This window comes from Mauremys reevesii, linkage group 25 (assembly GCF_016161935.1).
Source record: "Mauremys reevesii isolate NIE-2019 linkage group 25, ASM1616193v1, whole genome shotgun sequence".
NCBI classification, from domain to species: domain Eukaryota; kingdom Metazoa; phylum Chordata; order Testudines; family Geoemydidae; genus Mauremys; species Mauremys reevesii.
The window spans coordinates 1,053,130-1,194,002 of NC_052647.1; the positions used below are offsets into that span (position 1 = coordinate 1,053,130).

At 53.3% G+C, this 140,873-nt stretch overlaps 3 protein-coding genes across 7 annotated transcripts in view; all 3 read left to right on the forward strand.

Moving 5' to 3' along the window:
- Nucleotides 1–19,127: 19,127 nt before the first annotated feature.
- RAPGEF3 (Rap guanine nucleotide exchange factor 3) lies at nucleotides 19,128–91,908 on the forward strand. 4 transcript variants are annotated; one of them, XM_039514500.1, is made up of 28 exons: nucleotides 19,128–19,348; nucleotides 19,512–19,718; nucleotides 60,666–60,719; nucleotides 61,073–61,179; nucleotides 61,849–61,970; nucleotides 62,782–62,950; nucleotides 64,108–64,192; nucleotides 64,959–65,019; nucleotides 65,703–65,779; nucleotides 66,585–66,731; nucleotides 68,660–68,775; nucleotides 69,263–69,351; nucleotides 70,411–70,489; nucleotides 71,725–71,875; nucleotides 72,087–72,169; nucleotides 72,830–72,869; nucleotides 73,137–73,218; nucleotides 76,468–76,614; nucleotides 78,750–78,847; nucleotides 79,323–79,448; nucleotides 79,577–79,758; nucleotides 79,924–80,014; nucleotides 80,741–80,791; nucleotides 84,591–84,678; nucleotides 85,389–85,453; nucleotides 86,130–86,184; nucleotides 87,610–87,681; nucleotides 89,133–91,908. In XM_039514500.1, the coding sequence occupies exons 1-28, from the start codon at nucleotides 19,343–19,345 to the stop codon at nucleotides 89,249–89,251; spliced, it is 2,769 nt and encodes a 922-aa protein (XP_039370434.1). In that variant the 5' UTR covers nucleotides 19,128–19,342; the 3' UTR covers nucleotides 89,252–91,908. The 4 variants fall into 4 exon arrangements, with proteins under 4 accessions (XP_039370434.1, XP_039370435.1, XP_039370438.1 ...); XM_039514504.1 differs by lacking the exons at nucleotides 19,128–19,348; nucleotides 19,512–19,718; nucleotides 61,849–61,970 and adding an exon at nucleotides 60,428–60,497; XM_039514501.1 differs by lacking the exons at nucleotides 68,660–68,775; nucleotides 69,263–69,351; nucleotides 70,411–70,489; nucleotides 71,725–71,875.
- A 10,882-nt stretch (nucleotides 91,909–102,790) lies between these two features.
- On the forward strand, nucleotides 102,791–119,097 carry LOC120390811 (E3 ubiquitin-protein ligase TRIM39-like). Of its 2 annotated transcripts, XM_039513697.1 has the most exons (6): nucleotides 102,791–103,284; nucleotides 104,652–104,747; nucleotides 107,890–108,120; nucleotides 114,188–114,210; nucleotides 114,303–114,403; nucleotides 118,240–119,097. In XM_039513697.1, the coding sequence occupies exons 1-6, from the start codon at nucleotides 102,856–102,858 to the stop codon at nucleotides 118,782–118,784; spliced, it is 1,425 nt and encodes a 474-aa protein (XP_039369631.1). In that variant the 5' UTR covers nucleotides 102,791–102,855; the 3' UTR covers nucleotides 118,785–119,097. The 2 variants fall into 2 exon arrangements, with proteins under 2 accessions (XP_039369631.1, XP_039369632.1); XM_039513698.1 differs by lacking the exon at nucleotides 104,652–104,747.
- Nucleotides 119,098–132,705: 13,608 nt separating this feature from the next.
- The window catches only part of ENDOU (endonuclease, poly(U) specific), a 16,826-nt gene continuing 8,658 nt past the window's right edge, over nucleotides 132,706–140,873 (forward strand). The window contains exons 1-2 of the mRNA XM_039514512.1: nucleotides 132,706–132,787; nucleotides 140,486–140,533. Of these exons, the coding sequence (XP_039370446.1) occupies nucleotides 132,730–132,787; nucleotides 140,486–140,533 (106 nt within the window). The 5' untranslated portion in view covers nucleotides 132,706–132,729. The remainder of the gene's footprint in view (nucleotides 132,788–140,485; nucleotides 140,534–140,873) is intronic.

Sequence of the window (140,873 nt, forward strand, 5' to 3'; positions counted from 1 at the left end):
AAAGGCAGCTCTTACCCTTGTATCATCTTCATTGCCCTTCCCTGGATTTCTTTAGGACTAGTACCTTGCTGCGAATGTCCACTGTGACAATTGACTTTCCCAGGCTTGCAGCTAGCAAACAACAGTGCTAGTGGAGATGCACAGAAATGGTGATGGGGGGGGGGGTTACAAGAGTGATATTATTATTACTGCTCTTTTCCTGTGCAGGGGGCTGGCAGCCACTGAGGGCTATCGTTCTCTGCGAAATGCTGGGAAGCAACTGCTCCCTGAGTAACTTACCCACCTCCAACTCCCCTCCTTGAAAAGGCTGCACGTGGCTTCTCCCAACAACTGGTTCAGAGATTGGTTTTGATTAGTACAGGGCCAGAGAGACTTCAGGGTTTCCTGCCACAGAGCCCTTTCAGTCTCTGCAGCAGCAACACTTAAAACGAGGGGCTGTGGCTGAGCAGTTGGCCTGGGTGCCTTTCTGGAGCTACTCCTGGCAGGTTAGTCTCTTCGTTTGCGGCATGAAGGACCATGTCTGAAGAATCCAAAGAAGGGTTTTAGGTCCCACCCCATCGCTCGAGCAAGGTGGCTCCTAGGCCCCTGTCCATTGCGGAGGAGTGTGTGAGTGCCAGGGAGGATCCAGGCTCTGGACTGTTTCCAGAGGCCTCCATAAAGAACCCCAGGAGAATCCTGTTTCTTCTGGTCCGCAAGGGCAGCCCAGGCAGAGGGGCTGTCTGGGGCGAGAGGAAAGGACCCAGCCTGAACAGTGTGCAGCCATTCATTGGTCAAAGTGGAGGCTGTTGCTTTTCTTAGCTAACAGAGATGTGATAAGAAATACAAAGCCACTCTCCTCCTCTCCTGCCCCCTCCCCTCATGTCTCTCTCTCACCCTCAAAGCAGGGACAGCGTGTGAGCGCTCTGCCTGCGAGAGGGGCCACATCAAAGCAAGAGTTGCAGGTTTTCCTGCTTCAAAGAGCCTGCAGCAAGAGAGAGAGACAGAGCAAGAGAAGGGGAGGCTGCCAGCATTTTCAGGGGTCCTGGCCAGGCCCACAGGGCCCCCATAGCTCTCAGGAACAACCAGCAGGTATGTTGGGTTCACTTGGGGGGTTGCAAACTGTGAATAGTTGTGTCAGGTCAGACAGATTAGCAACTCTTCAGCACAAGAACTAAGTCTTCAACTTGTTTTTGTGATGCACCTAGTACATTTTTGGATGTTTGAAAGATTATCAATAAGCCATCAATCTAAAGGACTATAAATAGGCAAGAGTGATGGATAGAGAAAGGACAAGGGTGGGATAATAAGACAAGGAGGATGATCTTGGGCTCTGGAATGAGACTCTGGAAATCTAGGTTAAATTTCTGGTTCTGCCTTAGACTCCGCCACATACCTCAGTTTCCCCATTTGTAAAATGGGGATCATGCCTTCCAATCTCATAAGAGAGTTGTGAGGGTCCAGTCACCAATGTCTGGGAGGGACTTGCACAATGTAAGGCCAAAAGGGACCATCAGATCATCTATTCAGATCTGGATAGCATAGTTACTCTTGCAGTGAAAGCACTAACTTGGGTTTGCCTAGAAAAGGAAGATGGCCTCAGCTGCCTTGGCAGTGGTGGAACACGAAGTACCCACATGGACAGCTCTAGGGGCCCACAGTGTCTCAGTACACCATGGGCTCATGTTACTGCTTCTGGTGGCATTTACGAAATTTTTTGGTATTTTGCCATTTTTTGCTGAAAACTTTATATGAAAATTCCAGCCTAGTGGTTGTTCCACAGACTGTTTTTGTTTCATTTGCTCACTATTTTTAATTGTCACTGGGGAGCTCGTGATTGGTCACTTGTTGTCACATGGTGTTTCCATTTTAGTTAGATGGCATGTGTGACCCAGAAGCCAAAGTGCCCTGGTCTGAATGCTCGGGGGGCGGGGGGGGGGAGGGGATTAGCAGTTTCCTGAACAGACCAGACTGAAATGGGGGCTCATCTGAGCACGGCCAGCATGGCTGGCTCAGTTTGCGCATGGCCCCATTCTTTCTGCTGCGGGACTCTGTCCTGCCATTAACGGCTCCTCCACCAGCTCTGTAATTGTCCCTCCAAAGAAGGACGGATTCATAAAAAATGAGTAGGCCACACGTCAGAGATTTGTCTGGCCTAGGGTGTGCAGGGGGGTGTCAGAATGAGGTAGCAGCTAATGCCTTCTAACACCTCCTTAAACGACGGAGGGCGAGACAGAGGCTTTCAACTCACGCTAGCTGGACAAGCTGAAGGCTAGACTCCCACGTCTCGGCTCCAGCTCACTCAGGTAACCCACGTTAAAGTCTCTGCTGTCTTGTCTCTACTAGACCTTCAGAACAGGGCAGTTTGAGTGTGGTACTAACCCTTCTACCAGCTAGTCAGGGCAAACCTTGACAGCCACACAACAGGCAGCACTCTCCACAGTACACGGAACACTATTATGGCACAAGATGTAGCCCTGATGGCATGGATCCATTTGCAAGTGGAATGGGTCCCCGGGGAGCTGCTAGCTAGGGCTAGTACCAGCTCCTGGTTGTGGGAAAGGCCAGGTCCGGAGCTATAAAGAGAATTCACTCTGACATGTCACAGGCTTTATTCAGTGCTGACAATGTGTGTTTGCTGTGTTTCCCACAGAAAGCGGGGGCCAGCCTGCTGTGTTCCTGGGAGGTTATTTTATCCTGGACTTGATTTATGAAAGGGCCCAAGAGAAAGCTAGAGGGCTTTAAAACTGGATTCAGAGATCTTGCCGTTCAGAGGGTAAAACACAGGGGAGGGGCTAGACAAACGCTCCAGAAAGGATGGTCTGGCTTATCTCTTGTGGGGCTCAGAGGAGCACTCACTTCCTGCCAAATCGCCTCTCGGCATGAAACAAACCCAGAGTTTGCTTAGGTCTCGGATGCTGGCAAAGGGCAGCACCCAAAACCTGTATGAAGTCAGGGTTCAGCTCATGTGCATTCCCCTGCAAAGGCAAGAGAGTTTGGGACTGCCATGTGAACTGGCTAGGCGGAACAGTCCTGCTGACAGCAATTAGTCTGGAATCTCAGAAAGGGCTAGAGGTTCTTCTCTCTCCCACCTGTGGAAGTAGGGAAAGAATTAACAAGGATTTGAAGGGGATTTTAATGCATGTCAGTCAGTTAGCAAGAGTTAGGCCAGCTGTAACCCTAATGACGTGAGACTTCTAAAAGCAAAAATGGTGTGAGGCAAGAGGGAAAGAACTGTGTAAAAAGTTATTACGACCTTGCAACTAATAACCAAATATGCAGACTGGTGTCTTCTAAAAGTAAAAAAAATAAAATAGCAGAATGGCTTATGTATAAACAAAATGCATTTGTTGCTCATTATTGTCTGTATTATTGCTAGTTATTGTCTATATTAAAGGTATAAATGCTTGCTGTAATTGTTTACCAGTTAAAAGACCTGTCCATGACTAGGGCGATGCTGTGTCCTAGGGCACTCTCTCCCTCCGTTGTAATTACTAAAAAAATAATAAAGTATTTAATTTTGTTGCACCCAAAGAAAAAGCGAGAACTAAGTTTTTCTCCGACACACCCCAGCAGCAATCCGAAGTAGCTCCCCCGCCGCCTGTGGAGTCACCCTGGTGTAAGACTGATGCAAATGAGATTGGATTCAGGCTCAGAGGGTATGTCTACACTGCAATTAAAGGGGCTGTTTAATTGTGATGTAGATTAAAGGACTGGTGGGGACCTTGAGAAGTCGTCTAATCCAGTCCCCTGCACTCATGACAGGACTATATTATCTAGACCATCCCTGACTGGTGTTTGTCCAACCTGCTCTTAAAAATCCCCAATGATGGAGATTCCAGAGCCTCCCTAGGCAATTTATTCCAGTGCTTAACCACCCTGACAGTTAGGAAGTTGTTCCAAACGTCCAACCTAAACCGCCCTTGCTGTAATTTAAGCCCATTGCTTCTTGTCCTATCCTCAGAGGTTAGGAAGAACAATTTTTCTCCCTCTTCCTTGTAACAAACTTTTATGTGCTTGAAAACTGTTATCATGTCCCCTCTCAGTCTTCTCTTTTCCAGACTAAACAAACCCAATTTTTTCAGTCTTCCCTCATAGGTCATGTTTTCTGGACCTTTAATCATTTTTGTTGCTCTTCTCTGGACTTTCTCCAATTTATCCACATCTTTCCTGAAATGTGGCGCCCAGAACTGGACACAATACTCCAGTTGAGTCCTAATCAGCGCTTAGTAGAGCGGAAGAATGACTTCTCGTGTCTTGTTTACAACATTCTGCTAATAGCTTGTGATCCACTATGACCCCCAGATCCCTTTCTGCAGTACTCCTTTCTAGGCAGTCATTTCCCAGTTTGTATGTGTGCAACTGATGGTTCCTTCCTAAGTGGAGTACTTTGTATTTGCCCTTATTGAATTTCATCATATTTACTTCAGCCCATTTCTCCAGTTTGTCCAGATCATTTTGAATTTTAATCCTATCCTCCAAAGCACTTGCAACCCCTCCCAGCTTCATATTGTCTGCAGACTTTATAAGTGTACTTTCTATGCCATTATCTAAATCATTGAAGAAGATATTGAAGAGAACCAGACCCAGAATTGATTCCCGGAGGACACCATTTGATATGCTCTTCCAGCTTGACTGTGAAGCACTGATAACTACTCTCTGGGAACAGTTTTCCAGCCAGTTATGCATCCAGCTTATATGTTCAGGCTCATGCTGGAGCCAGAGCTGTAGGATCCTGTGAGGTGGGAGGGTCCCAGAGCTTGGGCTGCAGCCCGAGCCCAAACCGCTTCACTGCAATTAAACATCCCTGCTGCAGCCCAAGCATCACCCCCACCCCTTAGCCCAAATCAGCTGGCGAGTGTCTAATTGCAGTGCAGATATACCCAGTGTTTCTCTCTGTGGCAGCTTGAAAAGTACTTAGCTGTCCTGGGAATCCGCCTCTGGTCAGCTACTGCAATCCTGTGGCAAGCTGCTGGTGTCCCATCCCTGCTGCAGAGCTCCTTGTTTCCCTGGAGAGGAACACCGAGGGGACACATGCTGGTCAGCGCTGGCCATTCTGTGTGGTGGAGTTTCTAGTGTGAAGAACAGGGAGGGTTCCTGGCTTGCAGGTGGAGGGCGTATCCTCACCCCAGCTAGGTCAGGGATGTAGACTCTGTTCACAGCAGAACTGTGGGGCTGGGCTCTGAGTGCTGCAGCTCTCTCTAGAATCAGTGTCAGTGTGTCCTGCTCACCTGGATCCGGACCCTCTTCCAACCCCCCTGCTGGTGGAATGGCTCAGCTGAGCCCTGGGCTGCGCTTGGGAGCTGGTTTGGGTGACGTTATCCCCTTTGCCTCTTTGTCAGACCCTTGTGGAAGCTGGAAGTGACATTTCTTCCCCTGCTTTGGTTTCCCCACTTGGCAAAGAGGCCCCCTCTCCATGCCTGCCTCCCCATAGAGCTGGATGCTGCATTATTGTTTGCTTCTTTTGGGGGGGCACTCAACTGGCACTGCCTGAGCCGAGAACGGGCCCCACATGGCATCGTGGAGTCTTGAGTTAGACTCCTCTCATGGAAGTGCACGTTTCCTCCTAAATACAACTAGAGTAAGAGACAGAGACACTTCTTCCTAGATTCCAAGGCCAGAGGGGGCCATGTAGTCCTCAGGCCGTACGACTTACCTGAGTGAATTCCTGCTTGAGCGAAAGCTCGTATTGTAAAAAGCCTCCGAACTAGATTAAAAAGGTGCCAGTGATGGAGAAGCCAGCACGCCCCTTGGTACCTTGGTCCAAAGGTTAATCGTCCTCCCTGTTAAAAACGTGTGGCCTTATTTCCAGTCTGGCTTTGCCTGGCTTCAGCTTCCAGCCACTGGCTTTTCCCCCAGGGGGCCCGAGCTCGAAGGGCTTGAGATCTGCAGGCGTGTGCTGCTCTGGAGTAGCCACAGTCCCTCCCTCAATCACCTGTGCTGCCCCCATTTCCCAGTTCTTCCCAGTAACCAGAGGATCACCCCATCACCCCTCACACCCCCAGAAAGAGCCACCTGCTGTCCTTCTGCAGGGCTTATTGGGTGCATGGAAGCTCCTGGGACAGAGGGGATGTGCTGTTCCAGGAACAATGAAACTTCAGGGGTCTTAGAGCCAGGGAGCAGCAGGATGCCACCCAGGAGTGCACATGACAGCACCAGCTGTTCTGGGGGCTAGATTCTGAGGTGTTAGAAGGGAACTGATGGCAGCTGGAGCCCAGAGGCCTTGCCTGGGTTATGTAGGAGAAGGGCTGCAGATGGATAACTCTCACGTGAACTTTCACTTGATCATTTGTGCTGGTGCCAATTTATTGGACCAAAAACTTGGAAACAAACCTGACTCTCAGCTTTAGAAAATGCTGCTGGGTGCAGGCAATTCTGCAATGTCCCCACCAGGGGTCCCCGATGATCTCTGCTAGCCATAGCAAGCAACTCTATGGGTACATGTACACTGCAATTATGCAGTGGTCTTGTAGCCATGTCAGTCCCAGGATGTTAGGTCTGGTCTACACTACAGCATTAGTAGGTCGACCAAACTCCGTAAGCGTCAACATGAAAATGTAGCTCCTACCGATGAAAGTCCCCCCTACCCTGACCTAATAACTCTACCTCCGTGAGAGGCGTAGTGCTTAGGCTGATGTGGTTAGGGTGACACAGAGTCCGTGTAGGCATTGCGCTACTTACATCGCCTGTTCGCTGTCGCCCCTGCTCAGGGCTCACAGCTGGAGCCCCCCCGCCAGCTCTGGGGCTGACAGCCCAAGCTGTCAGCCTCGCACAGGGCTCACAGCTCAGCCCCGGGTGGCAGAGCCCCAGCTGTCAGAGCCCCACAAGGCCCCACAGAGCTAAGTCAGTGGAAGCTCCTGGTAATGACATGCAACACCAAGAGAGGGGGTGTAGTGTGGATGTGATACAGCACTTTAATTACTGCGCGGGCTGTACAGCCAGTTAACTTAAATCAACTTAACTTTGTAGTGTAGACATGCCCTTAGAGAGACCAGGTGGGCGAGGTAATATCTTTTATCTTATATCTTAATAATGAGACATATTTAACCCAAGCTGTGGAACCTCCCACCTCGCATGGTCCTAGACCCTGGGCACCAGCCTGAGCCTGAACATCTACACTGCAATTAAACAGCCCCTTAGCTCGTGTCAGCTGGCATGGGCCAGCCGTGGGTGTCTAATTCCAGTGTAGACAGACCCTATAAGAAAGGCCACTCCCGGTCCCACCATTCTGGTGCAGCTGCAGTGAGGTGACTTGGCAGCATCACTTTGGCTTGGAGGGAAGAGAACCTGGAGGGGGAAGACAGGGCCCTGGTGGTTCAGACCTCGCTGCCTCAGGCTGCTGTTGAGACTTACATGGCCTTGCACAGGCCTGAGAATGTGCCCTGGGGCTCATGCCCCCCTCCCCAGTCTGTATGGCAGCCTGGGGGAGGGGCAGTGCGGGGTTCCTGCGCTAGGGGAGGGGCAATGCGGGGTATGTGTGCTGGGAGACAGGCAGCATGGAGGGTGCATGTGCTGGGCAAGAGGCAGCGGGGCGGGGTTGTGGGGGAAAGGCAGTGGGGGGGCATGTGCTGGGGAGGGGCAGTGGGGAGTGTGTGCGCTGGGGTAGTGAGGGTTGCTGGGGGAGGGGCAGTGGGGAGGTCATGTGCTGGGCAAGGGGCACTGCAGGGGTGACCATGAGGGCCCAGGCTTTGGGCCACATGGACACATTCTGTAAGTCACAGACAAGAGACTTTCCAAGCTTGGTTTGTGCCCTTGTGCTAAAGTGACTCATGTGCAGTGTTCAGCATCCCACCCCTGTGGAGCCAGCAGCTCCCCTTCCCAAGGTCCAGGCAGCCCAGGGCGCTGGGCTGGACCAGGACAGATGGGATCAGGCACAGGCCACAGGTGCAGTCACCAGGGAGCATATCCTCCTCTGCAGGGAAGGAATGGCCTCCTTATCTGACCCCCCGGTGGGTGCTGAATGGCCTGCCCTGCGTCAGAGCCCGGCTATCTCCCATCTCGCTCCTCTGGTGCGGAAAGCTCCTGGGCATGGCTGGGTCAGAGGAGGCTGAGGCTGGTTTGTCACCAGGAGGGTGATCCAGGCAGGGCTCAGCCCGATGGCTCCCACTCACCTTAGCACCTGTCGGGGACAAAGGGGGTCACCCGTGCGAAAACCCCACCCCCTGTGGCACTGTTCTGGTGGCAGATGGGAGGGCTCTGCCCCGGACTGGGCCAGCCCTAGGAGCAATGTCAGTGATGGAGGCGGAGTGGCAGTCAGATGGGGAAAGAGCGCAGACTGGGGCACCCCTTCAGCTTTCCCCTGGCCTATCTCATTAACGGGGCATGCAAGACTCAGACTGAGACGGGCCCTTTCACGGGGTTCCTGGGACAATCCCAGGGATGTGCTGGCAGGCTGCGGATTACCCCAGTGCCAGCTGTCCCTGCAGCACTCCCTGCTCAGGGCTGTGTCCTCAGTATCATCAAACCCTCACACCAGCTTTCCCCCAACTGCCCTGCCCACCCCCACATATTGCCTTTGCATCACCCTGTGACATCAGAGGGGAACACCTTTAAAACTGATCAAAAGAAATACTGTACTTTTCACGTCCCACAATTAGCCTGTGGGACTCACTGCCACCAGATGTCATTGCGGATATGAGCTCAACAGGGTTAAAAGACGAACAGATGTTTGTATCCCTGTTACATTGGAGAGGGTAGAAAGAGTACAAGGGCTATAAATCCTTATGGCATGATCCAGTCACTATAGAGGGGGTTAGGGAGCCATGGACAGGTTATTCCAAAATTGCCTGCTAGAGGGTTTCCTTCAGCTTCCTCTGAAGCAGCCAGTCCTGGCTGGTGTCCAAGATAGGAGCCGGACTAGAGGGACACTGCTCTGATTTGCTCCGGCAACGCCTGTGTTCCAGGGGCGAGTGCCAGGGCATTGTGTCTACCTGGCCATCTGGGGAGCTCGTTATGCAGTCCAACAAAGGCCCCTGCTGGACACAGGCTTCCTTCTCCCGCTCCTGTGGGAGGAAGAGGCCAGCAACTTTAGGGCGGACTGGAGCCGCACGAGAAGCACCATTCTGGGCAAGAGTCTCAGGTTGGGGGCAAGAATTTCAAACTTTTCTCTGGGAGAAAATTGATCCCTTATCTTGGAATCTCAACTCGGGCAGCGGCTGCAACTGTGTCTGGACTCAGGTCAGCAGCTCCGAGCCAGCAAGGCTGATATCCACAATCCCCTACGTTTTCCAGGAGCTCTGGTCCCCAGGAGCGGGACCCTGCTTCCCCATTGCAAATCTGTGTTACCACCTGCCGGTCAGTGCACAATCACCGTGTTCTGTCAGGCTCAGAGGCAAGGGCAGTCTGTGACCCAGAAGACACCCCCAGCTGGAGAGGAGATGGCAGGGAAGAGCACAGGTTACAGCTATGGGCTGGCTGGCGGGAAGGGCGATGGGGTGGCGTTTATACAGCTCTCTGCCTATTCACTGACCCAGCCACCCCACGTGCTCCCCTGTGATTGTCTCCTCTCCTAGAGATCAGCTGCCCCTGTGGATCAAAGTCCCTTCCCAGAGGCCTCTGGGGTTGGTGCTGGTGATGAGTTTGCCTTGACATGTCAGTGGGTGCTGGGGCTATCGCCCCGTGATCCTTTCAAAGCTGAGGAGGAATTTCTCCCCCTTCCAAGGGCTGCTCAACAGCTTGTGGGAGGGCTGGTTAGAGCCAGACAGGCCTGGACCCAGCTGCCCTGGCCTGGAAGGGCCCAGAAGACTTTTCTGAGCCCAGTGAGATGGAGGTGCTGCTTCCACGCAGTCAGGACGTTTGCTGGTTTATGGCTGCGAATGCCATGATCAGCCAGATGCAACATCCGAGTGGGCTGTTGTGACTCACTCACTGGAGCAGGATCCCACGAGGAGGAGGGGGCCCCTCGTCTCTGAAGAACATTTCCTTATCCCCACTCTGTGCTGCTAATAGGAGCGAACTGATTAGCCATCAGCCCCGAAGGAGGATCCTGCCCAGCACAGAGCTGTGCACAAGGCGGCTGGATGCAGGGAACCCACAGCCTCTATTACTGAGATACTGGTGAATGGTTAGCAAAGCCCCAGAGAGCACCTAGCTGAGTGCCTTTGTCACTGGGTAGCTGCCCTTTGAGGGATGTTAGACCTGCCTCAACTGTGACTGACCCCTGAAGCAGGGGGAGGGATATGAGGGTAGAGGCCCCTGCACCTCCACTTTGTGTTACTTGGCGAGTTTGTATTTGAAGAATAAAACTGCCTTGCAGGCAGGGCCTGAGCAGACTCTGGGTCTGGGGTACTCCTTCCTGGGCTCAGGAGCCAGGCTAGCAGCTTCCAGCCTTGTCCTTAGGGTGAGGAGATTCACTGGACCATATCTCCTTGGCCATGCCCACCACCCATCCCTTGGGTGCCCTGCCTATGTATAAGGTGAGGAGGCTGGTCGGCAGGAGGCTCAGATGCTCCCTGATCAGGTTGGAGATGTTCATCGGCTGCCATGACCCTAGATTTTGAGCTGTGCATCAGTGCAGCGCTGAGCATGATGGGGCCAGGAACCTGTGCCCATGAAATCCTCATGCTGGAGTGTAACAACTGGTGTTCCCCATGGTGTGAGCCAGCTAATTGCTGGCTGCTGCTTTGTAACTGGCGCCTACTGTGAATGGATTGAGTGTGATCTCGTGGGCAGTCATGCAAGGGGGTCAGGAGAGTCCAGACACGGTTGGGAACAGAGGGAGGAGCTGCTAGTCCTGCTAGTGTCTCACACATCCAGGAAGAGCAAGTCACGCATTCCCCATCCCCACCTTGAGAGCTGCTTCCTTGAACCCAGGTACTCCCCTTCCATTTTGGCCATCTCTCTATTACTGCTCCCCCCCCACCCCCCGCCCCGCTGCCAACAGTGGCTGTGGAGGTGCCTGCCCAGCAGCATAACCTCCCCAAAGGAAACACAAGGTATGTTTAGATGAGATCCTCAGCCTGTTGCTCATGATGAGCGATGGGAGTGTGCGACTTTCAGCCATGCAGGCCTAGCCTGGTTACCTTCCCTTCGGTGCTGATCTCAGGGCTTCTTCAGAGATTAGCAGCTGGGGTAGCTATGACCCGCCGCGTGCCCAGACAGTCCTGGCTCCCCTGCACTAGCTTGGCTGGTTTCAGTATTAACTGCTTTGCTGCCTTAGTTATTTGCATTTTCCAAACACCCTTCTAGGTGCCATCCAATGTGTGGGCACCAGTTCCATCCCCCTCAGATCACACTGTAAGGACTGACCACAGGTACCGCCCCATCCACACACTCTTCAGCAGCCTCACCCAAGGGAAAGATGAGCTTGGAGGTAAGAAATCAGGGCTCAAGTGAAGCTGGGGGCAGTGAGTTCCCAAACTGATGAGCTCCCCACTCCAACGTGAGTTGCCTCCAGCTCTCTCTCATTTATGCTGAATGAATGCAGTGGTGCGGATTCACACCAGCTGAGAATCCAGCCTGCAATGTTTCCCCACTAATGCTTGCAAGAAATAAAGACCAGCAACCAGCAGGGTTATAGCTTCTGGAAACAGCCCTGTGTAAGGCTTCTCATGCCTTGTGCTAATACACTCTTCTTACCTCAGCCCTGAGGCTGCCCCTTGCACTGCTCGGGCCGCACAAGCCCTGGTACTGCAGAGCTCTGCTCCTAGCCCCCAGCACCGCAGATGAGTTGGGGGTCTAGCCAGGGAGAGGGGTGTGGCAGGAGTGCCAGTGCTGCCTGGCACTGTTGCCAGAACGGCCGTTGGGGACTGACGCAGCTGGGCACAATTTGGAGAAGCCCTGAAACTACTCATTTGTGCCCCTCCAATGTGCTGCAAATGACTCTGCTGTGGCAGACTCTGGAACTCTCGGCGTGCTGCACAAATTACTGTGAGCCAAGGCAAGGCTGGGGGTGAGATGGCCTGGGCTGGTGGGGGGTGAAGAAGGGACAGAGAAGTAGCTCAGTCCAGAATGGATCAGAAAATGCAAACCTATTTTCACCAAAAAAAAAAAAAATTGGAAATTTGGAAGTTGTTACCAAAGGTTCAAATCAGACCCATTTTCTGTTTAGTCAACATTTTTCAGGCACTTTTTGAGTTGTGTAGAGTTCAGAAAGCATTTGGATAATAATTGCAATAATATTGTGGGAGGAATCTCAGAAGCATGACATATTTTATGTAAAATATCAACAATCCCTCATGGAAAAGTTTCTTTTTTAAAAACGTGGCCATTTTTCAATGAAAACCATTTTGTCCCAGAACCGTTGCCAGACCGTCACACTTTGGCAATCCAGAGGCATTGGAACAATTCCACGGAGCAGTAAAGCTTTTCATTTTCTGGGTGGGGGTTAGGGGGGTGCAGCATCAACTCATTTCCCTCAGTTCACAGCCCTTCAGGATGGAGAGTTCCCAAGCAGCAGGTCCCAGAAGAGGGAGAGAAATTCCGATATGTACTTCAGACAAAAGTCAGATTAGTCTGGGGCCAGGCCCGGCTGTTTCAGGAGATTAATTATTAGTCAGGTGCAGATAAAATGAGCAAGTTAAATATGGTGATAAAGATTTAGATAAAGCAGAGCCATTATACATGTGTTTTATGGCAGGGCAGGAGCTCTGCTTAATGGGGTGCGTAGAAGTAACCGGCTTGTGCAGCTGTTCATGCTCTAAGCCTTTTTAGAACTGAGCATATGAAACCTGAATTGGCGACAACCTGAGCATAAGGTGAGCTGCAGTGGCCTCAGTGCAGTGTCTGGGCCCTGACACCATCACAGGCTGCCCTGCCCAGCACCTAAGGTAGGCTTGCAGATGTTATGATCATGGTAATGCTGCATATTTTGCCACCTCACACCTGGCACTGAACTGCTAGGGAGGCCAAGGGCTGGATTTTCAAACCAGTTCAAGTCCATGGAGATCAGAAGTATGCAGCCCCCAACAGCTCCAGCTGGGCTGTTTATGGGCAGGTTTTCCAAAGAGCCCAGCACCTAATGCACTCGGTCTCAGCACTCTGAGCTCTGGCAAATCTGGCGCTGACTGTGGGTCAGAGGAGAATTCTGTCCCGGCTGCCCAGACATTTGGAATAGCCCAGCTGCCAAGAGGACATGGCCATGCTGTTTTATGCGTGTTTCACGGGCTCCCTCTTCACCAGCACAGCTGCACCAGCCCAGGCCATGACCTTGGAAATGTTTACAAGCTAAGTAGGGCTCAGGCCTGCTCTGTTCTCAGAGAAACGCCCAGGAATGCATGAGGTGGGGCGGAGTGGGGATTGGTAAATTAGGTTCTTCTCTTTGGCTGTGTTGACATTAGGGAATTCAGGAGTGGTGATTCCCCACTAGTGCAGGCAATGTCAGAGGATTCAGGTATTTGTATCCCTGCTCAGAGAAGGTCCAGATGATGTCAAGGTAAAAGCATCAACAGCCAGCGGCCAGTCCTGCTCTCATGGTTGCTAGCTTGGGGAGGGAGAGCTGTCCAAGGGGATGAGATGCCTCCAATCCCCAGTACAGCCAGGCCTCAGTGTCAGGGCTTCCTTAGCATGTTGCAGTTGACCTCAGCTTTCAGGATAGATCTCCCAAGGGCAAGTGTGTTTCTGAGTTACCTCACAATAGATTAGCTTCTTTCTACTTTTTCCTCTTTCAGTATGTGTTTGCAATTGCTGTCAAATGCCTGGGTGTGGATCTGTGCATTTCAGTGATCTTAGGCACATATCAACAATAGCCAGGTGCCTGGCTAAGGTGGGAGAGCCCTTTATGTGTGAACTTGGCACATCCACATGCATTATACAGCCAAGGGTATTTACTTTCAGGGATGGGGAGTTTTCCAGAGGGGTCATCCCCAGCACTATCTGTGCAGCATCCTCCTTCAGGGCAGGCTAATGATAGGCCCTGCAAACATGAGTCACTAACGTTGCGCAAGTGGCAGCTCCTACTGAACAGCGAGGCACCAGCATAGGTGGGCAGGGTTCCCCCTGTTCTCCTGGGGGTGCTCACTCAGTGAGGGGGCTCCGCTGGAGACAGTGATGCGTGGCTATTTTCTAAGGCCCGCCCATGGTGCAGGCTGGAGGCAGGGCTTTCTGACATGGCAAACACACCAGGGGAGGAGGCCCCCTCGCCATGTCTTTCATGTTGCAACTAATACGGGTGCTGTTGGTTGCTGCAGAACCTTCCCTCAGCATGCCTGTGCCTTTGAGGCGGAAGCAGAGCCGGGAGAAGAACAGCATTAAAGGTTTCCTGGACAATGGGTGAGGGCTGCATTAGGGGCAGGGGGGGCTGGCTGGGGCCGGACGGTGCAGTTAGTTCAGTGCAATGTTTGGGGCTGTCGCTCACCTGACACCACAGATAATAGGAACTGACTAAACAATAATCAGTTAATGAATGCTTTAGTGTATTTCTGTACTAATGGCTGAGTCAGGCATTACGAACCCCTCCCAGCTGCTGCAGGGTTATGCTGGCGGTGCTGGGGTGGGGAAGGATTCTGCAGAGATTTAAATATAGAGACGGCGAGTGGTGAAGAAAACCAAGACTCCGCTAGGAAATGTGTTTGCTTGGTGCCTAGTGGAGAGATCTCCTGCTGGGGCACTCACAGCACCACTGGCATGACAGTGATTTACACTCGGTTGGATCCATCCAGGAAAGATGCCAGTGCCAGCACAGGGAGAAGGGAAGGAGGTTTGTGCTTCCCTTACTCATAGGCTCCTAGGGAACCAACGTGACTCCTGGTGCAGGCCTAGGGTGACCAGACAGCAAGGGTGAAAAATTGGGATGGGGTGGGAGGTAATAGGCACCTATATAAGACAAAGCCCCAAATATCAGGACTGGGCTATAAAATCGGGACATCTGGTCACCCTATGCAGGCCCTCTGGACCATTTCAGGGCACAGAGTCACCAGCCTGCAAGAATATGCTGGCCACGCCCCTGCTCCATGCCCGCCCACAGAACATACCCTGCACCTGGGGCAGCTGTGGACGTAGGCAGAGCCAGTTCTTTGTGTGGCATAGAGGCCCTAGCTTGGAAGGCTGGAGGTATTCCCTGAGGCCTGGCCTACACACCCGAGTTACCAACCTTCGTGGCACAAAAGAGCTGTGAGGCAATGTTGGCCCTTCCCAGCCCTGCACCTCATGTGTAATTTAAATAGAGAGAAGGCGCTTGGGAGCTGGTTTGGGTGACATTATCCCCTTTGCCTCTTTGTCAGACCCTTGTGAAAACTGGAAGTGACATTTCTTTGCCTGGTTTGGTTTCCCCACTTGGCAAACAGGCCCCCTCTCCATGCCTGCCTCCCCATAGAGCTGGATTCCTGGGGGCACTCAACTGGCAGAGCCACAAACCAGATGCCCCCAGCGCTGATGTTCTTAAAACCTGCAAAACACCCGGCCCGCGCCTACAAAGAATTCCCTCTCTATGCCCAGGGAAGAGAGAGAAAAACACCTCTTTGTGCCCAGCCTTTGTGACAGGTGTCACAAAAGCAGTGAACCTCCAGAGACAGCTGGAGCATGCAGTGCTGAGAATAACCCTTGGTGCAGCTTCTGAATCAGCAGGGGCACACATAGCAGTTACAGCACTGTTTTTATGGAGGCCCTATGTAAACTTTGCTCATTGTTGCATTGGTTTTTGTGCGTCAGGACTGCCATAGTGTCTTTTTCTATTTAATGTGATTGTTACTGGGTCTGATTCTTCTTTCCAGTTTTAGAGCGGTAACAGTAATTTGACTAAAAAGTACTTGTGGCACCTTAGAGACTAACAAATTTATTTGGGCATAAGCTTTCGTGGGCTAAAACCCAGTTCATTGGATGCATGGAGTGGAAAATATAGTAGGAAGATATATGTATGCAGAGAACATGAAAAAATGGGTGTTGCCATACCAACTATAACAAGACTAATCAATTAGGGTGGGCTATTATGAATGAAGTTATTCTCGATTTACTCTGGGACAATTAGGACCCTTGATGTCAACAGAATCACTCCTGATTTACACCAGAGTAGGTCAAAGGTGAATCAGGCCCTTTGAGTGCAGGGACCAGCCCTGCAGCAACTCCCTGTCACGGGGCCCCTCTGGCCACATTGCTGCAGAATTCACATGCTGCACAGGCACTAAGGGATTTGTGCTTACCAGACCTTGTGAAGCAGGGAAGTATCATGCCCATGACGCAGCTGGACACTGAGGCTCAGAGAGATGCAGTGACTTGCCCAGGCCAGCACCTTGTCCACCAGAACATCCTTCCCATCATCCAGATTTGCAGAGTTGGTGCCACCTTGGACTCCCCTCCCCAATTCCTGTCTCAGCCCAAGGCCTTCCCCAAATCCTGCCCTTACCCCTGTTGCTAAGATGAGAATCCATACCCAGGGAATTTCCCACCTTCACTATCGCTTGTGCCTCCTGATTAGAGCTAAACCAGTGCTCATGCTGCTCTTGGCCTGGGGTGGGAGCAGAGAGGTTGTGGGGAGGAGGATTTCAGAGTTGGCGAGTTTCAGGGGCCAGAGAGTTCAGGGAAAGAGGAACATTTTGTGTGGTTAATAATGGTGTTTAATGCCAAATATAACATTGGGGGAAAACATGAGTTACAGTCCACGGATGGGAGGGGGACTGCCACCACCCACACACACTGCTGGGGGATCAACTGGATCTCTGGGGGGTACCCAGTGCATGTGTGTGTGTGTGCATGCATGTGTGTGCATCCCAAGGGTCCACGAGCCAAGGTACAACTGCAGCACCAAGAAATTGGGACTTCTGTGCCAATTCCTACACTGTCCTCCACTCTCCCCCTTTTGTTGCAGGGGTTTCAGTTTAACCCACATCCCCTGTGTCCCTCCTGGGATTTCAGCCAGGGACACTGAAATAACAGCATCGCGAGCTGTGTGATCTGCTCTGCTTTCACCTCAGAGCCTAAATGCCAACAAGGTTCACACTTAACTATGAAACAAATTGTCAGTGTTCAGATTCCAGCTCCACTGCAGTCTCACCCACCCCTTGGCTCTGTCATAGCCCACCCAGAGTAGTGGCCAGATTCTGCCCAGATGTTGCTGCAAGGGAGTGGTGGGTGAGTGATAGGTATGCTTGGATATGAAGTGATCTGAGATCCAAGAAGCCTTCAGGACCTGAAGGGTGCCAGGAATCTGTATGGATTTGCTCCTTAAAGGGATGCACAGTGAAGAAAATTACACAGAAGCCTTGGACTTTTGACTCAGATGTTCCAGACACACTGACAGCGCTCAAGGGCAGACTCCAGGCCTGGTGTAAGAAGGTGCAGCATCTCTGGGCAAGGTTATGCAGAGGCATAATTGACAGCATTGATAGTGGTAGTTACTCTCTATCGTAGCAGTACTTAGAGTCTTCAAGCAAGATGGGGACTCCCTGGCGTCAGGTGCAGCACAGACAGCGAGAGGCAGTCCCTGTCCCAAAGAGCACACTCACACTCTCACTAGACGAGACCGAGGGTGGAAGCAGGAAGGTCAGAGCCGTGCAGGGACTGGTCCAGGGCACACAGGGCGTCTGTGGCAGAACTGGGAATTGAACCCAACTCTCCTGAGCCCAATGTCTCGTGTAAACTGGGCAGGAAAGGGCTGTAAGCAGCAAAGCAGAGTAATGTGCCAGAGACGTGCAAAATGACCATAAATCACATGGCAGGAAAACAGAAGAGCACAGCAAGAACAACAGGAAGAAGTGAAATATGGCAGCTCTCACCCAGACCATGTGTTTGGGGCTGTATGAGCTAGTGTCTGCCCAGGGGAGGAGTAGAGACAGTCCAAAAGTCCAGCCTCATCACACAGCCAGAGATTGACGAGGCATCAGCGCCAGCCCATTGCCCCACGTGCTGGCCCTTCCCTCAGCTCAGTGATTTGTTCTGCTGCACTCTCGGGGCCCAGCCTCCTCCCACGCCCACTGGTGTCCGGCGGGACTGGCAGCACTGATGTCACTGAGTGATTCTGATGTAAAACGCGTGTGAGTGAGATCAGAAGTAGGTCCTTGGCATGTGCATTGCACTCACTTGGCAGGAGGCCAAAGCCAGCCTCTGTCTGTTCGGGTCAGGGAGACCAAGCATCTGTGTCTGGTTGTTAAGAGACCAAGAACCAGAGAGTAGCATCTCAGCGCAGGGTTCTAGATACTGCAGTGATGGGGGTCGGCTCAGCACCATAGATGGGGTTCCCGCGTGGCAAGGAGGCAGGGCTGCTGGCTGCTACGCTCCTAGCCTTGGGCTTAAAGGGCACACTGGGGTTGTTACCAGGAGCAAGGGGACACGATGGAAGAATCTCTCTCACAGAACTGGCTCCCTCCAGGATTAGAGAGACACAAACGGAGCCTTTGCTCCCCCACCTGAGAATCTGGGTCTTAATGTGGCTTGGCTGTTTTATCATGTGAATGGTTAGCTCTGCACTCCCATTTGTTGTCATTGGTACAGTCCCATCTGGGTAAAGGGCAGGCAGGCAGCGGTGAGAGCGTTTAACTCACAGCCTGGCTGGAGGGCAATAGTGACTTGCCCTGTCAGCCCGGGGAGCGCTCAGGCACTAGCCCAGCGGCCACTTTCCTTTCATGGGAGTCTGGAAATTTTGTTTCTAAATTTCCAGAAAAAATTAATGGAAAAATGGAAAGAAAGTTTCTGGGCTTTGAAAAGTGTTTTTATAAATTTCAGGGTTTTGTTGCTTCACCAGAACACAGGAACACCGTGCCCCGGAGGAAGGTTCGCTTTGGCTGAAAAGGCTTTTTTAAAAAATGTCCTGGTCAAAAAATGGAGCGGGAACAATGGGCGTGGCTCTGGGGTCACTGTGTATCCTGCAGGGCACGTGCAGCTCCAGCTGCTTTTAAGTTCGGGTCGGAATTTCACCTGCGCAGAGTTTAGGGCGAGGCTCCCACCCCTAGAGCCCAGGAGGCAGAGGGGGGCGGGCGGCGTCCTCCCCACCCCCCTGGGCGAGCCAGGGGGCAGCCCCACTCCCCACCCCTGGCGCGGAAGGGGTCCGCAGGTGGGGCCAAGGCCGAGGCTCCCGCCCCCGGCCCGCTCAGCCTGTCCCCAGCGCCCGGTCCCTAGGCGCGCTGCGCTGCGCGGGAGGGTTTCCACGGGTTTGGTGCGCGCCGCTCCGGGGGCGTGGCGCTCGCAGCCCGGGCTGGAGGCTTTTCCAGCGGAGGAGTTTCGGGCCCTGTGCCAAGTGCTGGAGCGTCTCCTGCGCTCGCTCCCAGTTCCCCGCGGAGGGGAGGCGCAGCAGCCCGGCACGGAGCGTGTCTCCAGCCGGAGGCAGGGCTCAGGGAGCAGGTGCCCGGGAGCCATGGCTTTGCCCAGGGCACCCCCGGGGTCCTAAGCGCCCCGACCCGAAAGGCGGGAGTCCAGCTGTTCCTGGCACCGCCCTACGGGCTGGGGCAGCCGGCGGGACACCTGCCGGAGCCGGACCCTGCGCCAGGCTCAGCCGCGGGACATGCAGGTGGGTGACGCGCCGAGAGGGGCCGGGACACGAAGCGAGTTTGTTGCTGGCTGCGATTCATGCTGGGGAGGTGGAGGGCGGAGAAAGCGGAAAGCCTGGGGGGAGTTGGCCAGAGCCTCCCCCGGGCCCCGGCTGAACGCCAAGGGTTTCTCTCTGCACACAGGTGGCCTGGGGCAGGCAGGGCAGGTGGCATGTCGGACCTCTCCTCGAGGACTTGCCAGCGCCTCCAGGTGGGCTTGGAGCCCCCACTGCTGAAGGGCATCTGCTCTACCTGCTCGTGAAGAAGATGCACTTGTTCCGGAGCTACAGCTACCAGATCCAGCTGGAGAGCGAGGCGGGCAGCCTGCCCAGGATACAGGGCATCCGATGGGTAACTACTGAAGCTGCTTCGTGTTGCCTTGCGTGGTGTTTGTGAGAGCTGCAGGTGTCAGTGCCAAGCTGCTAGCCGGGCTCTGCTAGTGGGGAAGGGCAGGGAGGGGATGGTTTCTTGTGACAGGCGCTGGCTGCAGGGAGCTGGCACTGAGGAATGAAGGTTAGTCAGGTTGGAGCAAGGCTTTGTTCCATCCCTTGGGCCACTGCTGTAGCAATAAGTCACTGCGTAACTGACTAGCAGAGCAAATTGACCTGGACATTGGCAAGTGCTTGGTGCCAGACAGTGGAAAGCAGTTCCCAGGGATTCTATGGACAATTGTGGTTTCTGGGGCTTAAGCAGCCAGGATCCTCTGAGATGTGTTTGACTGTGATATTCTCCTAGGATTCCTAGGCCAGCCTAATGGGGCAGAGTTAAATGGGAAAGGTGCAGGAATGCCACCTCTGCACGCACCCTTCCCCCACTCCTCCCCAGAACAGACACAAGGGCTGCAGTTGGGTAGACTGTCTCCACCCATGAATCCTTCCCTGGGGTGTGATTCTGTATTGTCCTGCAGTTTGGGAAGCCATTTACACTGCCCACGCACATTCTGATTTGTATTTTACATCCATATGGCACTCGCTTTGCATGGCTGCACCTGACTTCACCAGGGCCAGGCAATGGGGAACTGGCCCCAGTCCAGAAGGGAGAAGGGAGTTAGTCTCCGTGGCCCAGTCAGGGCTTGGCCCCTCTGCTGAGACAGCCAGCGAGGGGGCCGGTTAGTATCAGTTGTTGTTAGTGACAACCAGCTAAGAACCCAACTGAGACCCAGCAAACTCAGTGCACAGAGGGGGCCTCCAAATCTGGAGTCAACAGTAATTTGTGGCAGTTTCCACTGCACTTCTGCTGCATCTTTCATAGTGTGTTGGGGTCTCAGGACTGGTGCCTGAGGGCAGATAGAGTGGGCTGGGGGTGGCATGAGGCTGATGGGAAGCCATCAGGAGGCAACGTGTGCTGGGAGCAAAGGGAATAAAACCTCAGGGAGGGAGCCCGCAGAGTGATGTTCATGTGTGAAAGGTCAACCATACATGGGATCCCTCAGCCAGGTTTGGTGCTTTCCCATGTAAACGGCCCCTTCTCAGCAAAGTGTTCCCGCCAAAGCTGCTCCTTGTGTCTGTCAGATTCAGGGGGACTCTTGTGCTTGCTATTCCTAGTAGCCCTGCAGAGCCCTGACTCCAGGGAGGTGTGTGTGGGGGTCTGTCCAGCACCATTACCAGGTCTGCGATGTGTCAAGCTAGAAGTATGGGGAGGGGGGATGCATGGGGGTCTCTGAGGGCAGGAGTTGGCCTGCAGAACCTTAATTCCTGGTGATGGCGCAGCCAAGGGAAGATCCCTGGCATGACTCTCTGGTCCCAGGATGGGGCTGCAGGGTTGGCAGTCAGAGAAAAGCCTTCCCGTGTACATCTAAGCAAAGAGTCCTGACTCCTAAGGTGTCACTTTTCAGCACAGAACTGCACTGACATTTTCAAAGACAGTCTGATCTCCATGAGCGAGTCCCCAAGTGGCCTAGGCCCTGGGCTGGGCTGGGAGGGCAGCCTGGTACTCACTCCCTGCTGCTTCTTTTGTGTAGGGTGATTTGGGGCAGGGCAAGGGACACCTCAGCTGTTAGCGAAAGCATTTCCCAGGCGATTGCCCCAGCTTGTTCTCCAGGTTCAGCTCTCTGAGGCATGAAATCAGACCTGTGCTATTGTGCTTCAGTGCACAGCGGCTGTACTGAGTGTTTAAACAATCTACTTGACCATGTCTCAGATCAGATTTAAGCCTTGAGCATGTGAACAGGAAACACCTCTACACCAGTCTCTGCACCAGCAAATAACCCACACTGTCTCTGCCACAAAAGACGTTTCATGGACAGGATTTCCCTTGAGTTTCTGCTTCTTCCCCCTTAAATTAAAATTGCTCTAATTTATGCTGTGCCTCCTATTATCCTCTTTGTGTCCTGGGGAGCAGAGAATAGCTATAGTTCACCTCTTCCCCACCCTCCTCATTCCTGGCAGGTCCCTCCATGCCAGTGGCTGAGACCAGGGCTGTGCTCTGGCAGGGAGAACCCCTGTGCAGGTGGCATTCCTGGTGTACACGAGAACTGGATCCCACAGCTCTAACAGTGAGTCAGCCGGGGCAGTGTGTCGCCACCTGGCATGTCAGGTGCTAGCCTGAGCACAGTGACCATGGGGAGATGGGGGCTGTATTCATGGGGGTCTAGAAGGCTGTAGATATCAGGGATGCTCAGAACACGTGCACTGTTAACTGGCCCGTCTCTTAAGTGTATCCATGTCTGGATTTCTTTGCTTAAGGTTCCTCCCCTAGTGGTGTCTAAGTAAGAGCTGGTGACATTTTTCAAACCACAAGTTTTTTTCATTGAAAAATGGCTATTTTTTTAAATAGAATTCTTTTTTGTGGAAAATTGTCCATTTTTGTGATTTTTTTTTTAAAAAAAAAGCGATTTTAAAATATTTTTGTTTCTTGTTTCCTTTTCTTCCCCATCCCCCAGATCTTTTAGAAAATACATACAAAATGATGTGTCTAAATTAGCTGTTCCCACTCAAGAAAGAGATTTTGGAGTCATTGTGGATAGTTCTCTGAAAACATCTGCTCAATGTGCAATGGTGTCAAAAAAGCAAACAGAATGTTAGGAACCGTTAGGAAAGGGATAGACAATAAGACAGTAAATATCATACTGCCCCTGCATAAATTCATGGTACGCCCACACCTTGACTACTGTGTGTAGTTCTGGTTGTCCCATCTCAAAAAAGGGATATTAACATGGAAAGGGTACAGAGAAGCACAACAAACACGATTAGAGATATGGAACAGTTTCCATCTGAGGAGACAGTAAAAAGACTGGGACTGTTCACTTTGGAAAAGAGACGACTAAGGGAGGGGATATGATAGAGGTCTATAAGATGATGACTGGTGTAGAGAAAGTAAATAAGGAAGTGTTATTTACCCCTTCACATAACATGAGAACGAGGGGTCACCCAATGAAATTAATAGGCAACAGGTTTAAAACAAAAGAGAAAGTCCTTCTTCACACCACACACACCGAACCTGGGGAACTCGTTGCCAGGGGGGGTTGTGAAGGAAGTATAAGTGGGTTTAAAAAGAATGAGATAAGTTCAGGGGGGACAGGTCCATCAATGGCTATTAGCCCAGATAGTCAGGGACACAACCCCATGCTCTGGGTGTCCCTCAATCTCTGACTGCTAGAAACTGGGAGTGGACAACAGGGGACAGATCCCTTGATAATTGCCCTGTTCTGTTCATTCCCTCTGAAGCATCTGGCACTGGCCACTGTGGGAACACAGGATACTGGGCAAGATGGACCATGGATCTGACTCAGTATGGCTGTTTTTATGTTCTTAAAATCATTCACCATCCACCCCTGAAAATGCCTGAGTGGGGGGAGAGTGGTAAAAGGGAGTGTGTGTGGGGGAGATGGTGCTTGATAAGTTTATGAAGGGGCTGATCTGGCGGGGTTATCTGTGATAGCAAGGGACTGGACTTGATGACGCCGTCCTGTGTTCCTAAAAGAAAATAAGGGGAAAATGAAAATGACAAATTAAAAATGCATATTCCCCCCCCCCCAAATTGCACATGCAAAGAAATGAAAAATAAAATTCAAACTAGGTTGAATCTGGCAAAATGGATGTGACCTGGGAATTTCCAGTGTTAGTCGGAAATCACTGTAAGGTCCTTGGCCTGACACTGATCTCAACCCCTCGGGTCTGAGCTCTGCTGCACCGGCACATTCAGGGCTGCAGGGATGTCACCCCAAAGGGATGGTGCCAGAGTCTTGTTTCCTTAAACCTCCAGCAAGTTGCCCAGCCTAAGCGAAGGGGCGGGTCTGCCCTTCATTTAGGACAAAACTGTGCCTGGCCTTTCCCCACCCCACACAAAGGCTAAAGCCTACAGCACCCCAGGGCACACATTGCTGCAAAGGCGGAGGTGGCAGAGGGAGATGCTGGGCCTGGCATGGGAGCAGGCAGCTTCCCCTGTGTTCTCTGTTGCTCTGGGAGACCCATCCCTCTGGAGCTGCCCTTGCGGCTCTGGGTAAACACCACAGTCTTGCCCTCCCTCTCAGCCAGCTTTTGCAGCTTTGAGCGTTTGCAGCCTATGTGCTTTTCTGTGCCAGGGCTCCAATGCATGTCATTGTGGGGGGTGGGGAGGGGAAGTCATTTCAGAGCATCCTGTCAGGCTCTGGGGGTCTGAGATTCCCCACATGTATTTTGCCATGGCCTGGAGTCCCTGAACTCTGGGATTGTATACAGCTCCCGGAGGGGTGTGGAGCCCTGGCTGAAGGTTCTGGGGAGGACCCCATGGCCCAGGGCTGCCGAGGAAGGCACCCCGCATGGGTGGGCCTGATGCTGGTTTCTTGCCATCCTGTTTGAGGCTGCGGAAGGGCGAGGGCCTTCACAAGAGCCTTAAGGACTGAAATAACTTTGTTGTTGTCCCTGGGATCCCAAACAAAGGCCAGCGCGAGAGCAGAGCCGCGGTCCCAGGGCTTGGCCAGGTGCCCAGAGCTGCCGGATTTCTGGAGACAGACAGGATCTCGAGGCCCTTGCAGCCAGGCAGCAGGAAGATGGAAAAGGGCAACTCCTTAGGAAACTGCCTGGAGACAGCAGCTGAGATGCTGGGACAAATTGGGCAGGGGCCAGGTGGGGATGCTCAGCAAGTCAGGGAGGGAGCGAGGCAAGCAGAGCAGCAGTCCTTGCAGAGAAAGCTGGGGCACGGGCAGGGCTGGTGCAAGGATGTTTCGTGCCCTAGGCGAAACTTCCACCCTGCGCCCTCCCCCCCCTACCCTGAGGCACCCCCCCCCCGCTGCAGCTCCTCAACCCCACCCAATGACCGGAGGCACCCCCCCACCCCTGCTCTGCGCATGAGCACCCCAAGCATGCAGTGGCCGCTTCACTTCTCCCGCCTCCCAGGCTTGCGGCGCCTAAGCTGATTGGCACCGCAAGCCTGGGAGGCGGGAGAAGTGAAGCAGCCACGGTGTGCTTGGGGAGGAGGCGGGGCAGGGGTGAGCTGGGGCGGGGAGTTCTCCTGCGTGCCGCGCCCCCCCTTACTTGCTACAGGTGGCCCTCCCCACGCTCCCCTGCCCCAGCTTCCTCCGCCTAACTGCCGGCGGCGACCGGGGCGGCTGAAGATCTGGCCGCTGCAGTTGCTGCTGAAGAAAATGGTGCCCCCAAATGCCAGCGCCCTAGGCGACCGCCTAGGTCGCCTAAATGGTTGCACCGGCCCTGGGCAGTGGCGGGGCAGGGCCGGCTGGTGGCAGGGCTGGTCGGGCGGTGGCAGGGCAGGGCCGGCTGGGCGGGCGATGGCGGGGCTGGGAGGGTGGTGGCAGGGCAGGATGGGCGGGTGGCATTGGAGCACCCAGGCACTGAAGTGCTATGGCAGCAAAAGGAGTGCAGCACAAACCTGCTTTGGACACAAAGGTCCATTTGAGTGTCCAGGGAAACCACTCACTGGGAATGTTACAAGAGTGAACGGGGGACAGTTCTAGAGCTGGTTGAATACTGAGAAAATCCTGGGCCCCAAATACTTCAGTTCCTTTCCTTGTTCCTCACTGGATTCCAGGTGGCTGCCGGGCGCTGGTCTGGTGAACACATTTGTGACGCTTGAAAAGTTTCTCTGGTTTTAGTGCTAGTGCTGAGTTATGTGAAAACCCGTGCTGGAAAGTGTGTTAGTCGCTCTTCTCTTTAAAATGGTTTCAGCTGGTTTGGAAAGGAGGGAGCGATTAGATCAGGGTCTGGCAGCCAGGACTCCTGGGTTCCATGGCTATGTGCCTTTGGGGAAGACACTTGTCCTCTCTGTGCCTCAGTTTCCCCATCTCTAACATGAGGATAATGCTTTCCAGCCTTACAGGAGGGGCTATTTCTGAAGCACTAGTGGCCTTCTGATGAACAGACTAGCTCAAGGCAGGACATTGCTCTGTGTTTGTTGAGAGCTGACCCCAGGAGCTTAGCTGCTGCTCCTTATCACTCCTGCTGCCACCTGGGTAACTCCTGCCCGGCCACAGGCCTGCCTCTTATTTGTAAACATTTGCTTCATAATTACAGGTGTTTCCTGCTCCATAAACCAGTCACGAGGTTCCGGAATGTTTGTACAGGGAGTGACAGTCTTGGGACCCAGAGGGCGACTCAGAGGCTTGGGAGAGCTGGAGGGTTTGGGGAGCTGCTGAGCATGGGGGGTTTGGGGCCATATTCCCACATGCCTCACCCAGGCCAGGTGGGGGGTGAAAGGTAGAGCTAGGGTCCCCCAGACCTTGTAAAACATTTAAAAAAAACTCAGTTTTTCACTCTCCACAAACCTTCTCCCCCTTCTCCACTGAGCAGAAACAGCAAGGCTCCTATCTGCGGGTTCCCCATGGCTCACTGGAGGGGTGGGCAAAGTTTTTGCTGCATTCATTGATGCGGCATTTGTGGGCCCCAGCCATGGGCCAGAGGGGAGAGGGCAAGAAGAAAAGAAAGGTTCTTTGGGTAATTATACTTGCCTCTTGACATCATTAATGGGAGTGTCCTGTAAACCCCCTCCCCCACATCTGCCTGCTGCTTACTCTCTCTCTCTCTCTCCCTTGCCCCTGTCCTTTACGCACCCCCATGACAGTCTAACACAATGGTTCTCAACCTTCTGGGGCTCAGGACCCATTTGTCAGTGTTGATGGTCTGTCATGACCCAGTAAATAGTCTGGGGGTGGAGGCCCTGGGATGGTTTCAGTGAGATCCTGCCTCCCTTGGGCGGTTGGGTCCTGCCTGGGACTCACCCCACAGTGGTGGCTCCTGCAGCTCCTGTGCTGTGGGGCCAGCTATGCTTGGCTCTCGGCTCCAGGCATTGTGATCTCTGGGGCTGCAGCACGGCTCAGGTTTGGCCCCGCCCTCCTGACTGGACCCAGTGTGTGTGAGTGGAGTTGTGACCTGGCTCATGGGGTGGCAGTGCCACTCACCCACATTTGGCCTACCCGTCGTCATGACGGCTGGCCAAACCTGACTGGTGCTGGGAGCCCAGAGGTTGCAGTGTCTGGAGCAGGGAGGCGAGCCCAGCCAGCCAAGTGGGACAGGAGCCACCGGAGCTGTCATGTGACTCCTTGAAACATTCTGGTGACCCAATTTCAGGTCCCCACCCCGGGGTTGAGCACCCTGGTCTAACAGGTGGGGTGAGGGTTGGTGTGTGTTGCTCTTCATGGAGGTTGGGTCTGGAGAAGGTCAGAGCGATTCTCCCCTCCGACCGTGGAACGGGGGGGATGTGGTGGAGTGGCCATGGGTGAAAGGGGACCAGCTAGGGGATGGGGCCTCTTAGTCCCTCCAGCACTGTCCTGGCAAAGGACTAGATGGGCCAGGAGCTGCTCACCCACCCTGGAGTTCATTGCAGACCCTGGGGATGTGAAAGGGCCATGAAGCTGTTTTCTCCTTCCTCTAAATGAGTGGTTCTCAACCTGCAGCCCACAGGCCTCTTGTGGCCCAATCAGCACAGAGCTGTGGCCCATATGACATCCTCAGGGCCATAGAAATAGTATTGGATGCGGCCCACATAACACATTGTGTGCCACATATGCGGCCCACAGTGGTAAATAGGTTGAGAACCACTGCCCTAAATGATGTTTCTAAGTGAAGTTTGAACTTGCAATACAATTTTGAAGTGAGCTCCAGATTCTGCCTAGCCCAGTGCCAGACTCCGTGCCTGTGCTGCATGCGGCTCAGCTGCCGGAACTGCCCCTGTCATTAGCATGAGAGACAAGGTGGGTGAGCACCAAGGAGTTAATGAGGAGGCCAGTACATAGCCAGTGGGAACCCAATGGCCCCCCCCTCCAGGGCTGGGGGTCCCTCTTGCTCTCTCTGGGTTCATGTTAGAAGCTCACTCCAGTCTTGTCTAATACAACACATAGAAAACAGGTCTGACGGGTCCCGTCAGCTCTGCTTCAGGCCCTGGTTTACTCAGCACACGTGGCCCCAGCTGGCGGTAGATGAAAGGTGGTATTTTTACAGGACACAAGGAAAAGCTAGTGCAGCGGTCCCCAAACTTTTGAGGGTTGTGCCTCCCCTACCCCCTGTCTGCAGCCCCCTGTAGCCAGGACCAGGAACGTGGCTCGGGGGGGGGGGGGCATGGATGGGGTAAGGGGCCTAGGCTGGGGCTCCAGATGGGGATGGGTCTGAATCTATGTCTAGGGCTGGAGTCACATCCAGGGGCCAAGGCTGGGGGCAGGAGCAGAGCCATAGCTGGACTGGGATCGGGGCCGGAATCGCGCTGAGGCTGGGGACAGGGTCTGGCACAGGGCTGAGAGCCGTGGCTGGGGGCAGGGCGGAGCTGGAGCAGAGCTGGGGGCTGGGCTGGGCTGGGCTAGGTGGCACTCACAGTTTGGGGACCTCTGCATTAGCGACTGGAGACATTGGTGAATGAGTGCGTCAGGGCCCCTGAGGAGCTACACAATGGCCTTGCCTCTGAGCTAGGTTCAGACAAGTTCTTGAAGTTAAGCCGAACCCAAAAAATGCACATGGCTGAGCACTGCCTTCTTTGCATGGTGTGAACAACTGCTCCCCCTTGGGGCCAGACTATGCCCCATAGCTCAGCCCCGCGTAGGGCCAGCACAGTTCCAAGCACTCCCAGCTCCCATCTGTTTAGGGCAGGGATGGCCAACCTGGGGCTCCGGAGCCGCACGTGGCTCTTCAGAAGTTAATATGTGGCTCCTTGTATAGGCACCGACTCTGGGGCTGGAGCTACAGGTGCCAACATTCCAATGTGCCAGGGGGTGCTCACTGCTCAACCCCTGGCTCTGCCACAGACTCTGCCCCCACTCCACCCCTTCCCACAGCCTGCCATGTCCTCGCTCCTCCCCCCCAGAGCCCCTGCATGCCACAAAACAGCTGATCGGGAGGGAGCAGGAGGTGCTGATCGGTGGGGCTGCTGCTGGGCGGGAGGTGCTGGGGGCAGGGCAGGGGAGCTGCTGTTGTATTACTGTGGCTCTTTGGCAATGTACATCGGTAAATTCTGGCTCCTTCTCAGGTTCAGGTTGGCCACCCCTGGCTTAGGGTGACCATATTTTCCCAAAGGGAAAATGGGACAACCCTGGGCTGGCCTGAGGCCACCACTCCCCCAGGCGGATGTGATGCTGACCTCATGGGACCAGTGGTCCGAGCCTCCCTGCTGCCCGCCCACACATAGAGCCAGTCCCTAGCCTCCAGCACCCTCCCCCCACGTGTTCCTCCACGTCCCACTAGGGATGATCAGTTGGCAAGAACAAATGGGACAAATGCCCAGTTTTGTCAAAAAAGTCAGGATGGCTGTGACAGGGCCTAAAAAAGGGACTGTCCCGGCCAAAACGAGATGTATGGCCACCCGCTCTGCTCTGGGGCAGGAGTACGTCACTTCTCCCTTTCCAGGGCCCTGTTTACTGCTCCTGCAGGCCTGGACAGCTCTGGCATGGGAAGGCTGCTGTGGGCACAGGCACTGACTTTTATTTTTCCCAGTGGGTGCTCCACCCCCCACTCTGCCTTGAGGCCCCATCCCACTCCACCTCCTCCCCCAAGGCCCCGCCCTCGCATCACCTCTTTCCACACCTGTTCTGTCCCCCCGCCGAGGCCGCCTGCCCACTGATTGCTGCTCTCTGCCCTTCCGCAAGTGCCTCCCACCGAACAGCTGATGGGTGGCCCTGCCGAACAGCTCTGGCTGGTGGGTGCTGAGCACCCCCTATTTTTTTTGTGAGTTGGAGTCGGCGCCTATGGCTGTGGGAGAAGGTCACAAGTGTGAAGATGGCCTCACCCCAGGGGGATGGAGAGAGCCTGAGTTCCCCTCAGTAGTCCCCCCACCATATGTTCCAACAAGGATCTGGAGCCTGGGCATGGCTGGGGGACTCCAGCATGGCGCAAACTGCATAGAAGCTAGGCCTGTATTGCAGCCACCACCTGCAACGCCTGTGGCAGATGGGAGGCACGTTGGGTGATCACAGATAACGATTTGAGTCATCAGGATGTTCCGGGACACGCCTGCTCTGCTCATAAAGTTACTGGCACACGACGCTGCGATGCTGCTCGGGCTGAGTCAGCAGAACCAATGCTGTCATGCCACACATGGGCCTGCAGGCATGTGCAGGAAGTGCAGTTGCAGCTGGGCGCCTCCTTGCTTCAGCAAGTAGTGAGGGATGAAGCTGCCACTGATGCTGGTTGCAGTGATTTGCAGTGGAGATGGTCAGAGAATGCGCTTGGTGGGGCTGTGGGTGCAGAGGCTGCTCCTGCAGTGGAATCCCACCCCAACTTGGCTTGTTCTGCATGTTATTTCAGTGCAGCCGCAGAGGCACCATTTCAGCTTTGGAAGGGAGGGGCAACTTTAACCATGATTCCAGGGACTATGTAGGCACCTGAAAACTCCAGTTGTTTTTGCAGATAACTTGCAAATAAGCTGAGAGGAGCAATGTATCTAATTCCTATATAAGGAAAGAAAATTAAATAAATATTAGACCCACTTAGTTCTAATACTAACATGTTCTGACAGCTTGTGTCAAGTCACTTAAGGGACACTGGTTAGGTTTCAAATTGTAATGTATATTCTTACCTTGTTACTACCTCTTGAATACAAAAGTTGAAATAATTGTTGAAAAATCTAGATGACTTTTGTCACTTTTTTGCATTCACAAATCTTGGAATAGATGATTGAACTTTTGGAAACATCCTACTAGGGCAAGGCCCCATGAGTTTATATTGCGCCTGCACCTGGGGCTCTAGGGGTGCTACCCCGTACAAATAACAGACCAGACATTCACTTTAAACAGGAGGGAAACTGACACTTTAAAGTCACTTTCAAAATATTGCCAACCCCAAATGTTCAAAATCATGAGTCAGGCTCACCAAAATCATGAGATTGGCTTTACAATCATGAGATTATGTAAAAATAATAACGTTGAGGGGCCACAGGGACGTGTCAGCTGCTTCCAGGAGCAGTGCGGGGCCAGGGCAGGCAGGGAGTCTGCCTTAGTCCCACTGTGCCACCAGGCTTTTAGGACCTAAAATCTCCCAGTTTGGCTTCAGTAGGAGATAGGGCCTGATTCCAGGAGACTCCTGGTGAAACCGGGAGGGTTGGCAACCCTACACAGGGACATCACAACCAGCCATGTCTGGAATGTCACATGCCCCAGGCCTCCTGCCCAGGCCTGGCTGCACTGCAGGGGTGCCCGCAGGTCGATCACTCACTCTGGTGGTGGCCACACACCTTCAGGCTCTAGGTGGCAGGAACTTCTTCCCAGCCAATTGGGGTTACTATCCCTGCCCTCCCCCACCCCCCAAGTCTGGCCTGCAAGGCCTTTTGGCTGGGGGCGTCTCCCTGCACTGGGTCCACTGCCCAGGGTCCCCCCTTGCTCTCCCCAGCTGCTTACTGCACCCGGTTCCAGACTGCTCCAGCCCCAGCTGTACTCTGCCTCCAGCTCAGCTCCCTGGGCTGCTTGTCTGGGCGGCACAGCTCTGCTCCCCAGCTCAGCTCAGGCTTCCGCTCTCTCCTTAGCTCAGCACTGCTCTTGTCCAGGCAATTCCAGTTCACATGGAGGATGGCCTCCCGACTGCCTCATTAGCCTGCCCAACAATCTAGCCAGCTTTCTATCTGCCTTATATTCCATTCATCCAATCCATATTTTTTAAACTTGCTGGCAAGAATACCATGGGAGACCATATCAAAAGCTTTGCTAAAGTGAAAGATATATTACATCCACCGCTTTCCCCATATCCACAGAGCCCGTTATCTCATCACAGAAGGCAATCAGGTTGGTCAGGCATGACTTGCCCTTGGTGAATCCATGTTGACTGTTCCTGATCACTTTCCTCTCCTCCAAGGGCTTCAAATGGATTCCTTTGAGGACCCGCTCCATGATTTTTCCAGGAACTGAGGTGAGGCTGACCGGTCTGTAGTTCCCCAGATTCTCCTTCTTCCCTTTTTTAAAGATGGGCACTATATTTGACTTTTTCCAATCGTCCAGGACTTCCCCCAATCGTCACGAGTTTTCAGAGATAATGGCTAATAGTAATAGAGGTAATAATTGGAGATATACCAATCTCCTAGAACTGGAAGGGACCTTGAAAGGTCATAGAGTCCAGCCCCCTGCCTTCACTAGCAGGACCAATTTTTGCCCCAGATCCCTAAGTGGCCTTCTCAAGGATTGAACTCACAACCCTGGGTTTAGCAGGCCAATGCTCAAACCACTGAGCTATCCCTCCCCCCTATGATTCTGCAATCACATCAGCCAACTCCCTCAGCACCCTCAGATGCATTAGATCTGGACCCATGGACTTGTGCATGTCCAGCTTTTTTAAATAGATGGCCAACCAACCCCACCACTAAGTTTTAGTAAGGTGACAACAATCCCCTCACACATGTCATCACCGTAGCTCACCTATGAACCTGCTGCACTTCATCTGTAATGGCCAGGAAAACATTATAAAATAGTTATTTAAAAGTCAAATAAAACACTGATGCCAAACAAAGTGGTCTCCCTGGAGCTGGCTTATTGAGCACAGGCAGTGCTTACTACCAGGCAAGGACTGTGGCTGTTGGTTAGTGTCTTGGGGAATCTGCAGGGTCCCTGCAGCTTCCTGAGACAGGAGTGGGTGTAGTTCTAGATGCTGCCGGTCAAGAGGGACTCTCTCACTTTCAGTAACTGACATACAGCTGGCAGTGAGTCTCAAACCACACCTCCAGGAAACGTGAACTTTTCTGGAAAGAAGTGGGCTGTGCCATCACCAGGCATAAAGGATGCACAGATCGAGCTAAATGGGGAACACTTTCACTAGCAAGCACAGGGGGGTTCATGGATCTTCGGCATCCTGCCCATTCTGTACAGTGCCAGCGCTTTGGGCTATCTCACTGAAGAGGGACATCTCTGGACGTGAGCCAAAGGATGGGAAAATGCTTTCCAGCAGTTGAACTCACTCAGTGCTTCCTTCGCCAGCTGACATCTTCTGACCCCACCGCCGTGGTCAGCACTCTTGGAAACCAGGAGGACGAGAGAGAGAGTATTTGTACCAGTCGGAGCTGAAGAGGGTCATGGTGTTGTCACATGAGGAGATCTCTTGGCCACGAGTCCTCTTGTCATTTCCTCTTTGAGGAAGAATGTGTCTTTCAAATCATCCATGCAACTTGGGAGCGACTCAAGGCCCCATGGAATAACTGGCTTTGCACTCAAATCATTTCCTCCTTCTCCCAGGAGCTCTCGGGAACTCCGATGCCTTGTGGAGATGACCATGTGTGGAGTCTGGCTGCAAGCCCTGCTTAGGGACGGGACAGTGAAAACCTTTGCATCATGGCAGCACTGCCAAGGGGCTTGCCCAGATCTGGTAAATCAGAGAACTAGGAGATCACATTATCACTTTCACTACTGCTTCTGAAGTGCACCCTTCAGCCCCACAAAAGTGGGGTATTTGAGAACTTCACAATGAGGAGAGTAAATGTCTGGTAGCATTGTTTGCAGCCAGATGGAAAGATACCAGAGACAGAGCTGAGTTCCTTGGAGCTGAGTCATTCTTCCGAACACCACTCTACAGGCTGCAGGACCAATGGGCTAGATTCTGCACTGTGGTGCAGTGGCAGCACAGATTCTGGCCAGTGAGGTTGAGTGAATCTGGATCCAAGAGGATCACTCAGTGCTAAGGGGATCTTTCAATGACACCGTGCCAGCATAGAGATCCCTTCACTGCCAGTCTCCATGCTGGCACTGGAGAGAGCATGGCCAGGGGGCCAATACACTGTGCTGGTCGCTGGTTCAGATTTTGGCCCCATCAGCGTAAGGGCTTCTCTCAGTTATGCATGGGGACTGGTCTGGTTCCCAGTCGTCCCAGGACTGGGGAGAGCAGGAGTGGTGAGCTCCATGATTTGTGCACCTGTGGATCTAATTATCCCCTGCCCTGTCACTTACACCTGTGTACAGCAGGTGTAAATCACCCCTGCAACACAACTATCCTCTCACTTTCACCAGCACCTGCATTTCACACTCACTTTGCACAGGTGTGAATGGCTGCACCAAGCAGGAGAAATTCAGGCCAGCTGGGACTCTTGAGACATGAGAAAGAGAAGGAGAAACCCCACCTGGGACTAGTGTAAAGCTGCCATGAAGGCAAGTGGAGGAGCTTCATCTTTGAGTTACAAGTTAAAACTACCGGCCACCTGGGAATCAGTAAAATGCCCACAAGGCTCCATTGAACTGATTGGCTGGGATATGTGAGCAGCACGAGGACTGTGCTACAGGCCAGAATGAAAAGCACCAAGGGGCAGAATTATTGATGATATGCATGACTTGCTGCCCAGGTCAGAATCTGGTAGCTGAGACATAATGAGTGCCAGGAATATTTCACTCCATGGCCTGAGGTCCAGCCCTGGTGGCTGAAATGCTGCTTAGTCTCAATGTTCAGGGTGCCAGGTCAGTTTCACTCTCCTCTTGGAAGTTACCACCAAGAAAAGGTGGAACACTCCTTTAGCATTAACAGAATCCCAAGCTCTCCATTTAGACTGGAGGTGTGAGGAACCTCCGAGTCCTATTCTGTTTGTGCAGAAATCCACTGGCTAGAGCAGGCATTCAAAGTCCTTCAGCTCTAGTGCGCTGGGGATGTGCCAGGTCCATGCTGCTGAGTCCATGAACTGACTAAGTCATTTCTTATGCTGGTTTTCCATTGGGCCAGACTCTCCTCTGCTGATGTAAATAAGTAAAGTCTAGTCAGGACAGTGGAGCTAGGAGGCCTTACGCCAGCTGGGGATCATGTCGGCTGTTTGTCTTTGAGATGAGAATCAGGCAAATTGAAGCAACTGCTCAGGCTGGTTATAGTGCAGGAATCTCTTCCCCCGCCCCTCTGGTGAGTGAAAAGCAGATAAATCCTTGTCACTGGTTCAGTGGGTGATGTGACCCAGCAGAGACCAAGAGCTGATTATGCAAAGATTGAAGCCAGTGTCTGAAGTTGTTGCAGGGTTGCCATGGGAACTTGGGATTGACTCTCCTTTCTCTGCTCTTTCCAGTTTGCTCCTCATGCTGGTTATGTGGGAGGCAGGGAGTGCATGGTGCTGTCCTTTGAGACCGTTATAACCTGAAATCGTTTGGATGCATCATGTAGCCAGGGCTGGGCTGCTGTGTTATGCCTGGTTTGTTCAAACACAGAGGTTATGTCTTCACTGCAGCTGCGCATGAGCCCTGAGCCTGGGTAACAGACACATGCTAGCTCTGCCTGAGCTACCGCACTGAAAACAGCAGTGTGGATGGTGTGGCATAGGCGCTGGCTCGGGTTAGCAACCCGCATACGGACCCAGGGGTCAGGCAGGCTTGGCTCAGACGGCTAACCCATGCCGCAATGTCCACACTGCTGTTTCTAGTGCACTAGCTCAAGCAGAGCCAGCGTGTGGCTGTCTACCCAGGCTGGGAAGCTCACTCCCATGTGCAATGTAGACATATGTGGGGGGCTCCTAGCATTGACCTATCCCGAGCTCGCCAGGCTAGAAAATGTCATCTGCTCAGCCCATGTTACTTCAGCCAGAAGTGCTGGGCTGGGAGCAGGGACCCCTGGGTTCATAGGCACTGACTTCCCCTTTGCCTGATGGTTGCTCCACAACCTCCCCCAGCCCCACCCCTTCCCTGCTTCTTCCCGCCTCTGCACCGCCCTCGCCCTGCCCCCATTCCACCCCTTCCCCAAAGTCCCCACCTCCATTCCACCCCCTTTCCTCAAGTGCCTGCCCTGCCTCTTCTCCACCCCCACCCCAAGCACACCACACCCCTCTCCTTCCCCTCCCTCCTGGAAAGTCCAAAGCGCTGCTAAACAGCTGTTAGGCGGCAGGGTGGCGGGAAGCGCTGGGAGGTAGGCAGAGGAGCAGGGATGTGGTGTGCTCAAGGGAGGAGGCGGGGCCAGGGCAGGGGATGAGGGGAGTTTGGCTGCCGGTGTCAGCACCTATGCCTGAGTTAGAGTCTCTGAGATGGGCGGGGGAGGGAGGGAATGACCCCTCACAGGGGCTGGTCACTACAGTCCTTTCCAACCTCAGACTCTGCACATTTGTGCAGAAATGCAGTTACTTCACTACTGCAGCTTTATGTTGCTTTGCACTGTGCACGTTGTGTAAGGTCTTTGATTATTTGTCAGCTTGGAATGTAACCCTTCTGTCAGGTGGTGTCGACAACTACAACCCCGCAACTACAAGGGCTGGGTTCAATATCTAGGGGTTTTGCCTAACAATACAGAACAGAACCGGTTTGCGCCTCCACTCAGAAATCTGAGAAAATTAAACCCCACCCTGTGGGCATCTTTAAGGCCAGGGCTACACTACAGAGTTTTGTCAACAAAAGTTATGCTGCTTTAATTAAACTGCTGTTGCATCTCCACACTATGCTCCTTGTGTCGGCAGGGTGCATCCACACTAGCAGCTCTTGCATTGATACAGAGATCAGTGCAACTATGGATAGCGATCTTGCTGTGCAACTGGCTGCAGGGTGCTTTGAGAAAGGTTTACAATGCCCACATGATGCAGTGAGAGACAAAAATGCATCCTTTAAAAAGTGGAAGTTAAATCTTAGTGAGGAAAATCGAAAGGAGCACAAACTCTGGCAAGTGAAGTGTCAAAATATAATTAGGAAGGTGTCAAAGTTAGACTCAGGACTCACAGTTTGTCAGACCACTCTGTTTTATTAGCACAGCGCTCTGCTAATAACACCCAGATAATGTGAGCACCATGCAAGACACAAACTATCTGTATAAATAAGATAAAGGGTGAGAACTTAACAAGATAACAAAGGAAGCAGAATCAGATAAGTTTACCTGGGCTAGGCATGCATATCTTACTTCCTTACTAACTATTACCGATCTTCTGTTAATGTTTCGCCATTAGCACCATTGTTTATGCCTAATGTTTCTTTTCCTGGCACCTGTATTTCAACATTTCTTATTTCTGCTTAAAGGCACATACAACATTTCTTTAATCCATTCTTATTTTTACAATATAATTCATTCTACTTTCACAAAGGCCAAAAAAGAATGTGAAGAACAGCTAGCCAAAGACTCAAAAAGTAATAAATTTTTTGTAAGTACATCAGAAGCAGGAAGCCTGCTAAACAACCAGCGGGGCCACTGCATGATCGAGATCCCAAAGGAGCACTCCAGGACAATAAGGCCATAGCGGCGAAACTAAATGAATTCTTTGCATTGGTATTCATGGCTGAGGATGTGAGGGAAATTCCCAAACCTGAGCCATTCTTTTTAGGTGACAAATCTGAGGAACTGTCCCAGATTGATGTGTCATTAGAGGAGGTTTTGGATAAAATTGATAAACTAAACAGCAATAAGTCACCAGGACCAGATGGTATCTCCCAAGAGTTCTGAAGGAATGCAAATGTGAAATTGCACAACTACTAATTGAAGTTTGTAACCTATCATTTAAATCAGCTCTGTACCAAATGACTGGAAGATAACTAATGTGACGCCAATTTTTAAAAAGGGCTCCAGAGGTGATCCTGGCAATTACAGGCTGGTAAGCCTGACTTCAGTACTGGGCAAACTGGTTGAAACTATTGTCAGACACATAGATGAACATAATTTGTTGGGGAAGAGTCAACATGGTTTTTGTAAAGGGAAATCATGCCTCACCAATCTACTAGAATTCTTTGAGGAGGGTCAACAAGCATGTGGACAGGGGGGAATCCAGTGGATACAGTGTACTTAGCTTTTCAGAAAGCCTTTGTCAAGGTCCCTCACCAAAGGCTCTTAAGCAAAGTAAGCTGTCATGGGATAAAAGGGAAGGTCCTCTCATGGACTGGTAACTGGTTAAAAAGTAGGAAACAAAGGGTAGGAATAAATGGTCAGTTTTCAGAATGGAGAGAAATAAATAGTGGTGTCCACCAGGGGTCTGTACTGGGACCGTCCTATTCAATATATTCATAAATGATCTGGAAAAAGGGGTAAACAGTGAGGTGGCAAAATTTGCAGATGATACAAAACTACTCTGAGCAGGGGGTTGGACTAGATGACCTCTTGAGGTTTCTTCCAACCCTGATATTCTATGATTCTATACTCAAGATAGTGAAATCCCAACCAGACCGCAAAGCGCTACAGAAGTGGGTGACTGGGCAACAAAATGTCAGATAAAATTCAGTGTTGATAAATGCAAAGTTGGAAAACATTGGAAAATATCCCAGCTATATATATATAAAATGATGGGGTCTACATTAGCTGTTACCACTCAAGAAAGATCTTGGAGTCATTGTGGCTAGTTCTCTGGAAAAATCCACTCAATATGCAGTGGTAGTCACAAAAGCTAACAGAATATTGGGAATCATTAAGAAAGGGATAGATAATAAGACAGAAAATATATTGCCTGTATATAAATCTGTGATATGCCCTCATCTTGAATACTGCATGAAGATGTGGTTGCCCCATCTAAAAAAAAAAAAGATATATTGCAATTGGAAAAGGTTCAGAAAAGGGCAACAAAAATGATTAGGGGTATGGAACAGCTTCCATATGAGGAGAAGTTAATAAGACTGGGACTTTTCAGCTTGGAAAAGAGACGATTAAGGGGGGATGTGTTAGAAATCTATAAAATCATGACTGGTGTGGAGAAAGGAAATAAAGAAGTGCTATTTCCTCCATCTCATAACCCAAGAACCAGAGGTCACCAAGTGAAATTAATAGGCAGCAGGTTTAAGACAAACAAAAGGAAGTATTTTTTCCACACGATGCACAGTCAGCCTGTGGAACTCCTTGCTAGAGGATATTGTGAAGGCCAAGACCATAACAGGATTCAAAAAAGTTCATGGAGGACAGGTCCATTAATGGTTATTAGCCAGTATGGGCAGGGATGGTGTCCCTAGCCTCTGTTTGCCAGAAGCTGTGAATGGGTGACGGGGATGATTACCTGTTCTGGTCATTCCCTCTGGGGCACTTGGCACTGGCCACTGTCAGAAGACACTGGGCTAGATGGACCTTTGGTCTGACCCAGTATGGCCGTTCTTAAGTAGGTTTCTCAATTCCATTGTTCCATGGGCATCCTACTAGATTGGTGCCAGCTGCTTTTCAACTGAAACATATGTTGGGGAGAGAGGGTGAAAGAGAGGGAGAGTGTGTGACAAGGAGTGTGTGCATGCGTGCATGGGCACCAGGTTTATACAATTTTTGGTGACCTGTACAGGTCTGCAGAGCTGTCCCATCCATAAGACGGACCAGGGCAACCACCTCGGGACCCATGCTTTGGGGGCCTCCGCACTTCAGGGGGACACAGGGTCCAGGATGGCATGGGAGGTTAGCAGGGGCACTGGCAGCAGTGAGCAACCCGGCCCCAGGCCACCCCACTCTGCACCACCCTGCTGGCTCCGAGCCTTATTCTGGGTAGGGGGTGGAAGCCGGAAAGAGGCAGGGCGGGGACTTGGGGGAAAAGGGTGGAATGGGGAGTGGGGCAGGGGCAGACCAGAGCAGACTGGGGCTGGGTCGCTCGCTGCTGCCAGTGCCAGGCCCCCTGCTATTTCCCCAGGCTGCCCTGGACCCCATCTCCCCACAAAGCGCAGGGCCTGGGGTGGATCTGAGAATATAAGCCCAAACATTAGTCTGGAACATGGGCCCGACTCCCTGCTACATCAGCCCCCAGCTCTGCACAGCACAGCGGTCTCCCCCCTGCCCCACAGCAGCAGCCCATTCTACCTGCCTGCTGCTGTGTTCCTAGTGCTGGGAGGAGCAGGATTCCGCATTCTCGTTTCTTTGATTCCCTCCAAGTTCTCCCACAGCCTCCTCAGCTGCCAGGAGCGGCATCTTCAGCAGCTCTGTGAGCTCTCCACACTGAGGAATGTCAAAGCTTCCAGCAGTGAGCAGAACTGTCACGGTGGGAATTGTGGGATACTGGGGGAGGCCAGTTATGTAGACATAATGAATGGCAGCATCTACACCGACGTGTTGTCACTCTAACTTTGCCGCAATAAGTTCTATGCCTCTTCTCGAGGTGGTTTTATTTTGTTAGCAAAAACTCTGCTGTTTTGCTGCCAAAAGTAGCTCTGTAGTGCTTACACCTCCCCTGCTTTGTCGGCAAAAGCTGCCTTTTGTCAATAAAACTGTGTTGTGTAGACAAGGCCTAGAGGCAATACTTCCCCACTCACAAGTCTGTGTATAACAAAAGAAATCTTCTATTAAAAAGGGAAAGGGAACCCAGCATTAATTTGGCAAATCACCACAGCCACATTCAAAAGCACATAACCATAAGCAAACGCTCACTGCGGAGTATGTTGGGGGGTGTCCTTTGCCTCAGTTTCCCACCTTATGATGTGAGAGTCCAAACAAATGGCCCTTTTCCCTCAGCTGCTCCCCACTCACAACTGGTTGTCTTTGACCTCCACTGCTGCTGCCGGCTCTGCAACTATCCCACTGCCACCACTGCTACCTCTGCCACTGCTTGATGCTCACTGCCACTTCCGCAATGCTGCATTTTGAGGTTTCCCATTTAGGCCAGCTCTTAGTGATTTCACTGGGTAATGGGGAACCAGCCCTGTGCTGCTGCCTCTTCATTGTTTTTCACTGCAGCAGTGTCCCCTGCCCAGGTCTAAGGCTTAGTCCAGCTTATCAGCGATCACAGCACTGGTAACCACTGAACAGAAACAAGCGTTCTCCATTGAGTCCAAGCAGTCCCATCTTCAAACACTAGAGAGGGGATGCTCAAATAGTACACCTCTACCTCAATATAATGCTGTCCTTGGAAGCCAAAAAATCTTACTGTGTTATAGGTGAAACCGCGTTATATCGAACTTGCTTCGATCTGCCTGAGTGCACAGCCCCACCCCTGGAGTACTGCTTTACTGCATTATATCCGAATTCGTGTTCTATCGGGTTGCATTATATCGGGGTAGAGGTGTAAGTAAGACTCTTTCAGCAGCATCCCTCAGGCCCAGGCCCAGGCCCCGGCCCCGGCCCCCTCCCGCTCTTATCTTTATTGGCCTCTGGCATCCCTACTCAGCAAGTTAGATTTAGTTTAGGGAGAACCCCTCAGTCAGGACAGGCTAAGAAGAGGCCTGTTGCCCTTCACTCATACAATAAGGATAATATTTCATCCCTCTGCATTCAACACTAGCAAATCATGCACTCACTGCCGCAGTGCCTCCTGCTGGTCAGTCTGGGAATTAGCTCATTCCAGCCTCAGAGCACCTCCTGTTGGCCACTGTCTCTCTACCACAGGGGTTCTCAAACTAGGGTCACGAGGTTATTACATGGTGGGGGGGTCATGAGCTGTCAGCCTCCCACCCAAACCCTGCTTCGCCTCCAGCATTTATAATGGTGTTAAATATATAAAAAAGTGTTTTTAATGTACGGGGGGGGGGAGGGGGGGTTGCACTTACAGGCTTGCTACATGAAAGGGGTCACCAGTAGAAAAAGTTTGAGACACTCTGCTCTACCGGTACCTGCTTCCTGGTCTCCACCACTGTACTTCAGGCTCCACGTCCCTCCAGGCCCACGATGCCCTTTCTCCTGGGTACTGCCCCACAGCAGTACCCCCACACTCCCCAGGGAACCCCAAGCCCCTAATCCTACCTCACCTCAGTGACCCACTATCAGTCTTCATCTAGCCCCTTCCCTCAGGGGCAAACTGCAGACTGAAGTGGTCACTCATCATCGGCCAGGGGGTTGGACCTGTTGCCTCCTCCTCCTCCCACAGCCCTAGTACCGCCTCCAGCCCCAACAGCAAGGCCTCGGCCTGGGGATATTCCAGGATGGAGCTCCAACAGCTACTCCTACCCTTCCCCAGCACTGCACTGTCCAAAGCACTCTTTTCTCCTTCAAGCAGCCAAGTCTATCTCTCTCCAAAGCTGGAGAGAGACTGACCACCTTCTGGCCCTGCAGCCCTTTTATAGGGCCCAGCCTGGCCCTGATTGGCTGCCTCCCAGCCTTTTTTGATTGGTTCTCCACCCCAGCCATCGCCAAGGGCTGGCTTTTAACCCTTCCAGGGCCGGAGTGGGGTGACCGCCATGCTACAAACACACTACACCCCTGTCCCGGACACCTGCCCCTTCTGTGGCGTGAGGGAGACCCTGGCGCATGTTTACCTAGAGTGCGCCAGGTTGCAGCCCCTATACCGGCTCCTCACCGACATCCTGTTACGCTTCTGGCTGCACTTTTCCCCTCACCTCCTTATCCATGCACTCCCTATCCGTGGCCCCACAAAGTCGCGGGACCTCCTGGTCAACCTCCTCCTCGCCCTGGCTAAAAAGGCCATCCACGCGACCAGGGAGAGGAGGTTGGCCGACGGAGACTCCTGCGACTGTGGGGCTTGTTTCCGGTCCCTCGTCCGCTCACGTCTCCGGGCGGAGTTCCTCTGGGCGGCGTCCACTGGCTCCCTTGATGCCTTCGAGGAGCAGTGGGCGCTGTCCGGGGTTCTCTGCTCGGTGTCCCCGTCAGGATCCCTTCTTATGACCCTTTGACCACACTCCTGTCCCTGTTCTTTTATTAGTTGTCCCCCGCAATTAGTGGGTTTCTGTGGCCCTGTGGTACCTCCCCTTAGGCTGGGGGGGGGGTCCGTTAGCATGGGGCGGGCTTTGCCCGCCCCATTTTTCCCGGAAACCCAATAGATACAAACACACTACCCTGAATTGTAACCCAATACCAACCAACAATGATCACTTTGCCAAGCAAGTCTGAAGAGCTCTGTGTAGCTTGAAAGTTGATCTCTCTCACCAACAGAAGTTGGTCCAATAAAAAATATTACCTCACCCACCTTGTCCTGCTGAACACCTCGGCAGAGTAGGTGTGTCTGTGCAAACAGGGCCTGCTCCTGAAGTCTTTCCCCCCAGTGCCTCAGTAGCTGCCAGGGGAGAGCTTTTCAGGCCCTCTTTACAGAAAGAAACCACTAAGGATCCCATCAGTGTCCCCTGCATGTCAGATTCTGTCCTGGGCATTCTGGTGCCCCAATAACAATGGGGTGAGAGGCAGAGGAGCACTTTGTGAATGCGCATTGCCCTGTTGACTGGGAGATGTGGATGTTTGGGTGCCAGACGGATGTTGCTGTCAGCCAGGCTGTGAGGCTGGAACTGCTGCTTAGCCAGACGTCTTCACCCAAGGCAGAGTAACCAGCCATGCTCCATCCACCCTAGACAGATGTCTCCATCCGTTCATCCCAGCTGGCCAGCCTGCCCTCAGTCCCAGCCCCCTAGGCAGTGTGGTTTGTCACCCTGCCACTGGTGTCCTGTTGTAGGTGCAGCCAGTGTGTGACAGGCTTCGTGAGGCACATTCCAAAGCAGAGGGTGTTCTGTAGGTTGCAGCAGGCCGGTGGCTCTGTGCAGGTGGCTGTTCTGTGGTAACTCCCAGGCCATGCAGCTGCGTCCGAGCCACTAACAGTTCCCACAGGGCTCTGGCACAGCTGTGAGCTGGTCACCTGCAGAGCTCACAACAAATGGTCAAAAGGGCCTCCCTCACCCCCCCCCCCTCACTACAGTCTGACTCCCCCCATCCCCAGGACGGGCCTCACCCACTCACTACAGTCTGACTTCTCCCAGCCCCAGGACAGGTCCCACCCCCTGGACAGTCGCAGGCAGGGACTGCCCCTACGCTGGGATGCAGGCACCTAGCTCTTGCTGTTGCTTCAGTGCCCTTTGCCCAGTCAGCGTCAGTGCTGAACTTCCTTACTGCTCCGATCATCCAGATGCCATTTTCTGACCCTCCCCAAAGCTAGTGGGGCCTCGCCTGTCTGCACTGGAGTTCTCTGACTGCTCCCCTGCCAGGGGAGTGCCTGACTCCCAGCAGCATTCCTGGGGCCCCTGGCGCCCTGCTGGTGTGTGATTAGCCCTCCATACCTGTCTCTAGGAGCAATGCCCATGCAGCACCTTATACTGAGCAGCTCACAAATCAGCACTCCTGCAAACTGCAGCCCCTCCCCAGGGTCCAGCACCCACAGAATCAATAAAGTCCTAGAAATGTGGTGCTGGAAGGGATCTTGAGAGGTCGTCAAGTCCAGCCCCTGTGCTGAGGCAGGACCAAGTAAACCTAGACCATCCCAAACAGGTGTTTGTCCAACTGTCCTTAAAAACCTCTGGTGATGGGGATTCCACGACCTCCCTTGGGAGCCTAGTTCAGAGCTTAACTCCCCTTACAGTCAGGAAGCTTTTCCTAACATCGTTCCCTGCCATCTGAGCTTGTTCCTTCTTGTCAGTGCACGTCGAGAACAACTGATCATTGTCCTCTTTATAACATCCCTTAACAGATTTGGTGACTGTTATCAGGTCCCCCCTCAGTCTTCTTTTCTCAAGACTAAACAGACCCAGGTATTTAACCTTTCCTCAGAGGTCAGGTTTTCTAAACCTTTGATCATTTCTGTTGCTCTGCGTTGCTCCATCTCTTTTCTACAGCGTGGCACTGTGATGAAGTGGGAATGATTACGGTAATATTTTTATGAATGCTATATGTGCCTCAGTTTCCCCCGCTGCAGGGTTATCCTAGGGGGTAGAAAGGGTTGTTTGCTCTCTGCAGCTGGTCAGAGACTCTGGTGTGAATGGCTTCTAGCTGTCTGGACCGTAGGCCCCATATCAATAGAGTTTTGGAGAAGACAATGGCAAATCCAGTCACTGGGACTTTGATACCTAAGCAACCAACCACCATGGTGGCTCACCTTTCTGCAGCAAACAAAGCAGTGTTAGCCCAGCTGGAGAGCTAAGGACTGGGGAGGTACCAGGGAGTGGTTAAGGGTTGGCTGTTGAGCACGTCTGGGCATACCTCATATGGGACAAAAAGAGGTCAAAGGGACAGGGCTTTGGGCTCTGTGCTGACCAGGATGGACTATGGTGTATCTTTCTTTTCTCTATGCTAACCAAGGATTCCTATGCTGTGCTCCAGTTGACTAATAAACTCTTCTTCTTTACAACGCTGGCTGAGTGTCACTGCAAATGCTGATGGAGGAGGTGCACTGCTCCCTATGATTGTACACGTCTCCAGGGGTCTGTCTCAGGAGAACTTGCTGAACAGAGCTCACGGTGTGAAGCAGGGGTGCTGAGAGCACAGAGGTCCAGCCTGTGGAGACAGTGAAACCGCATGGCTTACCCTGGCAGAAGAGTGAGACCTCTTAGGCAGTCTGGCGCACTGATGGAGCATGAGAATGCTGAGGATGCAAGCTTGGTACACTAGCATCTTGGTCTTTGTGGTAAGCTTTGAGTTGTTCCATGCTCATTTAGTTAGTCTGCTAAAGGTAGTGGCAGCTTTCCAATGAAAACATCTAGTTCTTCATCCAGGGAGAGGTTGGTGGTCACTGTAGAACCTAAATAAATGAACTTTTGGACTACTTCTATCTGGTTTGCATTTAAGGTGATTGGAGGATCTTGTGGAACCCTCAGTGCTAATACAACCGTTTTCTTAATGCTGATGGTGAGAGCAAATGCCTGACAGACACTTGAAAGGCAGGCAGTCCATGAGTTCTTGTAGTAGATCTTCATCATGGGTTATGAGGGCAGCGTCATCAGTGAATAGAAGTTCCCTGATTAGCACATTTGACCTTTTTCCCCACACTTGAGGATTTCCATTGGAATGCCATCTTTTCCAGGAGCCTTGCCATTTGATAGCAAATCAATGGCTTTGCTTAGCTCGTCTATAGTGGGCTCCAAATCTAGCTCTGGCATGACCTGTAGGGTTGTTATTTGGCCAGTGAGTCATTGGTGATGTTTCTTTCTTGTGTGTATAACTCTGAATAGTATTCAACCCAATGAGACAACTTTTTGCTTTTATCTGTAATGATTTCACTGCTGTGTGATTTGAGAGGGGCAACCTTGTTGACAGTGGGGCCTAGAGCTTTCTTCAGACCATCATGTATGACTTTGAGGTTTCCTGTGTCTGAGGCTGTCTGTATCTCTTCACAGAGCTTGGTCCAGTAATGATTTGCACAGCCTATGTTTGTTCTCTGTACCTTGGTTTTTGCATGTTCAAAGTCTCACTTTGGTGCTCTGTGTTGGCCTCTTGTTGTGTTCCAGATAGGCTGTGTTCTTAATGTTGATGAGAGGTAACAGTTCTGCTTCATTTTCTTCAAACTAGTTCTTTTTAAAATCTTCCCAGAATTCCTCTGCCTTCTCTGGTAGTGACTTTGCATGCTAAGTTCAAAAGCCTTCACAAACTCCTGGCATTTCCTCTGGTTTTTGGTGTTAATAGTGTTGATTTTGGGCTTGCTCCTAGGTTTTTCTCTATGTAGCTTCTTGGCTATAATCTTCACTTTGCTAATAATCAAGGAGTGGTTAGTGTCACAATCGGCACTGTGGAACTGTTCTGCACTAAGGGTAGGCCTTTCCTCCTGTTGATAACAATGTCTAATTGGTGCCAGTGGCCTGATCGTGGATGTCGCCATAACACTTTGTGACAATCTTTTCCTGTAAACTATGAATTGGTAATGCATGTTTGGTTTTGGGCACAGAATTCAAGAAGTTGTTGGCCATTCTCATTCATCTTGCCAATGCCAAAAGGTCCTTGGCAATTTGGCCATGAGTTGTCTGCACCGACTCGTGCATTGAAGTCACCGAGGAGGAAAAGTTGCTCAGTTGATGGTATTCTTTTCATGATTTGAGACAAACATAAAATATATCCTTCTTCTCGGGGCTAGATTTGAGTGTTGGTGCATAAGCACTAATGATGTTTATAGAGCCGATGGTTGTCTGAAGTTTAAGTGAGATGATACCCTCTTACTTCCCAATAGGTGTTTCTAGGAGCTTTACCCATTTCTTTCTCACAGCAAAACCGACACTGTGCAGATGATTTTCTTTTCGGCTTTTACCTTGCCAAAAGAAGGTGTAATTGGCCTCTTGGACAGAACCAGCATCTGCAAGTCTTGTTTCCTGGACTGCTGCAATGTCAACATTGAGTTTGTATAGCTCACAGTCTAGCAAAGCTGACTTCCATATGCTGCTTGTGTACTGTAGGTTGTCATCGTCTGTCAGTCCTGGACACATGATCCTGACATTCCAGCTTCCAAGCCAGAAAGTTCTTGGTTTCTTATTTTTGCCAGGTGCAAAGTTTCCGCCTCCCTTTCAACTTTTGGTCTAGCCCCATGCACCTCATGAGGCAGACAGACCGTGGCGGGTCAGCACCTAACTGTCCGGGGGCTGCCTGGCTTTGTGGTGGGCAGTGGCTGACCAATGGAACACAGTGATTCAGCCCACTGTCAAAGGTGACCCGTGGTGCCATCCTCTATGCCAATCAAGTGAGAGCTTATAACCCGTAACTGCCACCTTCTGTGTTGTGTCCGTGTTACCAGCAAGGATGGAGTGTCCTCTCCATGTGATGTGACTGCAATAGCTTGGGCAGTTGATATGGAGACGCTGCTTTGCTCAGGTGTCAGCATCGCCCTCTCGACTTCACTGTTTTGGATCAAAGGAAGGATGGGAGTCGATACATTTGGAACCAGTTACATTGCAGGAGTTGCCAGTGCAGAGGAGATATTTCATCTGCCTGCCTTTCGGGGCTCCACTCCTAGATTGGTTATCAGCCACAGCGGAAGAGCCCAATCTGTCACGTGTGGATGTCATTGGCAAAAACAGCGAGTGAATTTGCTCATCTGCCTTTTGATGGCATTTGCTCCATCAAGGGTTCCACTACCCTCATCAGGTGCTCATCGGCCCAAAGCCACTGTCACTTCCTGAGGTTTCTGGGATAATTAACCGCTGCCCAGCACTCGGCATTGACCAGTACAGGTTGTATGGCTTGTGGTCATAGCAGTAGCAGGTTTTTAGTTCTGACCTGACAGAAATGCACAGAGCCCCAACAAATAGCCCTTTGTTAAGGTCGCCTTTTTTAATGCTAATCTGTGGGCTTTTGTCACTTGTCCCCTTTGAACCTAGTTCAAAGCCCTCCTCACTGGGTTGGTGAATTGATGCATGAAGATGCTCTTCCCCTTCCCCTTTTCCCCTTCCCCTCTTGCCCTTCTTTGCAGTGGGGACAAAAGACAGATCTGGCTTCAAGGCTACGTTTGATAAGTTTATGGAGGGGACGGGATGATGGGATAACCTAATTTTGGCAATTAATGATCTTTGACTATTGGAGGTAAATATGCCCAATGGCCTGCGATGGGATGTTAGATGAGGTGGGATCTGAGTTACTACAGAGAATTCTTTCCTGGGTGTCTCGCTGGTGAGTCTTGCCCACATGCTCAGGGTTTAGCTGATCGCCATATTTGGGGTCGTGAGGGAATTTCCCTCCAGGGCAGATTGGCAGAGGCCCTGGGGGTTTTTCACCTTCCTCTGCAGAGTGGGGCACGGGTCACTTGCTGGAGGATTCTCTGCACCTTTAAGTCTTTAAACCACGATTTGAGGACTTCAGTAGCTCAGACATAGGATAGGAGTTTGATACAGGAGTGGGTGGGTGAGATTCTGTGGCCTGATTGTGCAGGTCAGACTAGACGATCATAATGGTCATAATGGTCCCTTCTGACCTTAAAGTCTATGAGTCTATGATTCTTCCCAGCAGACCTCTTTCTCAGAACAGCATCTCATGGGAGGAAGACGAAGCCCTCCTTTCAACACCATCTGCTCAGCCTTGCATTCATCTCCAAGCTGCATGTGTCCCTGCCTGGGCTCTTGCCCTTAACTGGGAGGATGAACGAGAACACAACCTGTGTCCACAATCGCTGCACCGTGGAGGAGCCCAGCCATTGTGTGCCACTGGAAAGAAAACACTCGCTCTGTGCACATCCTGTCTGGGCCTTTCTGAGGTTGGATTGGGAGGAGGCTTCATCTATTCACACAGGCCTCTGCATGGAAGAATGGTCCAGTGGTTAGGGTACTAGCCTGGGTTCAGGTCACTGCTCTGTCACAGATTCCCCATGTGACCGTGGGTAAGCCACTTACTCTGTCTGATCCTCAGTTCCCATCTGTAAAGCTGGGACAATTGCCCTGCACACACAGGATGCCAGGATAAGAACATAAGAACGGTCACACTGGATCAGGCCTATGGTCCACCTAGCCCAGTTGCCTGCCTCTGATAGCAGCCGGTGCCAGATGCTTTAGCGGAAATGAACAGAACAAGGCAATTATTGAGGGATCCATTCCCTGTTGTCCACTCCCAGCTTCTGACAGTCAGAGGTTTAGGGACACTCAGAGCATGGGGTTGTGTCCCTGCCCATCTTGGCTAATAGCCACTGATGGCCCTATCGTCCATGAACCTATCTCATTCTTTTATGAACCCATTTATACTTTTGGCCTTCCCAACATCCCTTGGCAATGAGTTCCACAGGTTGACTGGGTGTTACGTGAAGAAGTATTTCCTTATGTTAGTTTTAACCTTGCTGGCTGTTAATTTCATTGGGTGACTCCTGGTTCTCGTCTTATGTGAAGGGGTAAATAACACTTCCTTATTCACTTTCTTCACACCAATCATGATTTTATAGACTTCTATCATATCCCCGCTTGGTCATCTCTTTTCCAAGCTGGACAGTCCCGGTCTTTTTAATCTCTCCTCATATGGATGCTGTTACATACCCTTAATAATTTTTGTTGCACTTCTCTATACCTTTTCCAATTCTAATATATGTCTTTTGAGATGGGAAGACCAGAACTACATGCTGTATTCAAGGTGTGTGTGTATCATGAATTTATATAGTGGCATTATGATATTTTCTGTTTTATTATCTATCCCTTTTTCTTTGAGTGATGGTACCTATGTGTATTCCACGCAGGGGTGCACATGCATACCATCCACCTGAGTCTAGAAGTTTTTCCAAGCAGTGTCCGTTGACCCACCCATGCGCAATATGTCTCCTCATGCTCCTGATTGATAGTATAAGGGGCAGTGCAGGTCGACACCACTCCAGATCCTCCTCAACAGAACTATAGTTCCAAAGAGGATGGAGCTAGGCTGTTCTCAGTGGTGGCAGATGACAGAACAAGAAGCAATGAGTGGGGGAGGTCTAGGTTGGATATTAGGAAACACTCTTTCACTAGGAGGGTAGTGAAGCACTGGAATGGGTTACTTGCGGGTAGTGGGAGGGGGAGTGGAATCTCCATTCTTAGAGGTTTTTAAGGCCCAGCTTGACAAAGCCCTGTCTGGAATGATTTAGTTGGTGTGGGTCCTGTTTTGAGCAGGGGGTTGGACTAGATGACCTCCTGAGGTCTCTTCCAACCCTAATATTCTGTGATTCTATGATAGCTACTGTCATGCTCTGCTAGCTAAGTGTGACTTCAATATGTACAGCAGGCTGGCAGAGTTTACAGACAACCTCCCTGCAGACGACCATGCCCAGTTCCAGGCCTCAGTGAACGAGAGGAAATTGGTGGTGAAGGTGGCCCTGCAGGCCGTGGTGGATGCAGCTGACACTGCTTCTCATTCCATAGCCACCAGGCTTGTGATGAGCAGGACTCATGGCTTCAGTCTTCTGGTTTCCCGAGGGAGATCCAAAGTGTCACCTCCTTTTCGATGAAGACAATCTTTTTGATGACACAATGGATGAGCCCCTACCCTCCCTGAAGGACTCCACTCTGCAGACCCCGGGAATCTATACCCCAGCACCCAAGAGGAAGCACCAGAGGCAGTATACTGCCTACCAGCCCTACTACCAATGGCTACTGGAACCCCCCTAGAAATGACAGAGGTCCCAGAGGCCCCACTTTCCAGCACCAGCCACCTCCTCAACCCTCTTCCAGCCTCAGGCCAAGGGTCACTTTTGACACGTGGGTTGAGACCCACAGGCCACCTTCAGTGCCAGCTACCTTGCCATCCGTCATCTTCAGAAGCCGCCTTGCCCTCTTTGTCCACAATTGGGCCAAGATCACCATAGGCAGTTGGGTACTGGAGATCATCCATTACAGGTACTCCATAGAGTTTCTTTCCTTCCCACCTCATCATCTTCCCACTTGACCCCCTTTGGAGGATCCCTCTCACCAGTTGATTCTTCAGCAGGAAGCCAACTCCCTGCTCCTCAAGGCTGTGGTAAAGGGCATCCCGCTGCAATACCAGGGGAGAGGATTCTACTTACCATATTTTCTCATTCCAAAAAAGGGCGGAGGACAGAAACCCATCCTGGCAAGCAGTAGGAAGCACAAACATGTCACACTTTCAATTGACACAAAGCTAGAAATATTAAAAAAACCTTGACAATGGTGTTAGCCTAAGCAACATAGCAGGAGAATATGATATTGGGAAATCAACCACCACTGATATTTGAAAAAGCCAGGAAAAATACAACAATTTGCAAAAGAAGCCAAAGACAGTGGAGCAGTGAGAAGCAGGTGTATTGTACACGAAGCTACTGCTGCTGATTTTGATAAGGCAATGCATCTGTGGCTTGCACAAGAAAGATCAGAAGGCAATTCTATAAGCAGTGGGATGGTTACAGAAAAGGTAGGGTTACTCTACCGAGAAATGTATCCAGACAAAGGTGAGGACCATTTTAAAGCAAGCATGGGATGACTCTGTTGGTTCAAAAATTGGCATGGAATGTGTGAGGCAAGGAGAGTCCCTGACAGCTGACTCGAATGCCGCTGGTGAATTTAAAACCACTTTGAAATCATTTATTGAACACCACGAACTTACCTGGGACTTAACTGAAATGAGACAGGCCTATATTGGCACCTGCTTCCATAAAAGACTCTGGCAGACAGTTTAGAAAAACAGGCGAAGAATTTCAAATCCAGTAAAGATGTGGTCAGGCTGATGGCTACTGCTAAATGAAGTGGGGATTTCCATCTCCCATTGGCATTCATTCACAACAGTGTGAAACTTGGCTGGCTAAGCTAAGCAGCAGTTCTGCAGAAAAGGACCTGGGGATTATAGTGAACAAGAACCTGGATATGAGTCAGCAGTGTGTCCTTGTTGCCAAGAAGGCCAATGGCATATTGAGCTGTATTACTAGAAGCATTGCCAGCAGATTGAGGGAAGTGATTCTTCACCTCTATTTGCACTGGTGAGGCCACACCTGGACTATTGTGTTCAGTTTTGGTGCCCCCCACTACAGAAGGGATGTGGACAAATTGGAGAGAGTCCAGCGGAGGGCAACAAAAATGATTAGGAGGCTGGGGCACATGACTTATGAGGAGAGGCTGAGGGAACTGGGCTTATTTAGTCAGCAGAAGAGAAGAGTGAGGGGGGATTTGATAGCAGCCTTCAATTACCAGAAGGGGGGTTCCAAAGATGTTCTCAGTGGTGGCAGATGACAGAACAAGAAGCAATGGTCTCAAGTTGCAGTGGGGGAGGTCTAGGTTGGATATTAGGAAACACTATTTCACTAGGAGGGTGGTGAAGCACTGGAATGGGTTACCTAGGGAGGTGGTGGAATCTCCATCCTTAGAGGTTTTTAAGGCCTGGCTTGACAAAGCCTTGGCTGGGATGATTTAGCTGGTGTTGGTAATTCTTTGGGCAGGGGATTGGACTAGATGATTTCCTGAGGTCTCTTCCAACCCTAATATTCTACCTCACTTCTTTGCAAACATCACTAGGTCAGCTCTGCCTGTTCATTACTACATCCAGTACACTGCTTGGGTGGTGTGGCAGAGCTGGGTTATAAACCCCTTAGATGCCCTGCCAAAGGGGTAGCTCCTCCCCGGCTTCCCGGAGAACAGCCAAGTGCAGAGGCCCAGACACTCAGCAAGGAGCTCAGCTGCAGGCTCTAAGGAGGGCAGGCTCAGAGGAATCAGCTGGGAGGAGATATAAGCCCAGGGAAAGGCTCACTGGAGGGGGAAAGGCGAGTCAGGGGGAAGACAGAGGGACTGCAGCTCTGCCTCTACCAGCAGCAGAAAGCCTCAGGGGCCGGTAGGCTCAGGGAAGGGTCTCAGTGGGGATTGGTGTTGTGTGAATTGGGACTTTGTATTAAGCACTGTAAATAAAAAGACACGGGTGAACCACCTGAAGGAGGCATTGGGACCCTTTTTGGACCACCCCAAGCACAGAGCACAGGGACGAGAGGTCAGTAACCTGTGCTGACTCTGTGACAGATGGACAGGGGCGGCTCCAGGCACCAGCACGCCAAGCAGGTGCCTGGGGCAGCAAGCCACGGGAGGCGCTCTGCCGGTCGCCGCGAGGGCGGCAGGCAGGTTGCCTTTGGCGGCATGCCTGCGGAGGGTCCGCTGGTCCCGCGGCTTCGGTGGACCTCCCGCAGGCGTGCCGCCGAATCTGCGGGACCAGGGATCTCCCGAGGCAAGCCGCTGAAGGCAGCCTGCCTGCCGTGCTTGGGGCGGCAAAATACCTAGAGCCGCACCTGCAGATGGATAAAGGTATTTTCTCTGACTGGTTTTTTAAACACTTTCTTCCACTTGTGAAAGACTACCTTATGTCAAAATCTGTACCCGTCCAAGCTGTACTACTGATCGGTAATGCTCCATCTCATCCTGCCATTGAAAATCTATTGACAGAAGATGGAAGCATTTGGTATTTGTTTTTACCACCAAATGTCACATGCATCATTCAGCCAATGAACTGAGGCATTCTGGAAAACATGAAATGTTGATACAAGCAAAGCCTTTTATAGTGAGTATGACTGGGATCAATGCAATTTGAATCTTACAGATTTTTGTAAACGTCTGACAAAACATGCTGTCTGCATGTGTGCTGAGTCCTGGAGTGATATCGGCCAAGCGTCTTTGACACGCTCATGGAATACACTTTGGCAGTGTATTGACAACACTGAGAGATAATTTGGAAAACAAGGATCAGATGGAAATAAATCAATTAATTTTTTCTGAAGAGCGACAGCTTTTGGATATCACCATGGAAGAACAGGAGGATTGGCTAAACGCAGATTAACATGAGAACAAACATCCTATTCTCAGCAACCATGAGATAATTGAATTGGTAAGAGAAACAGCACAACCAGACTGTGACGAGAAGGAGGGAGAGAACGCCAAGTGGATCCCATACATGCAAGCAGAAGAGTGTTTTGCTACTGTCTGCAATGGCTTGAACAACAGCCTGACGCCACAGCAATGAACTTAATGATGCTTCAAGAGCTACATACCTTGGCAGCAAAAAAGCGTGTTAGCAACCTCAGGCAGAGTACCATTAAAGACTGTTTCAAGTCTATGTAGTTTATCCTGTAGTACTTATGCAGGAAAGTTAAGTTTGGATAGGTTTTTTTTTGTTGTCATTATAAAGACTAGTGCCGGTACATTTTGCTGCAGCATTTTTTTTTAGTTCTATTTGAATGAACACTGAAATCGGTGGACTATTGCATTTTCTTTTCATGGATAACACTAAAAAGAAGCAAGAGAAATTACTTAAAATTGAAATACAGTACTGTGTTAAATGTAAACTACTAAAAATAAAGGGAAGGTTTTAAAAAAAGATTTGACAGGGTAAGGAAACTGTTTCTGTGCTTGTTTCCTTTAAATTAAGATAGTTAAAAGCAGCATTTTTCTTCTGCATAGTAAAGTTTCAAAGCAGTATTAAGTCAGTGTTCATTTGTAAACTTTGGATAGAACAACCATAATGTTTTGTTCAGAGTTATGAACATTTCAGAGTTACAGACAAACTCCGTTCCCCAGGTGTTCGTAACTCTGAGGTTCCACTATATTTACACTTCCAGCATTTGTATACAAGTACTTATAAAATGTGTCAATATTTAATTGTCTGCCCTCATGTGATGTAATTGGATGGGACTCTTTTTCGTTTGACTGTTTCTCTTCAGTTTCTACCTGTACTATATCTAGTCTCTCCTCTTTACTAGGATATAGAGTATCCCCTTTAATAAATCCTCCCCTGAGGGATGTCTCTGTCTGAACCACATGCTCCTGCACACCTGTCAGCTTTCCCCCAGCCCTTAGTTTAAAAACTCCTCTACAACCTTTTGAATTTTCCATGCCATGAGTCTGGTTCTGTATAGGCTCCTCCATTCCCAAGAGGTTCCTACTAAACCTAAATCCCTCCTCTGAATGCCATCATCTCATCCATACATTGAGGCCCTGTGTTCCTAGCCCTGCGTGTGGAAGTGGAAGCATTTTAGAGAATGCTATCATGAAAGTCCTGGATTTTGATCTCTTACCTTGCAGCCTAAACGTGGCCACCAAATGCATTAAAGATTGTAAGGTGCTCAGATATCACAACAGTGGGGGCTGGATAAATCCCTTGCACAAACAGGCCCTGTGATAAGCAGGAGAGAAGGAGCTGATGCTCCTGAGAGTGAAGGAAGCCATAGAGCCTGCCTGTTCCTGTGCAGACTCCATACAGCTGTAGCACTGGGGTCACAGCTGGGTCAGACAGCTCAGAGTGGACTAGCTGGGGGTGGGGGGCTCCCAGAACTTGCTGTGCTGTAAGGATGGATCTGCTGTAAATCCTAGGTTCGGGTTGAACCTTATAGTAAATGTGTACTCATAGACTATCAGGGTTAGAAGGAACCTCAGGAGGTCATCTAGTCCAACCCCCTGCTCAAAGCAGGATCAATCCCCAGACAGATTTTTACCCCAGTTCCCTAAATGACCCCCTCAAGGATTGAACTCACAACCGTGGGTTTAGCAGGCTAATGCTCAAACCACTGAGCTATCCCTCCTAACCATGTAGGGATCTGTGCAGGCAGCCCCAAGCACTAACCCCGTGGCATTAACAGGAGGATGCTGAGTTAATGTTTGCAGAGATCTGTTGTTGCAAAGAACTGTCCATTCCCCTGCCCTGCAGCACTTGTGCCTCTTTTTTCTGGGCAGGGAGATGTCAGCTCAGGCCCTACTGTGGTTTGCACCTGCTCTGCCCAGCTGGAGAAGACACTACGTGGTCTCCAACAGGCGAGAGTCAGGCCCTGACCATTGTCACCTGGGTTCTGGAATCCCAGTGCAGGGGCCAGGAATGCTCGCTCCCACAGACTCGCACTGCAGTCTGTGCCTTTGCTTTGCCCAGTTGCTGCCGGCACCATGTGCTGTTAATGCAGGCTCTGCTGGCTCTGCCAGGGAGGAGCCGCGGTCACTCTAGGGCTCAGAGTACAAGTGACAAAGTCTTTGCTGGTGTAAATTGGCACAAACAGAATTTGTCCCAGAGATTCTCCTGCCACTAAGGAGTGAGCTGGTCCCATAGATTCGAGCCCTGCCATCCCCAGCTGGCATTGACAGATGCAGCCCTCAGAGGGACGTGTTTGTTCCTCCTTGCTAGGCCAGGGTCTAGAGATGCCCTTGTGGCCCTGAGACTTCTTTGGGACCACATCAGAGCAGCATGCTGGGATCTGGGCCTTGTCTGCAATCTGGTTTAGGGTGAAACTCTGGACTTTACTCCATGAACTGGGGACCTTCACCCTTGCTGCTCAGAATGGCTGGACAGGATCAGGGCTGAGGGGAGGCCTGGGGAGAGACTACTGTGCTGTTGTGTGTTTTTTATCCCTTGCCCATCACTGTGGTGTCTGCCTTGCAGGACTGGGGTCCTGGTGCTGCCGTCCCTTCAGCCCTGCTATTCTGGAGGGAGAGGCTGCCATGGACCCTCTCCAAGTCCACACAGGGTGTGATGTGCTTGCTCCAGGGTGCAGAGGAGCATCCAAGCCCCTGTGGCACCTTGGCCTTCTGCATGGGGCACTGGCACCCACCCAACACCATGTCAGTGCAGCTAGTTTTGCTCTTTGATAACATTCACTAGAGGGTTGGCTCTGCAGATCTGGGTCCCACTTCATTCACAGTACCTGTCCGGCCTGTCTCCCTGTAGGTACTAGGAGGCCAGCTCAGACTGCGACACCCTGCATTGGGTCTCCATTGCCGTGAGCTGAGCACACCGTGCCCTCAGTGCTCCTTGCTGCACTGGCAGCCAGCGCACTTGTGATGTTTGCTGTGTAAACACGCCGGTGGCTGGAGGAAACGGACGCTCTGGCAAGTGACCTTGTGCAAGGCTGGGAGGATTTGTGAGACCTCCCCACAGCAGAGGAATGCTGAGCTAATTGCTTCCTACCCATCCCCTCGAGTGGGAACAAACTGTCCAGCAAAGAGACCCTCCTCCAGGGCCACCCAGAGGATTCAGGGGGCCTGGGGTCTTCGGCGGCGGGGGCCCCCCGCTTCGGCAGTAATTTGGCGGCGGGGGAGTCCTGCTCCGGGACCCGCCGCCGAAGTGCCCCGAAGACCCACGGCTGGGGCCCCCCCACTGCCGAATTACCGCCGAAGACCCGGCACTCTGGCGGCGCGGGGCCCCCGCTTCGGCGGTAATTCGGTGGCGGGGGGTCCTTCTGCTCCGGGACCCGCCGCCAAAATGTCCTGAAGACCCGCGGCGGGGCCCCCCCGCTGCCAAATTACTGCCGAAGACCCGACACTTCGGCGGCGGGTCCCGCTTCGGCGGTAATTTGGCAGCGGGGGGTCCGCCCCAGGGTGGAAGGACCCCCCACCGCCGAAGACCCGGAGTGGAAGAAGCTCCGGGGGCCTGGGCCCCGTGAGAGTTTTCCGGGGCCCCCGGAGCGAGTGAAGGACCCCGCTCCAGGGCCCTCGAAAAACTCTCGTGGGGGCCCCTGCGGGGCCTGGGTCCTGGGGCAAATTGCCCCACTTGCCTCCCCCTCTGGGTGGCCCTGCCCTCCTCTCCATATATTCACATGGAAACAGATGGAGAACAGTATCCTTCAGCAGCATGGGGCTTCTATGCCTAGGTGTGACTGGGTCATCCCCTCTGGGCCATCCTGGGTCTGGCTGGGCACTGCCCTTCTGGTTCGGTCTGGCTGGGCGCTGCCCCTCTGGGTCATCCTACTACCCCCAAGGGGCCCAGTCCAGCTTGCCCTGTTGGTTCCTGTAGGGTCCAGCTCCCCAGATTGATGTCCTAAGTCCCTCAGCAAACCCTTGTGAGCAAACACAGGTCTGGAGGGAGGCTGCAGTTCCACAGCACTTCAGTGAAGCATTAACCCTTCAAATGCTGACACTTCCCAGCCCAAGCCGTGCTCAGAACCACAGGATGATGACCGGGCAATGTCTCTCAGGGTCTGTACGGTGCCCAGCACAGCAGAGTATGGATTTCATTGGGCCCCCTAGGCATCACCACAAGACCAATATACGAGATAAGAATGTCCCTGCTCGTGCAGGGTTGTTCCCTACAACCCAATCCTGCTCTGTCTCTGGCTGGCTTGCTTTGACCAACGGGGAACAACACTTTCTAGTCCATGCCAGTGACAAATACACCATAACTCAGCAAATGTTTCCTGAATCTTGGGCCGAGACAAACAGCCAGGGAATTCGCTGAGGACCGGTGGGCAGGGACGCTGCAGGGCAGGGAGTTGGGCGGGTGCAGAGCCAGCTGACGGCCTGGGATTGTTGTAGGGGCCAGACAATGAGTCTCATGCCATTGCTAGTGGAGGTGAGTCGAGCCTTGGGAGTCGGCAGGGAGCTGGTTGACCATGGGTTCCGACTCCTCTCCTGGTTTCCAGCTGCTAAATTCCATTAGCCCCACCCCAACCAAATGCGACTCGAGGCAGGGCTGCTTGGACATTTACCATTGAAACATTTTTCAGTGGAAAATTGTTTTTTTCACTGAACAAGAATTTGTGAGGAAAGGATCTGCTGTGGGAAAGCTGAGCAGCTGAACCCAAGGCCAGGTGCTGGAGGCAAGGCAGAGGGGCCATGGCTTACAGATTTCATCCTTCAACATTATTCAGTGATTTCCATGTCTGCAGATAAACATTGCACAAATACAGTCTGCAACACCCAATGTGTTGGTTACTGTAGTTACATAATCAGCCAGTCAGGGAACAGAAACTATATCATGTGACATCGGGCAGGTAATGGGAATACCATAACCAAATAGACAATTGAAAATGGGCGCTCCATTGGCTAGGGACACAAGTCATATGCTGTTGTTTCTGCTGTCTGATTGGATGTCTAATGCAACTTACCGACCTTCTACAAATTGCAAATTTTAAAATCAAATATGCAATTTGCCATGTACTTTCTGTGAATGAGATTGGCAGAGACCCTGGTTTTTTTTGCCTTCCTCTGCAGCATGGGTCACGGGTCACTTGCAGGTTTAAACAAGAGTAAATGGTGGATTCTCTAATTTTAAGTCTTTAATTTGTGATTTGAGGACTTCAGTAACTCAGCCAGAGGTTAGGGATCTATTCCAGGAGTGAATGGGTGAGGTTCTGAGGCCTGCGATGTGCAGGAGGTCAGATTAGATGATCATGATGGTCCCTTCTGTCTATGAGACATCAGCATTCAGCACGTATTAGCGTGAGAGAAGCCTGCATGCTCAAATGCTCATGGAAAGTGTGTGTGAAAGGCCACGAATGTTGGTGAGGCACCACTCAAGTTTGAACCCCAGCAAATATAAATATATGTGGGAGGTGGGGGATCGGAGGAGAAAGGATCAGGGAGAAGAACAGCAGGGCAGTGGAGAGCAAAGCAGGACTTGGATCGAAGTACACATGCCTCTTACTCAGGATCAGAGGGCTGGTGCCGGGCTCTTGTGCAGCTGGGATCCTTCCAGAGCTGAATGAGCCAGGGCAGGGCCAAGGGGTTGGAAAACAGAGATGCTGAGGGTTCCCTCGAGGCCTCGTCTCCAGAGAATTGCCTGCCCTTTCCATTCTTAGCCATGGGAGGAAGCTCTTTGATCCGCAATGCTCACGATGGGTAGGCCAGGCTCAGCTGGGATTCCTTGGCCTCAGCAGTACTGTGTATTGTGACCCAGTTTACCTTCCTGGTGGGTTTGGAGGCTGCCAACACTAGGGGGACAGAGCAGCTGGCCCACAAGAGAGATTAGTTCTGCCCTGCCTGATCGAAGCCTTGACTTAGTGCCAGTTTGCAGCACCCTGGCTGCGAGGGGGCAGTGTATGCCCCAGCTGTTGTTCTGAGCTCTGAGCACTGTGACGTATTACAGATCTTCCTGCTGTTTCTTTTTCTTCCTAGAGATGTACGGGAGGCCGATAAGCCTGGCCAGATCCCTGCACAGCTGAGACATTTGTGAGCCAGTCGGAAGCTAGGCTTGGACCCAGCGGTCCCTTGGGCCCTAGACTGGCCAGCAGCAGCGCCAAACCCACCCAACTCTAACCATGGCCAGAGAAACTTTCTTCATATTGCCAGGCCCATAGATGTGGGAACTAGGGATGCTGGGGGTGCTGCCGCACCCTCTGGCTTGAAGTGGTTTCCATCCTATACAAGGTTTACAGTTTGGTTCACTGGCTTTCAGCGCCCCCACTATACAAATTGTTCCCGCACCCCTGCGGCCAGGCCTCACATACAGGCTCTGGCTAAGCCCTGCTCACAGGTCCCCAGGCAGCTCCCTGAGCTGAGAGCAGAGTCGGGACCTGGCTTGGGCTACAGACAGAATCCCACGCTGGCTAATGAGTGAGGCTCTGTCCCAGCTGTGATCATGTGGAGGGCCAGCTCCTATGCAGCGTGCACTGTGTTTGGGGTCAGGAGGTCATGAGTTCTAGTCCTGATTTTTTTTCAGTTACATCACCTAACTGTCCGGTGCACCAATGCTCCAGCCCATGGGGTGCATAGCCCTGCCCCAGGAAGTAGGTGCTGGCTGGGCAGTGTGATGAGGATGGGCTTGTTACTGCCAATTACTTGTATTTAAGTGGGGGAAACCCCCACAAAAACTGTTGCCAGTAGCAGCACATTAAGCAAAGGAGCAATGATGGTTGGCCGACTAATCTGATACCAGTAACAACGGGCTGGTTCTAAAGGGCCTCGTAGCCAGCTGCCCATGCTTCGCTCTCATTCCCGTCCATTCCTCTCCAGTCAGAATTTTACACTGAAGAAACTGCCCACTGCACTCACCACACATGCAACTGCTGTTGAGGTGGGAAATGGCAGCTGTTAAACAGCAAACAACTGCTAGGGGGCAACCTTGCTTAGCGTCTGCGAGGCTTGCAGCACAGAGAGGGATTTCTGCAGGCTGGGGGCTTGCAATGTAATCCAGGAGTCATCCTGGAAAGGCCCCTCTCCCCCGCAGGGTAGGACTGGGAGGGCTCTGCTGTCACCACATGATCCCTGCCCTTCACAGTGGCCTCTTTAGCAACAGGGATCCCCGTGCCACTGCGTGCCTCAAACGGAGGGAGTGGGTGTGGAGGGGCCCCTGTTTGCCACTAACTGAGGAACGTCTCTGTCCTGTTGCTTTCCAGACGCCGCTCCCTGACAGCGAATCAGCCCCAGACTGTGGGCAGAGCCGTACGCAGGTGAGTGGGGTAGCCCCTGCTTCGGGAAGCCACCCCCATCACCGGGAGGCAGTTCGCTGCCCTGGGCAAAGAAAGCAACTCAAAAGGCCCTTGCTGCCTGTTGCTTGCAGGGCATCCCATGGCATCCCTGGACACTGGCTGGGTAGCTCAGTGGGCAGCAAGGGGAGAGGGAGCTGGGGGGTAGTTTTATCTTGCTGGTTTCCCATCCAAATTGTGAGCAGCAGTGACCCTGCTTAGCATGGGAGAGCCAACATGGGGCAAGCAGTGCCAAAGGCTCGTACAGACAGGGCTAGGGAGGAAGTGCCCAGTCCTGTGCCCAGCTTCTTGACTGCTGATGCTTGTTTGTCCCCCAGGCACATGCAGAGAAGGTTTGGAGAGCGGGGAGACTCCTGTACAGCCACCTCGTGAGCTCTTGTCCTGGCCTCATCCGCGATCACAAGTACCACCTCAGGCACCACAGGTGGGATGGCCCTGCTCTGTGGCCATGGCAGTACCTACCAGTGAGGGAGCCTCGCCGGGCAGCTTCTGTGTGCCTGGGTATGGACCCTCCTTGGGGCTAGACCTGGACAGACAGGTGGGACGTCATGGCCCCATCCCCAAAGCCAGAAAGGGAGAGACAATCATGGACCCTTGCAGGCCTGGTGCTTCCTACCCGAGAGAATGTAATGTCGCTAAATGTCAGTCACAAAGCAGGGCAAGTGTCCTCCTCCACACAGCCTTGCCCTCCGACCCACAGCCCCTGCAGTACCTGCCCTGGGTCCCTCCCTCCCCAGCTCTGCCGGAGCCCCTTGGTCTGACCTTCAGCCCCTTCTATTCCCCCCCTGGGTCCCCCCCACAACTCTGCTGGTGCCCCTCAATCCTCACCCACAGCCCCAGCTATCCTCACCCTGGGTTTCCCCCGCCCTCCTCAGCTCTGCTGGTGCCCCTCAATCCTAAACCCCAGCCCCTGCAGTACCTGCCCTGGGTCCCCCTGTCTGCAGCTCTGCTGGTGCTGCTCAATCCCCACCCACAGCCCTGATATTCCACACAAACCTTCCTTGCACCTTTTTTCCTGCCTCGCTATGCCAGCCCTGAATTCCCCAGGTCACTAGTCTCGTCTCACCCATCCATCGCCCTTTTTCCCCTGCAGGCATTGTTGCTCCGGGAAGGAGCTGGTAGACTGGCTGCTCAGTGCAGGGCTGTCCATCCAAACGCGGGGCCAGGCCATTGGGGTTTGCCAAGTGCTGGTGGATGGAGGAGTCCTGACTCATGGTGAGAATCACAAAGGGTCTGGGAGCTTCCAGGACTCCGGCCACCTCTGCAGTGCCAAGCTGGGAGGAGCAGGCTGGAGAACATATGGAGTGTGGCAGGGTGGACTAGGCTGGGGACTGGGCGTGCCAGGGCCTGTGTAGGGCCCAAGGGCACAGGGTGGGGCTGAGAGCCATGTGGAGTTTGTCAGGTTGTGGTGGGCCAGGACCCAGCAGGGCAGGATAGGCCAGGGGCTGTGTGGGGTCTGGCAGGGCAGGCTGAGGACCCCATGGGGCCTGGCAGGGCAGGCTGTGGGCTGGGCCAGGTATGGAGCGTGAGATGTGCCAGGGACTGCCAGGACCCTGGTGGGGCAGGCTGAGGTCCTATGGGGTCTGACAGGGGTGAGGCTGGAAACCACGTGGAGTTGCTGGGCCAGGACCCGCTGGGGTGGGGCTGCCAGGAGTGTGAGGAGCCCATGGGATGGGCCAGGGGCTGCATGGATGTGTCAGACTTACACCGTCGCCAAACTCTAGCTCCGTGACTGGGCTCTGTGCTGTGGGGCCAGGGGCTAGGGCCCAATTCAAGATCCTGTCAAGTGTCTGCCCATGATAAGGAGAGCGAGGGGGGAATTGCCTGTGCGCACCCTCCCCCCCCACGGCACACGCTGACAGTGCCCACTGTAACCCTGGTGTCTGTTCCTACCCATCTCACGCTGGCCCTGCCCTCTCACGGGCTCACAGCAGCTCGTCACCTGGTCCAGGCACTTTGCCAGCCAGGCTCGTGTCACGCACGGTGTCGCACACAGGCTGATGCTGCCATGTGGCTCTTTCCCCAGTGAAGCAGGAGTGGCATTTCCAGGACAAGGATGCCCAGTTTTACCGCTTTGCCGAGGGGGAGCTGACTCTGGAGCCTGGCGCCTGGGACACTGAGGAGCTACTGGAGGCTTTGGCCTTTCTGGCCCAGCTGGGCCCTGATGCACTGCTCACCATGGCCCTGCGCAAGCCGTGAGTATGCCACATGTGCCCCCATGGCTGGGGGAGGGCTGGGCTGCCACCAAGAGACCCGCCCTCCCCACGGCTGGGCTACCCACCAAGAGACCCGCCCTCCCCACGGCTGGGCTACCCACCAAGAGACCCGCCCTCCCCACGGCTGGGCTGCCACCAAGAGACCCGCCCTCCCCCACGGCTGGGCTGCCCACCAAGAGCCCTACCCTCCCCCACGGCTGGGCTGCCACCAAGAGCCCTGCCCTCCCCACGGCTGGGCTGCCCACCAAGAGCCCTGCCCTCCCCCACGGCTGGGCTACCCACCAAGAGCCCTGCCCTCACTCACGGCTGGGCTGCCACCAAGAGACCCGCCCTCCCCACGGCTGGGCTGCCCACCAAGAGCCCTGCCCTCCCCCACGGCTGGGCTACCCACCAAGAGACCCGCCCTCCCCACGGCTGGGCTGCCACCAAGAGACTTGCCCTCCCCACGGCTGGGCTACCCACCAAGAGCCCTGCCCTCCCCCACGGCTGGGCTACCCACCAAGAGACTTGCCCTCCCCCACGGCTGGGCTACCCACCAAGAGCCCTGCCCTCCCCCACGGCTGGGCTACCCACCAAGAGCCCTGCCCTCCCCCACGGCTGGGCTGCCCAGCAAGAGACCCGCCCTCCCAACGGCTGGGCTGCCACCAAGAGACCCGCCCCCCCTGGCTGGGCTGCCACCCAGAGCAGCCGGGCTCAGTGGGCCTGAGACCCCAGGTGGGGTGTAGAGGGCGCTGAGTGGGCCATCTCCCCGCATTACAACAAGGGATCTGTGGTCTGCCTGGATCCTGGAATTGTCCTGCCAGGCTGGAGTACATGTGCGTGGTCAGTGCCCTCAACTCCAGATCGTAGACACACGGACCCCCCCTAGACAGCAGAGACCCACCCTGCTGCCTGGCCAAGGGCTGCCCTCTGCATGGGACCAGGCCCAGCTCAGGGGGCTGCCCTCATGTGGGGTCATGCCAGGGATGGGGGAGCTGCCCCGCATGAGGCCAGGCCTGAGTTGGGGGGGAGGGGCTGCCCTCATGGGGGGGTGGTTGCCCAGCTGAGGGGGCTGCCCTCTGTGTGGGGCCATGCCCAGCATGGGGCTCTGTGCCCCAGGCAGGGCCAGTGCCAGGGTAACACCACTCTCTCCCCAGCCCTGCCCAGCGCACGGAGGACGAGCTGGAGCTCATTTTTGAGGAGCTGCTGCACATCAAAGCTGTGGCTCATCTTTCCCACTCGGTGAGTGCTGGCTCCCCCCTCACCCCGGCCAACCCCTGCTCCCCCCCCCTCACCAGCCCCTCTCCCCACCAGCCCTGCTGCCCTCCACCTGCCAGCCCCTATTCCCCACCCAATGGTCAACCCCTGCCCCCCCACTCACCAGCCCCTCTCCCGCCAGCCCTGCTGCCCTCTACCTGCCAGCCCCCATTCCCTGCCCCCACCAGTCCCTATTCCCCTCCCCATGGTCAACCCCTGCTCTGCCCTCCCCCGCCAGTCCCCACTCCTCCGCCTGCCAGCCCCCATTCTCCTTTCCCCAGCAGCCCCCACTCCTCCCCACTGTCAACCCCTGCTCTGTCCCCCCGTCAGCCCCCACTCCCCATCCCACATCACCCTTGCTGCCTTCCACCCCACCTACAGTCCTGCTCCACCTCTACCCCTGCTGCCTTTACCCAGCTCCAGCCTCCTTCCAGCCATGGAGCACCCCCTGACAAGCACCTCTTGCCCTCTATGTATCCTAGACTGTCCATCCCGACCCCCCGGCACTCTCTGCCCCCATGGCCCCATGGAGTTCCGGTACCCAACTCCCCAGGCATCTCACTGAGACCCACTGGGCCCCTGCTGTTGCTCCTGCCAAGTTCTGCCAGGCAAGCCCGGCCCAGCAGCGCCCCTCCCTCCCACTCGTGCTGATCTCATTCAGCCCAGGCCTCATGCCATCCAGCGCCCGCCCCTCCATCCCACGACCCTCACCCTGTGCCGGGGCAGCGCTAAGGGGTGTCTCTCATTGCAGGTGAAGCGGGAGCTGGCCTCTGTGCTACTGTTTGAGTCACACCCTAAAGCGGGCACCGTGTGTGAGTATCACAGCCTGCCCCAGCCAGTGACTCTGTGCACGTGCTCCTCCCAGCCTGGGCCCAGAGGAGGGTGTCCTGCGCTCTGCCAGTCTGGTTCCTGGGGCACCACTGTGCCCAGCCTGGTGCCAGGCATCCTCTGACCAGGAAGTTACACCTTGGAGATGCAACACCAGGCACTGCTCCATGGTGTGCCATTGCCTGGCACTGCACAGCAGACTGACCAGCACCAGAGAGGGCAGTGACCTCCCCTGGCACCCACCACAGGGCTCTGATCCCAGGGACCCTTGTGCCCACCAGGCCCTGCAGGAAGGGAAGGGAGGAGCCCCGGGGCTGTTTGCTGGGGTGCAGGACCTGAGCCCTGTGCTCTCTGAGTTCCTGGGCGGTCAGCATGGGAATGGCTGGAAACGGTGGCATTCAGCGTTTGGCACATCCCGACCCCGCTGTGCTGCCCCACAGGTCCTCACGGCTTAGGGGACGGAGCCGGCCAAAGCACCAGCCCTGAGAGTGCTCGTCCCGGGCTCCCCAGATCTCCGTGCTCCCCAGGGCAGGGCTGGGCTGGGCACGGCAGCTCCCCTGGAACGCAGAGTCTCTGCGAGGCTGGGATGTGCGGTCTAGACCCCTGACAAGGGCTGCCCCATCTGCAGTCGCTTGGGCTCCCTGGACAAACCACGGCTTCTTTGCAGTGTTCAGCCAAGGAGACAAAGGCACCTCGTGGTACATCATCTGGAAGGGCTCAGTGAACGTGGTCACCCATGGCAAGGTATGTGCTTCCCCGCCCTCCACGCTGCCCTGCCCATACAATCCCACTGGGCCTCACTGCTGGGACGGAACCAGGACCTCCACGCTGCCCTGCCCCTACAATCCCACGGGGCTCCACTGCTGGGACAGAACCAGGACCTCCATGCTGCCCTGCCCCTACAATCCCACTGGGCTCCACTGCTGGGACAGAACCAGGACTTCCAGGCTCCTCCCGCTGCAATCCCACTGGGCCACACTTCTGGGACAGAACCAGGATCTCCAGGCTTCTCCCCCTGCAGGCCCACTGGGCTCCACTGCTGGGACAGAACCAGGATCTCCAGGCTCCTCCCCCTGCAGGCCCACTGGGCTCCACTGCTGGGACAGAACCAGGATCTCCAGGCTCCTCCCCCTGCAATCCCACTGGGCCCCACTGCTGGGACGTAACCAGGATCTCCTGGCTCCTCCACCTGCAGGCCCACTGGGATCCACTGCTGGGATGGAACCAGGACCTCCAGACTGGGCCTAGGGTGACCAGATAGCAAGTGTGAAAAATCAGGACCGGGGAGAGTATAGTTGCCTATGTAAGACAAAGCCCCTAATATCGGGATATCTGGTCACTTTAGCTGGGCCCCATTTCTGGGACGGAACCAGGACCTTTCGGCTCCGCCCCTTGAGAGCAACCAGTGGAGGTGGGAGCTGAAGGGCCTGTGCCCCCTGGGCCAGCATGGTGCTCCCCCTACATCCCAGCGCCTCCCGGATCCCCTGCTCCCCAGCCGGCGGGTGATGGTGTGGGGGTCTCTGGTTTCTCACCCAGCTGCCACCCCCAGGGCCTGGTGACCACCCTGCACGAGGGTGATGACTTTGGACAGCTGGCGCTGGTGAACGATGCCCCCCGAGCCGCCACCATCATCCTGCGGGAGGACAACTGCCATTTCCTGCGCGTGGACAAGCGAGACTTCAACCGCATCCTCAAGGTGGGCCCAGACCCTGAGCCACGGGGCCCAGCCACCCCCGGAGGGCAGTTCTCCTGTGTTCCCCTTCCTGCTGCCCCTGCCAAGCAGGCTGCTGCCTCTTTGGTCTGTGGGTCATCTCACATCACCAGAGCCCCATGGCCCTGTGTCCATGGTGTACCAGGCTGGGGATAGGGCTGGGGACACTGTGTAGCAGGAAGGTTTATTGGGGGCTGGGGGGCTGGCTGACCCCCTGAGCTCTGTACTGTCCCGCTGAGTCCCCGCTGCAGGCACATCCGCAGTGCAGCCCCAGCTGCAAGGAGGCTGTGTCCGTTTCCTGCTGTGTGGCCTTGTGCCCTGGGCCTGGTGCCATGGTGTCATGGATCCTCAGGTCCAGTGCTCTTGTACCGCCCTGGAACGATCCCTGGGAGGCACCCTTCAGTGTATCAGCCCCATTAGGGTCACACTCTGTCACTGGGGTGAGCCCCTTGGCTTCACCACCTCCTGGGTCTGAACTTCGGAGCCTCACACCATGAGCTCCCTGCAGCTGGATTGGGCATGGAGGGAGACTTACACACCCAAAGGGAGCAAGGCACCCCCAACTTTCTTAATCTGGAGTGACTCAGCCAGCAGTGTGAATGCAGGAGGGTTTAGTAGAGGTCTGGAACACAGTGTAGAAAGTCCTTAGTTAACACAGAGAACAGAAAGTTACCGCAAAGTCCAGCTGGGTCAGACCAGAGCCAGAGCCCTCTCCAACCCCTCTTTAGTTACAGGCCAGGAGCTTCTGCCCCTCCAGCAACCCACACTTAACACCACTGCCTGACCCCTCCTCAGGCCTTTTGTCCTTGTTCGCAAGCAAATAGTGTCACCTGGCCTCCTCCCAGCCCTTTGTACTCCAGCTGGCTTCCTGCAGAGGGGTCTGCTGTCAAATGTCTGGGGCAATTGGAATGGTCATTGCCTTCTCATCCCAGGCCTCAGATAGCCACACCCGGATCTTCCCCCACTTAGTTAACCATGCACACGTAGGGGAAACTGAGGCACACACAATCATCCAAAATATTATGAAAAATTCCCACTCTGTCACACATGGGGACTGATGCATGGTGCCCTCCATGGAGCCTGCCTAATTGCCTGTGACCCCACCTCCTTGGCTCTGTCCATCATCGTTGATATTCTCCTCGGGGCTGGGACGAGCCGTTTCCAGCCACGGGCCCCCTGGAAACCACCTGCATCTGCTCTATTATCCACATCGTGCGGTCAGGCATCTTGGTCTCATGGTCCGGTTTCCGCTGGCTGGGGCTCTCTCTGGCCCAGCACTCACATCCATGGAGCTCCTGGGCCTGATGAGGGTGTCACCAGGACCCTCTGCCGGCCGGCTGAGAGAAACAACCAGGGAACGGGACTTGGTGCCTTTCTGCCTGGGGCTGCCTGGTACCCAGGCACTTCGTTCTCCAGCCCACTGTGCTGCTGTCACCCACCGCCCCACTCTGCCCTGGGAAACACCTGCCTCAGGACGAGTCCCAGGGCAGGGCAGCCACCAGCGTGAGCAGATCCCAATGCAGGGACCAACAGTCACTGGGGGAACGGGAGGGACCTGGTGCATCTAGGTTCCTGGTGCCTAGGAAGGGGGTGGACTTCCTGCCCCCACCCCCACTCTGCCCCAGTCCTTGCCCTGTCCCTTGGCCTGCTCTAGCCCTTTCTCTGCCTCTGGCCCCACCCTGGCCTTACCCCAGTCCTTGCTCTGCCCCCAGCCCTGCCCCTGCCCCAATCCTTGCCCCTGCCCCAGTCCTTGCAGTGCCCTACGCCTGCCCCAGGCATTGTCCTGCCCCTTGCCCTGCCCCAGTCCTTGCAGTGCCCTATTCCGGCCCCAGTTCTTGCACTGCCCCACCCCACCCCTGCTGACCCATCTCACTGGGACAGTTCAGCAGCAGCACTGACGTTGGATTCTCTAGGATGTCGAGGCCAATACCATGCGCCTGAAGGAACACGGGAAGGTGGTGTTAGTGCTGGAGAAAAACCTGCAGGGGAGCAGCTCCAGCAACCAGTCACCGTCCGCGGGGAGCAGTAGGTAAAGCGGCTTCTACCCCTGCGGCCAAAACCTTGCCAGGCCTGGGACCAGCAGCACCCCAGGGCCCAGGCGGCACTGAGACAGACTGGGTTGTTCCCAGGGAGACCTCACTGCAACCCCAGGCTGCCCCCTGCAGCTCCCACCCTCACCCCATCGCCTCCCTCTGATGGGGTCCAGCTGTCTGATGCAGCAGGGTGGGGAGCTGTTGCTTCTGCTCCCCTTGGCCTCCCAGAATCCATTGTGGGAGGCAGCTGCAACATTTCAAAGGAGCCGTGGTGCTTGTTGCAAAGGATGCTGGGACACATCTGAGCTGTGGGCCCCAGCTGCCAGATTGGGTGTGTGTGTGGGGCAGGTAGAGGCATCTCTGTAGTTGGCCACCTGGTGGCTCTGCTGAGCCTGTGTGGGCTGTGGCTCAGCCACAAGTCTAGGGGATGAGGCTTATGACCCTGTGGGAGTCTGACATGCCTGGGTGTGCTCTGTCCTCCAGGTACTCGGTGATGGCTGGGACCCCTGACAAGATCTTGGAGCATTTGTTGGAAGCCATGAGGCTGGATGCAACGTTCTCAGACCCCCTGGGTATGTGTGGGTTTGCTGGGCTGGGCTCGCCACATGCCCAGACATGCATCCCCAGATACACCCTCCCACAGATACGTGTGCACAGACACACACAGATACACGCGTTCCCAGATACACAGGCGCAGACATGCCCGTGCACAGAGATACACACATGCACAGACATGTGCATTGATACACATGTACACAGATACACACTCATGGACACACATGTGCACATGCAGAGCTTCTCTGCGCTGGGACATGGTGCCAGGCTCCTCCAGCACTAAAGGGAAGTGCTGCGCTCAGGCAGTTCATAGAGCAGAGACTGTCTTACATCCTCCACACAATGCCCATAGTTAGGGCCTTACCAAATTCATGGTCCAGTTTGGTATATTTCATGATCATAGTATTTTAAAAATATTGAATTTCATGGTTTCAAGATATTTAAATCTTAAATGGCAGTGTTGTGACAAAGCATGACTATGTATTTAAAACCACAAACATATAAAGCCCTTAAGTCACCATTTCTCAAACTGGGGGTCCCGACCCAAAAGAGAGTTGCAAGGCTATTGCCATCCTTCCTCCTGCGCTGCCTTCAGAACTGGGCAGCTGGAGAGCGGCTGCTGCTGGCTAGGCACACAGCTCTGAAGGCAGCGCCGCCATCAACAGCAGCACAGAAGTAAGGGTGGCAATACCATACCAGGCCACCCTCACTTCTGTGCTGCTGCTGGCGGTGGCGCTGCCTTCAGAGCTGGGCAGCCGGAGAGCGGCAGCTGCTCTCTAGCCATCCAGCTCTGAAGGCAACGCAGGGGGCTGGGATGACTGGGGGCATGGTGGGAGCGCAGGGGGCTGGGATGGTTGTGGGCTTGTAGGACATGGGGGCTGGGATGGTTTGAGGGAGCTGGGATGGTTGGGGGATGGGAGTACAGGGGGCTGAGGTGGTTTGGGGGCAGGGGACTGGGATGATGGGAGTCTGCTGGGCTCAGAGCCCCCTGCCCTGGGATTGCTGCTGGGCTCAGAACCAGTGGGTCCTGCCTGGGGCGAGGACCCTTTAACGTGTGCTGGGCTGGTGTTTTTCAGATACCTTGGTTGGGGATTTCCTGCTGACCTACAATGTGTTCATGCCGACCACCCAGCTCTGCAGAGCTCTGCTGCACCAATATCCTGTTAGGGCTGCAAGGACCAGCGCCTCGCGGGGCAGCCAGGGACGGGGTGGGTCACGAGGATTTCCTCCTGACCACGAAAGACAGAGAAACAGAGAGAATCTGTGAGGAGCTCGCCAGAGAGCCACTGGGGGGTCTGTAGCTCTGCAGCCTGTGTGTTCTGTCTGAAGAGACAGGCCCATTCTCAGGGCCCACTGGCCCAGTGGTGCCGCCCCATCCACACTCACTCCTGGCTCATTTTGCTGGTCTCCAGGGCTGCTCAGAGGATTCAGGGGGCCTGGGGCAGGGCCGGGTCTTCGGCGGCGGATCCCTCTTGGAGGGAAGGACCCGCCACCGGATTGCCACCAAAGAATGAAGCAGCGGCGGTAGAGCAGCCTAAGTGCCGCCGATCGCAGCTTTTTTTCTTTTCTTTTTTCCGCCACTTGAGGCTCTTGTACTTACCAGGTGGCACCCGCTGCTGGAAACCCGGAGTAGCTTGCAGGGCCTCTGTGGGGCCCGGGGCAAATTACCCCACTTGCCCCTGCCTCTGGGAGACCCTGCTGGTCTCAGTCTAAGGCTATGTCTGCACTGCCAAGGGGTGTGAATAAACCACCCCCTTGAGTGACGTAAGTTACACCAACCTAGGTGCTGGTGTGGACAGGCTGTGTAGGTGGGGTGTAGCTGCCGCCACTCGTTGGGGTGTAGTGATGAAGTCGATGGGAGAAATCTCTCCCATCTGCATAGAGCAGGTTACACCGGCTCTGAGCTCTCTTGCGTGGCCATAGTCTGCGTCCCTCTGGCTCAAAGCACCTGCTGCCTGGGGCCAGTCTGCACCGAGCTGCACACTGCACAGGGGCCATATGCAGAGAGCAAAGGCATCCCAGCCGCCGAGCTACAGACTAGACAGAGCTGCTTGCACTTTGGTGTGTGTGTGTGTGTGCGCGCGCGTGTGTGTGTGTGTGTGCATGTGTCTGGAATGTGGAATGGGGTGACTGTCAGCAAAAGGGCAGTGCTGTTAGAGCCAGCAATGTGGGCGTCCTGGTCCCCCCTCCGCCCATGCCGTGGGTCCGATCACCTCCTGCCATGCACACTTCCCACATGCCTGTACTGTGGGGCTGATCGCTTCTGCTGTTCTCTGGGGCCCCTCTGCAGTGGGGCCGCTTGCCCCGGGCATGCCCTGCAGACTTGCTGCCTGACCCCATTACTGCTCCCAGCACACACTGACCTAGAGGCTTCCTTGACTGGCCCCCACTTTCCATGCGGAGCCGTCCGAGGGCTCGGAGCAGGAGAAGGCTGTCTACTCCCTCAGCAAGCGGCAGAAGATCCTGAGGCTGGTCAGCCAGTGGGTGCTGCTCTATGGGCCCCTGCTGCAGGCCGACCACTGTGCCATAAACCTTCTGCAGGTACTGGGGGGAGGGAGCAGGGGAGGAGCTAAGCAGCACATGGGTGGGGGAGTGTGGCAAGCAGCGGGCTCAAGGGGGCTGACATCCAAGGGAATAACCTCGGAGGTGCTGAGCTCTGTCCCCTGCCACCTGTGGCCACTGTTCCTTGCACGTCCCTTGCCAGTGGGGATGCAGCCCATGAGGACGTGATTCCAGAGCCTTTGTCCTGCAGAACCTCTCGGATTTTGTGAGCCGGGATCCCCGCCTGTGCAACCTGCTCCGGGACCCGACACAGGATCGTCGGAGGAACAGAACGTGAGTCAGCGCCCCGCCCCACCTCCTTACATCCGACCCCCCTGAGGCCCCATCCGTGCCTAGATGGATATCTCTCACGGCAGCTCTGCCGTAACCGGAGCCATGCCTGTGCCTCACACGGGCCTGAGTCCCAGCGATGTGGCCTTGGCCACGCTGGAGAGGCTGTGGTGTAACCCGTGCGGCAGTGAGTGGGGCGCTGGACTCCTGGGTCCTAGGGTGGATGTGCAGGTGTGTGGGGTTAGAGTGGGGGTGGGGAGTCAAGAGGTCTGCCTTCTACCCCAGCCCCGCTGCTAACTCGCGTGGCTGGGCAGGCCTCTCTGTGCCTCAGAGGGAATGGACTTGGCAGGCTAAGGGCTCTGGGACGTGACAGGAGGACACGCTCTGTGGAGGAGGAGACTAGTCAGTAGCATTCGGACCCTCTCCCCATCCAGGTATCTGGGCTCCCAGCTGAGAAGGAGGGGGTTAAACACACAGGAAGCTCTGGGGCTCAGTGCTCTGGTGGAGGAGCTCCAAGCTGAACTCCCCAAGTGAACTCACAGCTGCCGGCTCTGCTCCGGGCGACGTGGTGCCCCCTGGGGGCTGTGACTGCAGGGAGCTGATTCACACCTGGGAGGGGCCGGCTCTAGGGCTCTCACCCCTGTGTGTTTCTCCTCTTTGCAGACTGGAGAACGGTGGCGGAAGCGCATCTCCACAGCTCAAGGTACCGACAGCCCAGCAGCGCCGCGGGGCACCTGCTGCCCCTCTCCAAAGGGCTTGATGGGTGGGCAGGGAGCCAAGGAAACGCCCCGAAGGGGAGTGGCCCTGACACAGGCTGAGGGCAATTGTGTGGGGCTTTGAGGGCTTGGCTCACCTGAGCTGCCCTGTGGGTCTCCATGGAAGTGCTGTGCCCTTGGGCTGTGAGCACGGCAGATACCAGTGTCTGCCATTCAGCACCCCATGCGGACGCTTCTCCATTCCCCCATCCCAGGTTCGGAGCACGGGGAACTGGATCGCCAGCCTGGAGGATGCCACGCTGAATAACAGCTGTGCCATCGGAGCCCAGGACAAAGGTAGCAGCTCTGCGGCCGCCCGTCACACACATGGGTGTGCACACACCACACAAAGAGACTGCTTCTGTGCCCTCACCCACACACATGCACAGCACACTCACACCCACACAGACTGCTTCCACCTCCCCCCTCTCACACACACACACACACACACACACACACAAACTGCTTCCACCACTTCACACACACACACACACACAAGACTGCATCTGCCTCCCCCACTGCTTTCACCCCCCCACACCCAGACTGCTTCTGCCCCTTCTCTCTCTCTCTCTCTCTCTCACACACACACACACACACACACACACACACTTACACACACACACACACACACACACACACACACACAGATTGCTTCCACCCTTCACACACACACAGCCTTCACGCTTTCATCCCCCCACCACACACATACAGAGTCACACACACACACACACACACTGCTTTCACCCCCTCACACACACACCACACACAAAGACTCCTCTCTCACACACACATACACACACACTGGTTCCACCCCCTCACACCCGCACACACAGATGGCTTCTGCCCTCTCTTTCTCTCTCACACACACAACACACAGAGACTGCTTCTGTCCCCTCTCACACACACAAAACACACACAGATTTCTTCCGCCTCCTCACCACACCATATACCAGTCTGCTTCTGCCCCCTCACACACAACGTACACACACAGATTGCTTCTGCCCCCCCCAGACTGTTTCTGCCCCTTCACAGATGCACACACACACCTAGGGTCCTAGAGCTACAGGTAAACTCCTGTGACTTCTTAGGCATCCGCAGAGGCAACATCTCCCCTGTAGGTGTGTGAGGTGTAGCCCCTCCCCTTAGAAACAGTCACCTTGTAGGTATGTGGGGTGTTGCGCTTCTGTGATGCGTTCTCAAGGGTGCCACCAGAACTAGGGTACTGCTGAGACCTCTGTCTTGCCAACCTGGGCTCCCTCTCACACTGTGATTATGTGACAAGCTGCAAACCCCTCCAGGTCCTGCACTCACACAAACATTCACAGGCAGGGACACATCCAGCTGAGTTACATGAACCAACAATAGAGAGGCTCTGGTAAATTCCCCCAGCTCCCCAGCCTAGAACCCCAGAACTGTACCATTTTGCCCTGCTCAGAAGCCTGACCAGTGTAAGTGTATTACCCAGTCTGTCCCTCCCTCAATGTGGAGAGGACGTGCACCAGTCCTTGCTCCTGAGCACATTTCCCTTTACACTTCAAACAACACACTGTTTTAGGTAAAAAATATAAAACAGATTTATTAACTACAGATAGATTTTAAGTGATTATAAGTAGTAAGCGTACAGATCAAAGTTAGTTACCTAAGAAACAAAATAAATTCGCAATCTGAGTTCTATTAACTAGACAGGATTTGAATCAAGCAATGTTTCACCCTGACAGAAAATACAAGCAGGTCACAGGTCTTCCATACACGGGCAAGAAATCCCTTCAGCCTGGAACCACCTCCTCAGTTCAGTCTTTTTCTTCAGACCTGTTTCCAGTTGTTGAGTTGTGGGGGGAGTGAGGACAAGTGATGTGATGTCACTTCCCCCGTTTATAGGTTCCTCCAGCTTGCTGGAAAGATCTTTTGCTATGATGTGAGTCTAAAAGTGTCTACTGTTTACCTGCCCCCTTTGAGAAGGCTTCATTGAACACAGCTAATGGTAATGTGGATTCAGGGGTGGCTCCAGGCCCCAGCACGCCAAGCACGTGCCGGTCACTGGGAGGGCGGCAGGCGGCTCCGGTGAGTCCGCAGGTCCCGAGGCTTCGGTGGAGCATCTGCAGGCGTGCCTGCGGGAGGTCCACCAGAGCCACGGGACCAGCGGACCCTCCGCAGGCACGTCTGCGGGAGGTCCTCCGGAGCCGCGGGACCGGCGACCAGCAGAGCGCCCCCCGCGGCGTGCCGCCGTGCTTGGGGCAGCGAAATGGCTAGAGCCGCCCCTGTGTGGATTCTAGGGTTGCCAACTTTCTAATTTCAGAAAACTGAACCCCCTTGCCCTGCCCCCTTTCCCCCGGCCCTGCCCCCCCTTCTCTGTTGCTCGCTCTCCCCCACCCTTGCTTACTTTCACCGGGCTGGGGCAGAAGGTTGGGATGTGGGGTGTGGGTGCTCTGGCTGGGGGTGCGGGCTCTGGGTGGAGCCGGGGATGAGGGGTTCAGGGTGCAGGAGGAAGCTCCAGGAGTGTGGGAGGGAGGTGTGGACTCTGGGAAGGAGTTCAGGTGCAGGAGGGATGCGGGGTGCAGGCTCCGGGAGGGAGTTTGGGTGTGTGAGGGGCCTCTGAGCTGGGGCAGGGAGTTGGGGCACAGGAGGGGGGTCAGGGTGCAGGCTTTGGGCGGCTCTGGCTGGGGCGGTTTGCGGGGGCTCCAGGAGGAGCTGATGTCAGGCAGCCCCTTAAATAGCAGCTGCACCAGCGGTGCCCTGGCATTTCCCAGGCCTCAGAGGCTGCTCTGTCTGCCATGAATCCTGGACACGTGTCGCGGGGAGGACAAAAGTTTTTCCTGTTCTCTGGAATGCGGACGCCTGGCAACTCTAGAGGATTCCCTTTACTGAGCCATCAACACTGTCTGGCTTCTCCATTGTTGTACCTGAAAGGCTGCTTGTGGGAGTTCCCAGACTCACTACGTATTTCAATAACACACACATAGCAAAACATCATAACTGCGTATACAACGATACCACAGACAATCAACAGGACATTAATGCTTAACAGATCAAGACTTTTAATATAGTACCTCAGAAGGCAGACGTTTTACAAAACACATCATAATTATATCACCACGGTAGACATGGGGGTGCCGGGGTGTTGCTTTGGGGTAGTGTTACACCTCCCCTTAGACGCAGTCACCCTGGGAGGTGGGAGGTGTAGCCCCTCCCCTTAGACGCAGTCACCCTGGGAGGTGGGAGGTGTAGCCCCTCCCCTTAGATGCAGTCACCCTGGGAGGTGGGAGGTGTAGCCCCTCCTCTTAGACACAGTCACCCTGGGAGGTGTGTGGGGTGCAGACTCCCTGACACGGTGGCCCCCACACCCTAGAAGCAGGGCCCTGCTCAGAGCCCATAGGGACTTGCAGTCAGGGCTTGTGCCCTGGGCCCCAGTCTGCCTCCCACGGAGTTCACAGCTCAAACCTGCCCCCAAATGGGGCTCCTTGCCCGAGGATCCTGGGTCACCTCTGCCCTCGGCTGGCTGGGTCCTGGCCAGGGGGATCTCACTAACGTGCCCCGTGCCTTCCGCAGTGCCCTATGACATCTACAGAGCTGACCACTCCTGCCTCACCGTGGTGCTGCCAGTGAACGCCTCTGTGCGCCACGTGCTCCAGTCCCTCGCCTGCCAGGAGGGCACGCACGGCGAGTGCATGTTGGTCAAGGTCAACTCAGCAGGGGGTGAGTGAGTGGCGTGGTGCTGGCGGGAGCTGGGAAGTGCGTTCTCCCCCCTCCCTCCACCAGCTGCACTGGGGCAGCACATCCTCCCCCGACCTCCCCTGCCAGCTGCACTGGGGCAGCATATCGTCCCCCTCCCCCACCAGCTGCAGTGGGGCAGCATGTCCTCCCTTCACCTCTCCCCCACCAGCTGCATTTGGGCAGCACATCCTCTCCCCATGTCCCCCCACCAGCTGCACTGGGGCAGCACATCATAGAATCATAGATTATCATGGTTGGAAGGGACCTCAAGAGGTCATCTAGTCCAACCCCCTGCTCAAAGCAGGACCAATCCCCAACTAAATCATCCCAGCCAGGGCTATGTCAAGCCGGGCCTTAAAAGCCTCTAAGGAAGGAGATTCTCCCACCTCCCTAGGTAACCCATTCCAGTGCTTCACCACCCTCCTAGTGAAAAAGTTTTTCCTAATATCCAACCTAGACCTCCCTCACTGCAACTTGAGACCATTACTCCTTGTTCTGTCATCTGGTACCACTGAGAACAGCTGAGCTCCATCCTCTTTGGAACCCCCTTCAGGTAGTTGAAAGCAGCTATCAAATCCCCCCTCATTCTTCTGCAGACTAAACAATCCCAGTTCCCTCAGCCTCTCCTCATAAGTCATGTGCTCCAGCCCCCTAATCATTTTTGTTGCCCTTTGCTGGACTCTCTCCAATCTATCCACATCCTTCTTGTAGTGTGGGGCCCAAAACTGGACACAGTACTCCAGATGAGGCCTCACCAGTGCTGAATAGAGGGGAATGATTCAGACATCATGTCCTCCCCCAACATTGTCGCCCTCCCTCCGCCAGCTGCACATCTTCCCCCTATCTCCCCCCTCCAGCTGCACTGGGGCAGCATGTCCTTCCCCCTCCCCCGCACCAGCTGCTGCACTAGGACAGCACATCCTCCCCCCCACCTCCCGCTTCCAGCTGCGCAGGGGCAGCACATCCTCCCTCCTCTCCCCGCCAGCTGCACTAGGACAGCACATCCTCCCTCCACTTCCCCCTGCCAGCTGCACTGGGGTAGCATGTCCTCCCCTCCTCCCTCCAGCTGCACTGGGGAAGCACGTCCTCCCCCAAGCTCCCCTACCCGCTGCACTCGGGCAGCATGTACTCACCCCTCCCCGCCCGCTGCACTAGGGCAGCACATCCACCCCTCACCTCCCCCCCCCACCTGCTCTGGGGCAGCATGTCCTTGCCCCGTCAGGGTGTCCCTGAAGCAGTTGGAGTGAAGAGGGGGCAGTAATGGGGCTGGGAGAGTGGGATGCATTCACTTTAGGCAGTGTCTGGGTCTACCAAGCATCTGGAGGCCTGTTCACCTGCCCAACCCCTTTTCTGCAGCAGTGACACCTGGCCCCTCTCCCCATGCTGCATCTGCCCCTCTCCACTACCCCACAGGCGGTGAGGATTTCCCTGGGGCTCGCCCTGCCCATACTGACCCAGAGGGGGTGACGCTTTTCTAGTGGCAGCAGCTGCTCCTGCTCCCGCCTGGCCCAGGCACCACACTGCATCTCAGGGGACAGAGCTGGGCTGGGACTCAGGCTGCATGGCTGATCCATGTCCTGCAGAGACCTCCCAATCCTACCCCCCCCCCCCGAGCCTGTCCCCTCTCGAGCTGCAGCCAGTGGGGTCCCTGGTGCACTGTCATTGTGTGGCACCGCCTGCCGCAGCCCGGTGCCGGCTCTACGGGTGTGGGGGGTTGGCATGCCCTCCTCACCGGCCTGTGAATTCACTTGGGGACAAGGGGGATGCCGGAGGGACCAGGCTTGCCCAGGCTTGGATGGCCAGCAGTGGGTCCTTCACTTGCTCCAGATCTTCGCGGCACTGAAGGACCCGCCGCTGAAGCGCGCTGTGAAGAGCGCCGCCAGGTGAGTAAAAATTAAAAAGGTGCCTCTAGCCAGGAAGAGATTCTCACTTGGTGGCATTGGTCTAAAGCCGGCCCTGTGGATGGCCCCATGTCTCCCCTGCGCCCCATGGCAGTGAGGCTGGCCGCCCCCGTCCGGGAACATGCCGATCCCTGCTGGCTGGTGTGCATGCAAACACCACCACCTGGTGGCCACTGCGGGAGTAGCTCTCCAACAGGCTCACTCTCTCTCTGACAGATAAAGTGGGGCTGCAGATGGACACCATCGGCGTGTACACATCCCTGGGCCTGAACGAGAGACTCTTTGTTGTGAATGTCCAGGAGCTGCACACCCTGGTGAGGGCTGGGCGGGGGGAGCAGGGTTCTAGGCTGGGGGCCAGGCGAGCCTTGTGCCCCTCTCTTTGCCAAGGGCTGGAGACTCCATCCCATGAGCTCTGGTCCAGCACACACACCACCTGGGGGCTGCTGCCCGTTATCAGAGACACTCAGAGCTGGGAACTGGTTGTTACAGGGCGTGGAGACCCCAGGCCCAGCACTGCAGCACACGGGCCCTGGGCAGCGGTGCCTCTGCCCCAGGGACTGCCCAGCTGCAGAAGCCGCATCTCAATCTGGTGTAGATGGCTTGGGGTCTGGCCTCTGTGGCTGGTCTGCCTGGCTGCCTGGGCATTCACAGCCAGCTAAGATCTACCGGCTCCCCGCTGAGCTGGGCAGGGCTCTGGCCCAGAGCTGCCTGGCTCACCCACAGGCCATGCAGAGCACGCAGGGCTAATGAGACGGGGGCGTGTGACGTTCTCGCTCCCCCTCTATCCAGACCCCTCATCCCGAGCAGCTGGGGCCCACCGTTGGCTCCTCAGAGACCCTGGACCTCATCAGCTCCAAGGACTTGGCCAATCAGCTGACGGATTATGACTGGAATCTCTTCAGCAGTGTCCACCAGGTAATGGGCAGTGTCTGGAGCAGTAAGCCTGGGGTCGGAGCAGAGGGGCTGTGGGCCAGGGGCTGGGCTGGCTCTCAGGAGATGCGGGTCCAGTCCCAGTCCTGAGCTCTGGCCCTTGTGTTTTGAAGGTGGAGCTGATCTATTACATTTTTGGGCAGCAGACGTTTCCCAGCGCAACCACGGCGAACCTGGAGCGCGTCATGCGGCGCTTCAACGAGCTGCAGTACTGGATCGCCACCGAGCTCTGCCTCTGTGTGGAGCCGGGCAGGCGGGCCCAGCTGCTCAGGAAGTTCATTAAGCTGGCTGCACAGTGAGTGACTTGCAGGCAGGGAACTCGTCCCTCCAGGAGTCCCAGCTGCACCCAAGCCACCCCACTCCATGGAGGCAGCCTGGCGCTGGGCCCTGCTCTGCTAGCTGTGTCATCCAGGCCCAGTGCTGGCCCCCAGCCCCCGAGTAACTGTATCTTCCATTTCAGCCTCAAGGAGCAGAAGAACCTGAATTCCTTCTTCGCGGTGATGTTTGGTCTGAGCAACACGGCTGTCAGTCGCCTCGCCAAGACCTGGGAGGTACAGACCAAGGCACAGGCCCTGCTGCTCCAGGTCAGATCCAGCCTGGGAAACTTCCCCCAGGGGACTAACTCCAGTGGTAAATCAGCATCTCCCTGCTGGGCCCTGACAGGCAGAGGAGGACCCTGTCCCAGGAAAGAGGCCATTTGCCGTGTCCAGCTCGCCAGGCCGTTGGACTGAGACGTCCACCCAAGCCCTAGGACGTGGGAAATGATAGCATGGCCCTCAGCTCCTAACAGCCTAGGCAGAGTTCACCTCCTGCTGGGCGATGGGCCGAACCAGAGCCCCAGGCTCAATTAATGCGAGTGTCCTGGCCAAAATCCAACTGCTGCTCACCCTGCTCAACTCCCTCCCATTGAGATACAGGCTCCTTCTTCACTCCCTTCCCTGTGCCCTGTGTTCCACCCCAAAGGTGGCTGCAGCTCAGTGCTGGCTGAAACAATCCTTGTGTCTAGTTTCTGGGCTGGGGCCTGCCTTCTTCACACCCGGAACTCCCACAGGAATGGAGGCAGTTCTGGGTGCCCAGGGCCTGGCTGTGGAGGGGCAGTCGGGGGGTCAGCCTCCATGCAGCCCCCAGCATGGCAGAGGCTCTGAGAACACGTGCTGTTGTGATTTATGATGAGGGAGGAGACGTGGCACCTGTGTGAGGAGCAGGAGAGGGTCCCGGTGGTGGAGGATCCACCTGGGGTTCGGGGGACGCTCTCACCTGCTCTGTCTCACACACAGAGGCTGCCGCACAAAACCAGGAAGCTGCACTCGGCGCTGGAGCGTATGCTGGTAAGTTTGGCTCCCTTTGCCAGCACCTTCACCTCCGCACCTGTTCTTGCAGATGGTGGAGACACCCCTAGGCAGGTTCCCATAGCCCAGCCCACCCAGCTGTGGGAGCTAAGCCATGCGGGGCTGGGGCAGTGCCTGGGGGAGGGGTCCTTTGGGGGCAGGAAGTGGTGCAGGTGATGCAGGGAGGGGAATCCCCCCCCCCCCCGGGGCCGTCCTTAGCCATAGGCAGAACAGGCAGCCGCCTAGGGCACCACTAGATCTGGGGGCACCATTCTGCTGGGAGCAGTGGAGCATGTAAGAGCAGGGATGCTGGGTCCTAGAGAGAGCCGAATGCAGCACAGTCTGAGGGAGGGGATTGGCTGCTGGGGTCTCTGGGAAGGGGTGGGGGAAGGAACTCATCTGTGAGTGTGACTCTTTCCCCTGGTGTGAGGTGAGGCAGGCTCAGCAGCTCTGGCAGTATCCTTTGTTGTCCCCCATAACATCCATTCTTCTCCCCCATGCCCCACGGAGCACTCCACCTTTCTCTCTCCCCCCTCCCCTCCCTGGCTGCCTGCTGAGGAATGAAAGTACTATTGGGTTATCCGGGAGAGGGGGCGGGTGGAAGCCCGCCCCATGCTAACGGATCCCCCCCCCAGCCTAAGGGGAGGATCCACAGGGCCACGGAAACCCACTAAGTGCGGGGGACAACTAATAAAAGAACAGGGACAGGAGTGAGGTCAAAGGGCCATAAGGAGGGAGCCTGATGGGGACACCGAGCAGAGAACCCTGGACAGCGCCCACTGCTCCTCGAAGGCATCAAGGGAGCCAGCGGACGCCGCCCAGAGGAACTCCGCCCGGAGACGTGAGCGGACGAGGGACCGGAAACAAGCCCCACAGTCGCAGGAGTCTCCGTCGGCCAACCTCCTCTCCCTGGTCGCGTGGATGGCCTTTTTAGCCAGGGCGAGGAGGAGGTTGACCAGGAGGTCCCGCGACTTTGTGGGGCAGTAACTCACTTCCTTGGCAGGCAGCCAGGATTGGAATGGAAGCACAGGACTGGGCTGGGGATAGCCAGATAGCATGTGCAAAAAATCAGGACAGGGGGTCGGGGTAGAGTGGGCAGATGTCCCACTTTTATAGGGACAGTCCCAATTTTGGGGTCTTTTTCTTATATAGGCTCCTGGTGCCTATATGAGACAAAGCCCCAAATATCGGGACTGGACCTATAAAATCAGGACATCTGGATCTGGTCACTCTAGCTGGGGAGCGCATCTCTCCCCCGGGCGGAGCTGCACAGGGCAGGATGAGCTGCTGTGGCTCCATGGGTGCCCCGTCCCTGAGATCAGATGCTGTGCTAACTTCACCATGGTCCGTTGGGCTGGCAGTGGTGCCCATTGGCGTGTGATCGGACCTGAGGGTTTGCTGCTGCTGTTGCCACTCTGTACCCAAGAGGTGGATTTTGGGGTCCTGCAGTTTTCCACCTATCTCCTCCTCTACTGCAGCTGTTGGACCAGCAGGCTAGGGGGTGAGCCAAGCATGAAAGCAGTACTGTGTTGCCATTTAGATTGTCATTTAACAAATTTGTTTTCCAAAAATGTTTGCTAACAATCCTGAATTCAATTTCAATTTTTTTTAAATCAATATCTTAGCCAAAAACAGAAAATTAAGTTGTTGACAATTATTTATGACAAATTTGGTATGGGGAAGGGAGTGGGCCAGTTTTCATCAGAGAAACAATGTTGACTGACTTTCCTATAGCCCTGTTACTGCTAAATGGAGCCCTCCAATAACTGTAATATGCTCATCTCCTCGCTAGTGTATAGAGCAGTGGTTCCCAAACTTTAACAGCCCGCGAACCCCTGTCACTAAATTGTGAAATGTCATGAACCCCCTCCTAAAAATGAATATTTTCAGGGATTTAAGTTTAAATGTCCTCAGTGTGATGGATGCCCCAACTGCCTGCACCGCTCTTCCTGGGGCTCAGGCTGGGGTTCGGGCTGCCGGCTCCCCCGCTGACAGGGGCTGCCAGCCCCAGCTGCCCAGCCCCACTCTTCTTGTTACTCAGACTGCCAGCCCCGCACAGAGCACTGGGGTTCAGGCTGCTGGCTCCCTTGCTGACTGCCGGGACTCGGGCTGTCAGCCCCAACTGCCCGGCCCCGCTCTTCCTGGGGCTCGGGGTGTCTGCCCTGCAACTGGGTCCCACCTTCTGTCTCCAATGCCCGGGGTCCTCTGGCCACCATTACTGAATTTTTTCTGGCGAACTCCCTGTAACGTTCTGCAAGCCCCCAGGGGTTCACGAACCCCAGTTTGGGAACCACTGGTATAGAGCAGGGGTTGGCAACCTACAGCACACATGCCAAAGGTGGCATGCCAGCTGATTTTTGATGCTCTGGGGTTCCGGCTGCTGCCCCATTGCCAGTCGGGGTCCCGGCCGCTGGCCCCACTCAGCACTCGCTGCTGGCTTGGGGACCCCCAAGGAACCCCAGGCTGGCAGTGGGCTAAGCAGGCTGGTGGCTGAGACCCCAGCTGAGCCACTCAACCCACTGTCGGCCTGGGGTTCCATTCACTTAGCTGGCAGCAGGCTGAGCGGGACTAAATTCAATGAAATAGGAAAACAAGAGCAACTAATGACAAAGTGCAAGAACCTAGAGAGCCTCCTGAAGCACGGTGATAGTTTTGATTTAAATGGACTTGAACTGTATGAAGAATTGAGTACACTGTCATCAATGTTGCCACATGCAAAATCAATGATGGACATTGTACAGTTTATTCATACCAGCAAACTTGTTGATATATATATCCCCTAATGTGTACATTGCCACTCATATTCTACTGACAATTCCTGTAACAGTAGCATCAGGAGAACAGAGTTTCTCAAAACTAAAGCTCATTAAAAACTACCTCTGCTCTACAATGAGTCAGGAACGCTTGACTGGTCTTGCTATTCTTGCAATCGAACAAGACATCACTTTGTCTTTGTCATACGGTGACATTACTGATTTTGCAGCCAAAAAAGCCAGAAAGATTGCTTTTAATTTGAAACAAATCCTTGTTTCAATACCTCTTCATATAAATTTCCAATAAAATGTTGACAAATTTAAAAAATTACATTATTTGCATCATTCTGTCAAATCAGAATTTTTTCTATAGTGCTGCTTCTTTAGTGCTAGTCCATCAGCATTACAGTGTGCTTAATTAAGTTAAACTGGTTTTAATAACATGCATGTGGCAAGTTTTCCAATACTGTAAGCTTATGTTTGTGTTGCTCAGAGCAAGTCAGGCACAGGAGCACCAGCTTAATAATCCCGCCTAGGGCACCATAAATCTTAAGGATGGCCCTGACCCCCCCTTTCCGTGCTGCATGCAGCCCCCATGCAGTGCTAGAGGGCTCCATCTCAGGCCCTTGCTCCATGGTGTCAGAGCACTGCAGGAGGAGCTGAGCTAAGCCCCCTGGTCACGAATGATCCCAGGTACACTGGGTGTGAGCCGGGGTGCTGGCCCCAGCGTCATCTGGGTGAGGACTTTCTGCCTCCCTAAATCCCCCGTGGCATCAATTGGCTGCAGCGGCCCCCTGCCCTTTCAGCCCAGAGCTACAGCTAAATAGCTGCTGTGCTCCACCCCAGCGGTGGTGAGGTGACCTTCCGGCAGCGGGGCTCCCTCAGGCTGAGAAGGGCTGCACTGGCCTGGTGAGTCATGGGCCGCTTGTGGCTGGGGGAGCTGAGCTCTGGCCTGCTGGGGGCCTAGCCTGCAGCCATGGCCTCACGAAGGCACCACTTGGGGGCCAGGAAATGGCTCCTGCTTTGAAATCCCTTTCTCCTTCCAGGACCCCTCCTGGAATCACAGAGTCTACAGACTGGCCATCGCCAAACTGACCCCGCCCATCATCCCCTTCGTGCCCCTCCTTCTCAAAGGTACAGGAACAGCTCAGGGATTTCAGCCTGGGAGGGCGAAGGAGCTGAAATTGAGAGGGCCGGGCAGTAACTCTGTTTCCAGAAGTGACCCCCTCCCACAGTGGGTTTGCAGGGACCGGGTCCCCTTCCTCCCAGAGAGAGCAGGCAGGGGGGCACTACTGGGTCCAGGCACATGCCCTGGAGAAGCTCAGGAGACTCCTCACTTGGCAGGGCAGTATGGCTACTGAAGGGGACAGTGTTGCACTGCCTCACAGTGACACAGAGCCCGTCCGGCGGGACCGGGGCTCCATCCTGTGGGGTTGGGGGACTGGGTCTCCATCCTGTGGGGTTGGGGGACCAGGGCTCCATCTCATAGGTCAGGGGGACTGGGGCTCCATGCCACAGGGCGGGGGGACTGAGGAATTCAATCGTATGCAATTGGCTTCAGCCCCCCAAGCTCCTGATCTCTTTGGCCATGGGGCCAAGCCTCCAGCGGACACTGGGTTTGGCTGCTGTCGGGCTGCTCCTTGGGGGTGTGGGAGGTGGGGGAGTCCTTGCGGGAGCCCTGCCGGACGGAGCAGCATGGGAAGGATGGGCCAAGCACGGGTTCAGTGGCAGCAGCGTCCCCGCCGCAGAGAACCCCCATCTCTGTTGATGGTCTGAGGCGTTAGCTGGTGCCTGTGGAAGGAGCCACAGGGGCTGGGCACTGACTTTGAGGCTTCCCCTTGCAGACATGACCTTCATCCACGAGGGCAACCGCACGCTGGCAGAGAACCTCATCAACTTTGAGAAGATGGTGAGCCAGGCAGAACCTGTCACCCCTCCCGGCCGGCCCCACTCCCCCGGCGGCTGGGGGCTCTGGCGAAGTGAAGTGCTGCACACACACTAATGCATTTGGGGCTCCCGCAGCAGGCGGCTCATGCTCGTGAGCCCCGTTTTTCCAGGGAGGAAGCTGAGGGACAGTGAGAACCCAGGTGTTCTGGCTCCTGGCCTCGTGCTCTGACAGGCCTGTCTGGAAGAGGGGCTTCAGCTGACAACAGTGCCGAGAGTGCCTGTGCGCAGGGGCCAGACGGGGCTGGCTGGGACCCACTCCCAGCCCAGGGGCTCCTCCGCCCCACGGCAGCTCCTCAGCAGGGTGTGGCTGGCCCCACCTGCCCGTCCTGCAACGCTGCCCCAACCAAGCAGAGGGGATGCCCCGCCATGGTGCCCCATCCCTGGGCCCATGGGGTTGTGGCTGCTGGGCACATTTTGCCCCTGTTCCCCATGGCCCTTTGCTGGGGTTGCCTGGCTGAGGGACAGGCCCTTGGCAGAGGGCATGTGCTGGACGAGGCAGCTGTGCCCCACACCCCTCGCAGGAACTTGGCTTCCGAAGTCGTGGGAGGGGGAAGAGCGTTAGCTGGCCTGGGAGGGAGAGGGTGTGCGCGCCGGGCCACACTCCCTGGCCAGTGAGTAACCCTGTGCCTTGCCTGCAGCGAATGATGGCCAAGGCCGTACGTATCATCCACCACTGCCAGAGCCACACGTACGGTGAGTGCGCGCCAGGGCCTGTGGGCAGGGCCAGCACCCAGCCCTGGGGAAGCATCACACAGGCAGTGAGTCGGGGCATGGGGGCCATGGCAGGTCGCGCCTCCTGTGGGTCGAGTTCTGGCTCCCGTGGGAGCAGGCACTTTGCCACCCACCCCCAGCACTGGGGTCTGCCCTGCAGGGTTACAGCCAGGGTGGGGGTCCTACCAAAACAGCCCAGTAGGCACTGCCGGTAGAGTGGGATTTAGGAGGAGAAAGTACTGGGGCATGTAAGGGGGTAGGTGGGGCACCGTATAGGGAAGATGGGGGGCATCGCAGTAGGAGGGCAGAGGGTGTTGGGGGACAAGGAGGGGAGTGCTCAGAGCTGTTAGGCACCTTGCCACCACCTGCCCTAGTATTGGAAGCCAGGTCTGTGCCTGCCGGGCTCAGCTCCCTGGTTCAACCAGCCACGGGCAGCACAAGCATGACCCCTTTGGCCCACACAGGCTCCACTGCCCCCTGCAGGTTAGTGACAGACACGCTCCAGCCCCCCGGCCCTCTGAGTCCATGGGACACTCCCAGAACTGCCCTCCAGCTTACCCGTTTCACCCCGGGGGCGTCACTCGACAGCTCACAGCACTGAGATTGCTTGTCGTACAAACAAGTCAGAGTTAATTTAACGAAGATCAGAGAAGGGTGTGGAATTAATGGAAACAAAGGGCTACATATAAAATAACTCAAACGGCATTCTCCTGCCTCCTGCTCACCCAAAGTTTAACAGGGATCATCCCTTCATAGGACACGCATGCTGGTAGCTTGCCCCTGGGGGACCTCTGCGCCCCCAGATATTGTTCCAACCATCCATTTTCTTCACTTGTAAACAGGGTACCCCCCTCTCTGCTGCTTGTGTTTCTGGGCTAGACTCTCCCCTGGAGACTTTGCAAGCACTTGATTAGCATTTTGCTTGGACTGGAAGTAGGTGTCCATTGTGAAGTGTACAGTGCTCACTTTACATACAGCCAGACAGGCGTCTCCTGCCTGGCAGAAACATACCATCTTCTGGTGCCCAGCCCCAGCTCACAGACCTGAAGAGCATAATATGCCGTACAGACGCGTAGGACCTGTACATCCATTCTGCACTGATTGCAATGATCAGTGTGACACAGGCTTTCAGTAGGGCCTCCCATGACACCCTCTGCAGAGATCAGACCGGGGAGCTCTGTAACCCTCTGCAGCCCTGTGCCCTCTGCCAGTTGGGTCACAGACGTGTAGGAAATGCATTGGGGCAGGAGGGCAGAGGTTGGGGAGGGGGGGTGTCGGGGAGCAGGGGACCCATGTAGGCAGGAGAGCAGAGGTTGGGGGAGGGGAGTGTAGGGGAGCAGGGGGCTCATGGGGGCAGGAAGCACGTGCTGTGAGTGCCTAACGTTGTGTTCTGTTCTCCCCTCCTAGCTCCCATCTCCCCACTGCGGTGTCGTGCCCCCCAGCTGCTGGAGGACCCCCAGGCCCTGCGGATCTCCACCTGTACGGAGCCCCACCTTCCTTACCCCTCGCGGGGGCAGCCTGCTGGGAGGGATGAGTAGGAGCACGGGGGAGGGGTGCTGCCCCTTCCCCATTCATGGCCTGTCATACAGCTCCACTATCCGGTCCAGCTGTACCAGGGGCCTTGTGTGGGCAGGCCGTGTCCCCTGGCTGTTCCTCAGTGGGGCTCCCTCCTCACACCTGTGCTAACGAGAGCACGTCAGGCCCAGGGAATGAGTGTAAGCAGAGGCCCACCCACAGCAGTTGGGGGGAGATTCCAGGGTGCTCCTGCCTCTGGCCATAGCTGGGGGACCTGGCCAGCCCCTGAGCTGGGCTGGTTGCATTCATCCCCTCCAGCCAGGGTTCCCCCGTTCTCCATTCACGTTAGTCCCCCACCCCGACCCCATTGTCCCTGCACTAATGACCCTGGGATCTTCCTGCAGCATCACTCAAAGGCCGGCTTCCCTGTGCCAGCGGGAGCTGTGTCTGCCACTGCAGACCGTGGCATGGCACCCTTGTGCTGAGTCGTGGCACCATCGCACTCATTCGCGGCGCTCCCGTGGCAGGGGGAGAGCAGTGCCCCCAATCACAGCTGGAAGCTCCCCCTTCAGCACCTGCTCCCAGGGCGCCTGCCCTCCTGCTCAGGGAATGACCCCTCTCTGCTCACCCAGGAGCAGCCCCACTCGACACTGGCTCACTCGCAGATCCCAGGGTGAAAGGGTTGGAGTAAAGGAGGATGCCAGTCCTGCCTGGTGGGCATGAGCCAGATGCCTCCAGGGCAGCTTGGGGGACATAGCCCGAGGCTCCCTCCCCTCCTGTTCTGAGGGCCCAGCCCCTGTGCACGTAGTGCCCTGTCTGCTTGACTGCGATTCCGCTGGCTTCTTGACTGCAGCCCAGCTCCCCACTTACCCACCTGACACTGGCCCAAGAGGGACAGGAGCAGCTGCTGGAACCTGGCAGTCATTCAGCCTCCCAGTCCCCTCCTGCACTCGCTCCTCTCCTTGCTGGGTTCGGAGGGGTTACGCATGGGCCAGGTAGTCAGGTGCTGCTTCTGCCACTGACTCGCCCTGGGACCTTGGGACTGTCCTGGCACCAGTCTGTCAGGTGGGACTCAAACACAGGATCTCCTGGCTCCCAGTCCTGTGCACGTTCTTGCCTAGAGGTACAGAGGCTGCACCGCCCCTGCCTTTCCCACTGGTCACTTGTGGGAATGCGCCTGCAGACCTGGCTTTGAGTTCCCTCTTTGCACAGCCCAACAGAGCCAGGCATGAGCTGCGCTGCCAGCTGTCCCTGCTCTTACCGCTCCTTACCCAGCACTGGGCTAACACTGCAGCCCTAGGGCTAGTGTCAGGGCATGGGGCAGTGAGGAAATAGCTGCCTGTGCTGAGCTGTGGGCTTTAGCCAAGAATGTCCCACCCCATCCCCTGCTCTGATCTGGGGCTGTTTCCTTGCAGGCTCTGAGCAGTCCCTGAGCGGGCGGAGTCCTGCCTCCACCCGGGCCTACCTCCAGCACCTGAAAGTAATCGACAACCAGAAGGAACTGTCACGGCTTTCCCGGGACCTTGAGTCCTGATGCTTGGGACCAGGGGCGGAACAGGATGGGCCAGCCTAGAACCTCCACGGGGAGCGCTCCTCAGCCCACCAGCACATTGCCCCTGCCTGGCTGCCACGGGGCAGTTGTGCTGCCCTCCACCTCCTGTGAGAGGGCTGGCCATGCGTTCCGACTGTCCCCACTGCAGAGGGACCCCACTGCAGCCCATCTGCCAGACCGCCTGCCCAGCCAGGACCGGGCTGCACCATTCCTCTCAGACTTGGAGCCAGCTGGCTAGAGCCTGGAGCAGTAACGGGCCAGCCCCAATGATGCTATGAAGAGAGACAGGGAGGGGCAGGGCCGGGGGAAGAAGGGCAGGACGCTCTGGCTTTACCCACTGCCGTCAATAGAAGTATTTTTTGTACACAGGGATGTTTTCCTTCCTGGTTCTGCAGCAGCATCTCCAGCATGGAGCTTCCAGCAAGGGGGGAGGAGGGAATGCAGCTTCCCTGCTCAAGAACTTCCCGCACCCCCAGCACCATTGCGGAAGGGGACGGCCCCCAGGCACATGAGAGCCTGGGCCCTAGCTACAGCGCCCACTGCCGGACCTGTCTGGGCGAAGCTGGGGCAGGTTAAATTGTGCCAGCCAGAGTACCAGAGCCTGCCTGCAGACAAGGCAGTGGGCACTCCAGCCCCAGCTAAACTGGAGGAGGTAGAATACCTTCAGGCCCAGGCTTCCCTGGCCTAGCTTAGCCCATGCTGGAGAGCGACCAGCCTGGCTCTAAATGCTCGTGTAGACATGGTGTGTGCCGGCAGCACGGTTACCAGGCCCTGCCCGGCTGTGCCCACTAGTGACTAGCAAGTGGTGGCTTCAGAAGAGGGCCCTTTGGAAGCAGGAGCCGGAGAGCCTGTGCTGCATGCTCCACATGGGGTGGCGGCTGGTGCTCCACTGCCAAGATGGATTGAAACTTCATTCGAGTTCCAAGAGCAGGGAATAAAAATCCCCCTCCCGAGCCGCTGCAGAGAGAAGAGGCAGGATTTCTGGGCACACAGCTCTCGCCAGCCAGGATGGGCCCCAGGCATGGTGCTCCAGCCCAGCAGTGTGGCTCAGTGGGGCACAGGGGTGCAAGGTTCTGGGGGCCCAGTGCTGAGGGGGCTGGCCAAGGGCACCTGTGTGAGCTGCCTGGGGGTCAAGGCCTCAGCCAAATGTTCAGTCACCTCCTTAAGTTAGTACCTGACAGGAGGCTCAGTCTAAGGCTCCAGGAGGTCTGGACAGAGCAGCCAATGCTCCAGAGAGCAGGAGTGGAAAGAGGAACCCAACGGCACCAAAATCTCCATGACGCAAGTTGAATGCCTCCCTCTCCCCCAGGGGTCCCTGGGCATGTGCTGACACCACTCCCTCCCAACACAGCCTGTGCTGGGGGCAGCATATAGGAGGAATGACATCCTGCTGGGTAGCTGGACTCTGCAGCCAAGCACGCTCTGGGGCAGAGACACCAGGAGGTATCCCGTGCACCTGCTGTGGGGGGAACGGTTCTTGGCTTGTAACTCCTGCCTCAGCTCTGTTGCCCTGCAGCTCCTGGTACATGGCAGCAGGCTGCCTACAGATAACATGGTCCTCAGTGGCTGTGTGAGGTCAAGGCTCCCAGCTGGGAGCAAGGCCCTGGGCTGCCTAGCTCAGCAGCCTGAAGGCTCGGGGAGAGCCTGTCTCTGCATGACCTAGTCCTCCCCTGGGTCCTGGCCAGTTGGCTGGGACTTAGGCATTGCCAGAGGGGAGGTTTGTCCTTCAGCTCTGCTGGTGATGGGAGCAGGGTGGAGTTAAGGCCCAGGCATCCTGCAGCAAGCAGGACCTGAGCTCGGCCACAGAGCGAGAATGGGGCAGCAGCTGCCGGGAGGCTCTTACGGGTGAGCAGAGCTGGGCTCAGGGCAGCAGCAGGCTGGGAGCACGAGGAGTCACTCTGACCTGGGCACTCACTAAAGGCAGTGCTGTTGGCACCTGACCCCCTAGCCTGCTGGTGACAGTTCAAGGGGGGTGCAAGGGGCTGCCCATTTAAAAATATTTATTAAAAACCAGCCAGGCTGCACCACCTGGTGGCCTGTGCTAGCCAGGTGCTGCCACAAGATTCAGGGACCCCACGAATAGCTACGGAGGCAGCGCTGGGCTGCAGGGGAGAGTGCAGGAAGGGCACCATGCTGGGTGAGCTGGGACAATGATGTGTTTCACAGACACTTCCACCCTCCAGCCTGGTGAAAGACAACCCCCCTTTCCCCACCCAGAGCAAGTGACACCTGAGCTCAGTCTCCAGGCAGAGGTGTGAACCTCCCTGAGCTGATCCCAATGAGCGGCCTCTCTTCGAACTTCTGCCACAGGCTCCTCGTGTTTGCACGGTGTCCTAGGGTCAGCCCCAGCGCTGCCGTGGCACAGGAGACCATCTCAGCGGCTGCAGCTGCACCGTGTCTCCCCAGACCATCCTCAGGCAGTGCTGGCCTTGCCAGCTGTCCCCGAGCACACACTCAGCCTGCTCCATCTAAGCCTCTGGGACCTCCTGGGGTGCAGCCACCTTTGGGGAGCCAGTGCTCTTGCGACTCTTCCCCAGGGGTAGTGTGATTCCCTCAAGCCCAGAATCCATCTTAGGTGGCTCATGGCACATGGTCTCCTGCTCCTCTTCAGGCCAGGATCCCCCACAGGTGGACTCACTTCTCAGGGAGATAAACCAGAGCAGGCTGGCCGCATAGGGGAGAGGCATCGGGGACTAGATAGCTGGTGTCCACGCTCAGCCCAGGACAAGTGCCCAGCACAGGGACCGACCCACCCTGCGCACTGGGACTGGGCAGCTCTGCCACTGGGAGCTGCCTACAAGGTGGTGTCAAGATGTTGGTCATGGGGGATGAGCTCCAGGACAGCAGTATGCTCCCAACGTCCATCCCAGTAAAGTGCCTCGGCTGCATGAGCAGCACAGGGCCCCTTGAGTGGCTTGGCAGGATGGGGACCCCAAAGTGTGCGAGTCCGCAGGAACCAGCCAACCCTCCACGTCCACACTGCTCCTCCAGGAGGATCAGAGCTTGCCATGTGGAAGGAACTGAGCGCAGTCAGGCTCCTCCACTTGCCCCAGGGCACTCCCAGTGCAGAGCTGCCCTCGTAGCGCAGCGTGGAGCTCTCGTCCCCCTCCTCATGCTGCCCCGCCATTGGCTCAGGCCCTGCGCTCAGTCCCTGACTCAGTGCCCCAGCTCCCTGCATGGGGGAGAGCCAGCTCGCCAGCATAGACTGGTGGGACAGCTTGCAAGGTGTCTGACTGAAGCCATAGGCTGGTGGGTTCTGTCGTGCTCTGGCTTGGCCGGAGAGGACAAAGCTGAGGTTGTGCACAGACGTGGCCTGGTCTCTGGTCAGTGCCTCGAACCGAAGGGACTTTCCCTGGTGGCTCCTGAAGCACTTCTGTCTGGTACAGAGAGAGACTCCGGTTTAGCAGCAGCGAAGTAATCCCTGGACCCACCCTATTAACACAGCCACTGGAAACAGGAGCTGCCCACAGCTGGAGACCCCCAGCCCGGCGGGCACCATCTCCAGACATCCTGGATGTGTCAGATACATGGTGAGAATGGGAGCTAGACCCTAGTGTTGTAATAACTCCTCCAGCAGCTCTGCTGCAAGCGTGCTGGGAGCAGGCGGATCTATATGCACCATGTAGAGCCAGGGGCGGCTCTACAAAGTAGGCTGCCCCAAGCAGCGCGGAGCGCTGCGCCGCCGCCTTTCCCAGTCCCGGGGGCCCCCCCTCCCGGCCCGGCTCCGGGGGAGGGGCGGAGGGTGGAGCTCGCCGCCGCCGCCCGGCCGCCCCACGGCAGGTCCACCGAGCCGGGACGGGACAGCACCGCGCGCAGCCGCGGAGCTCAACCGGAGCCGGGGAAAGGCGGGGACGCCGCAGCGCGAGGCAGCGCAGGTCGCGCGTCCGGTCCGGCGGGCTCCCCCGCCGCCGCCGCGGGCGGGCAATGACGCCCAAACAGGCCAGGCCCCAGGATGCCGCCGCCGGCCTGCTGCCCGGCGCGCTGGCCTGGAGCCTGTAGAGCATGGGGGATGCCATGAATGCCATGTACCTGGCTGAGCACATCCAGGATTCAGTAGCAGAGGAGCCCACCGAGGAGTTCCTTAGCCAGGGCACCCCCAGTCGGTGCTCCATGCTGGGCAGCTGGCCCAATGCTGCACCTGGGCATTCTTCAAACATGGAGCACAGGTGCCTCAAGAAGCCATACATAGGCACCTGGAGAAAAGCTGGCCAGTTTTCAGAGGCACCACGCGCCCAGCCCCTGGGGCAGAAGCCCTGTTTGAAAGTGCAGGGCTGGGTCCCTATGGTGACGTGCAGCAGAGCTCTCCAGGCAGCTGGGGGCTAGAGGGGCCATCGCTGGGGGCTGACAACACACCATGGCTCCTGCTAGCGAGCTGTAGTGCCTATCCGAGGCCCAGCAGAAATGCAGCCCCAGAAGGGTCAGACTGAGGCTTGGGGACCCCCTCCCCTTGAAAGACACCCCTGCCAGCTGGTGGTGAATACTGGGAGGCTGCTGCGAGGAAGGGGCCCATTACCATCACTTCTGCATGGGGGTGGGGCCACTGTGCGGGGACAGGGCTGAGGTACACCTAGGGCCCAGATTGCCTTGCGTGCTCTTGCCCCGAGGGTGGAGTCCCACATGCAGCATGGACAGCACATGATTCCACCCCATTGGGATGAAACGCCAGGGACAGGTGCCCTTGCACTGTCCCCGAGCAGCCAGCAGACAACCCAGGAGCTGGCTTGGGGGCCCATCTCCCTGCTGGGGTCTGGCAGGCTCAGCCTTAAGGCTTAGGGCAGGGAGCTGCTCCCTCACTCCTGGGAGTCCAGGGCAGGTTTCTCCAAAGAGCAGGGCTGCTGGACATACCAATGCAGAGGCCTAGTGCACCCCGAGAGTCATTCACAAACAGGTCAGAGAAGGCTACAATCCTGCCCCTCCCTTTGAGAGTGGGAAGGCCCCTCTGCAGAACAGATGTCTCAGAGCCTTGTTAGAGAGGGGCAGGGCCTTGACTAGAGACATCCTGCACCACACCTCAGGGCCCTTCCCTCATTCCTCTTCACAGTGACAAGCCTCCCTGACTGTTAAAGGTTTCACAAGATGTGACTTGTGTCCGATGTCACCCTCTAGTGGCTGATCCACAGAGGATAACAGCCTACTACTGCTACCACCAAACAGAGTTCCCCCTCTAGTTCAAGCGAAGCAGCCTGTGCTTTGGCATGGAAGGTCTCAGGTGCAAACCCTGTTGGCAGCCCATAGGGACTGGGGGTCATCACATGTTCGGCCCTGATCGGTATCTTTGTAGGCAGGAAGGAGTGCAGAAAGGCCACGCAGTGGCCAGCAGGCTCCCTGCACAGGGACATTTTCAGCCTGAGAAGTAAATGCAAAGGCACCTTTTTAAGAAGCTGCACTTAGGCTACCACAGGAATATCTTTGCCCGTTCTTAGGCTAGGAGAAGCCCCCCCACTCATGCCAAGTTTACAGGCTCAGGCTGGGCACCAGTTCCTCCCCCACAGCCACGTTCGGGATACAAGCAAACTCAGCCACTTCCGTCAACATTTGGCCCCTCTTTTCCCTCCTGTTGGGGCCAAGCAGCAGGAGAGGCCAGGCCAGCACCTACAGCCTGGTATCAGTGAGGTGTTGGGCCAGGCAGAAGCTGGAAACATGCCACCCCCTCTAGACATCCCAATGTTCAGGGAGTCCTGGAGCTGGGCTTTGGCTCAGTCCCATCCACAGACAATAGCAGCAAGCAGGGCTGACCTTAGGGCTGCCACGGTCAAGGGGGTGCCGTGTGGCAGTGCAGAGGTGCACGCTGCCAGTGTAGAAGCTGGCAGGGGAGCACCGTGTGGGGTGTGTGTGCCCAGATGCCCTGGTGGAGGAACATGGGGGCGGTGGATGGTGATGCACAGACACTGCTTGCCCCCCCCATGTTCCTCCCATGCCCCCCCCCCCCAGGGAGCTGTGAGGGTGGGAGCAAGAAGCAGCACCAAGCACTCCATCTATCCAGGTCACTTTCCCCACATGGGCTGTGCTGTGAGGTGAGCATCAGCAGCTGCTGCTCTCCTGCCCTGCCCACCCCTTACGCAGCCCAGGTAGGGAAAGTGACCTGGCTGTGGGGAGCCCTGACGTCAATCCTTGCTCCCCCTCTCACAGCCCCCTAGGGTGGGCATGGAGAAGCAGTGTTCATGGGAGGAGCGAGCAGCAATGTCAGCTGCTCCATGCATCCAGGTCAATTTCCCCATGTGGGCACAGAAGTGGGGTGTAGGAGTTAGGGGCGAAGGGAGCACAGTGCAGGAGTTAGGGGGTGGGGAGTCTGGGGAGCCCACGGGGGCCAGGGGCACCAAAATACAAGTTTGTCCAAGGCACCATTTTCCCTAAGGCCAGCCCTGGCAGCCCTTCCAGAGGCTTCGGAGCAAGCATCAGGCACCACTGAGCATTGCTAGGGGCACAGCTTCTAGCCCTATAAATACTGAACTCCTGGTTGCCATGGGCATGAGGGGCTCTCTCGGCCAGGTTCATCCAGCACCTGCAGTACCAGAGGAGCAGAGCAGACAGCAGCAGCAGCCGGATCCCAACGAGGATAGCAAGGAGGAAAGAGGATTGGTAGGTGGGGTCCATGGCACAGCCTGACAAGGGAAAGACAGAGGCTTTAGCCCACAGCAGAGTGGGAGAGCTCCCAGGTGCAGCCTCAGAGCTGGCAGCCGGGCCACTAGGGAGCAGGATCTCCCTTAAACCCTGGGACCGGCTGCACTGTTCTACATCCCCCAACCAACATGGTGGATGGTGCTGAATTTTCTGTCTCATTACCTGTACTCACTTAAAATCTCTTTGTAGTTAATAAACTGGTTTTCTCTAATCCCATGTGTTTGAATTGAAGTGTTTGGGAAACTCCATTTGAGGCGGCAAGTTGTGTGCATATTGTTTCTAGTCAAGAAATAAGATTCTATATAATAGGGGTCGGCAACCTTTCAGAAGTGCTGTGCCGAGTCTTCATTTATTCACTCTAATTTAAGGTTTCGCGTGCCAGTGATACATTTTAACGTTTTTAGAAGGTCTCTTTCTATATATTATATAACTAAACTATTGTATGTAAAGTAAAGTGATTTCAGTCTAGTGGTCATTTAATAAACCAGACTCTCTATGGAACCTAATCAGCTCTCTCTCTAAACAGGAGAGAGGGGCAGGTCAAATAGTGCCAGTGACTTAGGCAGAGTCCACGCCACCAAGCAAAACTCCTGTGCCCCACCCTCTCTCTCTTCACTGGGATATGGCATGCATACCTCCTGCTTAGGGAGTGCAGTTCAGTTGAGGGTGACCAGTGCTTAATTTGTAATGAAAGTGGTGCTGCGGCTCAAGCAAGTTTGTTACTTTCATAACTGATGTGACAAGCCCAGAGGTCCCAGGGCTATGAACTGCCAAGCCTAGAGGTGCCGGGGCTCAGTCCTGGCAAGCCCTAGCACTGAGGAAGACCCCCTCATTCAGTCAGGCTAAGCACAGTTCTGCTGCCCTTTACTCATACAATAAGGAGAACGACATTTCATAACCCCCACATTTAATACTTAAGTGATTTGTGACTCAACACCAGCCAAAATCGATCACTTGGGCAGCACAGCTCTGTCTACTGGATACCTAGGTGAGTTCACGTAAACACAGTCTGGTCCTGAAGCCTTTCCACCCACCCTTGGCTCATCACTAGCTGTCAGGGGAGAGCTCATTCCGACCCTGCTTACAAATCATAATTTGAAATTATTAGGTAGGCCAATACAGCCAAAACAAATGTGCCGACATTGTCATAAATAACAGCTGTGTGAGGAGGCTAGTCTTTGGTCATACTTTCCAAACCCATTATGCTTTCTCAGGTACAAGTATTTTCTCATATACTGTATATGCTTTCAAAGTGTGTATTAATGTTTCAATTTCAATTTCCAACTAACAACTAAATTGGCAGCACTGCATGTAACTGGGGTGTGGCGGGGTGTTGGGGAAATTCAAGGGGAGTGGGGGAGTCTAGGGAAATCCCTGGGCTGCATTATTCCAATCTCAGTCTCGCCGATATTGTATCTCCTCCCTACCTTACTCATGACTCTGCTCATACGTCTAATGATGGCTTTAGCCCTGTTCACCACAGCATCTCAGTGGGAGCACATGTTGAGTGACTTGCCCAATATGACCCCTAAATCTTTTCAGAGTTACTGCTTTCCTGGATACAGTCCCCCATTCTATATGTGGCCTCCATGCTTTGTTGCTAGGTAAATGACGTTGCATTTGGCTCTGTTAAAACTTATGTTTGAATTGGTCCAGTTTATCAAGTGATCTAAGATCACTCTGCATCACTGCCTGTCATCTTTATTTATCACTTTGCCAGATTGTGTTCCATCCACAAATGTTATCAGCAATGATTTATATTTACTTCCAGTTCATTGAATAAAGTGTTAGTGTAACCGTGCCTTAGTGGGTCACAACTGAGGATGCCAAATTCAGGATGAACTACTGAGAAATAGGCAAATACATCCCCAAACTGGTGGTTATTCTTTTATAAGATATACCAAACCAGGCACAAAAGTTAACTGTTTCACCATATTGGCTAACAAGAAAACATAAAGGCAGTTTCCTCAGACACTCCAGTTCTTATATCACAACCAAAAACCCTGAATTCAGAGATGAGTGGTTCTTTATAACCAGTCTTATCAAATAATAGGTTCTTCTGATCCCAAAGTACCATCCACACACCCAGGTCAATATATAACTTAGATCTTACACAAAATCCATGCTGGTGCCAATCCTTTAGTATCTAAAATCTAAAGGTTTACTCATAAAAAAAAGAAAGAAAGGTGAGAGTTAAAATTAGTTAAAGGAATCAATTACATACAGTAATGGCAAAGCTCTTGGTTCAGGCTTGTAGCAGTGATGGAATAAATAACATCCACAGCTCGGATGGGTCATTCAGTCCTTTGTTTAGACCTTCAGCTTGTAGCAAAGTTCCTCCAGAGATAAGAAGCAGGATTGAAGACCAAATGGAGGTGTTTCCAGGGCCTTGTATAGCTTTTGCCATGTGGAGGGCATCCCTTTGTTTTTACTGTGGAAAATTACAGCAACAAGATGGAGTTTGGAGTCACATGGGCAAGTCACATGCTCATGCCCAATTTCCCTCAGTCATTGCAGGAAGCCATTACCTACACTCCAGACAGCACGTTTACATGACAGTCCACTCAGTGTAGATGGGCGTCTCCCATGGGCCATTGTCAACCAAGTGTTTCTTGATGAGCCACTTGACTTGAATAGTCCCTCTGAGATCTGCTGGGCATTACCTTGTGGGCGTTATCCCAGGAGCAAACATTTGAAATCCAAGTATAGAGCCAATACTTATAACTTCACATACAAAAATGATACATGCATACAGATAGTATAATCATAACCAGCAAATCGTAACTTTTTCGTAGACACCTCACTCGACAACCTTTGTACAATATTGGTTGAAACAATGATGTATCTGGTCATATTTTAATCAGATAACATCACAGGTAGTTTTTGAGAGACCCGAGGCACCAAGTATCTGTTCCCTCCTGCACAGCCGGAAAAGGGTGTCTAGCCCTGCTCTCACATGGGGTGGAGCAAAGGACATACACATGATAACGAACCATGTCAGCTGGAGTGTGAGCCAAATGTGAGGGAGGGGCCACCTGCTTACAAACACACTACAGGTGTGTCGTGTAGACAGGGCCCACATCTCTGTCTCATTTTCCCACCCTGTAAAATTGACATAATAAATCCCATCTCATTGAACTCCATTTTCTCATTGGGGAAACTAAGGCAGGCAGCGAAGTGACTTATCTGTGGTCACAGTGACTCAATATCAAAGCCAGAAATAGAAAACGGCAAGTCTTCCTGACAGCCAGTCCTGGGCCCTTGCTTTTGTTATCCTGGCTTCTTTTTTTGAACGTCAGTCACAGCCTCTCTAGAGGTTTTTCTTTATCTCCATTTCCCTTAATTCCATGAAAGATTTTCTGTTATCCAAATTGGCTGTAATGCCTGTGGATGTCTGTCCAAAAGATGTGCTCTGCCTCAGTCAGAAGTTATGGGCTTGATGGAGGAACCACTTGATGGCATTCTACGGCCTGTGTTATACAGGAGGTCAGACTAGATGGTCATAATCATCCTTTCTGGCCTTAAAATCTATGCATCTAGGCATTTTTCTGCTACTATTGAAAGAATTCTGGACATATTTTCTGTCATTCACTTGCAGTTGGAATAATTTAAATACAGTAAAAGGATTTTCTCTTCCGTTGTGTCCTGAGCACTTTTGATTGCAAACAATGTGTGTTAACCCAACAGGTCCCAATTTCAGATTGTCACAGAGTGAGGTGGCCCTTTACGGAGGTGGGGCTCAGCTGCACCTGTGCCAGGTTCAGCCACCTCTCAAAGAAGAGAGAAGGAGTGTAGGGGTCACATGACAAGGGGCAGCATGTGACTAGGAACCAGGCCTTCTGGGAGATGTAAGGACAGCCTGTGCTGAGGCTGGACTGAGATCCCAGGGAGATCAGACTTGGTTCAGTCCGTTAAGGGCCAGGAAAGAGCCACAATCAGCTCACAGGGAGAGGCCCTGTGAGGAAAAGACAGAATGGTTTCGGTGATGGGGATTTGTGTTTCAGATTATTAATGTGTCAGGGGTTGTTGTTTGCACCAATAAAAGGTGCCTTGTTTTGGAAAGAACACTGCCTATGTCAATCATTAATTGGAAGGCTGTATCCATGTCCTCTGGTGGTAACAAGACCAAGCTGTTCTGGGATGTTTTTGAAACAGAGACCCCCCTGGCCAGCCCAAGATATTCCTCGGCCACCCTGGAGACCCATACCTAATGAGAACAGATTGGTAACAGGGCCGGCTCCAGCTTTTTTGCCGCCCCAAGCAGCGAAGTGAAAGGGAAAAAAAAAATAAAGCCACGATCTGCGGCAGTTCAGCAGCAGCTCTACTGCGCCACTTCATTGTTCGGCAGCAATTCAGCAGCGGGTCCTTTGCTCCAAGAGGGACTGAGGCAGGGGCAGCTCTATGTTTTTTGCCGCCCCAAGCACGGTAGTCAGGCAGCCTTCGGTGGCATTTCTGTGGGAGGTCTGCCGATCATGCGGATTTGGTGGCAAATTGCCACCGAAACCGCGGGATCGGCGGACCTCCCGCAGAACTGCAGAAACGCCGCCGAAGGCTGCCTGACTGCCGCCCTCACAGCAACTGGCAGGCCGCCCCCTGCGGCTTGCCGCCCCAGGCACGCACTTGCTGCGCTGGTGCCTGGAGCTGCACCTGGACTGAGGGACCCGCCGCAGAAGACCCGGACGTGCCACCCCTTTCCATTGGCCGCCCCAAGCACCTGCTTCCTGCACTGGTTCCTGGAGCCGGCCCTGATTGGTAAACAGGTGAGCTGTTTGGAGGGAGCCCCTGGTAAACCCAGGAGGGGGCAATAGGTGAGTTATTCTGGGGGTACCTAAATTCTGTTTTCAGGGTAACAGTACAAGCAACCTTCATTATGATGTTTTATAACATTTAAAGGCCTGGTCTACACAGTTTTTTATATAACTATTTTGGTTACGAGTGTGTTTATTTATTTATTTTTATTGAAATAATTGTCCTGGCACAACTTTTATTGCAGACACAGTTATTCTTTATAAAAATGCCTTACACCAATATAGCTTATTCTCCTCCCGGTACTGGACTAGCCATACTAGTGGTATAAAGCACCTTTATCTGTGTCTGCTTTGTACTGCTTTAACTATACTAGTAAAGCTCAAGCAGTACAACTTTCTAGTGTAAACACCAACACCCATGCACCTTTATATTAAATTTTAAAAAAAGTCCAGTTCTTGCTAACAGGGAAGAGAGATTGAGTGTCATTTTTCCTGTTGGGAGGCAGATACTTGGCCCTCAGATACTGTGTTGACAGGCACCAATTTAAAATGAATCAAATATGTAGTTGCCTGGTTATGACAGCTACACTGCCATTCATCTGGGAGCATCAGCATTAGGTGCCAGGGTATTTGTAATTTGTAATTAGAGTCGAACACACAATTTCCATCCTGTGGGAAATTCTGACATCTTGAAATTTACTTTTTTGTCCTGCATTGAGTCAAAAAGTTGAAATCTTGAAATATCTAGCAGAATGGAAATTCTGAAATTTTGAAACACCAAAGCATCCAATCTATACATTTTTATATGAGAATGTCAGAACACTGATATAAAATACTGAATATATTAAATATATACATACATTTATTATAATATATTAATTTTAATAATATATTTAATATATTATAAAAGAGAAGATTAAATAAAAAAATCAGAACAAAACAAAATGTCCTGTTTTCATTTTGCATAGTTTCAAAACTCTTCTGTTGGAAAATATGCTGAAATTGACACGTTCCTGTGAAACGTTTTGCTTTTGTCAAAGCACCATATTCCAAAGGAAAACGGTCCCATCATTTTTTTTTTTACCAGTTCTACTTAAGAGCAAATATTTTAGTTCTTTGTAGTCTAAGATGAAGCCTGCCCAACCCCATCATTTGCAGATGGACCTAAATTCTGCATCTTGGCAGATGACCCTTGTGGTCCCTTCTAACCCTATGGTTCTATGATTCTATGTCAGGGCCTGGAATTTAAGGGTCTGTCTATGCTGAAGAAACTTTTAGCTGGTTTTAAAAACAGCGCTGCTAAACTGATTTTTGACCCTGTGAGTGCTATAGTACAGACCAGCTTCCAGGCTGTTTAAGGCAGCATGACCTACTTTTAGTGAACTAGTTTCCTGACCGAGAGTGCTCCAAGCACCCTAAGAACTGGCTGAAGTAGATGAGACTTTTAGCAGGTCTAAAGGACAGATTCAGGCTAAACAGTTTTGGTCTGGACTATTTTAGTACCAGTGTGAACAGGGACAAACTAAAAGAGTTCAACTAGCCATTCTGCGACTGTCCCACAACACACCAGCGGCCTTTCAAAATCTCCCATAAAGCACTGCGTCTGAGAGCTGAGATAGTAATTGTGGGATAGGTATCCAGAGAGTGTTGATAATGCAACAACTAGTGCAGACGTGACGCAAAACTGCAATGGTTCTTGAACTGATCCAGTGTGGCTGGGGTGGGAGCACTGGCTTGGGTCGGTTCCAGATGGTTCAGTTCCCTAGTGCAAGGTTAACATTGGGTTCACCTCGCACCAGCAGCAGGAGTGTCAGGGCACTCCAAGCAGAGCTGGGCATCGGGGATGGGGTGAGGCAGAAACCCATTAATCTGGTTTGTAGCTTTCTGGATGGTGAACTGCTCTTGACTTGGCTAGACAAGTATCGAAGCCTAAACTCCACGCATTGCCACAGCTGTTTCCGTTCCGATGCCTTTGGGAATCTGGAGAGGAAATTCCCAGCAATAAAACCCACTGAGGGCTTCCGAGGGGGAAATTGCAATCAAAACCAAATCTGCAGTGCACAGCAGCCTCCAGTCCCTCCCCCACTCTCCAGTGTCCGTCCCTCCCTGTTCTAGCCCCTCCTGCTGCAGCCCTGCTAGAGAAAGCCAGGAAGGAGGAACTCCTGTTGCTGACTGGCTGGCAGCCCTGCAAGTGGAAATATTCTGAGTGCAGAAGCCATGGCCTCAGGAAATAACCTGGTGGAGAAGCTCCAAGATGAAGTGTCCTGCTCCATCTGCCTGGAGTATCTGAGGGACCCTGTGACCATCGACTGTGGGCACAACTTCTGCTGTGTGTGCATCACCGACTATTGTGAGAGGTGGGAGGGCTCCACAAGTGGGGTGTTCTTCTGCCCTCAGTGCAGAGCAGGGTTCCTGCAGACCACATTCAGGCCCAACAAGCAGCTGGCGAACATTGTGGAGGGCATCGAGCAGCTGGCACTGCAGCCAGACAAGGAGCCCAAGGAGAAGCTGTGCGAGAAGCATGGCAAGAAGCTGCGTCTCTTCTGTGAGGATGATGGGGAGGCCATTTGCCTTGTGTGCGACAAGTCCCGGGTGCACCGCTCCCACACTGTGATCCCCATCGAGGAGGCTGCCCAGGACTACAAGGTAGGAGCAGTGACAAGCATCCAACTAGCCAGAGCCATGAGAGGGGTTGGGGCTGCCGGGCAAAGCCCCAGGGATGTGCTCCACCCCCATTCCCAGCCTCCTGAGATCTGGGCTCTTGGGAGGCTGGGCTGTGGTTCCTGCCTGGGGTTTTAGACAGGGAAGGTGCCTGTCGCTGACCCATGCCCTGGGCCCTGGTTGGGTGGTCCCACCTGTAGCCATGGAGAAATTCTCCATCCTCCAGAGCCCATGAACAGAGCTCTCTCAGTTAGAAAGGGCATCCAAGGAGCGGCTGTGAGGGGTTCTCTCCCCAACACAGCTTACCAGGCTGCGACCCCACCTGCTGGAGCAGGTTGGGCACCCAGACCAAGAGCATGTGAACAAACAGATGGAGGACATGGTTCTACGCTGCTGCTGGGCCCCTCACCACTTCTGCCGCAGAGCTGGGCACTGGCTGTCTGCCCCCTTGCCACCGCCTTGTGAAGCCAGGCTTTGGCCTCCCGATCACTGCTGCCCCCTGGAGGAGAGCCCCATCTGGCCTCCCCTCACCACTGATCACCGGAGACAAGCCTCGCTTATCTTCCCCCTCACTGCTGCCCGGCTCCCGTGGTGCTGGAACAATTTGTATAGTGAGTCATTGAGCCAAACTGTAAACCCTGCATATGATGGAAACCACTTTCAGCCAGGGGGTGCTGCCGCAACTAGCACCTGCAGTTCCAGCACCTATGACCCCCTCCCTGGAGACGGGCCTCATCTGGCCTCCCCCTCACCACTGCTACCTGGAGGTGAGTCCTGTCTGGCCTCCCCCTCACTGCTGCCCCCTGGCAGGGAGCCCCATCTACCTGACCCTTCACTGCTGCTCCCACCCTGGAGCCGAGCTCTGGCTGGCCACTCCCTCACTGCTGCCTCCCTAGGTGGAGCTGGGCCCTACCTGGCTGCTCCCTACCCAGAACTGGGCTCCAGCTGGCAGCCCCCACCGCTGTCCCCTGGAGCCGAGCCTGAGCCCTTGTATTGGAATGGATAACTGCTGAGAAGAGGGAAGCAGGACCCCTGCCCAGTCACCTCTGACAGCCCTGAGGTGTCCACAGCTCGAGGACCCCAGGGTGAGCGGTTCTCTGCAGGCATTGGAGCCCAATTTCAGAATCCTTCCTTGAGCTCCCCAGTGGAATGGGTTACCTAGGGAAGTGGTGGAATCTCCAAGGCCCAGCTTGACAAAGCCCTGTCTGGGATGATTTAGTTGGGAATTGGTCCTGCTTAGAGCAGGGGGTTGGACTAGATGATCTCCTGAGGTCTCTTCCAATCCTAATCTTCTGTGATTCTATAATTCTAAGTGGGTACTGGGAGGATTCAGCCCTGTTTTCTCCCCACAGATGAAACTGCAGGAAGCTCTGGATCTTTTGAGACAAGTGATGGGGGAGGTTGCAAAACTCCAGGCCCAAGAGGGGAAGAAAACCACCCAGTGGAAGGCAGGTGTCGTGAGTGTGATCCCACCACAGCATCCCCTGTGCCATGGGACTGTGGGCCCCAACCAATAGCACGGGGGTCTGGCACATTTGCTGAGGGGGGACATTCACACTGAGGACCTGATTGTTTGCTCACATTGGTTTTACATCAATTTAACTCCAGTGGCTCCTGATTTTTCCCAGTGTAACTGAGATCAGAATCAGGCCCTGAGACTATGATGGAGCATCCCGGTGGGGCACGAATGGAAAATTCCCTCCACAGGGGACTAAGACATAAGTCTGGCAGAGGGGAGGGCCCCGTTGCTGCACTGTTCCCAAGAGAAGAACATACAGCAGAATGGCATCGTAGTCACACTCCTCAGCCTCTGCTGCCAGCCTGAGGCCAGCTTAGCTCAATCACAACAGTTTATCATAATGCGCCCATGTGGCAAGGTGCCAGGGCCGCTTGGACCGTGTGTGTCCCCCTACACCCCCTGCTCTATTTATAGCTGGAGCCTCCCACATTTCGCAAATGAATCTGTTTCCCCAGTATCCTGATTGAGTCACTTTCAAACTATCCTGCGAGGGCAGTTGTGCAAGCTCCGCTTATTGCACAATCTGAGGGACCAGGAAGTGTTGTGTCACCACAGAGTCTGATCAGCTCTTGTACTGGGCTTGCTCCCAGCTCCGCTCCGTCCGAGGGGGGGCTGGGCCCAGCTTCATCGTGCATGGCTCGGCCTGACTCCCTGCCATGGCTTGTTGCTGGGGAGGGCAATGCTCCCCTCCTCCTCCCCGAAGCAGCTATGCCGCTGCCATGCCCCATCTTCACTCCAAGAGCCCACATCTCTGTGCTCAGGGGTGGGGGGATGGTGGCAGGGAGGAAATGGGCACTCACAATGCCGACCTGACTCTGCCAGGGCCCATTGGGAGTGACAGGCAGGCACAAGATCCTCAAAGGAGCAGCAATCCCAGCTCCTGCATATCAATGGAAGAGGGACAGGGCTTGTGGGGTGAGGATTTCTCCCCAGCCCTGCCAGGCAGGAGGGGAGAGTGGTGGCTGAACCCTCTGGAGTCCACACCTCCTCCTGCCAACAGTAAAAAGCATTTTGGTGACACAGCCCTGCCCCTCACTCCCAGCCTCAGCCCCATGAGGGTTAATGCAGCCCATGGCCGTGACTGCGTGGGGGAGAAAGGGACTGGGCTCCTGGGGAGAGGGGAGCCCCTGAGCCCTGAGGCATTCCTGGCCCTGTTGGCATGGCATGGAACCAAAGTACTGCTGCACCAGGCCAGCCGGACAGGCTTAGCCAGAGCCACCAGAGCTGGGAGGGGCTTTGTAGAGCACATGGCAGAGTGCAGTGGGGACTGCATGGCTCAGGGGCTGCTGATGGGATGTGGAGTCTTTCACCCCTTTCCAGGTCCAATCCAGCAGTGACTGAAAGCTGTTGCTGGCTGATGATCTATTTAGAGACTCATGGACTGAGTTTGGGGGGTTCTCAGTCCACTTGCCAGCAGACAAGTTTCCACAACACAAAAATATCCACTTCTGCAATGGACATCAATTGGCATCTTGTTGGCAAACACAGAAGGGAGGGTAGATCTCAGCCCTTCAGCCCCGCCCACAGGTTGCTTAGTGTGTGTGTGTGTGTGTGCGTGTGCGCATGTGTGTGTCGGAGGTGGGGGGACGTGCATTGCCCCTGTCCATGCAGAGTGGACCTTGCCTCTGGCTGGTTCATCAGGCTGCGGAGCTCGTGGCTGTGCAATCAGTGTGCTCCGTTATCCTTTGGCTGGCATTCCCTCCTGCCCTGCTGTGGGGCTGAGGTGGCACGCCAGTGCAGATGAGCCCAGAGGAGTCTGGAACTGCAGGAACTGTGTGCCAAGCAGGAGCCATTCCTGCCCCCTGCCTGTGTAACCTCACCCACTGGAGCTGACCAAACAGCCATTTTCTGTGGGAAAACCTCTAGCACAAAGAATTTCCACCAGCCCCACTAATAGCTCAAGAATAGGAGGTGGAGCTAAGGGGCATGATGGCAAGATCAAGTGGGGATGACAGAATGAAGGGGGGGCACCCTAGGGGCAAGGGAGGACAATAGCAGGGACAAAGGGGCAGTTTGTTACAATGTGCTAGGAGCATAATATTATAGCATGAACGAGGGGTGACCAAACTTATGGGCCCTCCGAGCCACATACGACAACCTTCGGAAGTTCAAGAGCTGGGGCCCGGGGCTCGGGGCTTCAGCCCCACAGGAGGTGCCTGCCAGGGCTCAGGGCTTCAGCCCCACAGGAGGTGCCTGCCGGGGCTTGGGGCTTCAGCCCCACTCCTGCTGAAGCCCTGAGACCCCCTCCTCCATGCTGGGCAGAAACCTCTACCCCACCACCCTGCTACAAGGCAGAAGTCCCAAGCTCCTTCCTGAAGTCTGGTAGGTGGAGAATGGAGGGGGGATATGGGGGGCTCTGTGAGCCACACTTTAACATTAAAAGAGCCACATGTGGCTCATGAACCACAGTTTGGCCACCTCTGGCATAAAAGATCCCACAAGGCCCAACCCTTCTCCTTTAAATCCCCAGAAAATGGGCCATGGTTCCCAACCCACAACCCTTAGACACCCAGCAAATGGCCTGTGGGGCCCAGTGCACAGCCATTAGACCCTCAACAAATGGCCTGTGTCCAACCCACCACCTCTAGATCCCGGAAACGTTCTGTGAGGCCAGGGCCGGCTCCGGACCCCAGCGCGCCAAGCGCACGCTTGGGGCGGCATTTTGCCGGCAGGGCGGCAGGCGGCTCCGGCGGACCTTCCGCAGTCATGCCTGCGGGAGGTCCACCGGAGCCGCGGACCAGCGGACCTCCCGCAGGCATGACTGCGGAAGGTCTGCCGGAGCCGCCTGCCGCCCTCCCAGCGCACCCTCCGCAGGCGCGTCTGCAACAGGTCCCCCGGAGCCGCGGGTCCAGCAGCGCGCCCCCTGCGGCATGCCGCCCTGCTTGGGGTGGCCAAATTCATAGAGCCGCCCCTGTGTGAGGCCCAACCCACCTCCTCTAGATCCCCCCCAGTAAACAGCCCACCAGCCTACTACCTACTATCCCGTAACCCTCAGCAAACTGCCCTGTGTCAAATTTGGCCTTATCCCACTAAGGTTCCTGCCCTCACCCCCATGGTTTCTGCCCCTGCAGGACAAGGTGAGGGCGCAGAGAGAGGTCATTGTAGCCCAGTTTGCCAAGCGCCATCGGGCTCTAGAAGAGGAAGAGCAGCTCCTCGTGTGCCGACTGGAGGAGGAGGAGGAGGAGACCCTGCAGAAGCTTCAGGAGAACGCGGCATTCCTGGTAGAGCAGAGCTCCAGCCTGGCCCAGCTGATAACGGAGATTGAGCAGAAATGCCAGCAGCCAGCCGCTGACCTGCTCAAGGTGAGAGCCCCTCTCACGATGTGACAGGTTTTCCCCAGGTGCCACATGGAACTGGGATACCACTGAGCCCACCTGTCCCACCAACCTGGGTTCCCCTTACTCTATGCTGCTGTGACAGGCTCTCAAGCCCCCTTCCAGCACACACACAGGTAGGGACACACCCAGCTGCAGCTGTATTCACCCAGGTGCTGAGATCAGCTCTGCATGGGAAGGCTCAGCTAAGGAATTGCCCAGCACTCAAGTGTACACTGCCTCTGGAGTGTAGACCCAAAATTGTGTCGTATTGGGCTGCACAGAGAACTGTCCAGCATCAGCTCATTGAAATCCACTCCCTCCCTCACTGTGGAGGAAGAGATGCACAGCTTTTTGCTCTCCACCCCAGTTATGAATTCCACTGACTGGTTTTGGAGAAAACAAGTGATTCTAAGGGATAGCAAACGGATCAAAGCAGATTACCTAGCAAATGAAACAAACACACAAGCTAAGCTTAATATACTAAAGACACTGGTTTTAACTAGCAAATTCTCATCCTAAAGGTTGTTTTGGGCAGATTGCAAAGGTTCTTGAAGGCAAATTGCTCTTGCTTGCAGCTTAAAACTCCAGGTATTTCTTTCACAGGCCAGACACCCTTGAGCCTGGGTTCAGTCCTTTCTTCCCCAGGTCAGTTTTAGGTGTTTACAGCAATCATCTTGGGTGGGGAGATGAACTCGATTATCTCACTCTGCTGCCTTAAATAGGATTTACATATGGTGGAAATCCTTTGTCTTTTACTGTGATTCCCACCCCCCTCAATGGAAAAATACTGGTATCCTATCATGGATGACTTGAATACATGATCCTGCAGTGTCAAAGCAGCCATGAGTCAGAGGCGGTTTGTAGCAGCCCAGGAAAGCTCCTCAGGAAGGTGGCATATTAGCATCTTCAAAGACCAATTGTTCTCCCTAATTGTCCACTGACTTGTTCCAGCTAGCCAGCCAGATCGATTGCATTCTGTCTGGTTGGCGTTCACCAGGTGCAAACTCTTTTGTAGTACAGATGTATAGTCAATATTCCCAACTTTAGATACAAAAATGATACATGCATACAAATAGGATAATCATATTCAGTAAATCATAACCTTTCCAGTGATACCTTACATGACCTGTCTTGCATAAAATACATTATGATTATGACACAATCATATCATAATATTACTATGAAAAATATGGGAAGCAGTGTCACACACAGATCCACAGGATCGGTGCTATGGCCCCAGCTTTGGAACGGTCTCTAGGAGGAACCCCTTCAGTGGTAGACTCCCTAGGGGTCTTGATCTTCCTCCAGCACAAACCACACGGCTTCACTGCCTCCTTAGAATGGACCTCTGGGCCTGCAACACTCCTGCTTCATACCATGAGCTCCGTTTAGCGAGTCCAACTGAGACAGACCCTGATGGAGACTTGTGCGCTTGTTAGGGCCTAATGCATCTCACACCATTAGCAGTGGCACTCGGACAGCATTGTCAAAGAGGGAAGGTTTATTCATTAACTGGAACACAGCACAGGAAGTCTTTAGGGTAGCCTAGAGAAGTGAAGGGTAAAGCATGGTCCATTCTGGTTAACCCAGAGCCGACTCCAGGTGAGAGCCCTGACTCCTTCCAGCAGACAGCTCTTATCCCCCACCCCATACCCTGCCAGTCCTTTGGTCTCATGCTGTGGCGTTGTTGCTCAGCTTCCCTATGGGCGACCATGGGGAAGTCCATATCCCTCTGGGTCATTGGTTGCCAAGTGTCAATGTTCTGGTGTCTGGATTTGCCATTGTCTTCTCAGATGCTCCACTGAATTGGGGATTAAGGCCCAGGCATCCACACCTCTGTCTCCTAGCCTGCCCTGAGAACAAGCAGTCCTTTCCCACCCACTAGGTAACAAATTAGCACATAGGGGAAACTGAGGCACACAAAGGCTTCATAAAAATAGTAGGGCTGTCGATTAATCACAGTTAACTTACGCAATTAATGCAAAAAATTAATTATGATTAATTGCAGTTTTAACCACACTGTTGAACAATAGAATACCAATTGAAATTTATTAAATATTTGTGGATGTTTTTCTACATTTTCAAATATATTGATTTCAATTACAATACAGAATACAAAGTGTACAGTGCTCATTTTATATTATCATTTTTATTACAAATATTTGCACTGTAAAAACGATAAATAAAAGAAATAGTATTTTTCAGTTCAGCTCATACAAGTACTGAAGTGTAATCTCAATCATGAAAGTGCCATTTACAAATATAGATTTTTTTTGGTTACATAACTGCACTCAAAAACAAAACAATGTGATATGTTAGAGACTACAAGTCCACTGAGTGCTACTTCATGTTCAGCCAATTGCTAAAACAAACAAGTTTGTTTATATTTACTGGAGATAATGCTGCCCACTTCTTAGTTACGTCACCCGACAGTGAAAACGAGCATTTGCATGGCACTTTTGTAGCTGGCATTACAAAGTATTTACATGCCGGATGTACTAAACACTCATATGCGCCTTCATGCTTCAGCCACCATTCCAGAAGACATGATTCTATGCTGATTAAAAACAATCTATGCTCATTAAAAAAAAATGCATTAATTAAATTTGTGACTGAACTCCTCGGGGGAGAGGGGGGAGAATTGTATGTCCCCTGCTCTGTTTTACCTGCATTCTGCCATATACTTCATGTTATAGCAGTCTTGGATGATGACCCAGAACATGTTCGTTTTAAGAACACTTTCACTGCAGATTTGACAAAATGCAAAGAAAGTACCAAATGTGCGATTACTAAATATAGCTATAGCACTTGACCCCAGGTTTAAAAATCTGAAGTGCCTTCCAAAATCTATGAGCAATAAAGTATGGAGCATACTTTCAGAAGTCTTAAAAGAGCAACACTCCGATGCAGAAACTACAAAACTCAAGCCATCAAAAAAGAAAATCAACCTTCTGCTGGTGGCATCTGACTCAGATGATGAAAATGAACATGCATCAGTCTGCACTGCTTTGGATCATTATCGAGCAGAACCTGTCATCAGCATGGATGCATGTCCTCTGGAATGGTGGTCGAAGCGTGAAGGGACATGTGAATCTTTACGTGCATCTGGCACGTAAATATTCTTGCGACACCGGCTTCAACAGTGCCATGCGAATGCCTCTGCTCACTTTCAGGTGACATTGTAAACAAGAAGCAGGCAGCATTATCTCCTGCAAATGTAAACAAACTTGTTTCTCTGAGAGATTGACTGAACAAGAAGTAGGACTGAGTGGACTTGTAGGCTCTAAAGTTTTACATTGTTTTATTTTTGAATGCAGTTTTTTTGTACATAGTTCTGTATTTGTAAGTTCAACTTTCATGATAAAAGGGATTACACTACAGTACTTGTATTAGGTGAAAGGAAAATACTATTTCTTTTGGTTTTTACAGTGCAAATATTTGTAATAAAAATAAATATAAAGTGAGTGCTGTGCACTTTGTATTCTGTGTTGTAACTCAAATCAATATATTTGAAAATGTAGGAAACACCCACAAATATTTAAATAAATGGTATTCTCTTATTGTTTAATAGTGTGATTAATCATGATTAATTTTTTTAATTGCTTGACAGCCCCCAAAAATATTATCCACAATTCCCACTTTGTCATACCCACCACCCACTCTTGACCGGGCTCTGCAGTGAGCGGGTGAGAGGGGAGAATGAGAGAGTGAGTAAAAAGAGACAGAGAAGAGAAAACCATTGCTGATACTGACGGAGGAGTGGGCAGCTTGCCCTCCAACACCAGCTGCCAAACTGCCCTACCCCTCTGCTAGGGTCCTCCTGCCCCACTTCCCTGCTGCCCAGCCTGGAAGCCTGGCGGCCCACTCACTGGGAGGAGGTTTGTAACAGGGAATGGGAGCAGCCACTGGAGCAGCCTCCCGAGGCCCTTTGGGGTCACTGTGGGGAGCCTCTGACCTGGGTGATGCTGGAGCTCAGCCTGGATGGTCAGAATGGTCCCTCCTGGCCGTGACCTCTGTGGGTCTTTGAATTTTAGTTTTCAGTATCACTCTCTGTCTCATGGACCGTTTTCAGCTACTTCAAGGCAGGCACCTGCCAGTCCCAAGGGACCTTCCTGCTTGCTTGGCATTGGAGTGACTCTATGAGGCCATTGGCTGGGAGGATCAGGAACACTTTGTGTTCCAGCGATACCATTGGAAATCCTGATACTCCTGAGAGTCTTTCTGCGCTCGCTGCAGACCCTCCACCAACTCCTGATCAAGTCCGGCTTCAGAAAGGCATGATCTGCTGAAGCCACAGCAAGGCACAGTGCTGTGCAAGTATCAGAGGGGTAGCCGTGTTAGTCTGGATCTGTAAAAGCAGCTCCCAGTCCTGTCTTGCACAGCACTGCAGCAAAGAGTCCTGTGGCACCTTATAGACTAACAGACGTTTTGGAGCATGAGCTTTCATGGGTGAATACCCACTTCTTCGGATGCATGCTCATGCTCCAAAACGTCTGTTAGTCTATAAGGTGCCCTGTGCAAGACAGGGCTGGGAGCTGGGTTGCTGAAGTCTGTGCTTCATGCTGCAGTTAACAGCCCTCTCTCTCTGTGGCGCTTATGTGGCTGCCATGGTGTCAGAGCCTCCCCGTCTTTAATGCATTTATCCTCACACACCCTGGGACTAGGCAGTGCTGTTATCCCCATTGTACAGAGACTGAGGGCCAGAGAGACTCAGTGACTCACCCAAGGAGTGCATGGCTGAGCCAGAAACGGAACCTCAATTTCCTGAGCCCAAGGCTGGTACCATAGAATCATAGAATATCAGGGTTGGAAGGGACCTCAGGAGGTCATCTAGTCCAACCCCCTGCTCAAAGCAGGATCAATTCCCAACTAAATCATCCCAGCCAGGGCTTTGTCAAGCCTGACCTTAAAAACCTCTAAGGAAGGAGATTCCACCACCTCCCTAGCTAACCCTTTCCAGTGCTTCACCACTCTGAGTGAAAAAGTTTTTCCTAATATCCAACCTAAACCTCCCACACTGCAACTTGAGACCATTACTCCTTGTTCTGTCATCGGGTACCACTGAGAACAGTCTAGATCCATACTCTTTGGAACCCCCTTTCAGATAGTTGAAAGCAGCTATCAAATCCCCCCTCATTCTTCTCTTCTGCAGACCAAACAATCCCAGTTCCCTCAGCCTCTCCTCATAAGTAATGTGCTCCAACCCCCAATCATTTTTGTTGCCCTCTGCTGAACTCTTTCCAGTTTTTCCACATCCTTCTTGTAGTGTGGGGCCCAAAACTGGACACAGTACTCCAAATGAGGCCTCACCAGTGCTGAGTAGAGGGGAATGATCACATCCCTCGATCTGCTGGCAATGTCCCTATTTATACAGCCCAAAATGCCATTAGCCTTCTTGGCAACAAGGGCACACTGTTGACTCATATCCAGCTTCTCGTTCACTGTAACCCCTAGGTCCCTTTCTGCAGAACTGCTTCCTAGCCATTCGGTCCCTAGTCTGTAGCAGTGCATGGGATTCTTCCTTCCTAAGTGCAGGACTCTGCACTTGTCCTTGTTGAACCTCATCAGGTTTCTTTTGACCCAGTCCTCTAATTTGTCTAGGTCCCTCTGTATCCTATCCTTACCCTCCAGCGTATCTACTCCTCCTCCAAGTTTAGTGTCACCCCGACCACTCACCATCCATCCCCTGGTGGCTGTTTTCTACCAGGTACGTTCCCAAGCCTCTTTGCAAGAGAAGAAGAAACTGAACGTTTTAAAAAATGAAAGTTGAGCTTTTTCTGTATGTTCCCAGGCCCAGATCCTCCAAGGTATTTAAGGCATTGAAATCAGTGAGAGTTAGGCACCTAAATACCATGGAGGATCTGGGTCCCAGGCCCTGTACATTAGGGAAGAGGACTTGGGCTTCCTGGGGCTGCAAAGGCTGGAAGAGAGAGAGAGATGAATTTGGAGGAGGCAGGATACTGGACTGGCTGGGCAAAGATCTGGCTTGGCATGGAAAATCCTCAGTAAGAGGCAGACCTTTAATTGCTTTTGTGTTTTCTCTCCCCTTTAGGATGTGAAAAGCACCTTGATCAGGTAGGAGGCACATTTCAGTTCCCCATTGTGTTCCCGTTAGAGGTCCCTATGGCTGGCTGTCGTGTGCTAAACAGATAATGTCTTCTCCTTAGGAGCCACAGTGTGAAGCTTCAGGAGCCAGAGGCTGTTCACACGGAGCTACAGGATCCCTATGAGGTCCCCAGGGTGAGGGAAACACTGCAGAGATACAGAGGTAAAGGAGGGAAGATACAAAGGGGGCAACCAGGAGCTGGGCATGGCACAGTCTGTGGGAAGGGAATGCAGGGGAGCTCATGGGGCTGTGTGATTTGGGGCTCATGGATCTCTGGGTCAAAGGCATGAGTCCCCAAAACAAAATGCTGAGGTGCAGGTTTATTTAGCATGTTGATGAAAGGGGCAGGAGCCCTGTGGAGGAAATACAGGACCAGAGAAGAACCACAAATGCCAAGCACATAAATGTGTGTGAGAGAGAGTGAGCATGTGTGCTTGTGGGTGTGACTGCATACATGAGTGTGTGTGTATGTGTGTGTGTGTTAGACAAATGTGTAGCTCATCAGCTCTGGTTGCAGGGCCTGTGTGTATCTCCTAGATCTGCCTGCAGTTTTATGCTTGAACAAAGTCCCAAATTCAGAGCAAAATCACCATGGTTTGCCTAGATCCAGGGCCAATCTAGGTTCCCCTACCTACCTCAGCCAGGGATTTTTAGAGAAGAAGCTCCTAAACCCAGGACACGTAGGGCTGATTAGCCCCTACCAGAGCCACACTCAGCCACACGGCAATGTTCAGGAGGCGTGACAGTGTCCTTTGTACAGTAGCAGAGGTCCCAGATGCAGACCCCTCACTGCCCAATGCAGCCCTCCTGCCCACAAACCAATCCAGCTGTGCTGTGTGGAATCCTCTGTGTAGATGCCTGGCTAGTGGGTTGTGCTCACATGCTCAGAGTCACAATCTGGCGATTTGGGATTAAGAAGGAATCAGATCAGACTGGCAGGGACCTAATGGGTGGGAGGGTGTTCACCTTCCTCTGCAGCAGGAAGCAGGGATCACCTGCTGGGATCATCTGGGCAGATCCTACCTAATCAATTCCCTAGCAGGGGCCTTGGGCATTGGCAGCACCTCAATCTCTCCTCTTCTCTACCTGTGGCCCACAACAACGGAGTCTCCTGGGGACTGGAATGCTTTGATCTGATTGAAGTCATTGGGCTCAACGGGGTGTTGGGGTGTCCAGGTGGAAGGGGGGTCAGGGTAGAAGGACTGTCTAGCCTGTGTTATACAGGAGGTCAGACTAGATAGTCCAATGTCCCATTAAATTCTATGAAATTATGAAACTACAAACCAGCCCTGCCTGTGACCCTGCACTGGCCTCATCCAGCATCTGACCAAGCCCAGACCAGCTGTACGTTAGCAGGCATGTTCCTTCCAAACCAGAAGTGGGAAACGTGACAGGCTGTGAGGTCAAGGCAGTCACAGGGAACCATTGAGAGCTCAGCAGGGCCGGACAATCCTTCGGGCTTCGGGAAGAGAGGAAGGAGCAAACCTCTCCCTTATTAGGGAAAATGAGGGCCAGTGAAACATGCCCAGGGCTACAGGATATAAACACCAACTCAGGAAAGGTAAGGACACTGTGAGGCAGGGTCTGACCCTGCGCAGAGAAGAGCCTTGCTCCAAGAACACAGCCTGTCTGCTTTTGAGTCATGGGCACTAATCCACTTTCTGCTTAATAAAGAAATCCCAACTTTTCAGTGGCTGGGGCTGAGTCCCAAAGAGTTGGGCTGAAGGACTGTGAGTTGCAGGCCGGTGGAGATGCTGAAAGGCTGCGAGCCCTGGGCCTGGTGCAGACGCTGCAGGGCTGCGAGCCCCAGGCCTGGCACAGAGGTTGAAGGGCTGCGAGCCCCAGCCTGGCACAGACACTGAAGGTCTGTGATCCTTGGGCCTGTCACAGCCAGACAGCCTGGGCCCATTCCTGTGTATCATCTGGGGGTAGAGGGAGGAGAGGAGGTGCCACCTCAGTTTGGAAGGGAATTTGTTATTCAGAAGCATCTGCTCAAGATGAAGCAGTCATTGGATTAAGGGTTGTTGGCTTGAGCTGCACAGCCTCAACTCTCTCTTCCTTTCTCCATCATTCCCAGGGCTACTGGCTCCGGCTTTGTCTCAGAATCATATACCAACTGTTAGGTTAACAAAGTAAGCACAGACCAAATCCCTGGATTTAGAAAATCAACTAGGTTCTTAAAAGAAGAATTTTATTTTTTTTTAAAGTAAAAGAATCACACCTGCAAAATCAGGATGGAAGATAACTTTACAGGGTAAATAAAAAGATTTAAAACCAAGAGGATTCCCCTCTGATTCTGCATCCCAGTACAAAACAGGAATAAAATTACCTCTTAGCATAGGGAAAATTCACAAGCTAAAACAAAAGATAATCTAATACATTTCCTTGCTATTACTTACAATTTTTGTAATCTTAGATGCTTATTTCAGGTAGGGTTTTAGGAGATGTTTTTTTCCTGACCTGTTCCCTCTCTGTCTGAGAGAGAACAACAAAGAGACCACAAACAAAACCTTCCCCCACAGATTTGAAAGTATCTTTTTCCCTTATTGGTCCTTTTGGTCAGGTGCCAACCAGGTTATTTGAGCTTCTTAACCCCTTACAGGTAAAGGAGGGATTTTATGCTACCCTTAGCTGTATGTTTATGACAGGGGCCAAGAACCAATCCTTGCAGAAACCCACTAGAAACACAGCTGCTTGATGAATCCCATTTACAATTACATTTTGAGATCTATCAGTTGACCAGTTTTTAATCCTTTAATGTGGGCCATGTTCAGTTTACATTGTTCTAGTTTTTAATCAAAATGTTGTGTGTTACCAAGTCAAATGCTTTACAGAAGTCCAAGTCATTTACCTTTGTCAACCCAATGTATCATTTCATCAAAGATATCAAATCATGGTGGTTTCGTTTTAACTTTGTCAGCCACTGAGGGTAGCTGAGGCTTTGAGTTAGAACAGAGGACAGCTCTGTTCACTCAGGGTGGGAACAGATTGTGTTTCCTGGCCCCAGAGGATTTCAGTTGTACCAAAGGGAGCGGCATGGACCTTTCCGCACATGGCTAGTGGAGAGCTATGTTTATAACCATCCAATGACATTCTTTACCTTCTGCCAAAGGAACAGGCCCAGCTGTTGGGAGGAAAGGGGGTGATTTCTACACACGTCGAACTGAGTGCCTGCCAATCACAGGCAGTGCCTAGTGTGCTTTCTAGGAGGAATATTTAAGAGGACAGTGGTTAGGAAACAACCTTGGAAATTACGACTCCTGGGTTCTATCCCCAGCTCTGGGCAGGGAGTGAGATCTAGTGGGTATGGGGTGGGGGGCTGTGACAGGGCCGCCCAGTGGGGGCAAGTGGGGCAATTTGCCCCAGGCCCCCACGAGAGTTTCTCAGGGCCCCTGGAGTGGGGTCCTTCACTCACTCCGGGGGCCCTGGAAAACTCTTGTGGGGCCTGGGCCCCCAGAGCATCTTCCGCGGCAATTCGGCAGCAGGGGGTCCTTACGCCCCAGGACCCACCGCCGAAGTGCTGGGTCTTCGGCAGCAATTTGGCAGTGGGGGCCCCCCACCACCACCGAACACCCTAGGCCCCCTGAATCCTCTGGGCGGCCCTGGGCTGTGAATCTGCACTCCTGGGTTCTATCCCTGGCTCTGGGCGGGGAGTGAGATTAGTGGGTGTGAATGGGGGAGCTGGGGGTGGAAGTCAGCGCTCCTGAGTTCTATTCCTGGATCTGTGAGGGAGGGTTGTCTACCGCTTAGATCAGGAGATGGAAAGTCAGAACCCCTCCTGGCTTAGCTGCTGACTCCCTGTGTGACTGAGGGCAATTCTCCCCCTCTCTGTGCCTCAGTCATACAGGGATAATGACACTGACCCAGCTCCCGGGGGTTGGGGCTGGATTCATTCCAGTCTATACAGCACCGCTGAGGGAGGTGCTAGGAAAGGGCAGGACATAACTAACCAACAGACGTGAATGGGATGCACCATGTGATTCTCTTTCTGTCCCTAGTGGACGTGACTCTGGACCCCAACACAGCCAATGCCTACCTGCTCCTGTCCCAGGATCGGCGGAGCGTGAGGGTGGGCGACAAGAGGCAGGACGTCCCCAGTAACCCCGAGCGGTTTGACACGTGCACCTGCATCCTGGGCCGGCAGCGGTTCACAGCCGGGAGGCACTACTGGGAGGTGGAGGTGGGGGACAAGACCTGCTGGACACTGGGGGTCTGTGAGGAGCGTGTGAGCAGGCAGGGAATATTCACACCCTCACCAGCGACCGGCTTCTGGACAGTGTGGCTGCGCAATGGGGATGAGTATGCAGCGCTCACCTCCCCCCTGACTGAGCTCATGCTGAGAGTGAAGCCCCGGCAGATTGGCATCCTCCTGGACTATGAGGCTGGAGAGGTGTCCTTCTACAATGTGAATGGTAGCTCTCACATCTACACCTTCAGCGACACCTTCTCGGAGCCCCTGCGGCCATACTTCTACCCGGGGGTGCGGGCAGGCGGCCTGAATGATGCACCGCTGACCCTCCAACCGGGCCCACAGCAGCCATGAGCCAGTCACTGTGGCCTTGGCACCTTGGGCTTTCAGGACTTACCAATGAAAGGCTTTCTTAACAACACATAATTCACTGGTGGAACTTACTGCCACAGGGTATTGAGGGGGACAAATGTCTAGTGGGATTCAAAAATGGATGAGACACATATATGGATAATCTGAACATCACCAGCTAGAGAGGGCAGGAGACACCAGCATAGGCGCCGACTCCGCGGGTGCTCCGGGGCTGGAGGACCCACAGGGAAAAATTAGCTTCCCTCCCCAACTCACCGCCGCTCCGCCTCCTCCCCTGAGCGTGCTGCGTCCCCACTTCTCCACCTACCTCCCAGCGCTTGCCACTGCAAAACAGCTGTTTCGTTGTGTAACAAGCTCTGGGAGGGACGGGGGGGGGGGGAGCGGGAACATGGCACGCTCAGGGGAGGAGGCAGAGAAGAGGCGGGGCTGGGGCGGGGATTTGGGGAAGGAGTCAGAATAGGGGCAGGGAGGGGGCAGAGTTAGGTGGGGACTTTGGGAAAGGGGTTGGAATGGGGGTGGGCAGGGGCAGGAGGGGGTGAGGCAGGGGTGGAGTCAGGACAGGGCTGTGCAGGGTGGGGGTCGAGCACCCACCAGCACCAGCAGAAGTCGGCACCTATGGACACCAGGACTATAAAACCACCTCCATGGGGCAGGAGCCAGCCATTGACTATAGGGGGGCACATTCCCCCAAAGAGTAGGTTTTTCCATAATTACACACTACAGGGTCTCTGGTACCTTTCTCAAAGCCTCTGGTTATGAAGACAGGATACCTGGCTTTTGGGCACTGTGGTGACCTAGCACGGCAAATCCTTTGCTCTCTGGGTGCTGATAGAACAAGAAATTGGTCACTGAAGCTGACATTTGGCCACAAACCAGGAGCACTGACCCACGATAAACGCCCCCATGCTGTTAGACCTTCCTGCACAGCCCCAGTAGGGGAGTCTCCACCCAGCATTGCCATTCTCCAGCACTGGAATGCAGAGTCAGCAGCATCTGCGGAGAGGCCCAGGGAGCAGGACGGAACAGGTGAGAGGACCTGAGGGCCTTGCCCAGTTTGCAAAGAATGCAGCTGCACCATATTTAGTAGACGGTGTGGCTGGTGGAGACCTTGGGTCTCTGGCATGTCATGCTCTTGGCCTAGCCGCTCGGTTCAAGGTAGAGCATTGCTGCCTGGGTCCTGGAACCTCCAGCGGCCACGCTCCTTGGGGCAGCCAGTGGATACATTGCCTTTGGCTACCCTTGTTTTAAAAAAACACCTTAAAGACTAACAAATTTATTTAAGCATGAGCTTTCGTGAGCTACAGCTCACTTCTTCGGATGCATAGAATGGAACACACAGACAGGGGATATTTATACATACAGAGAACATGAAAAGGTGGAAGTATGCATACCAACAGGCAGAGTCTAATCAATTGAGATGAGCTATCATTAGCAGGAGGAAAAAAACTTTTTGAAGTGATAATTAAGATGGCCCATAGAAGGTGTGAGGAGAACTTAACATAGGGAAATAGAGTCAATTGGTGTAATGACCCAACCATTCCCAGTCTTTGTTTAGGCCACAGTTAATAGTATCTAGTTTGCATATTAATTCAAGTTCAGCAGTTTCTCTTTGGAGTCTGTTTTTGAAGTTTTTTTGTTGCAAAATTGCCACCTTCAAGTCTGTCACTGAGTGGGTAGAGAGGTTGAAGTGTTCTCCCACTGGTTTTTGAATGTTATGATTCCTGATGTCAGATTTGTGTCCATTTATTCTTTTGCGTAGAGACTGTCCGGTTTGGCCAATGTACATGGCAGAGGGGCGTTGCTGGCACATGATGGCATATATCACGTTGGTAGATGTGCAGGTGTATGAGCCCCTGATGGCGTGTCTGATGTGATTAGGTCCTATGATGGTGTCACTTGAATGGATATGTGGACAGAGCTGGCATCGGGCTTTGTTGCAAGGATAGGTTCCTGGGTTAGTGTTTATGTTGTATGGTGTGCGGTTGCTGGTGAGTATTTGCTTCAGATTGGGAGGCTGTCTATGAGCGAGGACTGGCCTGTCTCCCAAGATCTGTGAGAGTGAGGGATCATCTCTAAGGATAGGTTGTAAATGCATCATCCAAGATTTATAAGCCAGTCCTCGCTTATAGACAGCCTCCCAACCTGAAGCAAATACTCACCAGCAACCGCACACCATACAACATAAACACTAACCCAGGAACCTATCCTTGCAACAAAGCCCGATGCCAGCTCTGTCCACATATCCATTCAAGTGACACCATCATAGGACCTAATCACATCAGACACGCCATCAGGGGCTCATACACCTGCACATCTACCAACGTGATATATGCCATCATGTGCCAGCAACGCCCCTCTGCCATGTACATTGGCCAAACCGGACAGTCTCTATGCAAAAGAATAAATGGACACAAATCTGACATCAGGAATCATAACATTCAAAAACCAGTGGGAGAACACTTCAACCTCTCTAACCACTCAGTGACAGACTTGAAGGTGGCAATTTTGCAACAAAAAAACTTCAAAAACAGACTCCAAAGAGAAACTGCTGAACTTGAATTAATATGCAAACTAGATACTATTAACTGTGGCCTAAACAGAGACTGGGAATGGTTGGGTCATTACACCAATTGACTCTATTTCCCTATGTTAAGTTCTCCTCACACCTTCTATGGGCCATCTTAATTATCACTTCAAAAAGTTTTTTTCCTCCTGCTAATGATAGCTCATCTCAATTGATTAGACTCTGCCTGTTGGTATGCATACTTCTACCTTTTCATGTTCTCTGTATGTATAAATATCCCCTGTCTGTGTGTTCCATTCTATGCATCCGAAGAAGTGAGCGGTAGCTCACGAAAGCTCATGCTTAAATAAATTTGTTAGTCTTTAAGGTGCCACAAGTACTCCTGGTTTTTTTGCGGATACAGACTAACACGGCTGCTACTCTGGAACCTTGTTTTAAAGCGGCTCGTGGGGCATGGACACGAGGATGGAGTCGCGTGTCTGTAAAGGGTGGGGCCTGCCAGTATGAGTGAGCCAGCTCCAATCAGCAATTTGCCTCTGACCTATCCCCCCCTTCTAGTGAAATACCGAAGCCTTCCTTCCGCTGGATGCTTCTGAGCCCAGCCCAGCCTGAGTGCCAGAGCTGTCCACAGCCCTGTGCATGTGCTGTCCCTGGTCTCACTGACTGTGCATCAACACTCAAACCCAGGGGGGACTTGGAAGCCTGTTGGCCCATAAGCCTCACCTCTGTAGGTAATTTTCTCCCACACTGCAATAGCCTTGTATAAGTTGGCAAAGCATTCCTTGTGTCCTGAGAGCTGCTCACCCTCACATGCTGGGGGTCGGGGAGAGCTAGGAGATCCAGTCCAGCTGGAGCTGTGGTGCTCTCAGGACATAACACTCTCATGGGCCCTTCATGTTGCATGTGTGATTCAGGGAATACTATGATTGTCGGATGGAGCTGCCCATTCCCTAGCCCTGGGGCTCTCAGCACTCAGTGTGCAACTCTCTGTGATGGGGCTTCACCGCAAGAAGCCAATGTGCTGCATGCAGCTAAATATTGCAACACCCCTCCAGCCCCGGTAATGAAGGCACAGCGAGAGGAATTTCATACACAGAGATCCCGCTAGACTCTTCCAAAGCTGGGCAGAGAGGGTGGGGCGAGGGGGCCTCTGAGGCCCTCAGGCTGGGCCTAGCTCACTGCCATGCTCCACTCAAGGAGCGGTTTTGCCTTCTTGACATATATTCACCCTGGCCCAAATGTATCCCATTGGCTACAGCGAGTTCCAGGCTGGGCCAAGTTCACCTTGATGTCTTTCTCCAGCAGGCGGATGGTTGCAGAATCTCCTGGGTCTATCAAACATGAATTGTCTGCCCCATCTCTTTGCATTTGCAGATTCAGGTGATAAATTCTCTCCTGCATTAATGATCCAGGAAGGGCCCCTGGGAGCAATGCCGCTGGTCCAACCTCCTTCCCGCAGTTCGGGTTTTCTCCAGGCTGCTGGTCAGGGGTTCCCTGCGGCTTTGTCCCAGCCTGGCCTTCAGGGGTGTTGTGCAGCTTGACGAGGTGATAGCGATTCCTAATGGACAATACAATGAATGGTGCTACCACTGAGTCAGTGACCAAGCAATGGCACTAGGGGGCACTGTGATTTTGGGGATGCCGTTTCTCAAATGAGCTGTAAAGCCGTGGTCCTGAACTCTTGTGCACTTTTCACAAGAGTGGGCTGTGTTAACCCCAGGAGCATGGCCAAACTCCAACCCAGGCCACTCACCTGGAGACATTTCCTGTCCTAAACTATTGTTAATCACTGTCATGGGGGAGGGATAGCTCAGTGGTTTGAGCATTGGCCTGCTAAACCCAGGGTTGTGAGTTCAATCCTTGAGGGGGCCATTTAGGGAACTGGGGTAAATATCTGTCTGGCGGTTGGTCCTGCTTTGAGCAGGGGGTTGGACTAGATAACCTCCTGAGGTCCCTTCCAAACTTGATATTCTATGTTCCACCTTTCAGTGGGAGATAACATTTCTGTATCCTTTCTCCCCCTTCCCTCAGCTCCCAACTGGCAGGGGACACTAAGAGGACTTCTGGAAGTCAAAAGTAAAGTAACTGGATGCTGGGGTTTTGGAAACTGAACTCCAGAATTTTGGCTGGGATGCTCCTGCAGGGACCAATAACTGCATCTCGGGGGCACAGAACCCCCTGAGCAAAGAGGGAAGCAGGAGGGCAAGGAGTAGTAAACCAGTCTGGCTAACGGCACGTCCGGGGTGATTTGAGCCAAACAGGATCCTTTTAGAAATGAAAATGCTGCCCCAGTGAGGCCAATACACAGGAGTGAAAACTGCCGCAGGGCTAGGAGCAGGGAACTGGAATATGCAGAGCAAAAAACTGCAGAGACAAGCAGGGATTCTGGAGGCTGTCTGGGGCAGGAAACCTGTGGGAGAATCAAGGGATGGCTGGGTTGCCTGGGGCGAAGGGAGTGATGAGGAGTACAAGGACACTGCACAGAAGCTAAGGCCTTGTCTCCACTAGGCAAAACCATGAGTTTTTTAACCTCCTGTTAGTCAGCCGTTAGCTAGCCCCAGGGAGCACTAGTGAAGATAGGGCAGTGGAAGTATTAACGGGTGTTAGCAGGTTAATTAAAGACTAGGCTGCCCTCTAGTGTTCATCTCGACCTACTAACCTAAGAAATGGTAAACTGCTGTTTCTTGGCTGGGATTTCCCCCAGTGTTGTAGATTCCAAGGCCGGAAAGGATCATTTAACATTTTCCAGTTCTGTTTATCCTTCACTCATGGTACCACGTGGTGTTTTATGGTCAAATAACCCATGAGTCTTAGTAACAATTCACTGTTAGTAACTTAACAACAGTCGTTATTAGATCCATAGTTAACATATCTATGATGCTGGCTTTAGGCCTCAGCTGCAGGGGCGCCATTTGGGGGGAGGGGCAGGAAAGGCTTCTGTTCCCCCCCCTGCCCCAAGTTTCAGCACAGGTCCTAGCCGCTAGACAGAGCTCTTAACTGAGTGTGGAATTTGTGTTCTCAGAGGAGAGGTGCTGCTCCCAGCTTGTGCCCCTGGGGTAGGGAGTCTTTCTTTTGGTTGTAAACAGAGGCAGGGTGAGTAAGATATAAAAGGGCTGGTAATTAAATTAAGGATCTGGAAGTCCTTAGGTGAACCTGTAAAACAGGAATCTCTTGTGTGGGGGGGCACAGGCGCCAACTTTTTTTTCCTCCGATGAGTGCTCGCGCCCCCGGCCTCACCCCTGCCCTGACTCCACCCCTCACCCAAAGTCCACGCCCTAACTCTGCCCCTCCCTGCCCCTATTGGACCACTCCCCAAATCCCTCCCCCAGCCCCGCCTCCTCCCCCAAGTGCTCCGCGTTCCCCCCCTCCCTCCCTCCCAGGCTTGCAGCACGAAATAGGTGTTTCGTGGTGCAAGTGCTGGGAGGGAGGGGCGAGAAGCAGGACACGGCGGTGTGCTCAGGGGAGGAGGCAGAGGTGAGCTGGAGCAGGGGGGCAGGGCGGGGCAGGGAGCTGCCAGTGGGTGCAGAGCACCCACTAATTTTCCCCATGGGTGCAACAGCCCTGGAGCACCCATGGAGTCAGTGCATATGGGGGTAGGGGGGAGAGGAGAATTGAAGACAGAACTCAGGGGACTCAGAAGACATACAGCCAAGCCCTCTGAGCCAAGGTTACATTCAGAAAAGAGGGAGATGTGAGGGGGCTAGGAGAAGAGAAGGGACCAGAACCCAGGGAAGGGATAGCAGCGGTATAGAGAAGTTCCCACTCTACCTGTGGTACTTATGTGGCCCCATCACCATAGTATCTGAGCTCCTCATAATGTCCAACCTCTGTCTCCTCACAGCCCCTCAGTGAGGTCAAGCAGTGCTGTTATCCCCATTGTACAGGTGGGGCACTGAGGCACACACAGACTAAAGGACAGATTTTTCAAAGGTATTTAAGCACCTAGTGGGATTTTCAAAAGTGCCTAGAAGGTTACATGCTTTGTAAACCCCACTAGATGCGTAGCTGCATATTTGGGTGCTGAAAAATCTTTGAAAATGTGTCCCTAAGGCACTGACCTGAGGTCGTACAGGAAGTCCGTGGGGGGATAGAACCCATGGCTCTCAGGGCTAGCTCTCTATCTACTGGACCAGCTTAGCTCTCTTCTGTATGCTGCAAAAAAGAGGACTCTGATAGATGGGAGCAAAACCAAGAAGGCCAGTTCTCTGAGGCCTTGGCTACACTTGCAAATTTGCAGCGCTGCAGCAGGGTGTGAAAACACACCCTCTCCAGCGCTGCAAATTGCGGCGCTGCAAAGCGCCAGTGTGGTCAAAGCCCCAGCGCTGGGAACGCGGCTCCCAGCGCTGTCCGTTATTCCTCACAGGGAGGTGGAGTACGGACAGCGCTGGGAGAGTTCTCTCCCAGCGCTGGCGCTTTGACTACACTTAGCGCTTCAAAGCGCTGCCGCGGCAGCGCTTTGAAGTGCAAGTGTAGCCAAAGCCTGACTCCAGCAAATAGTCCCAGGTGATTGGGAAGGATGTCATGGCTGCCAGCATGAAAAGCAGCACGGATGTCAGGAAGGATGAAGAAAGAGCGAGAAAGCGAGTTAGATGAGAGGAGATCACTTAACCCTCTAGGGGTAGCAGGTTCTGCCCCCTGCGGGGTTATACAGCAATGGCTGCTGTGCAATTTTATATTTTAACTGAAAACCATTTTGTTTTGTCATTTTTTGTTCTGAGTTTGAGAAAAGGAAGGAACGAGAAAGTGTCGTATGAGCATCAGGTGTGATTATGCCTCAAATTCTTAAGGTTTCAGCTGTATTCAGGCCAATTCCAGAACAAAGAACAGAAACTGATCCACAGAGTCCATAAAGTTGATGATTATTGTCATGATTTGTTTTATTCACTGACACACAAGCACTGTTCAGAATATGCCAGAAAATATAGTCCCTGAGCCAATGTGTATGAAATGTGTAGCCGTGGATAAGATGGCTCAGATATATAAGTTTGAAGTGTATAGTTATTGCACACATGTTAATATCTATAAATGGAGGCGCTGATGACAATAGACGTTTTACCTGATTAAGGACTAGAAAATTTGACCCTCCAACTTGTTTTCAAGAGGAAGAGCTGCTCAGAGCTCCTGTGCCTCTTTATTTTCCTTTCCTGCCTGTAGTGGCCCTGAGATACCTCAGAAGACTCTTCTTTTTTCTCAGTCTTAAAATGTGAAATTTTCTTGCTGTTTGGTTTTAAATATTCTCCTGAGAGAACTTCAACTCAATCACTGTAGTGTTGTGTCTCAGAGCCTATTGGAAAGTAATAGCCTTTAAACAGAAGTGAAAGCAGTGTTGACAACTCTCATGATTTTGTCATGAGTCTCATGATAATTTTTGTTCTCCTTGAAGCCCCAATTCCTGGAGCCAAGTAGATACATGATGATTTCAGCCTTCATTGTTAAAGAAAAATGACGTTTCTAGCCCCCATGGCTGTGGAGAAATCTTCAAAATGTGACCCCAGTGCACCCTAAAGGCTCAAAAAGCAGAAGGCAAATAAAAAAACCCAAATCTATTATTTGTTCATAATCTCATGATTTTTAAAACAATCTCATGATTTTTGTGAGCCTGACTCATGATTTTTAAGCATTTGGGGTTGGCAACACTGTGCAAGTGACTTGAAAGTGTCAGTTTCACTCCTGTTTAAAGTCAGTATCTGGTCTATTATTTGTAGTGGGGTAACTCGTCTGGAGCCCCAAGTGCAGGCGCAGTATAAACTCCTGGGGCCTTGCCCTAGTAGGGTGTTTCCAAAAGTTAAATAATAGAATCCTAGAATGTCAGGGTTGGAGGGGCCCTCAGGAGGTATCTAGCCCAACCCCCTGCTCAAAACAGGACCAAGCCCCCACTAAATCAAAAACTAAATGGACAACCCCCAACTAAATGATCTATTCCAAGCTTTGTGAACTGCAAAAAGTAAGTAGGCTGAATGATAGCACGTAATCTAGATTCTTCTACAACTGTTTCAATTGTTGTGTTCAAGGGTAAGAATATACATTAAAATTTTAAACCTAACCAGTGTCCCTTCAGTGACTTGACACAAGCTGTCAGAACATGTTAGTATTAGAGCTGAGTGGGGTCTAATATTTATTTAATTTTATTTCTTTATATAGGAATTAGATACCGTGCCCCTGTCAGCTAATTGCTAAGTTGTTATCTGCAAAAACAAACAAAAACCTAGAGTTTTCAGGTGCCTAAGTAGCCCCTAATATCAGTGAAGCCACTAATGCTTGCAGGATCATAGAAAAACAGTCCTTTCTGTTGAGGTACTCCGTGGCAAGGTGGGCTGGTGCCCAAATAGAGATACACAGGCCTTTGAGCACATTCGGGAACCTCATTGCTGCAAATCCACCTGGTATGTGCCTGCACATTGCCGAGACTCACAGTCCTGCATGGCGGAAATGATTAATGGCCCTGCACACTTGCATGACAATGGCCCCCACTGTGGATTTGCCCACTCCAAAATGATTTCCCACTGACCAGTAGCAATCTGGCATTGAAAGGTTCCATAGTGCGATTGCTATTCATTTCTCCACTGTCAATTCCGCTCTCCAGTGCAGGGCTTGGGCAAGCACGGCACACAGGTCCGGAAATGTGAGCTGCTTGTCATCCCCAACCTGCATTACTATGTGATCACCCTAGTCAGTGCTCGTTTCTTGGGCCCAGAAGTGGTGCTCTGTCATCTGCAGCTCCTCTGTGAATGCCACCAAAAACTTTGAATTATTTTCGCCATGTCCTTTAGCAAATTGTCCTTGAAGAAATTGTCATGTCCCCTGTGGTTGCAATACTTCCTGCAGGTCTTCAAATACAAGAGGATTGTGCGTCCTGTGTTTGCATCGGTCATGAGCATAGTTCAGCACTCTGAGGGCTCTGTGCTTCTCTCAAGGATGGATGGCAGACACCAAACAATGTTGTGGGATTTTTTAAAAAAGGTGTGAAAATTATGGGATATGGATGGTGTGACGGGTTCCCCCTGGGGTGCCACCTGGAACTGGAGTGCCACTGAGCCCTCTGACTCACCAGCCTGGGCTCCCTCTCTCACTGTGCTGCTGTGACAAGCTGCAAAGCCCTCCAAGTTTGCACTTTCACCAGCATTCACACAAGTAGGGACACACCCAGCTTCCCAGCCTAGGATCCCAGAGCAGTACCATCCTGCCATGGTCAAATGTGGCCAGTATGTGGGTTTAACACCCAGTCCACGTCTCCCTCAATGTGAAGAGGACCATGCACACTTGTGGTAACCAAGCTGAGATTTTCCCCAGACACCTTAGTCAAACAAAAGCCGATCTACTGGTTTGGATTAAAACATAAAATACGTTTATTAACTACAAAAGGACAGATTTAAAGTGATTGTAAGTAATAGCAAACACATCCGAGCAGATTAAAAACCACAAATTGATCTTAACACACTAGAGAGGTAGGATATGAGTTAACAAATTCTCACCCTGAGTGATACACAGGCTGGCAGATTCCTAAGGCACAAGCTGCCTTGGCTCTGCAGCTTGGGTTTTCCAGGTTTTCATACATAGGCTAGAAATCCCTCTAGCCTGGGACCATCACTACCCCCCATTCCTTTATTCCTCAGGTGTTTCCAGGTGTGTTGTTGCAGGGAGAGAGAGGTCCCCCGTTTATATCTTCTTCCCACTTGCTGGAAATCTCCTTTGCTCTGACCTGGTTCAAACAGTTCCCACTGTGTAGTGCTATCTCGGAGAGGTTTCTATTGTACATAATCCTTGTGCTTTTGTGCATTTCCTCAATAAGCCATTAACACTGTTTGGCCTTTTTCCTGTTGTACCTGAAAGGCTGCTTGTGGGTGTTTTCAACCTCACATGTTTCAGTAATAGATCCATAGCCAGACTTCATAACTTCACATATGACAATAGCACAGACAATCCAACAAGATATTAATGTCCAGCAGATCAAGACTTTTAGAATGATACTTCACAAGGCATACTTTGTATGAAACATTTCCTAATTACATGACAGTGGTGAATATTGGGGTGCCAGCGTGTCACAGATGACATTATGGGGTGGATGCATGTTGGAAAATTGATCCCTAGCTCCCAGAGATCCCTGGGCCAGTCATTTCTGTCCCACAACACATTGCAAAATTTTCCAAAAGATATTGTGTGGGACAGCAGCACGTCACACTGGGATACCTACCTGTCGTGCAGCAGACTTTGCATCAAGATAAGCTCTCCTGATGAGTACACAGAATGCCGATGCAAGCAGCCAAGTATGCATGCACACGAGCTATAGGCAAACTTCAGCGGTGTAAGGTGATGTGATAAAGTGAGAATTTTCTGTGATATTTTTATGAATCCTATGTGTGCCTCAGTTTCCCCTATACACAGTAGGGTTACCCAGTGGGTGAAAAAGAACTGTTTGCTCACAGGGCAGGCTAAGAGACCTAGGTATGAATGTTGCCCAAGTATCTGAGCTATGATGAGTCATTAAAAAAGACTGGTTGAGTGAGATGTACTGCAACTTGGAACTGTCTACTGCTGAGTCCTCTGTCTCACAAGCCTGAGTGCCCTCTCATACTGCCAGGCTGTGACAAGCTGCAGACTCCTCCAGGTCTTACACCCACACAGCCATACACACGCAGGGACACACCCAGCTGCAGTTACATGAATGCTTCTCCTAGCCACTCATGAAATAACAATAGAGAGGCTCCAGCCAACTTCCTCCAGCTCCCTAGCCTAGGACTCCAGATCTGTACTGTCCTGCCTTGGTCAGAAGACTGACCAGTGTAAGTTATTACCTAGTCTGCCCCTCCCTCAATGTGGAGAGGACAATGCACTTCAAACAACACACTATTTTACAAAAAAAATATAAAACAGATTTATTAACTACAGAAAGATAGATTTTAAGTGATTATAAGTAATAGCGTACAGATCAAAGTTGGTTGCCTAAGGAAGAAAACAAAATTACCATCTAAATTCTATACACTAGACAGGATTTCAATCAAGCAGTGTCTCACTGTGATGGTATAATCAGTCCACTGATCTTCCATACACAGGCTCGAAATCCCTTTAGCCTCCGACCACCCTCCCCAGTTAAGTCTTTGCTCCTAAGGTGTTTCCAGGTGTTGAGCTGTAGGGGGAGTGAGGCCAAGTGATGAAGTTGCTTCCCCCTTTTATAGCTTCTTCCAGCTTGCTGGAAAGATTTTTTGCTATGACATGAATAAAACAGTGTCCACGGTGTATGTGTTATCTCTGAGAGGTTTCTATTGTACACAGTTCCCGGGGTAATCCTTGTTAGTGTGTGTATTTCCCTCACTAGGCTATCAACACTGTTTGGCCTTTTTATTGTTGCATCTGAAAGGCTGGTTTTGGGTGCTTTTAACCTCAGCATATTTCAGTAACACCTACATAGCAAAACTTCATAACTCCAGATACAATGACAGCACATACAATCCAACAGGATATTAATACTCAACAGATCAAGACTTTTTAAATGATACCTCACAAGGCAGACTTTGTACAAAACATATCATAATTATATCACCATGGTGAAAATGGGGCTGTCAGGGTGTTGCTTTGGGGTACAGAATGTCACACTGAGGCCAACCCCATATCCATGGAGAATACATGAAGGCAACAGCAAAGCCAATCACCAGGACATTGACATGAGCAACCAATGACCCAGAGGGAGATGGATTCCCCCACCGCTCAGCAGGGAAGCTGAGAAACATTCCCCAGCTTGAGAACAAAGGATGGGGAAGGTGTGTTTGTATGTGGGGTGAGGGTGAGGGGGATAAGAGTTGGTTGCTGGAAGGAGTCAGTGTTGTCACCTGGGATCTGACTAAGGAGGTCAGTCTTAGAGACAAAATTTGAATGAGGGAGTTCACTACAGCTTGACTGGGCCCTGCCTAACCAGAGTGGACTTGGACTATGCTTTAACCTCCATTTCTCTGCTAACCTAAGGACTTCCTACGCTGTGTTCCAGGAAACTTATGAACCCGACTGTTTTGACATCACTGTTTGAGTGTCACTGCAAATGCTTGCTGAGATGCACTAATCCTGGAGGAATGGAGAGGTCTCCACCAGGAGTTTGTCCCAGTTGGACTCACCGAGCAGAATTCACGGGATGAGGCAGGAGGGTTGGAGCCCCAGAGGTTGTCTCAGGAGGCAGTGAGGCTGAGTGGCCCAACCTGAAGGAAGAGGGAGACCCCTTGGGGGTCTGGCACATGGAAGGGGTTCCTCCAAGGGACTGTCCCAAAGCTGGAAGTCTAGCACTGATCATATGGATCAGTGACACTTGCATCAGTTTGTAGTGTAGACATGACCTAAGTAAGCTGGGAAGGGCTTGGAACTCTCACCCTCTGGGGCATGAGCCAACTTGTCACTACCAGGGGGCAGGAATTGGGAACTTTCCCTAGGGCAGGTTATCCCATGACTGCCATTGTGTGGCTCCTAGCACCTTCCTCTGAAGCAACTATGCTGGTAGTCTCAGAGCCGGGAGACTGGGCTAGATGGCCCCTGGTTTGAGCCCATCTGGCAGCTCCCATGAGCTGGGTCCTTGTGTGTGTCCTGCCCAGCTTACACAATGTGTTCTGGGACTGGAAACCATCAGGAGTAGTCGGGCATCTCCCAGAGACTCTGTGGTAACATAATTGAAGGCCCCAAAGGGCAGGAGGAACAGGGCAGGGAGCAGGAAACTGCAGCGACCGCTGTTGGGTAACTCTGGGAGCGCCCGGTGCCACCTCAAAGAGAGGGAATGGGGTGGGGCTTTCCTACAGAGGGTCTGGGAGACGGTGGGTGGGTGGGGGTTAGCTATCGTGTAGGACGTGCCAGCAGCCAGGCAGCGGAACAGGGTGAGGAGCTGGTAACTAGCCCAATGAGTGCCGCATGTTTCCTCTTTACCCTCCTGGCCACTGGAGGGAGCAGCACACTGCAGCCCAGGTCTGGAGAGTCTGGCAGGATGACAGCCCAGCCCAGTGAGTGTCAGCAATACCCTCCCCAGTGAGAGGGCACTCAGAGATGTCTCACACATTAGTACTCGGATTATTAATTTCTACTACCAGAGCACCCAGAGTCCTGGGGCCACATGCATGTTGCGGCGGGCATAGCACAGCTATAGACTCAGCCAGAATTTCCAGCCTTCCGCCTGTCTTAAGCAAGAAAAATGTTTAAATAATGGAATTTTGGCAAGGTTGGTGTGCACGCCTCTGCATGCATCACTCAGCTGTCACCATATCCACCGCACTCTCCTCCCACAAGGGATCCAAGCAAACTTCCCCAGCGCCCTCTCCCCTGGCATTGCTGTGAACCTCCCATAGATAGCAGGGACGGGCAGACAGGTGTTTGGGAATTCGGGAGTCTCCTTCTCACTGACATCTTGGAAGCTTCATCTGCTGCGTCTCTGGAACAATGAAGACCTGGATCCTTCTCATCACAGCAGGAATCGCCTGCAGCTTGGCCTCTGGCAGTAAGTAGAAATACTTTGTTTCACTATGAGAGCAGATCTTCCCAACAGAGGCTTGACCATGGAAGGGTCTGAGACCTCTTCCCATTGGGGTGCTTAGCATCTCTTGGGTGACCGGATAACAAGTGTGGAAAATCGGGACGGGGGGGTAATAGGGTCCGGGGGGGGGGGTAATAGGGTCCTATGGGGGATAATAGGGCCTATATACAGGGCCAGTGCAACCCATTAGGCAACCTAGGCAGTCGCCTAGGACGCTAGCATTTGGGGGGCGACATTTCGGGTCCTTCGGTGGCCCCGGTCATCGTCGGCATTTAGGCGGACGGATCTGGGGGAGGGAGGCGCGGGGAGGGCCGCCTGCAGCAAGTAAGGGGGGGCGCGGCATGCAGGGGAACCACTACCCACCCCAGCTCACCTCTGCTCCGCCTCCTCCCCTGAGCACGCCGCCCTGCTCTGCTTCTCTCCCTCCCAGGCTTGCGGCGCCAAACATCTGATTGGCGCTGCAAGGCTGGGAGGCAGGAGAAGTGGCGCAGCGACGGTGTGCTTGGGGAGGAGGCAGAGCAGAGGTGAGCTGGGGCAGGGAGCTGCCGCATGGCTCCCCAGGCTGGGGGGGGCGCCTCAGGGCGGAGGGGGAACGGTGCCGCTGGGGGGCACCTCAGAGCGGCAGAGAGCTGCCACAGGGCTCGGTGGGGGGCACAAGATGAAAGTTTTGCCTAGGGCGCGAAACATCCTTGCACCTGCCCTGCCTATATAAAACAAAGCCCCTAATATCAGGACGTCTGGTCACTCTAGGTATTGCTCGGCTCCTTGTGAAGTTCAGGCCCCTAGGGCTTAGCAGGAGAGGGTTTGATAAGAAGGTAGAAACTGGAGCCTGTTCTAGTATTTGGAGTGTTGTGATGACACAGCCATAGGTGCTGGAGCTGGGGTGCTGTCGCACCGCCTGGCTTGAAGTGGTTTCCATTAGACACAGGGTTTACAGTTTGGCTGAATGGCTCTCAGCACCCCCACTATACAAATTGTTCCAGCGCCCCTGGGTACAGCTGCCACTGGGGTTATACCCGTCTCAGAAATACTGCCTGGGCTCCTCCAGTTATTTATTGTGAATAATTTACACCCCATCCCTGCAAATGTCCCCTTTACTTTCTGTCCAAGCTCAGGCTGTGATTTGCTCTGGTTTGTTTTTCATTCATGGATAGTTTGTGAGACACTTTCCATGGGCTCCTCGGCAGCCTGGAGTCACCCAGTGCTGAATGGAGGCCATGACTATTTTTTCCTCAGACACCTTCTTTCACAAGTATCACCATTATTCACCAAGTGACACATTACATGAGCAGTTTGTGACTAGCTCTGGTGCTAATCAGGTGATAGTGGCTAATACAAAGTTTGTGTGTGTCTTTTGCTCTTTATGCAACAAAGACAACATGAAGAAATCACCAGGGCACAGTAAGGTCCCAGATAACCAGGTTTACTAAACACACACAGCATGCTCACCCTAGCTACAGGCAGGCTGCTGCTCTGGCTGCTTCTTGCAGCTATGGAAATGGAGAACATGGTGAGTACCACTAGAAGGCTCACACACTATTTAAAAAACAGGAGTACTTGTGGCACCTGTCATTATGCAAGGCACTGCAAGGCACTGCATTTAGCCGTATGGAGTGGAAATCCATCAACTTCATTAGTCTTTAAGGTGCCACAAGTACTCCTGTTTTTTTTTTGCGGATACAGACTAACACGGCTGCTACTCTGAAACCTGTCACTATTTAAAGGGATATTACCCTATTCTGCTACATTACATTTCTGAATAATGAATTCAACAGTTTATATCTGCTGTGAGCATTAACTCTCTGTGATTGGGTGTTTGCTCTGTTTGAATGGTTAGTCAAGTCACGTGATATTGTGTTAGTCAAGTCACTGTTTCCAGATTGAATGACCTAACCTTTCTAAACAGGAGGATTCCCTTTTTTATGTCCGGTTGAAATCAGTCCCTTTGCAGAGGCCTAGCCCCACCCCCATGCTCTACTGGCCTGGACATCTGGCGGGGGGCTGAAGTGCAGGGGCTTTGTGTAAGCTCCCGAGGCCTGGGGCAAACTTCAGTCTCTGGGAATGATCGAGGAGCAGGTTTGACTCTTTAGTCAGCAAGGATGAACTTGTTGCTCTGCCAGGGGAGCTGGATACTCCAGTCCCAGAAACCCCCAGGAACTGTGTATCTAAATCCTTTAGCCAGCTTTGAAAGTCTCAGCCCAAGTCACTAGCCAAAGGCCTGATTTTCTGCTGTCTTCCACCTTGTGAGCCATCTCCACTCACAGGCACCGACTCTGGCTTTTCTCCGGGGGTGCTCCACCCCCGCTCCGCCCTGAGGCCCTGCCCCCACTCGGCCCATTCCTCCTTTGCTTCATATCTTCCTGCCCCCACTCCGTACCTTCCCCCAAGGCCCCAAACCTGCTCCAGCTCTTTGTGCCCTGACTCTGTGCCTTCCTTGAGGCCCTGCCCACTGCTCGCTGGTCTCCGCCCTCTCCCAAGCCCCTCCTTGAGCCGCTAAACAGGGGTTTGGTTGCGCTGCCTATCAGCTGTTTGGTGGCATCCTTGAACAGCTGTGATTGGTGGGTGCTGAGCACCCACTATTTTTTTCCATGGGTGCTCTAGCCACAGAGGAAAGTGGGGGTGAAAAGCTACTGCTGAGATTGGGAACTGTTTGGCCCTCACTTGGCTCAGGAGGAGATGACGGCATAAGGCCCTAAATCCAAGGTGAAAAGCTTCTGGTGGGTGGTGAAATTTTGTCATTGCCAGACAGGTGTTTGGGACCAGGCCTGTGCACTGACTTAGCCCTGCTACGGCTAACTCACACACACGGACCTCCAGGCACTAGCTTCACCAGGACAGCTTGGTGCAGGAGGCGAAGGGGGTGCAGAATAGGGGTCTTCAGAGGTGACGGAGCAGGTTATAAACAGGAGTAGAATGTGGGGTTGTCTCTCTTCTCATTGAGATAGGTGTGACTCTGGAGTAGCTGTGGGAGGGGAGAGCTGGGCCCAATGTGTGAATAACTGACCTGGGGAAACAATGGAGAACATCCTGTGGTACTGGGGACAATGCCTTTAAAGCAGAGGTCTCCAAGCTGTGCGGTGCACTCACCTAAGGGGGCACGCAAGAATGTTTGGGGTGCAATGTGGCCTGGGCCAATCCCCACAGGGGATGGGGAGGGAGCACCACCCAGCCCCACTTCCAGCTCCACCCCCAGCTCTGTCTGTTCTGGCTGTGTCCCCAGCCTCGGGACAGCTCCACACCTGTCTGTGGCTACGGCTGCCGGCCCCCACTGGGGCCCAGCTATGGCTTCACTCCCAGCTCTGTCCCCACCCCCAGCTGCAGCCCCAGCCTCAGCCCCCTTACCCCCATCTGCATTTCCCTCCCACCTGCCCTGGGAGCTGTGGTCCCGCTCCCGGCCCTGGCTTGGGGGGGGAAGGGGGAAGCATGCACATGGGTAAGGGAGGGTGCAACCCTGTAAAGTTTGGGGACCCCTGCTTTAAGGGCTGAGCTTCCCAGACAGAGAGGCTGGGTGTGGTGCTGGGAAGCACAGCCAGTTGGAATGGGACACAGAATAAAGTGTCTTAAGCACTGCGTGATGGTTGAACCCCACACCCTTCCCTCCTGCCAGCATCCGGGGTGTCCCAAGTCAGGAATATCTTTGGTGCCTTGGTGGTGGTTTGCAGCAAGTGGCCTGGATGATTTCATTGTACACTGAGCTCACAGTACTTCCTGAGGACACAGCGGACTCACGGGAGATGCTCAGTTTGACTCACGATTTGTCAGGAGTTTGCAGCATTAGATGGCACATGACCAGGACATTTCATCATAACCAGGTTCTTCTTCCCTGATTTGCAAACCAGGATCTATCTGCAAGAGCAGCTGGAAGCAGGCAGCTTGGGCTCCACTTGCACCACTGCCCTGGCTGGGGTGGGAGGACTGGGACAGGAATGTACTGAGGTTCTGTTGCTTCATCTGTCCTGTTAGATACCATGGCACTACAACAGAACTGCTGGGGCCCAGAGAGTAGATTTTCAGGGCACTGCTCATGCTCCAACACATCAGGCACTGCTAGAGCTCCTCAGAAAATGGGGTTTTTTCCTATGCAAAATTGCAACTTTTCATTGAAAACTCAAAAACTGAATATTTTTCTCTTTTCGGGTTTTTGATTTTTTGGACAAGAAATCAGAATTTTCAGACGCTTTCCACAAACATTTTCATTTAGTCAAATCCACGATTCTTCAGCATAAAAGGTGTGATGGGAAATTCCCAACCAGCTTTAGAAGGTAGCATTCAGCAGATAGGGACAGCCCAGGGGTCCAGCTAGCCACGGGTCCTGCCTCTGCCAGTGCAGAGACGCTTTAGAAGGCGGCAAACCTACCCCCTCCTGAACTCTCGTGAAGAGGGCAGTTGTGTAATGCTGCCGTGTAGAAGGAACTTTTTTAATTCCGGATGCAATCTAGCAATTAGGTTCACCCTCGAAGCATGAGGATTTACTGGTTGCCCTTGTAATTTGTTTCCTGACTAGTGCAAGGGCAGAAGTTATTCTTGTTTGAAAGTGACTAATCTGACATAACATGGCCCACTTCGAAAATTCAAGCAGCAATCCCTGCTGGGAAGACTCTGTGAAGCTGCAGAACTGGCTGCCCAGAACTGTAGGGAGCCTAATTCTCCACGGTGGGCAGTCATTAGCCCTGTGCTGGGTGAGTGCTGAGTCGCAGTAATGCTGCCACTAACAGGGTCCCTCTGGCCCGGGTAGAAGGGCCTGAGCCAACTGCCAGTAAAGTCAATGTGAATGTTTCCACTGCCTTATTGGGAATGACGATGGCATGAGGTGACAGAGCAGGGGAGACTCAGGCCCAGGGCATGCAGAGGGTGTTATGGAGCACCTTCAGGAACTGAAAACCCAGCTGGCTGCTGGCTGGAGATTTATGTAGTAGGAAGAGTGCATTCGACATAGGCCCATGTATTAGAGGCCTGAGGCCTGGGATAAAATAGTGGTCAAAGCTTTACTGATATAAAGCAAAGACAAGCTGTGAGCTAGAGGCAGGAGGCAGCAAGAGGCCCACAGAATCTGGCAAGAACAGATTGATACTGATATGCTGATATTGCAGCAATACACATGCCTAAGAAGTGCTAAGCACAGAGCTCTCACGCAAACACATCCTGATATCAAGAACATCCCGGTATCAAGGATGGTACAAAAACATTCCCCAGGGATAACAGGAACACAGTGACCCCTCCTAAAACATAACGTCAGGATGACAGTAAGTAATAGAGATGTTTTGATCAAACCAACCTGTACAAGGTGATGAGTAATAACTAGCCACGTCAGGGGGCAGTAAGTCACTTGTTTGTATCGGGGTATAAAGATGTATCTCAGAGGGAGTGTCTTTGTCTAGCCTAGGGAGGAATGGAAAGTCCCGCCGTTCAGTGAACTGGTCCATTGTTATGGGCATACATGTATTAGTGGTCTGGTAGAGTCTGCGGGATACTAGTATCGTGCTTCGTCAACAATAAACTTGCCCTGGTGCCTTCGTACCTTAACGGATCTTGTGGTCACTGGGTGGTTCGTTCGAGGTCTGCTGTGCCGGCTTTCAATGCAGCTAAACCGCAAGATAGCTTAAAATGCTTTTGAGCCACGTGTTTAACCATTTGAATAACATTATTATCAAAGCCAGTAGTGTGACTACTTAATGATCCTAGCAAAGTTTGCACTAGCATTGGCTTCTATACAATGTTAATTCCCACTGCTTTTAGCAATTGTATGCATTTGTGTAACCATGACAAAAACTCATTAAAATTTTCAGAAGGCAGGGGATCAACAGCTCCTACTAGGGCAGTTAATTTATTGATTTTTAAGGCATTGAGCCAGGGCCATGTGATATGCAAACAGGACAACAGGCTACACTGCTAATTAATATTCACCATAACAATCACTTGCCTGCCTCTAGCCCAGAAGTTGAGAATTTGTACAGAGGGGCTGTAATGGAGATGAAACGTCAGACCTACTTGTGACTGTGCCAGCGTATGAGGGTGGGTCAGGGCGAATCATGCTTCAGGGCTTATCACCTAGTGTTGCATCAGTCCAAAAGAAGTTGCATAAAGGAACCCAATCTGTGGGGAATTTGCATGCAGCTAAGATATTACACAGGGAAGCTGACAGGTCCAGGGCACAGGTCCAGCTCCTGGAGCTATACGACATTGAAGCACGGATACTCTGAGGCATGGCCATGCTATGGGTTCACTAACAGACCCCACATGGAGCAAAGCCAGCAGGAGCCTGGCTCCTTCTATGGGGATTGCTGGATCCCAGGTGCAATATCACAGTATCACAGTGTGCAGAGGTTTCCCACAGTCCTGGCATGGGGCAGGTGAGAACAGGATTGTGGGATCACTCCAGGGCAAATGCTAATTGCCTCCACTTTCAAGTGCATCTCATAAACCCTGGCACAGCAGGTGAGTTTCTAGTTACAGCTGATTTATGGCAGGGAAACTAAAAGCCTCTCTGAGTCGCTATTGTTGATGACGTTTCAAAGGTGCAGTCACCAGGTGCAGCTAAAAGACACTGACCTCAGCTGGGGTCCAGGAGCACTCGCTGCAGCCCAGTGAGGGAGGGGCCTGTGTGCAGGCATGGGCAAAGATGCCTTTAAGTCACTCTGCTATTCCTGATCCTGGGGCCATGCTGGAGCCTGGCTGGTTAGTTCAAAGTGTCGCTGGCCTGCGCTGCGACCGGGTCACTCCCCTCCCAGGAATCTCTCTGCTGCTTCTCCATCACATTCATGCTTTTTTCCTGCACCTGGCAGGCCTGTCCTGGCTAGCGACACCAGTCGCCACTGGCTGGCTGTGTCGCCCACCTGCTCTTTCATGCACTCGCCCAGCCTGCAGCCTCAGCTCCCTCTCACGTCAGACCCAGACGAGAGGTGGCTGAGAATTTTTCCTCAAAGCGCTTTTCTGGCTCTTTCATTGGAATATTCCACAGTGGCCACATCAGATGAAATTCTTTGGGTTTTCAGTGAAAAGCCAAAGGCCAAAACGTGTTTCAATTTTCAGGAATCAGAAAACAAAATGTTTTATTTTTTTTTTACATTTTTGGTGACTGAAAAATGTGAACTAGTTGGGTGGAAATTTTTGGTCTTACCAAAATATTTCACTCACCCAGATAAAATGTTTCAGTTTTCAGTTACAAAAAGAGGGAAAACGTTAATTTCTAATGCTTTCTATTGGTCAGCAACCCCTCACCCCACCCCCCAAATGTCAGACAATTGTTTTTGGCAAAACCAAAACTGTTTCCTTTTTCACTGAAACGTTTGGCAGGGAAGAAATGCCAGTTCCCAGGCAGATCTGCAGCAAACCCAGTCCCACCACGATTCAAGATTCCTAGATTCCCAGGCCAGTAGGGACTGCTGGGATCCTCTATCTGACTTTCCCCAAAAGAATTCCTAGAGGACATATTTTAGAAAATCATCCAAACTTGACTTACACACTTTCAGTGATGGCAAATCCACCATGACCCTTATATTGTTCCAGTGGTTAATTATTTTCATGGGCTGCTCGTCGGGTGGTGCAGCCGTGAGTGGGCCATGTCCAAATAGGACAGGGTAGCCCCGCTCATACCGTCCCGTCTCTCAGCCCCTCCACTGCCAGCTACAGACAGTCATGGCTTTTCTTTTCCCTTTATTGCAGCTGCTGAGGATAACGAGGAAACAGAGCCAGCACATGCCAGCTCTGCCGGTGAGTCTCCATCAATGCCTAGGGGCTGCAATCTGGGATTCACAATGCTGGGGATTAAAACAACTTTCTATTAACTCCCTTGCTGGCCCTTCCCAGGGTGAAATTCACCTCAGCATGGGCCTGTAGTCACCTCAGGGCTCTGCCACAAGCCAGCGGGCTGGGGCCACGGGATTCTCAGGCCTGCGTGGGGCTCAGACTGGATGATCAGAACGGTCCCTCCTGGCTTTAGAATTGCAGAAGCTATGAAAGCAGGGTTAAATGGGGCTTACGAGCTGCCTAGGCCTCATTCACAGTGTCATCAAATTCAAGGCCAGAAGGGACCATCGTGACCATCCAGCTC

What these genes read in the sequence shown, in the direction of transcription:
- RAPGEF3 (XM_039514500.1), top strand. An exon ending in GGATACAGGGCATCCGATGG is followed by an intron (nt 19,719 to 60,665) that starts GTAACTACTGAA and finishes GTTGCTTTCCAG; the next exon opens with ACGCCGCTCCCTGACAGCGA. An exon ending in CATCGGAGCCCAGGACAAAG is followed by an intron (nt 73,219 to 76,467) that starts GTAGCAGCTCTG and finishes TGCCTTCCGCAG; the next exon opens with TGCCCTATGACATCTACAGA.
- LOC120390811 (XM_039513697.1), top strand. Translation starts at nt 102,856, where the DNA reads ATGGCCTCAGGAAATAACCTGGTGGAGAAGCTCCAAGATGAAGTGTCC. An exon ending in AGGCTGCCCAGGACTACAAG is followed by an intron (nt 103,285 to 104,651) that starts GTAGGAGCAGTG and finishes TTCTCCCCACAG; the next exon opens with ATGAAACTGCAGGAAGCTCT. An exon ending in AGAAAACCACCCAGTGGAAG is followed by an intron (nt 104,748 to 107,889) that starts GCAGGTGTCGTG and finishes CTGCCCCTGCAG; the next exon opens with GACAAGGTGAGGGCGCAGAG.